The 127489-nt window shown below is 32.4% G+C and overlaps 4 protein-coding genes, 2 long non-coding RNA genes and 1 pseudogene across 11 annotated transcripts; 4 read left to right on the forward strand and 3 right to left on the reverse strand.

Annotated features, from left to right (window-relative positions):
• Nucleotides 1-656: 656 nt before the first annotated feature.
• LOC105204962 (eukaryotic translation elongation factor 1 epsilon-1) lies at nucleotides 657-10860 on the forward strand. Of its 2 annotated transcripts, XM_039449949.1 has the most exons (5): nucleotides 657-1131; nucleotides 2056-2247; nucleotides 10401-10451; nucleotides 10529-10624; nucleotides 10700-10860. In XM_039449949.1, the coding sequence occupies exons 1-5, from the start codon at nucleotides 1051-1053 to the stop codon at nucleotides 10829-10831; spliced, it is 552 nt and encodes a 183-aa protein (XP_039305883.1). In that variant the 5' UTR covers nucleotides 657-1050; the 3' UTR covers nucleotides 10832-10860. The 2 variants fall into 2 exon arrangements, with proteins under 2 accessions (XP_039305883.1, XP_039305884.1); XM_039449950.1 differs by lacking the exon at nucleotides 10401-10451 and having other exon boundaries at nucleotides 659-1131.
• A 9382-nt stretch (nucleotides 10861-20242) lies between these two features.
• On the forward strand, nucleotides 20243-85613 carry LOC105204961 (kinesin-like protein KIF21A). Of its 4 annotated transcripts, XM_039449946.1 has the most exons (17): nucleotides 20243-20484; nucleotides 21049-21434; nucleotides 28991-29375; nucleotides 33131-33577; nucleotides 33656-33764; nucleotides 35724-35927; nucleotides 35998-36302; nucleotides 38636-38861; nucleotides 42767-43668; nucleotides 44751-45100; nucleotides 52726-52911; nucleotides 53266-53391; nucleotides 73839-74007; nucleotides 79239-79344; nucleotides 79440-79994; nucleotides 81478-81748; nucleotides 84869-85017. In XM_039449946.1, exons 2-17 carry the CDS (start codon nucleotides 21400-21402, stop codon nucleotides 84945-84947), a joined length of 4455 nt encoding a protein of 1484 aa, XP_039305880.1. In that variant the 5' UTR covers nucleotides 20243-20484; nucleotides 21049-21399; the 3' UTR covers nucleotides 84948-85017. The 4 variants fall into 4 exon arrangements, with proteins under 4 accessions (XP_039305880.1, XP_025995479.1, XP_025995478.1 ...); XM_026139694.2 differs by lacking the exon at nucleotides 20243-20484 and having other exon boundaries at nucleotides 20647-21434; nucleotides 84013-85613; XM_026139693.2 differs by lacking the exon at nucleotides 20243-20484 and having other exon boundaries at nucleotides 20647-21434; nucleotides 84869-85613.
• On the forward strand, nucleotides 69301-69747 carry LOC120357930. The gene is made up of 3 exons (XR_005574928.1): nucleotides 69301-69315; nucleotides 69416-69584; nucleotides 69693-69747. It is a non-coding gene; the product is annotated as an uncharacterized LOC120357930 (long non-coding RNA).
• On the reverse strand, nucleotides 85318-111088 carry LOC105204959 (bifunctional arginine demethylase and lysyl-hydroxylase PSR). 2 transcript variants are annotated; one of them, XM_039449948.1, is made up of 7 exons: nucleotides 110866-111078; nucleotides 110651-110703; nucleotides 110229-110434; nucleotides 106447-106729; nucleotides 99220-99575; nucleotides 85638-85870; nucleotides 85318-85493 (listed from the first exon to the last, which is right to left on the reverse strand). In XM_039449948.1, exons 3-7 carry the CDS (start codon nucleotides 110325-110327, stop codon nucleotides 85466-85468), a joined length of 999 nt encoding a protein of 332 aa, XP_039305882.1. In that variant the 5' UTR covers nucleotides 110328-110434; nucleotides 110651-110703; nucleotides 110866-111078; the 3' UTR covers nucleotides 85318-85465. The 2 variants fall into 2 exon arrangements, with proteins under 2 accessions (XP_039305882.1, XP_039305881.1); XM_039449947.1 differs by lacking the exon at nucleotides 110651-110703 and having other exon boundaries at nucleotides 110866-111088.
• A 630-nt stretch (nucleotides 111089-111718) lies between these two features.
• On the forward strand, nucleotides 111719-112746 carry LOC120357853. The gene is made up of 3 exons (XR_005574859.1): nucleotides 111719-112088; nucleotides 112165-112353; nucleotides 112632-112746. It is a non-coding gene; the product is annotated as an uncharacterized LOC120357853 (long non-coding RNA).
• A 7725-nt stretch (nucleotides 112747-120471) lies between these two features.
• LOC120357843 lies at nucleotides 120472-122026 on the reverse strand (annotated as a pseudogene).
• Nucleotides 122027-122033: 7 nt separating this feature from the next.
• Nucleotides 122034-125681, reverse strand: LOC120357687 (golgin subfamily A member 6-like protein 22). Its single transcript, XM_039448889.1, has 4 exons — nucleotides 125046-125681; nucleotides 124109-124856; nucleotides 122299-122969; nucleotides 122034-122039 (listed from the first exon to the last, which is right to left on the reverse strand). Exons 1-4 carry the CDS (start codon nucleotides 125679-125681, stop codon nucleotides 122034-122036), a joined length of 2061 nt encoding a protein of 686 aa, XP_039304823.1.
• Between the last annotated feature and the right edge of the window lie 1808 nt (nucleotides 125682-127489).

The raw sequence follows: 127489 nt of genomic DNA on the forward strand, positions 1-127489 counted from the left end.
ATCAATCATGTAAGTGTTTATAACTTATAAATTTAGAAAATACATGTGTGAGCGGAGAATTCAGTTTTGATAAAGGTCCGTATTCTAAATTATTCAATATTTTTTAATTAAACAAAGATAAATTTAATGACTAATGAAATTAATTTACTTTAAAATTTGTATAAATATAAAACTTAATTAAAGTTAATTTTGAAAAACAATGTTTGTATTAAATTACAATGTCATTTTTAGAATTAGATTACTACATAATAAAATAGTTGTTACAATATATAGATCATCGAAAAAAATGTAATATATATTTATATTTGTAAATTAAGTTTATGCAATATAACTAAAAAATATTGCTATTTATTTATGAATAATTTTTTTACAATTTCTTTTTTTATATAATTAAATTTTTACAGTAAAAGTTATACTATAAAAGCAGGTAGAAACCTTTTTCACGACCGCTTGATAGTTGCGATGACAGATTCGAGCCTCTAAAGGTGAATTTCGGAACGCAACTTAAACTTCCGCGCATTATCCATACATACCGTTTGTTTTCTGTTCCTGAACTCTCTAAATAAGTGTACACTTAAAATGAAATAGATAGATATTTCAAAGTTAGCGAAAGCAAGAAGGAACGTTCCAGTGCAGTGTAGTGCAGGAACAGAAAACAAGCCTATAATCGCTGTGCGTGAAAAGATTCACGTGAACTCTCTATGAGTGAAAAATGAAAAAATGAAAAGTGAAAAATCAAACGTGAAAAGTTCCACGTGAAATTACATGATTGACCCCCTAAACGCAGCCCAGTCCCCAGTGCGAGGCCCATCAGTGGAAACTAGACCATTGAAACCGCCACCGTCTATTGATGCTCGTGCCGAATTTCTGCATTTAATGCGCACTGAGTGCACACCAATTCTCTCAGTGAAAAACGCTGTTATCACCCATTACTGAGTGGAAAAATAGAAAATAAATTTGTTATTACGATCAAATCGTTCCCGCCACATTAAACCACTAGAGACGGGCAACATTAAAGGTGAAGAAGAAGTAAAAGACATTTTATTTATCATGGGTCTGTGTAATATCGAATGTGTTGAAAGAGTAGCACGATATCTCGATGTTCCAGAAAAGCTATTTCTTGATAAAAACGTGAGTGTTATACTAATACTTAATTTGATGTCTGTCTGGAGATGATGCTTTGTTCTATATATGTGTAAAATATGTATAATTGGTAATTATTCAGTTTAGATATTTTACGTCCGATTATTATGAAACAAGTCTCATTCGACGCATTTTCACTCGAAACGAATGAATCTGACAGAAAAAAGTGTCGCTCTGTCCCGCGAATCAAGATATCGCGTTAAAGTTGGCGATTGTGCAGGTTAAGATACATGTCATCTCGGCGTATTGTAACGAACTGTGCTGTGATAGAAACGTGCACGAAATTTGAAATGTTAATCACTGCCACATCTACTACACTTGAATGTATTTTCCAGAACACTGTGTTGGATTAAAGAATTTATTAGTTTTTGTGCAATGTAGATTTTTTATTAAGGCATTAAAATAATTTATTTTATAAAATAAATTGTTTTAATGCCTTAATAAAAAATCTACATTGCACAAAAACTAATAAATTCTTTAGTTTAATACAGTGTTGACATTTTATTAAACATTTTTATAATATATTTTATAATTAACAGGGAGAGTGGATAAAATATACATTGCATAATCAAGTGTAGTAAATGTGGGAGTGATGTAATTATTAATAAAGAAACATTTCAAATTTCATACACATTTCTATCACAGCGCCTGCTCAGTTTGTTACAATACGCCGAGATGATAGATATTCTAACATGTATAATTGCCAACTTTAACGTTTGATATCTTGGTTCACAGGGCAGAGCGACACTTTATTGCCAGATTTGTTTGTTTCGAGTGAAAACGTGTCGAATGAGACTCATTTCATAACAATCGGATGTGAAGTACCTAAACTGAATAATTACCTTTTCCTTTATTAAATTAACATTGTCATTAACAACATATGTATAATCCAATGGCATATGATTATTTCAGATAGTTAAATCTGTGCAGAATGTTTCAAGCTTTAGCACTACTGTGCAAACGCTTGTAAGAAGTTCAAATTATTCCAGTGCACTTCTGGATAACAAGAAAGAAATACGAGCATTAATACAGCAATGGTTAGAATACATTGTAATCTGTATGAATCATGCAGATGTTCCTGCGAATGCCAAAAAGGTATTAAATGTAAGTATAATATTTATACAGTCAGTATTTATGTTGATGCTGTTATGTTTAGCAATGTTTTGTTTTACTAAATTTTTTTATTTGCTTTTGTTTTATGGAGCTTACTTCTATTGTTTATGTTAAGTGATGATATTGCAGTTGTTCACAAAGCATTGGTTTAAAAACTTTGAGTTATTAATGTAATTTCCATAGAATCATATATATTTTATTTGTCAAAAGTAGAACAAATATTTTTTAAATTACAAATTTATTGTTATGACCGAATATTAATTTATTTCCAAACATTTAGAAGTCAGAGATACATTTTTAATTAAATAATTATAATAAAAAGCATTCATTAATCTGAATACCAAAAATAAGAAAGTTGTTTGATAGAACGGATACAGATATATGTAAAAATAGATTTTAAAAAATCAAGAATTTGGATTCGGCAATGATCATATAAATCAATTTTTATTTCAATCTATTTTGGTTTGCTGGGATAAATATTTATGATTTGTTGAATCTAAAATAAAAATATTTTATAAATATTCTTTTAATGTTTATAGATCGAAAAAGTAAAGATTCTTTAAATTTCATTTTTTTTGTAGACTTGCACTTATTTATTGAAATTTTTTTTTCGTTAAAGAATTATATATTATAATTGATTATGAAATAATATTTGTAGGATACAGAGTGATCTATAATAGTTGGAACAACTATTTACCATGAGAGATGACTTACCGACTGCACTCCATGTAATTTATATGGAGTGAAGTCAATACAAGTTATCTCATGGTAAATATTTGTTCCAACCATTATGAATCACCCTGTATGTGCAAGAAATAATGTGCTGATATTGTAAAATCATATTACAAGGACTATTTGAAAAGTTTCCAGCCTTTTTAAGAAAAACACATATTTTGAAACAAAATAAAATTTATTTCTTGACGTAGTCTCTCTGCAACTCGATACATTTGGTCCAACGTTTCTCCCATACTTTTAAACCGTCAGAAAAGAATTGATTGTCTAAACCTGAAAAATATTGGTTTACAGCGTTTCCCACCTCAGTATTTGATTTATATTTTTTTTCCCCGAGAAATTTTTTCAGATTTGGAAACAGGAAAAAGTCGCTGGGAGCTAGATCTGGCAAATAGATGCGGAAGCAATTCAAACTTCAATTCGTTTAATTTTGACATTGCGACCATGCACGTGCGAACCCGAGCGTTATCCTGGTGGAACAGGATTTTTTTTTTTGCCAAATGTGGACGTTTTTTCTTAATTATGGCCTTCAATTTATCCAGCAATGCAGCGTAGTACTGTCCGTTGATTGTTTCACCCTTTGCAAGGTAATCAATAAGAATTATTCCACGGCTATCCCAAAAAACTGTCGCCATCACTTCCTGTAGAGAGAACGACTTTTGCCTTCTTCGGAGTTGGTTCTTCCACCGCAATTCACTGCTTTAACTGTTGTTTGGTCTCAGGCGTATGGTAGTGTACCCAGGTTTTATCGACGGTTATCATTCGCCGCAAAAATTCCACTGGATTTTTTTGATACAGGCTAAGACACTCGTGCGACATGTACATCTATATGCGCTTTTGGTCGATCGTCAACAAGCGCGGCACCCAGCGCGCAGATAATTTTCTCATATCCAATTCTTAATGTAAAATCTTTTGTTCAGATGATATCCTACAAGCTTCAGCAATATCCTTAACAGTCAATCAATGATCTGCCATCACAGTTTGATGCACTAAATCGACCATTTCGTCAGTTGTAGCAATTTTCGGGCGCCCGGAACGTTCCTCGTTTAAAATGCTCGTACGATCACGTTTGTACTTGGCCACAAAATGTTTGACCGTTGTAAATAAAGGGGAGGCTTTACCATATACAGAGTCTAACTCATTTTTTATTTCTTGAGTCTTTTTCCCTTTCAAATGAAGAAATTTTATCACTGCGCGATATTCAATTTTCTCCATTGTTGACAGACAATGTCAGCTGACAACTTTGGAAAAGTTGCCATAGAGAAAGTAATGATCAGAATGACTTCAAATTTTTGCAGTTTACATATGTCAAGGCCGTCTATCGGACGGCGAAAGAAATTTTTTTTCTACAGTTACTTTATGTTGATGAGGCCGGAAATTTTTTAAATGATCCACATATTAAATATTATGTAAAGCTAAAGGATATGATAATAAGATGTTTAAATACAGTAGGTAAATACCGTATGATATCATAAATTATCTTATGATATCTTATTTACCTTTCATATTCAAATATCTTATTGTCATAAAATTTTAAATAATACCTTATGATCTTACCATATTTTTTTGAGATATTTTAAATGTTATCTACTGAGATATCTGTGAGATCATATTTGTCAATCTAGAACAATTTGGAATATTCTCATGATAAAGTGCTGCGTCAAACATTAAAGGCTTGTTTTATGCCGTTTCATTGTACTAAAACTTTTTTCTTGTTTTTTTTTCAAATTTTAAATTTGTATGTATTTTATTTTAAGTATGATTGTATACTAGTTTAATTATAAAGAACATCTTGAAATGCCATGCGAAACAAGCGCGCCAAGTGCAGTGGTGGATATATAGTTGCGACATTTTTTAATAAATTTTAGAACATAGTCTTGCTTATCGAGTGGCGAAAGTAATTGCTTTGATCTACAGCTAAGAATCAATTACGTTTAATTATTCAGTGAGCAGGCTACATTTTGAAAATGATCGAAAAAAAGTATACTGTTGCTGGAGATTTTGCCGATTTTTATCTGTCACATAATTGGCTGCATATTGGTACAATTAGTCTCTTTTCAATTTCTGCTTTTGTTATTTATTACAGTGCACATTTTTATTTTAGTTGGACGTTGTATTTTAAACATTTTAAATGTCTTCCGTATTTTATATTAAATCTACTGCAATTATGAAAAATAATTTCTTAAAATATTCCGTTTGTTTTCTGTTCCTGAACTCCTTGAATTAATGTGCACTTAAAATGAAATAGATATATATTTGAAAGTTAGTGAAAGCAAGAAGGAACGTTCCAGTGCAGTCTAGTGCAGGAATAGAAAACAAGCCTATTGTAGGGGAGTTTGGGGAGTTGTGAACCATGGGGAATTGTGAGCCAGCACTCAAAGTTGGCCATAATTGAAATTTTAACATGTTTTAACTACGGTAAAATGTTTCTCTTCATGCAATCTTATTTTTTGACTAGCACTCGTTGCGTCAACACACAATCTAAGTGTCTCTCCAGATTTTGATTTTTAATTTTCTTCAAAAAGGTTTTTCGACTATTTGTATTTGTGATCTTACTTATTTTTTTGAGCTGATTGCAAAAATAAGTATATTACAAAATTATTATTGGCGAACTACTGTTTCGATGCACAACAGAAATTTTCTATGAACATTTGATGAGTTAATTATTATGCGGCCATTTTGATAATGTAGCATTTGGGGAATTGTGAGCCATTACATTTTTGCTATTTTTTCAACTTAAGTTGGCATTTTTCATGCGTATTTTGCTATATTCATGCATAATTTGAGGTGCTTTCTAACAAGAGACACAGGCAACATTGTGTAACACAGTGTCTACATTGGTGCTTTCCAACAATGACACAGGGGCCGTTTTTCAACTAGAACACGCTGTGTTACACTGTGTTACATCGTGTAAAGTACTTGTTTGATCACTCCCCAAAATTTTTAAAAATTCAAAAAATACACTTTTTTTCAAGCATATCAAAATTTTACAACCGTTATGTCTTTCAATGAACTTCTTAAGCCAATAATTGCCTTTTGAGGTGTACTATAAAATCCAATCTTTCAGGTGCGTAAAATATAATTTTTTGTGGTAGTTAAAAACATTCAAAAACTCGGCTCACAACTCCTCAAACTCCTCTATGTATTCCCTTAAATTTAATTTTTTGCACAAAACGTTTTACGAGGTATTCTTTATTCTAATAAATATATACTTGAAATAATTTTCTTTTCACTTTTTGATATTAAGTTTGATTTATTCTATCACGTTTTTCTAATATATCCTAGCAAACAGAAATTCAAATAAATAGAAAATAAATAGAAAATTGTAATTCATTTTAATTTATTTTAATTTATTTTAGTTTGCATTAATCCCGCATTAGTTTGCACTAGTATTTTTAGACTAAAATGGATTGAAATACAAAATGTGTTATTTATTATTTTGAATTTGGATGCATTATATTATTTTTGGATTCAAATTAATTAAAATATGGAATAACTCTCATAACAAAAATTGATCCAAGGTATATCTTGCCGATGTATGTCAAAGGATTTTTCGATATCCTAAAGATATACTTATAGGGAAAGCGACAGAGGTGTCAAAATTCCTCCGATTTTGATGAGCCTATAATATGTTGTAGTACAGATAAAAATAAGGGGCATTTATTTTTTTATACGTGCCCGTTTTTACTTTTAGGGAGTGAAACAGCCTTTGGAAGAAAATCGGTTTTTTTCTTGTGAAGTGAAAACGGGCATGTATAAAAAAATACGTGTCTCTTATTTTGATCTACAACGTATCAAAGGCTCGTTAAAATTGAAGGGGGACGTTCAAAGGATGTTCTAGGGACGTCCATGGGATGTTCAAAGGATGCCTTAGGATATTATAATGCCAGCTAACATCCGTATTCATAGTCCTTCCTTATTTTAAAGTTGAAACAAGCCTTTGTGAAGGATTCCTTGAATCTCCAAGGTTTCCGTGTTTTATAGACAAACCTCGAGTCTTTCTTCCAGAAGAAAAGAATATTTTAAGGATTTTTAGTAACTTACTAAAGCACCGTTTTATGGAAATATTAGATATTAGAAATAGGAATTAGAATTTTAGATTTAATTTTCTTGAATGTTAAACATAACGCACAATGGATACGAACAAAACGTGATACCACAAGTAATCACAAATCTGTTTTAATTTGTGTCTCACACGTACTTGTGACACGCGTTATCAACCTTGCTCGAAACTTTGGGGCAACATGACAAATGTGATAAACTAATTTTTGGAGGTTTTATTTCATTTATATTTTACGCGTTGTCTGCTGAGAAGGTTGCACCTCTTCAAGGAAGCTCGTGACTTCTTTTGAGATAAGGGAGCCAATAATGCAATGTTATGAATTTTTCCAAAATATTTACATAAATATTATTACACCACATAATTTTAATGAACAAAATAATATTGTTGTAACATTTTAAAAACCATTTTTTACAAAAAAAATTTCGAGAATTTTTTTTCGGAAATTTCCAAACGGTTACCTATCCAAGTCGCGACTCCGGTGAACGTTGCTTGACCTCTGTGATCGCTGCGAACCGATCCCTCATGATGACTTGTGAACACTTTATGCTGATATGTCTATATAACTGGTAGATCAGGTCAATATACGTTATCAAAAAAATGAAATATGTATAATTAAAGCACAGTATTTATATAAACAAACATAAAATTACAGTTTTTTTTTTATTAATTTTGCAAATGCAGAATAGCATCTGGAATAACTTTTCTGTTATTTATTTAAATAAGAATGCACTTAGAAAATATATATCAATATAATACAATAATTAAATAAAAAAAAATTTTGGTTAAAAAAACAATTAAAAAATATTGTTTGTTTATTGGGATGTACATCTAGGTTTCTTTATATATGGACCTATTTCGTCTATTGATATGAATATTTATGTTTTTCAAGAATGCTATGATGTACACAACACCACGGGACCACATGCCTTTTTCTAGACGTCTTACAATTAGAGTCAACATTTGAAAGATGTCTGCAGATGTCTATGCAAAGTCGATTTGCAGTCAACTCTGAAAATCTGACTTAGTTGAATTGACTTACAGTCGACATAAGGACGGTTATGCTATTAGGGAATGTAGAGATTCAGCGGAAAATTTAGTAACGTCGCCTGACCCTAGTTTGCTAAATGCGGATGAATAATTATGGATGAGTTAAATTAATATATTATTATACGCGAATATTCTGCTTTGGCTCTTTATTGCCATTACTTTATTAAAAAATTATAATATTGCAATGTGTTTTTGGAATATTACTGGCATATACCATGAGATGTTGCAGGCATATTGTTAATTTATGTTTTTGCAATGTCTTCGTAATATTGCATTGCAATCTGCAACATTGCTGCAATGTTGCAATTTTCTGACCTGTATGGGCTCATTTTTCAAGGGCGGATTATGAATACGGGCGTAACCCATTCCATTCACGTGCCTGGACATTCATGACAGATTCAAGACATTTTGTGTTGTTAGGGTTATGAATATTGTATATGTGTTGAAAGATAAAAACGCATTTGTGTATTATAGTAATCAAAACAAATTTTTCTTAGATCAGAATAGGACATCTTAACGACTATATTGACAATTACAAATGTCCTAAGATAATCATATGGATGATTTTTACATTTTGGATCAGAACAGGATCAATCCGATTAAAATATTCTAAAGAAATACATTGCTATGTGGGAATTCAACATAAAATTCATTATGTTAAATTCGGATGTATTCATATTCATATTATTATAATTTTTTTTTATTTATTTTAATACAAAGTAATATAATATGAATTTATCCGAATTCAAAATAATGAATAACTTCCTACATACCAATGTATCTCCTCAGGATATTCTATTTTTATATTTTAATTCATTTAAATCCAAAAATAATATAATGGGGACATGAATCCATGCCGCGAATTTAAAATAATGAACAGCATATTTCGTATTTCAATCTATTTTAGTAATTTTAATTTAAAAATACTTTGATTTTAAAATGCGAGCTTGGTTAAATTAAAATAAATTTCAATTTTCAATTCATTTGAATTTATTTTTGTTCGCTGGAGTTTTAAAGTTATTTTTTAGGCGGTTTATATTGTAACAGATAAGAAATAGCAGACATTTATAACTTTTATTATTAGATGACACTTTTATTTTATAATTTTGTTAGGTGAATATTATTCTTTTATAGTTGGTTTATAGTAGCTGATAATAGTTGTTATCGTAAGAAATTGACAAATCATAGTTGATAATTTTTTCATAAATCGATTATGATTGGTTAATTTCTTACGGTTACGGTCTGTATAAACCAAGCTTTAAGGATGGTATAATAGTCATAACTACATAAAAATCAGCCAATTATAGTCGAGTATTCTTCTATAAATCTATTGTGATTGTCCAATTTCTTACGGTTACGACTATTATTACCTATTATAAACCAACTTTTAATCGTATTGTTTTCATAAAAAATGTCAATCTGCTTCTTATAAGTATGGTAGAAGATAGTCTTGTATAAAAGCTTTGGTATGATTCAACGAGCAGTAGTTTATTTACAAGGAAAAAATTGATATTCTTGATTAATAGAAGAAAGAAGGAGTGATGATAATTGGACACGGAACGATTGGATACCGCACGATTGGACACGTAATATTGGAAACTGCACGATTGATAACCTTGTTGTCACGTTAGTAGCATACGCACACACACACACGCGCGCGCGCGCGCGCGCGGGGGGGTTTCAAGGGGGTGGGCCGTCAGGCCTTAGGTTAGGTTAGGTTAGGTTTCCAATTGTGTGGTGTCTAATCGAGATATTCCCAAGGAGGAGGTTGTAGAATATCATTTTGTTTTTTTAATAATAACTTTAAATATTAAAAGAATGCTAATCCTAAAGCTGAACTTTCTTGACGTCAGTATTATAAATTATTTTTTGAGCTAGAGTCGTGTAGCATGCGGTTGTGCGCGGAGCGAAGGGTAAGTGGGAGCGCTAACACCAAACTCTTGCTCTTTGTTCAACGCATAGTTCGGTCTTTGTTCTTTGATTGTAGCGCTATCTGCGAAAAAATCTATTAATTACTGTTGCAGACAATAACTATTCTACTTGTTATCGTTTACGTATGTACTCTGAGCGAAATTTACACGTACATTCAGTAATGACATTTTTTGTTAGGATTCTGATTGGAATGACACACAGTGTTTGTTAGTTTTCTGCACTGCGGGAAATTCTTGTTTCATACATACGAGCTATAAAACGTCAGTAAATGACAAAAGTTAATTTTGAGTGAGAGATTCACGAGTCGAAAATAAATTTTTAACTTTTTTTTTTTCATAAAATCTCTCATTGCTTTTTTATTTTACAAAAGGATTTTGTGATTGGTCAAGCCAATTTGAAGATAAAAAAAACGAATGCATCGGTAATTCCTGTTGGTTTAGCATCCTTTTAATGCGACATAATTCTAGTTTTTTCTTACGGAAAACATGTTTTAATTAGGAGCTGAATACAGTATTAAAGGACCTAACATATATATGTGGTACAAAGAAGACAATTGCGGACATTGTGTTGTACTACGTTCTATATTCTGTAATGGTAATATTGTTTCATAATACTAAGCTTGTATGTAACGTGTGTGTATAAATTTCATATTTTACTGCTTCTGTACAGAATGAATTAAACCTTCAGCAGAAGGCACAATATGTTCACGTATCGAGATGGTTTGACAATATTCAACAAGAAGAGAAATTGAGACAGGAATTAGATTTAATATGTTTTAATTTATTACATATATTTTTGTAATTGGAATAAAATGTTTTGAATTTATTTTACGATATTTGTTTGATATAACAATTATATCGCGACTCTTATTAAGCTGGGTACACACTTAGCGAATGAACAGTTGTGAACACACAGCGTCTGTGGGTGCATTTTGAATTGCACATGAAGAGCATAGAGTGCTATATTGATGCGCAACGCTTTGAAATTGTTTCGTTTTTTTAATGCGCGCGCAAAGTGTATGAGTGTTTGAAAATTTTGGACCGGTTATAGGTTAAGGTGGTACGATCACCGGTTGCTGTTGCCATGAAGTTAAAAATTGGACAATTTTTGTTTAACAACCTCAAAGAAGTAAGAAAATCAGGAAGGAGGCTTTCTAGTAACCCGTGAAACGGAAGTAGCTTCTTAAAATGGCTGCGAAATTGTTAAACGCCATTATTTAAACCTCTATTTTTGTAACCCCTACACGAGATTTATATGTAGTAATATTAGGTGTAGTAAAAAGAAATCCATTATTTTAAATGTTGATGAAATAATGGAAATTGTCGAGTCCAACCGCACTGTTTTGATTGCCTAGGAGCTAAACATTGCACAAAAAATCGTCTGGAACCACTTAAATAAAGTTGGATACAATAAGAAGCTCAATGTATGGATGCCACACGAGTTAACGCAAAAAACCTTATGAACCGAATTTCCACCTGCGAATCGCTGCTGAATCGCAACAAAATTGATCCATTTTTGAAGCGAATGGTTACTGGTGATGAAAAGTGGGTCACTTACGACAACGTCAAGCAAAAACGGTCATGATCGAGTCGCAGTGAGCCGGCGCAAGCGGTGGCCAAGCCAGGCTTGATGTTTTGGAAGGTTTTGATGTGTGTTTGTTGGGATTGGCAGGGAATCATCTACTATGAGCTGCTTCCCTACGACCAAACTCTTAATTCGGACCGGTGCTGTCAACAATTGGACCGCCTGAAGGAAGTAATCGCCCGGAAGCGGCCAGCTTTGGCTAATAGGAGAGGAATTGTTCCATCAGGACAACGCCAGGCCACACACATTGATAGTGACTTGCAAGAAGCTTCGGGAGCTTGGTTGGGAGGTTCTTATGCATCCACCTTATAATCCGGACTTGGCACTAAGTGATTACCACCTATTTCTGTCTATGGCAAATAAATTTGCTGGTGAAAAATTTGCCTCAAGAAAAACTTGTGAAAATTGACTGTCTTGCCAATAGGGACGAAGGTTTCTATAAGAAAGGCATAATGAAATTACCTTCAAAATAGCAACAAGTTATCGAACAAAACGGTGCATATTTGACCTAAATCGGATCATTCTAACTATGCTAAATAAATCCTTCAATTTAATGCAAAAATAATGGATTTCTTTTTACTACAACTAATATTTAACGTGTAAAGTTTAATATTGCATTTTCTTTAATTGTAACGACCTGACTTTGCGCACGAGCCGGTGTTGTATTGGTGGACGAGGACGCGGGTAGGTTGCCGAGAGAACTAGACGCGTATTTACAGATGACAAAATAAATTTGTTTATTAGACAAACAAGAAAACATATAAAGCGATAGTCGCAAAAGCATTGCGCGGACGGACGAATGGAGATGGCGCTTGGACGGACGTCACGGAGAATATATTTCTACGTGCGGACGGACGAAACAGAAAAGTAACGCGCAGACGGACGGAACGGAAAAATAATGCGCGGACGGACGAAAAATAATCGCGGCGCTTGGACGGATCTATAATTTCGCGCGGACGGATGAACGACGGAGAATACTCGCGAAATAGGACGATTGCGGCTATTTACAAGGTGATTCTGAGACGAATTTCTCCGAACTCGGAATTCCTGTTTACGAGTTGGCGCGGCCTGTCGAAGGCCGCGGGTACGGGCGTGCAAGCCCGGTGGCAATATAGCTCGCGCGCGCGGTACAGCTGTACGGTACGGTGGAATGATTCGCCTATCGCGACGCGCAGCGGTTAATACCGCGTTGTTGTGGCGGCGGTGGCAACAACTCGCACCAAGTTCTTTTGGTGAAGGCGCGGAACTCCACACTTTACATCGTGAATCAGTGCTGACGGAGAGAAGATAGGATATCGGTTTTTCCGGTTTACCGAGATCTCTCGATTGAGTCTAAGGCGCTTGAGCCGTAGAGACGGAGGCGGTCAGGAAGCTTGTCGCCGAGATCTCTCGGCAGAAACCAAACTTGCTTGATTTTGGATTGGAGCGGAAGGTATGCATCTTTTTTACGGACAGGCGGTTTGAAGAGAAGTTCTGTTCATAAAAGCGGCGGCGCTTATATAGTCAGATCTCGCGAGGGGGGGGGAGGTTGTGCGGGAAGCGGACGGTAGAGTATCGGAGAGGGGATCTTCGCCACTCGAGATCGGTAGCAACCACCACTTTGTTCGTTTTTATGGCGCGTGCGCATGGATCTGTGCTTGCGCGTTACTCTGATTTGAATTTATTATTGGTCGCGATGCGTCGGTTATTTGCTGTCCAGCGGCTATTCGGCCGAACAGCACAGAGCAGTGGACGGTCCGAGAGAAAGCAGCAAGGCGGTTTGTTATATAATTTGTACATATATACTTTTGCAATACATAATATTAGTATTGTTCGTTTTGTCTGTCCTAGATCTAGTTCAGAGCAGATCTGAATAGACCTGGGTATGTTTGGGTTAAGATAGAGGAATTCCGGAAATGAATCGTAGAACAGGAAGTGGACTACTAATATTGCTTTGAACGACTCTGAACTCGGGTCCACTCGGACGGCTGTAAAAAGAACACGATAGTATAACCTAATCGGACTGAATATAATCTCTGTGAAAATTTTTTTTTTAATTTGTTATATAATTTTTTAGAATATTTGTATAATGTATAACTTTCTCAAACTTTTCATACAAATTATAATACTTTTTAAAAATACTAGAAAGTTTATTTTTTCTCAAAATTTTTTATATATAATTATAAAATATCCTAAAATTTTTCTACAGATTTTTTGTTTTATAATTTTTGATGAAATGTTATAAAGTCTCAGAGTTAAAAGTATTTTTTAAAATTATAGGATTAGAAATTAATGATTTAATGATTTAATTTTTAACTTTAACTAATTATTTTTAATTCATAAATTAGTTCGTGCTCTTTTGTGTAAAAACAATCATTGATCATTAAAAGGTCCAATAAGAGCGAGAATAGATAAGATGTCAATAAAAATTCTATAATTAGATATTAACATAAATGAAAAACGCTGGACGTTTCGGGCTAACTTGCCCCTTATCAACATAAATTGACGATAAGTCCTTGGGTGTACCTTATTGGAAGGAAGTGCGCTAAACGGAATAACTTCTTACCGATGGTTGCCATCTTTAAAAGCCTTTCACACATGCAAAATGTGATGAATTCAAGATCACGCATACATCGCATACACGAGATCATATACGAGATGCCAGTTGTTACTCCGAATTTGAAAGAAAATGTTGGAAAATATCATTTTTATTGCAACATTTTTAACAACAAAGTAATATTAATTGAGGACTTATCGTAAATTGTGTACATCGTGTTACAAGCTAAGTCCAATAATCGGAAATGGAAAATAGAAGTTGCGTCAAACAAGCAACAGAGAGGTTATATTATGAAAAAGTACATAATAATTATGAAATAGTATATTTGATTAGTAATTAATACGAAAATTTACATTTTAGGGATATAATAAAAAGAAATTTTGCGCATGCATCAGATGAAATTAAATTTAAATATTTGCAACAGAACTTGAATTTAGTGGAGCTGCCTTCTTCGGATTGGGGATTTTTGACTGGAAACGACAAATTTTTTGGTTTTACGAAAGTTGAAAATGAGTTTAGCGTAAGAAAAAGAATTGCTGTCTTTCCAAATTTACATATTAATATTTATATCGATGATGAGATTATGCCCTTTTCAAGATATATTAAAGTATCGAGTATTAATAATTTAAATAAAATTTTGAAAACATTAGATATACTGTTTAATTTATACTCTTTAACTGTATATATATTTATACTTCTGTTATTGTATATATATTTTAAAGATTTCATAAGGATGAAGTAAGTGTGCATCTAAGGAAATTAAGGATTTTACATCGATAATTAAATTTGACAAGTGAAATGGAATCGACCGAGTCATTAAAGAAAACTAATAATCAATTTTGATTTTTGAAGACTATTTTTTTATTTACTCTCATATCAAATAGTTTAATATAAGGTCTGAGATTTATATTTCAATTTGTATTGAAGTAACTTTAAGTCTATAATTACTTAATGCTGTACGATAAAAGTTTAATATATCTATTCACCTTTTTTAAGTAATTGTACATTTTCATTATAAGAGTGAACTTAGTGGTTCATTAAATATCCGTTTCTATGTTCATTTCCTTTTTATTTATCACCATCATATACATTAACACATGCATAAATTAACATAAACTTATATAACAACATAAACTTGAGTAACAACATAAACTTAAAAAACATAAAACATTTAGAAATTACGTTTTTTTTATAATTTTTTTTGTTTGTTTATTAATTTCATTTCTTGCTTCATTTATTGGTTTACAAATAAATAAATATTTCAATATTTGTGTAGAAACACTGAACTCTATGAAAATACATGAAAAGTCTAGTTAGGGTAACTACTACAAATGGCGCTCATCCGTAAGAAGTTATTTTTTTCAGCGACCATCCTCCCAATAGGGAACATAAAACGAGAACGTAATTGGAGTGCTGAGTTTAGCTTCCTATTCTCCTACTTTAAGGGCCTCGCACATGAAATACATAACATAACATAAGCACAACATAAGACCGATAGACCAATGAGTATCCAGCATAAAGTCGCCATATTGATTTACATAAGATTCCCATTGGTCCAGAGGCCTTATGCTACGCTTATGCTCTGTTATGCATTTTATAGGCTTGTTTTCTATTCCTGCACTAAACTGCACTGGAACGTTCCTTCTTGCTTTCACTAACTTTCAAATATATATCTATTTCATTTTAAGTGTACACTAATTCAGGGAGTTCAGGAACAGAAAACAAACGGTATGTGCGAGGCCCTTTATGGATACAGCGTTGAGTTGTCATGAATCATAAAGGTACTAGAGAGAGTCACGCCTAATATTTTTCGGCCCTAGTGGAAACCAACTCAACTTGGGTTATCGTAAACACCCTATGCAGTCTATGTGCATTATGCGAGACAGGGAACGCATCCTTATTGGTTATTATGTTAAAGGGTAATACCACCTTTGAGATTTGAAAAAATCGATTTCTTTTTTGCTTAAATCATTAGTTTATACTTATAAAAATATGTTGCAAGTAGTTTTAGAACAAAATTCAAATTGTATTATAGTGTTTGAGCTGATTAAATGAATCGTCTCTATGCGCCTACCGAGCAGCTGCAAGCGATTTGGAGCGGCCTTGTCTTCTCTATGCTTTGTAGTTATTTGGACCTTATTTATATAACGAAAATAGACCTTTGACTAACACAGATAGTTATTACTTGTACTACATCAGTAAATAGTTTTGAAAGCGTCGGTTTCTGTGTTTATGCGACGCCATTAGTTTTTCTGTGTTTATGCAACAAATTTGACTGTTTGTTATTATAATAATGGCTATAACAGTCTAATAAAAATTTTGCAAGTCTAAAACCTCATGGTGTGCACTACTTGTCATTATTATTGCCAAAAATTGGATGCGCGGCGCGTCGTACTTGCCGAGCGCAGTCTCACCCAAGAAGCGAAAAAGACCAGAATATCATTATTAGCAACAAGAAAGGAATATAACGAGGCTGCTGAACTTGTGGAAGGACCGCTTTATGGGGCAGACATCGCAGATTAGAAATAAATTAAAAATTTTTAACTTTATACTCAAAAAATCAGTTAGCAAAACTTTAAACGCGTTTTTCTCAAAACACAGTTTTTCAAATTTGCGTGCAAAGTTACTCTTACAATTTTTATCCGATTGACTTAAAATTTTAACACAATCTTGTAACTATTATACAAGGAAGTACGTAAGCTTTTTGCAAAATGTTGAAAACTCTTTTTATAATCAGCATTTTTTAAACAAATTTTTGGGTGAAAAATCCGCTTTTTTCTATAAATAGCTGCCATTTTAATAAAAATTAATATTTTAAAAAATCCTTACGTACTTCCTTTTGAGTATGTAGAATAGTTTTGAATATGTAGATAATGAAGATTTTTTTTGTTTGGTTCCAACATAAACCATGTCGCAGAAAACTTGCACGCAAAAATTCATCTTTAAGAAAAGACGATTTCGTAAATAGGCTAGTACGCCGCCATTTTGTGCATAAAAAAATAAAAAATTTTTATTTTTATTTACTCGTCAATATATGTACAATAAAGCTCTCTAAGCTTTTTTTATTAAAGTTATTTATTTGCCGACAATAAATTCCCAAACTTAGGTATCATTTTAGGGCCTCAAAGGTGGTATTACCCCTTAATTATAAACTGTAAGTATGTAGAAAGATTACGATTTCTTAGTTTGAAAAATTTTCCCATGGACAGAATCAAAGTCCTTAGGGTCGATCATGAAACTTTTTCCCTAAGGCGGAAAAGTGAAAAATTTCTCCATTAACTTCAATGGTAAAGATTTTCACTTTTCACGTTTCTTGGGTTTACAGTCGTGAGCTAAAAGGTTGCAACACATTTTCTTTGATGTCATCAATTGGCGAACGTAATTGGTTGGATCCACAGGTAAGAACCAATTACGTTCGCCGTTTTATGAGCAAGTCTACATTCCAAAAACCATCAAAGAAAATATGTTGCAACCTTTTAGCTCACGACTGTACACCCAAGGGGACGGAATCCGATAGCGCACGGTGCGATAGCCCACCAACCAATTATTTTAACTTATCTAACCCAACCAACGGAAAAACTCTAGGCATTGGCCGCTCTGAGTAGTGGTGTGCTATTGGTCCCGTGCGCTATCGGGATTCGCCCCACTCAATGACTTTGATTTTGTCCATGGAGAAATTTTCTAAACTGAGAAGTCACTATTTTCTACATTCTTGCAATTCATAGACAAAAGACTTGTTTTCTATTCCTGCACTAGACTACACTGGAACGTTCCTTCTTGCTTTCACTAACTTTCAAATATATATCTATTTCATTTTAAGTGCACACTAATTCAGGGAGTTCAGGAACAGAAAACAAACGACTAGTTTACACCAAACACTTGACACGCATACTAACAAGTAACTTTCTATTAAATTGTCTTAATTTCGACAAGACGTGTAAATGTATACGTGATATCTATATTTAATTAATTATCTTGATTCATTTTGTGCCAGCTTAATATACTATTCATTAAATTTATTACCGAAATGAAGATAATTGAATAGAAAGTTACTAAATATTACGCGTATCAAGTATTTGGTGTAAACAAAGTCATAATTAATGAAACGACTAGAGCTTATTGGTCATTACGTTAACCATGAATTGCAAGTATGTAGAAAGTGGTGACTTTTCAGTTTGGAAAATTTCCCTATGGACTACGCTTTTGCATAGCTGCATAACCGTATGCAGGAGGAAGTTAATTGGTCCGTTAGCACATTCATAAGAAAATGGACCAATCAATTTGCTTATGCATACGATTATGCAGCTATGCAAAATACTGTGCCGCGGCCTTAAAGGCCTCGTACATGAAATGCATAACACAACATAAGACTGACGGACCAATAAAAATGTTATGTAAATCAATATGACAACTTTATGCTGGATGCTCATTGGCCCATCGGTCTTATGTTGTGCTTGTGTTACGTTATGCATTTCATGTGCGAGGCCCTTTAAGGGCCTCCGGGAGTCCCAAATGCGCACAGACCCGATTGGACACCACCAATCACGTAATCTAATCTAACCTAACCAATGGAAATACTCTAGGCATCGGCCGCTGTAATTGGTGGTGTCCAATTGGGTCTGTGCGCAACTGGGACCCTTCCGGGCCTTCCACATAAAATGCATAACATAACTTAAGCCTGCCGCAGACGATACGTTTTTTTTTTTACGGGATTGCTTACGTGCTTCTATACTGGTAGTCTTACGTGCTTCCGTACTGGAAATGCTTACGGGCTACGCTACTGGCTTGCGTACTGGATTTTCGTAATAGATCATGTCCTATTTTTTTTATGTGATTCTGGTTTATTGTGAAAGCCAATCAGGACGCAGTCTGTATAGGTTATACTGGTTATACCAGGTTATAGTCGAAGTGTTGTCAAAGTTCAAACGTGAATTCACTTCGCAAACATGACGTCGTGCAGAAATGAAAAGACTTCAAAATAGTCCAAAGAAAGTATTTTATGTTTAATAGAGGTCTACTAATAGGAACCAGGTTTGTATGCGATAAACACACCAAATTACCATAATAAACACAGTAAAAGTGAGGCATTAAAGAATGTATTGACTGTCGACTCCATAAACGTCGGCGATATTTATTTCGTTGTCGCAATTTTTCAATAATTAAAACTAATGCAATAGCAATTTTATGACAATGTACAACTGTTGCAATAATTTCATCCATCTCATCTATCTTATCCATATTTAAGCATGCAGCTTCTATGAAACAAATTTCAGTTGCTTAGCCCGTACGAAAACTCGCACCGTGTGAAGCCACGGCCAGTAGTACTGCCAGTACCATTGCCCGTACGGTAGCAAGTAAGAAAATCCAGTTAGAAATCCAGTAAGAAAAAACGTATCGTCTGCGGCAGGCTTTAAGCACAACATATGACCGAACCAATGAGCATCTAGCATAAAGTCGCCATATTGATTTACATTAGATTCTCATTGGTCTAGATGCCTTATGCTATGCTTATGTATTTTATGTGCACGGCCCTTTAAGCTTTAATTGTTACTTTAATCATAAATTGCGAGTATGTAAAAAGTGGTGACTTCTCAGTTTGGAAAATTTTCCCATGGACAGAATCAGAGTCCTTGGGTGTACAGTCGTGTTCATTATAGTTGCGATACTATTTTTTAGATACGCTTCTGAACGCGCAACTATAACGAGAACTGAGAACATGATTGGTTCTTACTTGTGGATCCAACCAATTACATTCGCCGCTTGATGAGCAAGATTACATTCCAAAAACCATCGAAGAAAACGTGTCGTAACTATAATGAACATGACTGTACGATTGTCGCTAGCCAGTAGAGTCCTATATAAAGAAAGAAGCGACATCGAACCCCTACCACAACCTTTAGTATCCAATTGAGTCCTCTACCGCCATTTTGGGACGGCTCAAACACCATTCCTATCATTCTGCAAACAGCTGTGGTCACAATATAGCTGCTCACTTAGCTAATCAAGTATCAATCAGATTACCAATCAGAGCTTCGGACATCAATGTCGCTTTTCTCTTTATAAAGGACTCTATTAGCCAGTTCAGTAATTTGGGAACGCTTCTCCAGTGCAGTATCCATCAAAATGGTGGCCACTGGGTACTGCACTTGACTGCACTGAGTGAGACAAAATGGGAATGCAGCCTCAATTTTCAGAGTTATATAAACGAGTGTTCGTTTACGCATTATTGCAAGCAGAGCATCATGGCAGCACATGGCAGCAATGACTGCATAAACAAACGCACTCTATAAATTATTGTAAATGAGATAATATAGAACACTTAATACAGAAAAAGGTAATTAAATTTTTAAATTGTATTTAATATTTTTGATTTTAATGTATTAATAATAAAAATATTTGAAATATAATATTGAATTAAAAGGAAGATAACATATCATTTCACATCATTTTTATTATAATTATCAGATTCAAATCTTATATGATCCATTGCTTATAGTTTACATAAGTGAAATTTTATACATAGTTAAATTTACATAGTTCATAGTCTAATTTACGTCGTTTATTCGTAATGTAGATTATATTTTACGCGTAAACACACTGCAACCGCGATTGGCAGATTATCGGTATCAGCCGATATCAGTGTCGGATTGCCAGCAATTAGTTACAATGGTAACTATACGGTCTCTCGATAGATGGCACTCACATACTTGTTTTCTTTCCAATCTCCATATGTTCTGCATAGCACATATCCCGATATCTCTATTTCTTTAGGCGTTACATTCGTGCCTGTAACTATGTTATAACTGCATGTCGTTTTTAACAATTGCTTGAGATACAGCAACACACAGCTTGGCCTTTTTTAAATGAATTTTACTACATATACATGTATTCTACGTAGAAGCTGATGACAGACTGACAGACGATCGAGAAGCGGTTCAAGCTCCCACGCGATTGTTTGTTGATTGGTGTGGTGACAGTTGTCACGTACAGTGAATCGCTCTTGATCGCTTCGTTACGAGAGAGATGCACAGTCTTTCGTGCATCGTTCATGGGAGATGTCAAGCTTTCACGATTATTGTGCCTAATAACGCGTGCGCAAGTACAACGTTTACGACATTGTCGCATCGCAGAGAATCGTAACCGCCCGCAGTCGTTCGTCTTCGGTTCATTTTGGCCTAGTCTTAGCCTAACGTAGCCAAAGCTGTCTTGTTGATCCTCGCACAGTCGACCGATAGCCGTTCGTAGCGAGATGGCGGATGATTCAAGTGTACGCGTTGCCGTGCGGTAAGTAAATAATATTATTTGAAAAACGAAGTCTTTTAGGTTCTTGTTCGCGACACGCTGGTGAGACACCGGTGGCACGACAATATTAGTCGGCTGAGAAAAGAAAAGAGAGAGTCGCTTAAGGGCGACTTCGTCTAAGCTCTGAGTAACTTACGATTAGTCAGTCTTTAATTCAACCAGCAAAATTGTTTGAAATAAAATTTTAAAACCACAATTTGTTGTCCTAATCATTTTTTTTTGTACGTTAAACAAAGATTTAATAATTCTATTTATATATATTGAGATAAAATATTTGAGGCATAATTAAAATATTTATTGATTAGTTAACCGATTATTTAATCGATTCATTGCTATCAATATAGATTAATTTTTATCTCAATTTAACTTACTCTTTATCTTTTTTCCAATTCTTACAACTATAAAAAGATAAAGAGTAAGTTAAACTGAAATCAAAGTTATAATCTTGGTAAAAATAGTTATAATTCAACAGGTAGAATTGCTTAAAGCAGAATTTTCAACTACATAATTCCTTGTTCTTGATTTAATTTTTTCCACATAAAAAAATTTCATAATTCTATTCATATTAATAAAATAGTGAACGCATTACTTGAAATATTAATAACCAATTAAATTAATTGATGATTAAGTTAACCGGCAGAATTGCTCGAAGCAAAATTTCTAACTACATAATTCTTTGTTCTCGATCTAATTTTTTTCCTTTATGTTAAACAATACAAATTTAATAATTCTATTTACGTTAACAAAAGATGTGTTTCGTTTCATGTATATAATGCATCATATATCCTTCTTTAACATTAATTGAACAAAAAGGATAAATAATGCGTTGTACGTATTATGCGTGAAATGGAACCCAAAATTATAGACATATTATTTAATAAGTTAAATTAATTACTTAATAAATTAATCTGATTAAATTAATTAGTAGTTGATTGAAGTTACTTTAAGCGCTAATGAATCGCTAGATCATTATCAGAGGCAATTCTTCGTATATTCGAATGCGCGAATTTTTCTCTACATCACAAGATAATTTGAGTGAATAAAGAGAATTACGATATCCTTAATATATATTCCTCGTCATGCTCGCGTGCCATGCCTCCGATGTCTTACGTCAAAACAAGTTGTGTGAAGTAGCAACGAAAGTATCATTGTCGAGTCATTTACACTATTAGTTCAAGAATGTGATCATTTAATATCGAATTTGAGTTTTCTCGTAAGTAAAAAAAGAAAAAAAAATTAGGCAACATATGCGAATTACTATTTATTTCGTGTGGATATAAGACATTTTTCCACATACGTATGTACATCACGGCATTGCGAACGGAAACTTGACTCGAGCTTGAATTTCATGCAATGTCTGACTGATCCTCGAGTATCTCCTTTTATGACACAAGCGCGTAGGCTCGTTAATTACCGTTCGCCTGAGAAACGCCTGAGCACCTTCGAACTTCCGAGTTTGAGTTCTGCTCTTCTATTCAATAAGCGAGCTCTATGAGCAGAAACTGCCAGGAATTTTCCCCCAAATTTGGATTTTGTTATCTCGTAGATTTTTTTGGAAGACTAAAAATGTTATGGATTTTTATATTTTCCCGCTCCTTAAAGATTCTCCTAACCGTTTTATCCTCAAAAAGTTCCCCGTCATACAAATCTATATTTGGGAGAAATTCTCCTTACCTGACAATTCTATGACCGAATCAACGCGCGCGCAATCCTATATCGCAATAGAATTTAATATATTTGTATCATATATATTCAAAACATTTATTCTTTAGCGTCGTTAAGTATAAGGTTCCAATTATAATGTCGAATTTTAATTATCAAATTTGCTAAATTAAGAAGATGTTGGCGACATTTATCGATCAAATTTTGATCTAAGTAGTATAATAAACATCAACATGTTACACATTTCTATATCTCCTAGTTAATTTCTAAAAACACAGTAGGGTAAATGAGTCATTTGCTGATAATGTCCTAAATACTGCTCGCAAAAATCTTGTACTAAAATATTTCTGAAACATTCTACTATCGTAATATAAAAATCTTCAAATTTAGTGCTAGCTTCAACTTGATGTAAATAATTTGTTCATCCGCGGAAAGCGCGCGCTGCGTGCTAAAATCTGTTATCAGATCGTCAAAGAATTTGGCGCTCGTAAAATTCTTTTACTAAAATATTCTTTAGATATTGTAGTACTAAAATATAAAAATCTCAGAATTTAGTGCTAATTGTAACTTGTAAAAAAAAATTGGTTTACACAGAGTTAGCGTATAAACAACTTATTTGCATTAAGTTACAGTTGGCACTAAATTCGGAGATTTTTATATTTTGATAGTACGATGTTTAAGGAATATTTTAGTATATAATTTTGCGAGCACCAAATTCTTTAATGATTTAATAGCGAATTTTAGAGCGCACGCGCTCTCCGCACGCGCGTGGATAAACAAATTATTTACATCAAGTTGCAGTTAATACTAAATTTGAAAATTTTTATATATTTTGATAGTAGGACGTTTAAAAAAATACTTTAGTATACGATTTTTGCGAGCACCAAATTCTTTGACTGTTTAATAACGGATTTTATGCGCCAACAGTTGGGCTGAATTAATAATTATTATTGTGTTAGCAACAAATTTGAATCCTGTTTTATTTCGGTTATTTGTGTTTTCTATGTTATTTTAATAGGGGGAGTGGGATAAGTCGGACCTGTTTGTAGTTTTTGCTTTTTATAAGGCATAAACAAAGTCCTATCGTAAAAACAAAGGTGCCGTTGCAAAACAAAATGCGTGGAAAAATAATTTAATTCTTTTCATTTTTGCTTCAAATCATTTTTATGTATCTTTCATCTATGTTGAACTATAATGGAAAATGTAAAAACTCTTTTTCCAGTCCAATTTAGAACTACTAATTAATACTGAATAATATATTTTTAATTTTTACAATTCTTAGCTTATTTGAACTGTACGTCGGATATTTGTTAGACTTAAAACAGTCATGGAAACAGAATATTAAGGCTTCAGTAGCATGTATAAAATATCCTTTCCGGAACAGTAAATAGTTTTATTGAGAAAAAATAATATCTTACGATTGTATCTGAATCTTCCTACGTTTTCGTGCGTGCGTGCGTCCTGCCAATTAGATTATCGAGGCATGTGGTGACACTTGTAATAACTGATATATGCGAAATAAACGTTTTTTTTTTAGGTCATGTGTAATAAACAATAACAAGTTAAATCCGGACTGACGAAAATGTCAAGCATAAAACGTGCAGTTTGAATAAGTTGAAGATTGTAAACATTAAAAATTAGTTTTATCGGGGAAAGGGATTTTATATTTTTTTTTATGCTTTTGAAGCTGTATAATTAAAAGTGCAAATGTTTTTTTCCAAATTCTTTACAATCTTGTGACTCAAAAGAACTAAAAAGAACTTTTTGAACTAGACATACATTTAGGTGGACATACATTATACTCAATGTCGGATTAATATCTGGAGTAGTACTGATCGGCATTTTCTTTTCCGTTAAATTAAGTCTTTATTCTTTTTGATGAATGTCGTCTGTATTTTTACGTCGTTATGTTAACCCTCAGCTGACACACTATCGGATTCGATATTTTATTACACAGACATGGGTATGCGTCATTCCACCATTTTTAATTTTGTGTATATCACGTATATCTGTATGTAATGCATAGAATTTGAACATTTTTTTTAATCGATACGTCAGAAAGTCAAGAAAAAGAATGAATAGGTGCGAAAATCGAAAAGTTGAATGTATTTTAAATATTCAGAGAGAAAGAAACGAATTCTTTATGATTGCCAAACAATTTTATAAACAGCCTAGGTGTGTGAAATCTAGTGTGTCAACTGAGGGTTAAAAATGTCGGAGTATCATTGATAATCATGATCAAATTTAATTTTAATTATATAAATGTGTGTCATGTTGCAATCTTATTTCCGGATTTGAATGTCAAGATATGACAGTCTATATTTGTTTTTTCTGATCTTATTGCTTGTTGATGTTAGATTCTGAAAATAAATTTTTATTTTAATTGTATTCTTATTTTTGTAGAAGAAAGCTTTTTTCACATTTCTTTCTTGAGGGTCTCCAATTTCTCGGCTGCCCTTTCTTAACTGTTATCACAAAAAATAAATGAGATCTCAAGGCTAAAGTTGTAAATGTAGAAGTATCTGTTTAAAAACGGATAATTACATAAAAGATACTGTGGTTATAGTAAAACTATTTTTAGTAATTACAATATTATGGCGAAAAAGAGTACTTTTTTGTAACTGTCGTAAAAACATTATCGAAATGATTTTTTACTATATACTGTACTTCATTGATTAAAGATAATTTTCGCCAAAGTTTCGTAAAAGCTTTAAATTGCAACCTGGGTTTGTTTCAAAATCAATTTCTACCTGAAAGTAAAAAAATTAAATATATAGTAAGTAATGCCAATTTTAAAGTAATGTCAGTTTAAAATTGTTTTTTTATTCAATATTTCAATTGCATCTCAATCAAAATTGTGAGACATAGTTATCCTATGATCTGTGATAATAGAATGCTGAACTGTATTTCTATTAATGTGATTCCTATGTTTACTTATTCTAGTTTTCAGAAGCCTGTCAATCTGAAATTGGTGATTATAATAAATTTCTAGTAAAAATCCCAAAATTTTTAATGACAAATTCAATATGACGACCAAAATGCTAGATTTTATTAGAAATTTTGTTGGAAATTTAATCTGATCCATCATTTGAAGAATTTTGAAATTTTAATTACAGATTTGTAATCAGCGATTCTAAAAACCTTTAGAGTGAATTAATTGCTAATTATTTCTAGAAAAAAGTTACAGGGATGCTAGCGAGTCCCTTTTTTCACTTTTGTTTCTTTTTTGTAAGTATTGTAATTGATTTTTTAAGATAGATCAACAAAGTTTGATGGAATGCAAATTGTTAAGCTTAGCGCATTGTCATTGTTATGTAGTCGCAGTTTATAAGTCACTTGCATTGCAACAGTCATTAAGCTACGAGGATATGGAAGCCGCCGTAGCACAATGCGAGGAAAACCTGATTGAGATTAATATTACAAATTATTTACGATTGGTGTGCAGACATTTGAGCATGTTGCCAGAAGGTGATTTGTTGAATTAATTAAAAATCTCCGCGTGCAACGATGTTAAACCTTTACACAGTTGATAAAAAGTAAATTTAAGAGGATTATGGCAGTCATGTTTAGGCTTGTATCCGTGCATCCAGAATTTTATTACTGTTTACCATCATGCATGTTGGAAAAAATGATTTGTTTTTTTTTGTATATTTTGCAGTATTATAATACTGATAATATACAAACTTCATAATTTTACAAAAATTATGTTATTCTTAGGAAGTGATGTCACAAAGAACAAATAGCGACGCCGATTTAGACGAGTTTACTTGTTACTCTGAAATCTAAGTGATAGTGTAAATCGTATCTTTTCCTATCCCCCCCCCTCCCCCAAAAAAGAAAAAAATACATATTGCTTAACACTACAAAACGCGTGATATCAGTACAAAATTACCTTTTTAAAAAAGGTAAAAAAAGGCGCCTATGTGTGTGCGCGCGCCTAAAAATCTTTACTTTTTCAATCAAAATGATATGTATTAATATTTTCTACAAAATCTCTTATTCAAACCTAAGTAGTATTTACTTAAAATAAATGTCAAAAAATGCTAGATAGGAAAACCAATGAGAAAAATTGAATAATTTCTATACAAAACCTAATTGCTACTATCTCTAGCAGCGTCATGTTTTTGTGCATTAAAAATTATTTATTCCAATAAAATTTTTTTATTTTGTACTGTTTCCTCTTTAATTCTTTTAAATAGGCGCATTTTAAAGATTTTATACATTTTTTTGAACAAACGCATATCATTTTTTGACATTTATTTTAAGTAAATACCACTTAGGTTTGAATAAGAGATTTTGTAGAAAATATTAATACATATCATTTTGATTGAAAAAGTAAAGATTTTTAGGCGCGCGCACACATTAGGCGCCTTTTTTTACCTTTTTTTGAAAAGGTAATTTTATACTGATAGATCATTACTGGAAAATTTTTGGTATAAAAAACTTGATAGGAAAACCGAAATTTCCGTTAGTAACAAAAATTGTGAAAGCTAGTTTGAGTCTCGTACATAGTAGTGTTGATGTAAAGAGGCGTTTTAGTTATTCTGGTAACCAACTGACAGAAAAAAGAATCTTAATGTTAATAAAGATACTCAATGCCAGAATGATAATTAAGGATAGTCTGAAAAAGTATAACAGCCCGGTCGAGTTCTCATCACGAAACAATTTATTACAATGGGACGTCTAGTATACAGTAAGTACAAAGCCTATTTAGAAGAACAAAAAAATGAAAACTGAAAAAGGGAAAGAAGAAAAGAAAATGTAGGAAACGTAAGAACAGCTTATGAAATACCATAAAAAAAGAGAAATGATATTTCTGTACTTGAGGTTCGATATAAAGAAGTGAAACAAGAAAATGATAACATAAAAGCTAGAGAAAAACTACTTGAAGAGGAGATTAATAGGCTTAAAAGTCCTCTAAAGGAAAAAGATTTTTAAAAATTACAAATTGCTCATAAATTGCTTGAAAGGGCTCAGAAAACGAAATCAAATTTAGATAATTCTCAGGTTGAGCTACTACATAAAAAATTAGAGACATGTAAAACTACTCTTATAACTAGTTTTTTTTTTTTAAGAAGCCTTGAATTGAAAGTGATACTGTAACTAACAATGATATACATGTACCTGATTTTGTTGGGTGGGTGCCGATAGCGCACATCCCGATAGCCCACCAACCAATCATATTGACTTATCTAACCCAACCTACGGAAAATCTCTAGGCATCTGCCATTGTGAGTGGTTTGTGTGCTATTGGGATGTGCGCTATCGGGACCCACCCATTTTGTTTAGTGAAAATTAACGTAAATGTTTATTTTTGTAATAAATAATAAGAGTTATTTTATTTTGTTAAAATATTAAGTTTAATTTTGTTTTTTTGAGATGAAATATGACATCAAAGAACTGTATTCTAGAATGTATACTAGATTTTCGTGTCGAGTACATAAAATACATATTAGATTGTATTCATTCTTAAGGTCTTTTAAGTAAAAGCTTCTTTTGTACTAAATGTGATACCAAAAAATAAGTTATGCATGAATATTTTCCTTCTCGTAGAAATAAATACGAGTTTAAATTGTTTTTTATTTTGTTTGTGTATTGAATTTAATCAAAGTAATAATTAAACGATACAATCATGTATTTTACTTAGTCTTTTTTGTCATTTTTTTGTGAGCAAGGTGCCCTATTTATAAAAAAAGTCTTTTTTTGTGAAAAAGGGACTTTTTTCTCTCCTTTTCTTCTCTTGGACATCGCTAGCACCTCTGAAGTTAGGAATGAAAAGATTTACTTTAAATGATCTATAATTGGTACTTTAAATAAAAAAAATAAATAAAAATGTTTCTAAAATTTTGACACAAGTATTGGTTGTTTTGTTGCAGAATAAGGCCTCAAGTAGCTCGCGAAGTGATCGACATGTGCAGGATTTGTACTCAGGTACCTCAAGGGGAGCCGCAAGTTTTTCTTGGACCAGATAAGGCCTTTACGTACGATTACGTTTTTGATACTCAAGTAAATCAAAGCGCGATTTATGAAACATGTGTAAAACGTCTTGTGGAAGGCGCGTTGGATGGCTACAACGCAACGGTCTTCGCCTATGGACAGACCGGTTCGGGCAAAACCTATACCATGGGTACAGGTTTCGATGTCGAGCTCGATGATACTATTGTCGGAATTATACCCAGAGCTATTAGACACTTATTTGATGGAATAGCGGAAAAGCAGCAACGTGCGAGGGAGTGCGCACAAATGCCCCCGGAGTTTAAGGTTTGTATTTGGGATCAACTTTTACTTATATAAAATAGAAAGATTACATAAACATTGCGTAAATATTACAAATTGTTGTTGTAATATTACAACAACGATAAAATCCTTTTAAAAATTTTAGAATATAACTTATAATTAATAATATTGTTTTAATAACTTAATAAGATAATTTTATTTATTTTATTATTTAATTTGAATGAACAGGATATGTACACAAATATCAAAATTATAAAAATTTGAAAGGTTTCTTATAAAAATCAAACGAAACGAAACAGTCAAATTTTCATGAAATAAGAAAGATTTTTTATCGAATTATTTATTATGTAATTATGATAATTTTTCTTCGAATATATAATATATATAAGACGAAAGTTTTAGGCTTTGATTAATATTTTTAGGACCCACTTAAAAAATAAAATGAGAAAGTAGAAATTGTTTGATTGTTACAGGAATTTGATATTTACTACTTATTTATTCTATATTTTATATTTATTTTTTATAACATTAATAATGATAAAGGTGAAGAAGAAAATATTACTTTAAATATTATTATGTATAAGGTAATAATTTTGTCACTTTTTATTTACAAAATTTAACAAATTGTATTGAATAAAAACAATTTTTGATATTTTTTTTATATACATATGACAATTTTTCTTTGAACATATAGTAGGTATAAAAACAAAGTTTTAATTAATATTTTTATTTATTTGAAACATCTCTAGATTTGTTTGGATTTTTTTTGGATTCTCTCGTGAGCATTTTATATTTACTACTTGTTAATATTTATATTTTCTGTACGTTTTTTTGCTGGAACAAAGTTGTTCACAATGCAGAGTTTGACGAGACAGGCTAAATCAATAAAATCTACTGTATTTTATTGAGTTGAGTTTGCTTAAAAAACACGCTTAAAAATTTACTACAAAATTCAATTAAAATTTAATAATAGTATAAATGAAATATTTAATATAAATTAAAATATAAATAAATATAAGTAAAGTAAGAAATATATGGTAATATTGGTAAAGAAAAAGGACATAATAAAACTGATTTAAAATTTTATATATATTTTTCAATATGTTTATGCATATATTCGACCGATAAAGTACATGTAAATACATATTTAAACAAGAAGGCTTTTTCCGGTCGGAAAATATTGATAGATTTGTATTTCGGAAAATATTTGATAGATTTGTATTTGTACATTATCGGTCGAATATCTTGCTACTGTGAAAATCACGTGCCTTGAAAGCGCTCTTACACATAACCGATTATTGCGAGAAATATCATCACAGTCTGTGGTCGAGTTGGCTAAGCCGTACTGGAGATTCGAGAGGTCCCAGGTTCGAAAACCCTGGCTGAGGTGATATTTTTTGCAATAAATTCTTTACAGTTTTTTTCAGGGGGGCGAAGGTTAATATAGATGCTAGTGAGCATCAAGTATTATTAAATTAATTTTGATTTAATAAAAAGTGATGTTACTTATAACTCTTATTTGATCATAGCTGTGTTATAGGACCGAAAGTAACAGCGCGCAGTTTGGTTGAATCTGAGAAAGTATATAAAATCACAGGAATACATATAAGCTCTAAGATGTAACTACGACCGAAAAAAGGCCTTCTTTTTTCGATTTATATGTTTATGCATATTTTGTATACAGGGTATCTCAGAATTAGCAGAGGTTCTTTTATAAGCAAATTCTTTGGAATATTGTAAGACGAAAATCCTAATATGAAAATGTTGAGGCTATAATACTTTTTGAATTATAAATTATTAAATTTATCCAATTGCAGTGCCTAGAATTCGCGCGCTCAAGCATGGCACATAGCAGTAGTGAGGACGCCTTTGTATGTTGGCTGACTTTCTATATATTAACTTTATTTTTCATATAATGATAAGTAGTCACTTTTAAACTTTAGTCTTGTTTATCAGTGATTATTTAATTTAAATTATTCATAAAGATTAATGTCAACCTAATGTTACAAAATGTCAAGCCATACATAAATTGAATTTACTTAATTTTTATCTTTCTTTAAATATTAATTCTAGTTGAAAACTCTATTTTTAATTTCGTTTTTAATTTATAAAAAATTTATAAAAAATTTATAAAAAATATACGTAATGAACATTGTAAGCCCTTATTTATGATGAAATCATTTTTTGTTAGAAAATAAATTGAATAAAAAAATGATCAAGCCCAAAGCTTAATTGTTGCGGCCTTTTATATAGATGTACATACGTCTGTTACATTAATTAACAAATAAAATGAAATTAATTGAAATTGAGCAGTGAATTTTGTTAATCATTAATAGACTATAAAAAATAAAAGCGTATAAAATCTGAAAAAAAAAACTCCATAAAACTCATTGAGCTATATTTCTGTGCAGCTATCCGAAAGGTCCGAAAATGTTTCGAGATATTATATGCTTGTTGAGGTTGACTAAATTTGTTTAAAGCTACTATATGTTCATATAGACCATTTGTCAGTAAAAATTACGTTAAAATCTCGATTGATGTTCTAGCTCGTGCGCCCAAGCGAGTTGCTTTCTTACATGTTTCTCACTCAACAGAAGTTTCTTTATTGTTCTGCGGCATTTTATGCCATGAGCACGGATATAAATTCGAATAGTTACATATAATAAATTTAAACTTTTTTGCTTCAATTTTTCTTGTCCTTGACGCAATATTAGGCCAGGATTCTGCGAAAACAAATTTGCGATCATTTTATCGTTTTTTTTCTTCAATTTTCCTATCGATCCGGTAAATCATCGACAATTTTTGTGACGTTATATCGCTGAACCCACTTCTGCACGAATTGTTTCGACTTCCCCATATATTTAGCAATCGTTGATTGTAACATTTTTGGACCTTTTGTCCAAATACAGCCTTGTAGCGCATTGCGTATTTGGCACTCATGGCGCTTAATGTGTTTTTCTTACAAAAGATCAACAGCAACTAAATCTTTCTTCAAAGTGCATCGAAGACATAGGTTTCCTCTATTCTCTTACAAAAAATTGAGAGCGATACTTTTATCAGTTGTGAATAAGGCTGACCACGCTCTTACTTAACAGACTGTAAGCTTTTTTTAAAACCAGGTTTTTTAAATCCTTACAATGTGACACTATTAATAAAGAATGATTTGGCGTCATAATTCAGATTTAAAAAATAGATTTTGGTTTTTGTAGGAAACCATTCAATTATTTTCATAATTTTTGGCCTTTTGTATACATATCCTATAGATTATTTATGATTTAAATAACTTTGTAATTTTAAAGTGTCTTAAAGGTTCATTAAAATTTAATATTAACACATGACTGAATACGAAATTATAAAATTGAATTATATTTTGAAATGCATTTCGAAAAATTTCTTTTATTGCGAGAATTGTTACTGGTGAGCATTTTCAGAAATAGCTCCACGTGACTAATTATGATAGACTCATGCTTACATGCAATACACTTGTATAAAATGTTCATGTAAATTGCTTATAAGTTTAATAAATCAGAAAATATGCACGTGTACACAAATATTTATACATAAAATCTTTGCATATTTTCACAATATATTTAAAATATTGTTGCATTATTATGTTAAAATTGCATTGTATGTATATTTTAATGTTTTCGAAACATTTCATTGCATTACGTAAGACTGCAATGGTACTACAATGTAGCTGCAAAGTTTTATTGAATATTTTTCTACAAAAATGCATGTTATCTCAGATTTTCTTAATAACAGCGTCTTTTGTTTACCAGGTTACAGCGCAATTTTTAGAATTATATAACGAAGATTTAAAAGATTTGTTGGAGCCAGGAGGACCGAGGGGTGGTGCGCGTATTCACGAGGATACGATAGGTAATATACATCTAGCTGGAGTAGAACCACGCATCGTAACCACTCCCGAACAAGCACTAGAATACCTTCGATTGGGCGCGTTGTCGCGCACAACAGGATCCACACAAATGAACACGCAGTCCTCCAGATCGCATGCAATATTTACTTTGCACATTAAACAGCAAAGATGCATCAAGGTCGACGACCCCGACGCGGACGTCGACACGAGCGGTGTCGAGCTAGCGAATGAATTTGAAACGTTAACTGCCAAGTTTCATTTTGTCGATCTGGCCGGTTCCGAGAGACTAAAAAGAACGGGTGCTACTGGTGACAGAGCGAAGGAAGGCATTTCTATCAATTGTGGATTGGTAAGAAAATAGATTCTTTCGAAGAAAGCAATAAAAAAAGAGTATTTATTTAAACATGTGCATTGTTTTTTTTCATAGTTGGCTTTAGGTAATGTTATTTCCGCTCTTGGTGATAAAACGAAGAAAGCTTCGCACATACCATATAGAGACTCAAAATTAACCAGATTGCTTCAAGATTCTCTTGGAGGTAATATTTTTACAATATTATAAACATATAAAGTATTTCCTATATTTAATTGTTATTAAGCGATATTATTACAATATATATTTCAAATAACTTTCAATTATTTAAGTAAGACAATATATATTTACAGCTAAGGGAAACAGGAGCAAATAGTGATAATTTAAATTTCTTTTTTTTCCTGTATTTATTCTATTACTTACTATCAATACAAAGATAGTTCTTAAATATCTAACTATTTTCTGAAAAAGCGGTGAAACTGTAAAGCCAAGTATAGCTAAAGGAGAAAATTTAAAATTTTGTTTTTGTGAAAACAAGGTTAAACCAGGATTTTGTTTTGATACTTTAAAGTACATTTCATTGATTGTTGAATTTTTGAACGACATTTAACCTATTTTGTATCGTACAGTTTATTTTTTTCTTTATTTTGATATAATCCATATACCTGGATATCAAATTGGTTTCTCTCACAATCAGTAAAGTTTTAAAGGAGAAAATATCTTCTGGGGCAAATAGTAACAAATATAGACTTGAATTGTTCATAGAGAGGTTAGAGTTGTTTTGTTCATAGAAAGGAAAATAGAGAAAAAGGGTGGACAATTAAACTCATATTATTGAAAATTGTAATTAGTAAGCAATTAAAATTTTGATTAAATTGAGATATTGTTTTCTTATAAGTTACGAATTTGTTTTGCAATTACGATTTTTGTTTCGATTATTTGTGATTTATTTTTCTTTCTACAGCCATTACTAACATATACGTATGATATACCAAAAGCCATTTTATTTAAAACATTAATTGTTATCACTTTCCCCCTAGAGTGTCACTATTTGCCCAACACTAAGGGTAAATAGTGACAAATGCAGAGTGATGCACTTGAATTTTTATGAAAATTTAGTCTTTTTTTATACCATAACTTTTGTGAGCTCTAATTAAGTTTTTCTTATTTTTCAAGGTGAAAAATACTTTTTTTTAGTGAAAAATCATATCTTAAAAGCCTGAAATCAGCTTACAAGAGAAAAAGGAAAGAATCCGTCACTATTTACCCTTCTCTTCCTTATATGTAAAAAAAATCTAGTAGTACTGTAGTATTATTAACAATACTATTAGTAGTACTGTAGTACTGTGCTAATAGTAGATGTAAAAACGGACTTGATGAACTTTTTTTTAATATGCAACACATGAATTGATTATGATGTATACAAAAAGTTATGGAGAAATAGTATTATATAAATTTACAAACTATATAAACTCAATTTTAAAGATTGATGAAAATAACTCGGAAAGCATGAATTTTTTGATCTATAATACAAAATTATATATTCTATATTATATTAGAGTACTAATTTTGGTTTTATCTAGTAGCAGATCAAATAAATGACTGCTCTCTCTGTTTATCAAACATGTATCTAAGGGATCATCTCTCTCTAAAAGTTATTTTTTTTTGTATTAGAAATATATTATATTTAATAATACAAAAATGTTAACATTGATTAGAGTGTAAAAAGTAATAATAAACAATAATTTTATTGTGGTTTAAAATATATTTTTACATAAAAAATTGTCGTTATTTAATCTACTCAACCGAAATCAGATATCCGATCTAAATAATACTCGAAATTAGAACCTTAGTATAATATAGTGATTTGACAACTCTGTGATTTGACGCAACTTTGTAAAAATAAAAAAAAATGCAATTTTTGTTTAAATTTTTTTCCAATATCTCTCACCGTTCGACAGTTATTTTGCAAACAAAATTACATTTTTTTTTTAAGAAATATCAGTTTCATCTCCTTAAACTGTAACTGGGCCGTAGTTTGGCACAAACGAAAAAATTTTGTGTTACAGATGAACTATTTTACTTGCAATGTTTTAGAATATTTAAAATAATTAATTTATTATTTTTAAAAAATATTAACTTATCCAACCTTGCTATTTTACAACATTCAAATTATATATTGTAGGAAATAGTCAAACCGTTATGATAGCGTGCGTATCACCAAGCGATAGAGATTTTATGGAAACTTTAAGTACGTTAAAATATGCTAATCGAGCGAGAAACATAAAAAATAAAGTTACTATTAACCAGGACAAGAGCTCGAGAACAATTGCTTCATTACGACGAGAAATTCAACAACTTCAATTAGAATTAATGGAATATAGGCAAGGTATGTTTAAAATTTGTGATACTATGTTAACATTACACACATTGTACTGTTACCATTGGCTTTTTTTTAGGCAAGAGAATCGTGGGTGAAGACGGAGTTAATGACGCCTGGCATGAAAATCAAATGTTGAGCAGCGAATTACAAAGTCTTCGCACTAGAGTGAAAGCACTTTCGGAAACTGTTGAGGCATTAACTGCCAAAAATGCACTTTTGTTAGCGGAAAAAGCAGCGGGTCATTGGGTAGCAGCCTCAAGCAAAGGTGATGACCAAGTGACTAGTTTAATACAGGGCTACGTTCAAGAAATAGAAGAATTAAGAGCTCGTCTACTGGAAGCGGAAGCCATGTATCAGCAATTAAAGAAACGGCAGATGCAGGTACTTCAATTTTAAAAGATGATAATAGATCTATACAGAAAAAAACCCAGACAGCACACAATATTTACAAAATATTTATAATAATTTATTAAAATATTTTGAAAATACTTAAAGGGGCATATGATAATATGGTATATCCATTTTCATTTTATTGAATAACTTTGTTTATAATTAATATTTTTTATTGAAACTTGAACGATTACATTCTTCAAAGTGTTGTTTGACAGATTTTAGACTCAAAGTAATGAAATATTTATTATTTAGGACATGATTTATCAAAATCTAATGCATTGTATAATCGGTGGAAAAAAAAACGGTTGTAATATGGCTATCCATAAAAATAATTTTAAAAAATTAATTTAGTTTAAAAGAAACTTGTTACAAAATCTTGTTACAAAATTATATATTTTTAATTTTTTATTGTTTAGAATTTTTCTAATTTAGAATTTTTCTGCGTTCAGAAGCTTTAGAAATACCATTAGAAATTTTATTAAAAATATTTTATCTCTGTTTAACATTAAACAACAAACATAAAATGATGTCTAATATTTTTAAACACCTCTCTTAAGAATGACAATCGATTTATCGAAGAAATATTTCGATATAAAAATTTTGCTTAAAAAACCATATTAACAAAATTCCATGTTATTGTTTTAATTTTGTATAACTCGAAATGTATACGGCCGAATAAAAAGTTAAATACTAAAAAAGCACTCGAGTGTATGTACCTTCGTGTGATAATACACTCAAGTTTAAGAATAATGAGGAAGTGTATGTAACTAAAGATGTATCTTGAAAAAGTTTAGAAATGCTCAAAGTAAAAATGCTTTATAACAATTGTCAGTCATTATGTATTGGCATATTAGCATTAAAAAAGGGCAGGCTGCTAAACGAATAACTCCATAAGCAATTGTTAGAATACGTCACCTAATAACGGAAATAATAGGGGTAGCCATATTGTCGACAGTAGCCATAATATCCTTTTCTTCTCTACTATTCAAATTATGAAGCTTTTTTTCAAAAAGTACCTTTCTGATACTTGAAATTTACAATACCACCGGTATTAGCATTATTCGTGTAATTAATTGTACCGCGTGAAAGTTGCTCGATTGAATTTACACCTTTCCTGTTTGCGCGTGTGTGTGTGCGCGCGCGCGCAGGCATACACACAACATACCCAGAAAAAGTGTAAAGTTAACCAGGCAACGCGGTACATCTCCACGTGATACATCTTAATGATGCAAATAATGCTAATGCCAATGGTATTATAATGCCGATGGTATATGACTTCCAAGCATCATAATTTGAAAAGTACTTTTTGAAAAAAAGCCTTATAATTTGAATAGTACTTCTTGAAAAAAAATTAAGTTTTTTGTTCATAATGGTTACTATTTGATCATCAGAAAATATTTAATTACAGAATAAGGTTTTTAAAAAAATTGCATTTTCACAAAATTCTCTGCATTTTGGATAATTTTACGCTTTATTTTCGAATTCAGCAGACCGAATAACATAAATAGATCAATTTTAAGTGATTTACTTACAGACAAATTTTGGCCCTAAACTGCCATTGTTCTTTAATATTTTATTTGTAAATTAATTTTATATAAAGTAATAAAAAAAATATGAACTAAAATTAGGCTAAGATGGTCATAGCAAGATCTTCGTGCTGAAATAATATTTTATATGTTTCAATTTATTTTGAACTGCGCGCCGTTGCTTTCGGTTTCACACCCAGGTCGAGGTAATATTTTTCGCAACAAATTTTTCACTTTCTTTGGGGTGAGGGGATTTTAAAGAGTTAACATCACTATTATTTTGATTTTCATTTTGATTTTATCACTATTAAATTTATTTTCAATTTAATTATGTTTTAATTCAAAAGAACTATGTTTGAAACCGAAAGTAACGGCGCGCAGTTCAAAATAAATTAAAACATATAAAATATTTTAGCCCGAAGATCTAGCTATAATCGTCTCGGCTTATTTTTAGTTAATTTATTGATATAATATATCGTCGTATATTTATATTTAAAAAAATATTGTTTTTTGTATATAGAAACCTATTTTTTCTTTTACATAGATAAATATTTAATTGAGGAAGAAAGTTGTCAGTTAAAGATAAGTGTTAAAAAAACTAGTTAAAGTTAAAAATTAACTAAAATAAGTTAAAAGTTATTAACTTTATAATTATATTATTTTACTTAACAGTTTAATTAGATATTACCCAATCCAGATATGAAGCAACAATTGATAAATAGAATATATTAGGTTTAATTTGATACTAGTATTTAATATTGTTTTTCTATATATTGACCAATATTGATACATTAGGTTAACGCAGCGAATCCATACGGAGATAGTTCGTTTCATTCCGATTCTGCGTCTGTGTTGATCGATGCTAAGAGAGATGTTGAAAAAGAAATGGAGACATTAAGAGCTTTGAAAGAACAATACAGTGCTGGTAACACTATCAAGCCAGATGAAGAAATAGATGATACGGAGAACGCACAGGATTCTGTAAGTGAGGATGATTCCGACGATGATTCCGATCGTAAAGGTATGTTGAAATGTATATCATACTATTTGTATACATGTATGTGTGTATTAGGGTGGTCCTTATTTTGGATATTTTCGAATTTTTATACTCCCAGGGGTTTAAACGCTTCCAAATTAATAAAAAAAATTCCCTAAGAATTTGAGCTCTTAATATCAACTCTAAGATAGTCCGCATGACTGCCTAAGTTTCTTATGGAAATAACATGTAAAAAAAACTTCTTTTATTCTTCGAAATTTTATATGTCCTTTACGAATAATCTCAAAATTATGAAAAGTAAATATTTTTGTAGAAAATTTAACGCTTTACAGAAAAGGTCTTATTATTTTTCGGTAAGTCTACTGGTTCAAAAGTTATTCGAGATCAAAGTTCAATTAAAATAAAATTATTAATGTTTTCAAGTATATTTACAAAATAAACAGTTGTATCATAAAATATATTACAATGTAATATAATAATATAATATATTTTATGGTACAACTGTTTATTTTGTAAATATACTTGAAAACATTGATGATTTTATTTTAATTGAACTTTGACCTCGAATAACTTTTGAACCAGAAGACTTACCGAAAAATCATAAGACCTTTTCTGTAGAGCATTAAATTCTCTACAAAAATATCTACTTCTCATAATTTTAGGATCATTTGTAAAGGACATATAAAATTTCAAAAAATAAAAGAAGTTTTTTACATGTTATTTCCGTAAGAAACTTAGGTGGTCATGCGGACTATCTTAGAGTTGATATTAAAAGCTCAAATTTTTATGGAATTTTTTTTATTAATTTGGAAGCGTTTAAACCCCTGGGAGCATAAAAATTTGAAAATATCCAAAATAAGGACCACCCTAGTGTATATGTATGTGTATACATATTTACAGTATCTTTTATAACAGAATATTTACTCCTCATGCAACACAATTTTGATGGAAAGTTTTCCAAAAGATTTCAGTATTTCATGTTTCATGTACAACTAATTCTAAAAACAGTTCTAAAGAGATTTTGCATAAATATCATGTAAAATATTACAACAGAAATGTTAAAAATTTTGTGATATAAAATATTACAACAGAGATGTTCCTAAAATCTATCACGTACAGTAAATTTGAAAGTAGAACAAGCTCCAAGCAGAACAAAAAGTAATGATATCAAAGTGATTATTAAAATCACTTTTCAATCAATCATAATTAATTTTTATGTTATTTTGGTGTTATTGGGATTTATTGTTTTATTTGGATATGGATATGATAATATCAAAGCAGTATATTGATACTCGTGTTACAGGGGAAAGGGGATCAGATGACGAGTGAGTAAGATGACTAATTGTTAATTTTTCTGAGTTAATAACAAATGATGAATTAGTGCTTTAATTCAATAGAGACTTTAGATGATAATAAATAATCTGTGATAGTTTGATTTCAATCCGTTTACTAGAGTGGATAATAAGAAATATGTTTTGGAAGCATCTATATGTAATTTTTTGGTCTTTGTTCATGAGGACTCTTACGAAAAAATACACCCAACTAGATACTGGCGGTTCAAACCCTTAAGTTGAAGTTAATACTCAATTTGAATGTCATTCCGGACTGCTAACGTCTAGTTAGGTGTATTATAAGGAGAATGACTTATAGTAAAGATTTGCATTTTCTCTATAAAATTACATTATTGTATGGTTAAAAATGAATATAATAATGTATTAATATTTTTCTTTTTTTTATATTAAAACATTTGTATTTAATATACAAACACAGTGATTCTGAATAAGATTATGTAATATGTCGAGGAATAAAGAAAAAACTTATAATGTAATTTTAGACATAAGATAATTAAAATATTAATAATTAAAATAATTAGACATAATCCGACATAAGATACTTAAAATAAATATAGTGAGCATATTTCTTTGTGATATAATTTAAATTTATTACGAAAAATAATTCCTCAATCTTATTTTTTGCAACAAATTCTTTATAATGTTTTAGGGAGGTTAAGGTTTTCACATTTAGATGTTGGCTCATCAGTTATTATTAAATTGATTTTTAATTTAATAACGTGATATTACTATTTTTTTATTTAACTTAGAGCTGTGTTTTAAAACTGAAAAGTTATTCATGCAATTTCATGAACTTGAAAAGGTATATAAAATCACACAATAAATATCAGCACTAAAATCTAGCTGTGACTGTTAAGGCTTTTTATTTATATTATGTTTTTACATACCGTTGATGTTCTCTATTTAACAAGGGGTAACCACTGACTAAAAGTCCCACAGATTACATGATTTTATAAGTATATCTGATTACACAATAATTTTTTGTGATTGCATATATATAATTATCAGATTTCTTATAATTAAAAATGATTTTATTTGATTAGAAACATTATTATTGATTGCTAATTTCTTTTAAATAAAAGTTAATTGAGGGGTACTCAGAAAATAAGTATATATCTATGGTTGATAAAAGATTTTTCTAAAAAAAAGGATCATAAAAATTCTTGATGACATTTTCTTTAGAGATAATGTAAAATTAATTATAAAAGTCAAAAACTTGCACTGATTTCATAAAATTTCATAATGATTATACATGATTTCATCGTAAATTTCATGACGATTACACATGATTACACAGAAATCCAAAATGATTTCTGCTGATTTACATATAATTTCTTGTGATTTCATATGATTTTATTATGATTTCTGGTGATTTCATCTGATTTCATGATTACATCTGATTGCAAAATGATTATATGAAGATTTTATAATGATACCGGAGACACTGTCCCATGATTACTCTCTTACTATTTAATATAATTTAACATATAATTTATTTAACTTCTAATATTTATTGGTGATAAGAAACAATCCTTACAGAAAAAAACTACAAGAATGCGAAAAAATTATTGGTATACTATATAAGAACTGTAGTTATTCAACAGTATTCCAGTAATTTTTTCGTATTCTTGTATTTTTTTTGCCCGTAAGGGCAGACTTTAGTAAATCTGAAAAAAAAAAAAAAAAAAATCTTTTTATATTATTACAGAAATTGGGAAAAATTGACAAACTTTAAAGTCGTCATCTTACTCCTACCCCCTCCTCTCCTTTAATTGAACTATGGAACATTAATGAAATAGCAAAAATCATACTACAATAGCATGTTAAATAACAACCATTTAGTATAATGCTTTAATTTTACTTTTTTTTAAATTTAGAAATATTTATTTTAATAGAACAGAAATTGAATATGACCTATGTGAATCAGCACAGGTTGTTTGTGTGCCAAATTAACAAACTATTTAATAATTAAGTATATTGGAGAAGGGTGTACATTAAACGCTATTAGTCGATCGTTTTTTGAAAAACAGAATACGCATATGTTTCGACTCACGATTTTGAGTCCTCAGTGCGTTGATAGGTATACAAGAATTTTATAGTAATGGAATGGATTACTATGAAATGTGACGCTAGCTTTTTTAGCCATAACGCTACTGATTCAAAACTAGTACTTAATGTACAACTGCGCCTATGCCAAATTTTATTTGTCAATTTTGTCAAAAACTAAGACTTATTCATATCAATACTTTTAGTACATAAACTTGATTTTCTTTTTCAAATGAACTATGACTTATTTTATTTGGCATTTCACAATTCTTGCCATTTTTTTGTCAGCCAGGATTCAAATCTAAATTCTCTTACATTCTATGCGAGTATCTTATAATAAAATAAATTTATTTCAAAATTTCATTAAAAAATTTTCTAATCTTGAACTTTTGAATAAAATTCTTGTAAAATTTTGAAATTCTTAGGGAACTTTTACAAAATTTGAATAAACACCTTGCTATAATTATGTTACATTTGGAAAGAAGAACGATTCAATGATTACAAGCTCACGTTCATTATGTCATTTTACAGAAGAGGACGAAGAAGAAGCGGCTATGGGTCGAGAATTGGAAGCGTTAACGTCTGACATCGACGTTAAACAGCGCTTGATACAAGAACTTGAGCTATCTCAAAGACGTTTACAAACAATGAAGCAGCATTACGAGGATAAATTGTCTCAATTGCAAGCACGTATCAGAGACACTCAAGAAGAAAGGGATAAGGTGTTGCTGTCATTGCAGCAACAACCTGTACCGCCTACTGAAAAAGTGAAAAAATTACGCGATGAGTACGAGAAGAAACTCGCTAATATGCAAAAAGAGATGCGACTTCTACAGTCTGCTAAAAAGGAACACGCAAGATTATTAAAGAACCAATCTCAGAATGAAAATAGATTGAGAGGTCTGAGAAATGAACTTTCGGAAATGAAGAGAGCGAAGGTAAAACTTCTAAATAAAATGCGAGAAGAAGCTCAGCGGCATAAAGAAAACGAATTGAGACGCAATAGAGAGATAGCACAATTACGTAAGGAGAGTCGTAGGCATGCAAACGTGATCAGAACACTGGAAGCTGACAAAAGAATGAAGGAAGTTGTTCTTCGACGTAAACAAGAGGAAGTAACGGCGTTACGAAAGAGGGATAAAGGATTGAGTCAAAAAGTTGCCGGTCGTGCACCAGTCAAACCGCTCAATCTTAAAGCGTTGAAGCAAAGATGGCAAACATTCGAGAGAACGATCGCTAAACAAGCATTAGCGAAACAAGCCGCCGCAGAAACAGAAAGAGAAATGGAAAGACTACTTCAGGAAAGGGAAGAATTAGGAAGAGATTTGGAAAAGCTTCAGAAACATAGAAATCAAATTACAAACGCGAGAGGTGATATTATTGATATTGATGAAGAAATCGATAATGTGGAAAGTAAAATCAGTTATTTACAGGTAATATATTAACAGTTTAATTTGCATTAGTGATTTAATGACTGTCTACTTATTTGTGTTGTAATTAGTGTTGAATAGTAACTAATTAAAAAGTTAAATCATAAAGTTATTTTCAACTTAACTTAGTTAATTTTATATGTTAATTTTTTGTTTTAATTATTTTTGATTTTAATTATTTTTAAAGCACATTTTAATCATTTTTTATTAAGTTATTAATTTTTTTTCTGATTGCGAGTTAAAAATTATTCTATACAAAAGACAAAAATTATAAAAGAAGAAATACATTTCTACGCTGAAAACAATATTTCTTTGTTATTTCATATAAATTTAATCTATAAATCTCATTTAATGATCAATATTATATACATAATATTTTTACAGTATTACAATTGTTTTAAGTAATTTAACTTTAACAAATTACCATATTTTAATTTAATATACATAATATTTTTTTAAATTAACTTTTAATTAAACTTAATAATTAACATAACTTTTAATTTAGTTAGTTTTTTGTTCATGTAACTTTTAACATAACTAATTTAATACAAATTGAATAAGAATGTCTTCTACGGTCGCAGCTAGGTTTTTGTGCTTGTATTGTTTGTGTGATTTTATATACTTTCCTCAAGTTCAATGAATTGCGCGCCGAATTAATTTTTAGTCATAATACAATTCTAAATTGAACAAGATTAAGTAATATCACGTATTATTAAATATTATCCCTTTTTTCCCCTGAAAATGATATTTTTTGCAATAATTTCTTTACAGTTTTTTTCAGGGGAGGAAAAGAGTTAATATTTAATAATACGTGATATTACTTAATCTTGTTCAATTTGGAATTGTGTTATGACTGAAAATTAATTCTGCGCGCAGTTCATTAAACTTGAGGAAAGTATATAAAATCACACAAACAATACAAGCACGAAGATCTAGCTGCGACCGTAGAAAACATTTTTGTTCAATTTGATACAGCAGGTCAAAATATCTCTCTCTATAATTAATTTAATTTTGTAAGAGAATTTAATTTAATTAAAAAATATATTAACTTATCCAATTATGAATATAACTATAAAATTTTACAGGATAGTATCGCGGAATGTCAACGAGACATGGTTGAGATGGGCGATGGTGAAGCGGAAGGTGAACCCGGTGTTGAAACGCTTATCTCTACAATTCGAACGGTAGACGAGGCACAGTACTTACTTCAACGGATGCTCGCGTTTACTGTAGAACAAAGCTTCATAGCCGCGCAAAAACAGCTCGAAGTACGAGATATGGAATCACGACTTAATCAAGTTGCACAAGAAAGCGATGTACAACATCAATTATTGGAGCACGTTCTACGCGATAGAGATCTCCTATCTCTCACAAACAATCAGAATAACCTATTAGCTTATAGCCCAGCCAGCTCAAGAAGCTCTTCTCCTGACAAGTAAGTAGAGCGACATTATTCTTCCATAAATTAAGATCTCCAATCTTTTTACATAATATAAAAACTTGATAAAATTTGGAAAATAAGAAAATATGATTAATGTAAAGGCATTTCGGAATTTTTTCTTTGCTGATCCTATAGTTTTTTCTAAATAATTTTTTAAAATAGTATTGAATCTTATGGAAAGAAAAATTGTAATTTAAATAAAATATAAAAATTTTGAAAAATAGATTTATAAAAAAAAATAGAGTTCTACACTAGAACTAGCATGATTTTTTATTTCCTACGACTATCAAAGCAGTCATTTTAATCGTTAATGTAAAGAATATGTTTATGCGCTAAAAAAATTATTAATAATTATAATTAGAAAAAATTGATTTCAAGATTACGCTATACGCATTTTAAGAATAATGTATTTCTATAATGTTTATACAGTATAACAATAATATGAAAACGATTAATTTATTACTTTTTTATATATTATAAAATATATTTTAACGTGAAAATAAAACTTTTCACAGATGACTTTATCTTGTTAGTAGTTTGTGTAATGGATTTTTCGGGACAAATAATGTATATTTTTATTTGATATTTTCTGTGCATTTCATTATTTAGAGATTCTACTAGCGCATAATCTCCGTAGTCATTATCAATGTCTATTTCTTTATCTTCAGAATCATTTCCGAACTGCAAGATTGTGTAGTTCGGGTACAATTTTATTTGGTGTACTGTTATGACTGTAACGAACCGACTTATCGCTCTTTTTTGGACCGTCCGTGCTGTCCGGCCGACCATTTGCTGGACAGTAAAGAAAAGGCGCATAGCGCCCATAATAAAATTCAAACACGCGTAGCGCGCGAACACGCATCCGCGCGTCGAGCACTCCGCGCGCACGCGCCGTATAAGCGACTGAAGTGGCGGTCATTGCCGAACTCGAGTGGCGGGGATCCCCTCTTTGTCGATGTACTGACCGCTCCCCGAACATCCCCTCCTCCCGATATACAAGTATATAAGCGCCGCCGTTTCTACGAAAATCGCTTCTTTCCGTCCGAATCTCCATCCTCCATCTGCTTCCCAAGCTAGCTCAGGGGGTCAATCATGTAATTTCACGTGGAACTTTTCACGTTTCACTTTTCATTTTTTCATTTTTCACTCATAGAGAGTTCACGTGAATCTTTTCACGCACAGCGATTATGTATGGATAATGCGCGGAAGTTTAGGTTGCGTTCCGAAATTCACCTTTAGAGGCTCGAATCTGTCATCGCAACTATCAAGCGGTCGTGAAAAAGGTTTTTACCTGCTTTTATAGTATAACTTTTACTGTAAAAATTTAATTATATAAAAAAAGAAATTGTAAAAAAATATATTCATAAATAAATAGCAATATTTCTTAGTTATAATGCATAAACTTATTTTACAAATATAATATATATTACATTTATTTTTGATGATCCACATATTGTAACAACTATTTTATTATGTAGTAATCTAATTCTAAAAATTACATTGTAATTTAATATAATGTTTTTCAAAAATAACTTTAATTTAGTTTTATATTTATGCAAATTTTAAAGTAAATTAATTTTATTAGTCATTAAATTTAACTTTGTTTAATTAAAAAATATTGAATAATTTAGAATACGGACTTTGATCAAAACTGAATTCTCCGCTCACACATGTATTTTCCAAATTTATAAGTTATAAACACTTACATGATTGATATTAATATTCTATTTCACAAGACGCACCTTTCTTATATCATTGTGTATCAAAACGCGTTAAAGTATATTTTTATCTAAATTTGCATTTGATGAAGCCTTATTCTATATAATTATCAAAATATCAATTTGTCAAATATAAATATCAAACCTAATTATATCACAAAAGCATTATTTTTATTTATGTATTTACATTACTTTATCCTATCAACGTAACGCAATACCAAAAAGATTAACCTCTTCAATAATATCTCTTCAAACTGTTACCACACTGTTACCACACTTTCATTCTTATTTCAAAATACATACAATTTATTAATTCCCTAAATTTTCACCTTTCGCCATCACGGCTGATGGCGAAAAAGTTCACGTGAAAAAGTTCATATTTCCGCTCATGAGTGAGTTACATGATTCCGTGGAATCGTACATAATCGTGCAGTTCACGTGAAACTTTTCACTTTTCACGTTTCCGCCCTAGGGGAAATGTTACATGATAGACCCCTAGAAGTTAAGAAAACTTAGCTTTCGCCGAGAGATTTTGGCAGTTAGCACTTCGACTCCTAGACCGCCGATTTACGGGTTCAAGTTAAGCTTAGGCTCAACCGAGAGGTCTCAGTAATCGGAGAAAACCGACATCCTTTCTCCTCTCCGTTGGCACCGACTCACGACCAGGGGTGTGGAGTTCCGCGTCTCTACCAAGTAACCTTGGCGTGAATCATTGCCACCGCCGCAACAACATCGTGGTATTAACCGCCACGCGCCGCGATCGCGTCGAACCAGTACAGCAGTTTGCGAGTCTAGCGTGTTTGGACGTGTTTGTCCGTTACCGAAATAATTTTTTTAACCGTCGATTGCATCACAATCGGCCAGCCGGGATAACTGTTGTTGTTCTTCGTGCTTTGATTTCCTAACTGATTCTCTGATACTGACTTTGTTTTTTAATACTGACTTTTATCTAAACACAACTCGAAAGTTCTTGACTTTGCTTTTAATATTTTTTACTTGAGGGATGGCCGTAACGTTTCTTGTGCAAGATTCAAAAGCGGGTGCCAATATTGCCTAAGAAGAAGAAAAAGAAGAAACAGTACAGCTGTACCGCGCGTGTCTACACTGTCACCGGGCCCGCGCGCCCGTCGGCTTGGCCGTAGCCTTCGGCAAGGCCACGCGAATAATAGACCGCGCAAACATGTAAACAGGGATTCCGTGTTTGGAGAAATTCGTCTCAGAATCACTTGCTTGTAAATAGCTGCGATCTCTTCATTTTGCGTCTCCGATCCCGTCCGAGCGTTTCGCGTTTATTTTCCGTTATCCATCCGTCCGCGCGTTAATTACGAATTATCTGTCCCGTCCATCCACGCGTAATTATAGCTTATCTGTTACGTCCGTCCGAGCGTCATCTCCGTTTCGTCCGTCCGCGCGCCATGCTTTGTAAATATTCTTTCGTGTTATTCTTTTTTCAAATAAACTGTTATTCTACTCCACAACTACTCACGCGTCTAGTTCTCTCGGCGACTTACCCGCGCCCTCGTCCTCCGATCAACTACCGTCCGAACGCGGAAGTCAGGTTGTTACATGACGTGTCATCGTTGTCTTACGCAATGTATGAATGTAAATGCAAGAACACGCGATTAAAAATTAATTATAAAAATTTACACGTTATTGATACACGAGGCATGATTGAACCTTGTGCTCTGAACAATCCGCGGAATTGGCAAAACATGTCGTTTGTTTTTTATCTGAACAACGTACTATACATATAGTTGCGTCAATAATCCGCAGCGAGTTTTTGCATTGAAAGCTCTAACGTTCTACATTCATTAAGCGTTCTGGAACCCGATGCTGGTTCCAACCTGAATAGTTCTTTGCGTGCAACAAAATTGAGATAACTGTATTATGCCAACCGGTCGCCTTTATATGAAAGTTAAACTCAAATTATTATTTTGATTTTTTTAAATTGTCTATGAAGGAAGGAGAACATTTATTTTTTACGTATACAATACACGTTTTACTATTATATAATGTTTTTAAATTTGAAAAACTATATGTAAACCGTAAAAAAATATCTTTTTTAAGTATCTATCATGAATAATTGTGCAATTATTGATGTTATATATTAATTTAATGCATAAGTAGAACATAAATTTCTTAATCATACATTAATGATAGAATTAACGGCATGGCATCATACAATGATTAGATATTTAGGAAAACTCAAACAAAATTGCGCTATAATAATACAAGAACCGCACAGATGACAGGCGAAAAACTTCAAAATGACTGCTGCGGTAGTCCTATAAAGAATATTTTGGAATTAAAAAAATAGTTTCACCTTATTATTTTCATGTAAGAGTACAGGGTGCGTCACCGAAATCCGGGCAAATCGAACAATTTCTTTAAACAAAATGTTATTAAATTATGTTATAATAAATTAAATATTAAAAAATATTATTTTATATGCCACTTGGGGGATCTTTATAGAGCATAATTATTCAATATATTTTCCTTAGCTTGAATGATGGTCTCTATTCTCAGTCTGAAATATCCGCACGCACGCTGTAATGTAGCACTGTCCATGCCGACGAATACTGCCTCAATAGCGGTCCTTAATGTTACGATGTTACAATGTTACATTGGGATGCCGGGACTTGTTGGTCACCCTTTTAACTACGCTCCATACGTAATAGTGCGGAGGAATTCGAATCTGGACTGTTAGAAGGCCAGAATTCCTTGGACCAAAACATATCAACGTTGTCTGAGATCCAATTTCCAGTATGCTCACCAAATGGCTCGTGTGGGCATACTGGAAACTTCGTTGGACTGTTCTAAAGCCTATATCTTGCTACATCATAAAAGGTTGATCTCGGGTATCTAAAAAACTGAATTATTTCCGTTACTGAACACCCAACGCGAAGGCTTTCGATGATCGCAGCTTTTCGATTATACTCTGCACTTGTTTTCAACATTGCGGCCGTTTTGAGAATATGACTATTTACTAGAAACATCAGGTTTTCTCGGACGCCAACAATGACCTTTGGCGGAGGTACAATATAGCGGAACATTTTAATTGAAATTTCGAATTCTGGTGACGGATCTTGTATTGTCATGAATTATACAATTTTCTTTAAATATGATGCGATACTGATGAAAATGTAACAACATTGCTTGTTAGTACATTTAATTCATTATAAACAACTTTTTTCATTTTTTTCCACATAAATATTTATCAATATTATAAAAAAATATTTTGGAATAACAAATCATTTTTATTGCTTAAAGTTAATTCAAAAGTTAAAAGATATACGATATGAATGAAAAGTCATATAATTTCTTACTTTTTTAAATTGGAGAATCTCATTAACATTTTTGTACGAACAAATTATACTCTATTGAAAGAAAACTCCAACGCCAAACGAAAATTCGTCCATTTTGCGCAAGCTCCACTATCAAAACAATAAAAAGGGAAGCTTTTTTCTCCACTGCTTACTTAGAGACTTGTAATGCCATTTTAAACGGATGGCATATCAAAATATATCATTGCGATTTTTATTTCATAAAATAATTCCATTGAACGGTTTAATTCAATATTTTTAAGAAAAGTGTGTAATTTAAATATATTACAATTTCGATTTATCTCACTTTGAAATGAGATTATTTTACCTGCTTAATTTTCTAACAAGGGGAGGACCAGATGAGTCACCCTGGGATTTCGACCCTAATTTTTTTAATTATTCTGGAGACGAAAAAAAAGTTTACGTTTCCCGGCGTTTGATCGAATAGGCCTTAGTTTCGAAATAATAAATTTGCGAAAATTGGCTATACTGGTGCGCGCCATATGAATCTTTCCGGTAAGTGTTCTCCCAACCAGTGCAGTTGGCTCCGTGCGTTAGCGAAAATATTAAAGGAAAGTTAAAAAGCAATATTAGCGGCAACCTAATAAACAATACAATAGCTGACTTAAAGAATAACTTGCTTTTTCGAGATTATAAAAGATTGTAGAAAGTAATTCCATAAGAATAAACACAATAGCATCGTCACTAGAAAAGTTATTTAATCACTATGATCAATACGAATAAAGAACAAATAAACGCGAATAAGAAAATTTTAAAGAAATTAAAAATAATATCAATAAATGTAAATTCAATAATAAAAAGTCAGAGGAGGGGGTCCCTACTAAATATCATAAATCAACAAAATCCTGACATAATACTCCTCAATGAAACTAAATTGAATAAAAAACGTGTAATAACATTCGAAAACTACAATATAATACGAATCGACAGAAACAAAACCCACATAGGAGGAGGCACAGCCATAGTAATAAAAAAAATATAAAATATGAAGAAATAAAAAACGTGATAACAAAGATAAAATTCTTGAACATACCGTGATAAAAATTAACACGAAAACTAACAAAAAAACTATACATAATTGCAGCATACGCGAAATGCGGAGGCCAAAAAGAATTTATACCAAACATCAATCGAATATTCTCATCTCTCAATCTAGATAAATTAGACAATTACTATATAATAGCAGGGGACCTAAATACGAAACATACAGATTGGAAAAACATAAATAACAACCCCAGAGGGATATTATCAAATATATAAGTTATTTGTAATGGATAACATATAAAGGCAACGTATCTAAATTTTCAAATTGTTTAAATTTAAAACAGTAAAAGAAGCGGATACAAAATGGTAAATGAACAAGAGGTTTTAATCTCTTCGTCGGTTATGTTATCCATTACAAATAACTTATATATTATTATTATTACTTATTTATTATTTCAAATATTATTACTTGAAATAAAATTCGCTTTAAATTAAATTTAAATTAATGTTTAGAATGTGATGTTTTAAATTAAATTTTCTATTTCAAAAATTGGTGTACTATATTAGTATCATCAAAATAAATAAACATAAATAAAAACATTTATTAAAAAAAAAAAATTATTGCTTACCTTCGGGAGCGAATTCGGATCTCACGATTACGAGGTAAGCACCTAAACGCACGGAGTCAACTGTACTGGTTGGGAGAACACTTACCGAGAAGGCTCATATGGCGAGCAGCGGTATAACCAATTTTCACAAATTTATTATTTCAAAACTAAGGCTTATTTGATCAAACGCCAGAAAACGTAAATTTTTTTTGTCTCCAAAATAATTAAAAAAATTAGGGTCGAAATCCCAGGGTGACTCACCTCGCCTTCCCCTTGTAAGTCTCTAAGCTCGAATGTATTGTCGTATTTATATACTAAGTAGCACGCTCTCTTCACTATGCTGGCGATATACCAGCCATGGAATTTTCTTTCAGTGAATAGATTTTGTTAAATATCTTTTTGTTTCTATGTACGCACTATATACTTATATTTATTCTTTATGTTAATATTATATATATTTATACAGGATACCTGGTAATGATCGAATCACTTTCATGGACTGATTGAACAGATCAAACAGCAGAAAGTTTTCTACACGTCATTTTACAAACTTCGTAATAATTGACGAAATATTAATTACCAAAGAGATCTTGACATAGTTGGTTTACTGCCAAATGCTATGGCGCGGCGAGATAAGACTGTCCGCTGCTGCAAGGCATGCAGGACTTCGTTTATTACAAGCAGCAATGGCTACACATCAGCGGCGCTTAAAAAAAAAAAAAAAAAAACTTTGCGCACCTAGCAACGATCGCACGCTTGCATTTGTCGATAGGCCGGGCTAAGTTGGTGATTTTCAATAATTAACATCTTGTTAATATTATTATGAAGTTTGTAAAATAGTAAAGGATCTTTATATTCAGTTTGACCTGTTCCATCAGTCCATAAGAAGTGATCTGATCATTATTAAATAACCCTGTATATGCTAATATTATGTGTATTTAATTTCTATTTATGTCGCCTGATAGTGAAAGTTATGGCCAAATTATATTTGGCGAAGAAAAACAGCGTAATAGCAAAGTTAGAAGAAGGACAACGCAACCACAAGAACTTCTCTATGGTATACACGCCTCAGAAAATGTGAAAACAGACGATCAGAATCAAAATCATAATCATCCTCTTACTAGAGTTCCCAGTGCACCAGGTAGCCTAAAGTAAGTATATAGCTTTTGAACTTCAATGTTCCCATTAGCCGAAGGTACATTATTGCTACAAACCTGGAAAACTGAGAAAAATCATGACAATTTTAATTAGTCAGAAAAAACTTCGAAAATCAGGGAAAGATAAAAAAATTGAGAATTTTGAATTTTGTTTATAATTTCCTTAAATAATCTTATTCTAAAAAGTACTTATAATTTTTGAAATATCATTACATCTAACATTTCAAATGCGTTAAAAACTCACGAACAACTTATTTTTTATATCTTAAGCTATAGCAAATTGACAATAATTTTATTTGTGAATACAATTATGTAATATATATTTGTTTTAATTTCTGTGTATATTAGGGGACTGGTGTTGACGAGAAATCAATACGGTGGTACTGTAACTGGTGGATCGCCAACTTTAAGTCGTCGTGACAGCACATCGCCCAGAGCTTTGCGACGACCAATTCATCCAGGTGGAGGCTCTATGTGAGTGATTAGATTGGACAACATTCTTCTTTTTCTTATATTCTTTATATATATTTTTTTCTTGATTTTTTATTCCGTGCACTAAAGAGTACTTATTTTCCTTGGGGTAAATTTTAATTTTATCGATTTTGTTGAGAATCAAGTGCAAATATTTCGTGCCTAAGAATATAATTAATAATTAATAAGAATATAATAAGTAACCCTTAAACACACTAGGGGGTCTAGGAGACCTTCTATGATATTTATGATAATGCTTGCTATGTGAAGGCGGAATGAGATAGGAGGTTTGGACCAGCGTGCAGCGGCTAAAAAATAGTTTGAAATCTCTTTTGATTGATATGGTTAACTTTATTGGTCAACTATATAGAATTCGAACGGCACGGCAGCAAAGTTTTGTTGGGGTCTGTGGAACCACCATTGTGTGTAAGTGTAATTTTTTTTATGAGTAATCTTATATTTAAAAAACCGGACAAAACACGTTCAAACAGGTCCGTTTGCGTATACTCTGTTACTTGCATATATTCTATCTAAAGTTAAAAAACTATGTAGTGCTGTGCAAAAGGGGGCTTCTGCGCGGGTTTCAAAATATATCACGAAACATATTAATTTTCAATTATAAACACCTTAAGTTAATCAAAAATACCTAATATTCGCCTTGTTACATAATTTTTTTTAAGTATTATCCTTTAGCTTTAAAACGTATTGTAAAATCTTCAAAAATTTTTTGATGTAAAGATATGATTTTAAAAAAAGTGGATTTTTGAACAAAAATACCTCATATTTTCCTTGTTATATAATTATACTTTTTAAAAGAAATGACAATACCATAATTTTTTTCTGAAAATATGATTTTTTAGCTTTAAAATACTGTATTTTAAAGTTTTTAAAAGTTTTATTGTTTCAAAGATATAATTTTTTAAAGAAAAAGTGGATTTTTGAACAATTTTTTGTTTTTGCTTAATGATTTTTCCTTTATAACTTCACAATAAATCATTTTTTGGCAATGTCGAATATGCAGTCACATTTCTGAGATTCTGAACTTTTATTTGAAAAAAAGATTGTTGAAAAATATCAATTGGAATCAAAATTATACCTTCTCAAAGTTGAAAAAATTTCCCAGACCGGAAAATGTGTTAACGTTTTCCTTATCGGTGTGTTTAAGGGTTAATAGAATACGTACATAATATATCAAAATAAACATAAGCGTGAAAAAGGGAATCTTAAAAACAAAATTACCGATATTATCGGACAAAATTCTCTAAATTGTTTTTGCAGAATTGAAAACTTTTTATGTGTGCAAAATGCATACAAAAATAAATTACAAAATTACGGAATCACTTTAAGCTTAAGAATAATAAAATTAAGTCATAAAAATAAATACTAAAACGTTAATTATTAAACATTTTTTGTTCTTAAATTTAAGTTGAATATCCTTCAATTTATTCTTATGTATACTTTACATGTAAAAATTTTTCAACTCTATTAAGTCAATTTGAAGAATTTTGTACCTTATCATATCGATAATTTCATGGAAAAAAGTAACATTTCAATATATAAATTGTTACACAAATACACATAATTGCATTATATTACGAGTGAAATATTTATCAAATTATACTCCATGTGTATAAAATATGAACTTATCAAATAAGATAACATTTCGATAAACGTTTCCAAGATTTATATATTGTAAAATAAAATACAAATTTATACGAAAATACGCATGTACGCGCATACACATACGCTTACGCATGTACGCATAACTATTTATCTATATTGTATATTAAATTGGTTCTTATTTTTTATCTTTTAAATTTTTTTCGCGACACCTCCCAAAATAGTTCCATTCCACAAAAAAAATAATTCCTGCTAAATTTTAATTCGATCGAACAATAACTCGTGCCCCCGGCTCGTTGTGACAGACTTAAAGTAAAGACATACCTCTAAACAAATATATCGTTATTTAAAATCTAAGAATAAAAGAAAACAAATCATTTTATACACTTAAAACACTAAAACATAATAAAGTAAATTAACGAAAAAAGAAGAAAAGCTATGTATCACGTAATGAAAGATGACCTCATGTCGCTCCTTGAACGGTGTTATACCTACTAGATTTCTTCAATTCTTGAGAAGAAATAAAATCAAGATTTTTTAATAACTCTTGCTTTAATACCATACGATAACTATTTGTCGTCTCGGTACACATGCTTTCTCACGAATTCAACTACTTGAGATTTGTTTTTCATTAATTTCTTTTATGTAGTTTCGATACTATATGAAAACTCATGTTGCATCACGACAGAAAAAGCTTCATTACAACAGAAAAGTTTGTGATGTTTGAATGGTTATATAATATATCAGGAAACGATAAATTGAGGAAACTCATTTTTACATACATAATATCTAAATTACTTGAGACGGAAGTTCTAAGACATTCTTGAATCTATGTGTTTTGGGATCTAATTACCTTAAGCAATTAGGTACATTGTTAATAACTAAAATTAAAATTAAATTATTACGTTTTTCAATCTGATAAAATTGATCTATGGACCAAAAGAGTGTTATTATAATAATAAATTTGGAGAACACAATACATTTCAAATGAATTATGAATTTCACATGTTTTTATTAATAAAGCGGTTTTTACATTTAACATTATACAGGGTGTTTCAAAAATACCTAACACCGAATACGCTACGAGATTCCTTACATAAAAATAAGACAAAAATCTTAATACGAAAATATCGAGGCTATAATACTTTTCAAATGAGAAGTATTACAGTAGGCGAATCATGTAGTCTAAAGATTGCGCACTCAGTGACGGTACAATGACAGTGGGTGCTCTTGCACTTTTGTAAACTTGTTATTACATTGAAGTAATTATGATGATATTAAAATGCTTTATTGATTGAATTATATTTAAATATAATTTAATATATGCGTTATACATGACATGATCATATAAAAATATTACACGATATTAAAAAGTAATTATAATAAATTGTCAAAATTTATGAGATGTCAATGGTTCACAAGACAGCCAACTTCAGAGAAGAGATACATAAATGTCATACAATACTTAATAAAAAACGTCTTGATAAGAACGTGAAATTCTTTGACACATAATTACATTTTTATTTATATGAAATAATGTTTTATATTATTACATCATACTGCGATATTTATATTCCCCAATAGGCACATTGTGCGAATATTATTTTGTATTATATAATGGTGTCACGTATTGACGAAAATTTTAAATATTTGCGCTAAGATGATAAGTTATAACGCAGCAGTTTTGTCGAAATAAAGTTTTTAAGTAACATTCATCAAAAATCAAATAAAGGAGTATATAAGTTTTTAAGGATTTTGTCTCATTCGGTGATTGTTCCATTTCAACATTTTCTTGTGTATTTTTCTTTGTAGAAACCGAAAATTATAGTCAGAATAACACCACATTTAATAAAAAATTGCTATATTGAAATAAAATGAATGAATCATTATTCGCATCGTCATGAAATCATCAATTATGCTTCAATAATTTAGAAATTAATTCAAAATTAGATCAAATTGAGTAATAATGCATAATTTTCGGTTTTTACGAAGAAAAATACACAAGATGTAGAAAAGGAACAATCACCGAATGGGACAAAATCTTTGAAAATTTGTATACTCTTTCATTTGATTTTTGATGAATGTTATTTGAAAACTTTATTTGGACAAAACTGTTGCGTTATAACGTATCACTTTAGCGCAATTCAAAATTTTCGTCAATTCGTAATACCATTATACAAAATAATATTCGCACAATGTACCTATTGGGGAATATAAATATTGCAATATGATGTAATGAAACATTATTTCATATAAATAGAAATGTAATTACGTGTCAAAGAATTTCGCGTTCTTATCAACACATTTTTTATTGAGTATTTTATGACATATATCTTTTCTCTGAAGTTGGCTGTTTTGTGAATCATTAACATCTCGTGAATTTTGACAACTTATCATAATTAATTTTAATATCCTGTAATATTTATTATCGTGACATGTATAATGCATATACTAATTTATATTTAAGTATGATTCAATCAATAAAGCATCTCAATATCATCGTAATTACTTCAATGTAATAACAAGTTTACGAAAGTGTAAGATCAACTGTGCGCATTATTGCGTATGATCGACGAAAATAGACATCACACAGCAAAAAGTAAACACGAAATGTTTCAAATACATTTAACTGGACACGATACATTCAAAGTTTTTTTAAAAAAACCTTATTACCTTATTTAAATTTTGAAGAAATGCTGACTATCAAAAATTACTTCGACTGTCGCAAAACACATTTTTCACTACTACGACTTCAGTATAACGCCATTGTCAACAAAACTTTGTTAGCAACATCGTTACATTAGGACGTGTTTACAGTGTTTAAAGTAAATTTTTAATATGTACCCATAAAAAGATATTTCTAATTATCGAATTACCTCGTCTAACGAATTGCCGGTCTCCCCTATTTATTTTTGTATGATTGTAAGATACACAAATCAACCTTTTTATACATACAGTGTGTTTGAGTCAAATGTATATTTTATTTATTTTTTATAACTCCATTATTTTTTTTTTAAATAACGGAGTTATAAAATAATTTTTTAATTAAAATATATTTTGTTTAAATAAAAGAAGAGGTAAAAAAATTATGTTTAAAAATCATTAAAAATTAAAGTGTAAATTATTAAAGTTATTTTGTATAAGATTTGTGTAATGATTTAAACGAAAGTTTTACGCAGGGCCGCTCTTCCCCCATCTCCGGTAGTATGGTATATGCTTAAAAGCACATTTTAATAAAATTAACTGAAAATATGGATCATGGCGTATTCCAGTTGTACTACGTGTTAATTGACGTAATTTTTTATTATTTTATATTTATGTTACAAATGTTTATTAGTTATCAAATGTTTTATATAAACTTTACATATTATTAAATTTATCTGTATTTTTACTATACATTTTCAATATTGTGTCCAATACTGTTTAAATTTTGCGCTAATTTTGGGGCAAATTTTTGATTGGTTTTTGATGCGTTAAGCCTTACGATGATATTAAGCGTTTCACCTTGTATTTTTACATCATGACTTTTTCTGTACAGATGTTTTGTTCATGTATGTATGTTTTAAGTTTACTTTTAATAATCTGTTACGAATAAGTTTCTATAAAACGAAATGTGAGAATTCTCAATAATTAAAGATACACATAAAGAAGCGAGCAAATAAAAGTAAGCGCAATTATTGAGGGGCAACGGTTTAATTTTGAAAATCTTAATTCAATACATAGATAAATACAAACATCCCGACTCATTTTTGAATCATCTTCAATGTGATCTACTTTCTCAAAAGGACCTCATTCAAGTGGTGACGATACAAAAGAGTGCGCTGCGATGTAGAGAAGCTAGATTTTCAGAGCAAGGAACAATTTGCAACCTTTTCTCTCATTTGCCTGTTTCTTTTATGTAGGGAAGAATGAGATAAATTGGACTGTGTTCCAAATAGAATCTTTTTAATTAAAATGAATACAGGGAAGCAGATTTGCGTGCCATTTATAACGTAAAGTCCTTATAAGACACTATGTGACAGAACATGTGACTGTAGTTGAACAGTTTTTGATCATAACATTTATAAAATAAACACGAATATGTATTTTCAGTCATTGTGCAAAAATTTAAAAAAAAATTCTTGTAAATCATTATTTAAAAGGTGTTAAAATTTTGAAAGGTAATTGATTGAAGATAATTGAAGAGTGTAGAATTCAAAAATATCAATCATTTTGTGATCATTTTTGTGATTTATTGTAAAATTTATTTCAAAGTTCGAAACGACTCGTGTCCAAATCGGACTGTTACATAGGAATTGCAACCTGATTGTAACACTGGCAATTGGCCGACTAAATTTGGTCCTAGAAATATTAAATTAGTAAAATATTATGAGTTATTAGACCCACAATTAGAATAATTGAATTTTATTGATTTCAATCCTAATTATAGAAGAGGGTATTATGGCTACTGTTGACAATATGGCTACCCTATTGTTTCCGTTATTAGGTAACGTATTCTAACAACTGCTTATGGAGTTATTTGTTTAGTAGCCCGCCGTTTTTTTAGTGATGCTAATATTCCATGACTGACAATTGTTATAAAGCATTTTTACTTTTGAGTACTTCTAAACTTTTTCAAGGTATACGAGGTGTGTTCAAAAAGTATCGCGAATTTTGTGTTTTTTCAAAAATTATTTATTTATTCATGAATATCTATTTTGTCCCCTTCAAAGTAATCCCCATGAGATATTATACACTTGTGCCAACGGTTTTTCCAATCTTCGAAGCACTTCAAAAAATCATTTTTTTTATCTTGTTCAGCTCCTCCTTCGGTGCCGTCTTTTTCTCGTCAAGCGTAGCGTAACGTCGTCCTTTCATGGGCCTCTTCAGTTTAGGGAACAGGAAAAAGTCTTTGGGGGGCAGATCTGGGGAATACGGTGGCTGCGGCATCATTAGTGTGTTGTTTTTGGCCAAAAAGTCGCGCACAAGCAACGATGTGTGAGCAGGGGCGTTTGGTACGAATTTCGCGGCGACCCGTCTCATGCCCAAATCATTGATAAAAATCGAATGGCGCGAGCCAATCGATATGTTTAGGTCCTCAGCAACTTCTCTAACGGTGATTCGACGATTGGCCAATACCATTTTCTCCACTTCATTAATTTTTTCGTCTGTTGTTGAAGTGCTCGGGCGTCAGGCACGCTATTCGTCGTTCACATCTTCTCGGCCTTCTGAGAACATTTTGTACCACCGATAAACGTTGCTTCGGTCCAAGGTAACTTCTCCGTATGCCACAGTCAACATTCGGAATGCATCCGCGCACTTAATTTCGTTTTTCACACAAAATTTGATACAGGTTCTTTGATCCATTTTTTTGAATAGGTAAAAATCGAAGACGATCCAAAACACGTGCAAGCAAAGCAGCTGTCAACAATTAAGTGAACATTCAAAATGGCCGAGCTTGTCGGCATAAGTGAGAGACATGAGTACCAACATAAAGCCACAAAAAGATCGAAATTCGAATATACGTAACCCGCGAAAATTCAAAATTCGCGATACTTTTTGAACACACCTCGTATTTTTAACTTTACATACACTTCCTCATTATTCTTAAACTTGAGTGTATTATCACACAAAGGTACTACACATACTCGAATTTTTTTTTGTTATTTAACTTTTTATTTGGTCGTATACATTTTGAGTTATACAAAGTTAAAATATGGAATTTTGTTAATATGATTTTTTAAGCGAAATTTTTATATCGAAATATTTCTTCGATCAATCGATTGCCATTCTAAAGAGCGGTGTTTAGAAACATTAGAGACATCATTTTATGTTTGTTGTTTAATGTTAAACAGGGATAAAATGATATTTTTAATGAAATTTCTAATGGTATTTCTAAAGCTTCTGAACGCAGGAAAATTTTAAATGAGAAAAATTCTACACAATGGAAAATTAAAAATATATAAATTTGTAACAAGGTACTGTATTTCTTTTAAACTAAACTAATTTTTTAAAATGATTTTTATGGATAGCTATATTACATTTACTTTTTTTCTTTTACCGATTATGCAGTGCATTAGATTTTTATATATCACGTTTTAAAAAATATTTCATTACTTTGAGTCTAGAATCTGTCAAACAACACTCTGATGAATGTAATCGTTCAAGTTTGAATAAAAAATTTTAATTATAAACAAAGTTCAATAAAATTAAAATATGTGCCATATTATCCTCTTTTCCTCTATAACAACGATATCATAATATGATTAGGAAGTGTCTAATTATATAAACTACCACTGTTTTTTTTAATGTTTATTTTTGACTGTTAAATTGCTTATTTTTGCTCAATACAAAAAAAAATATATTAAAATCTTTCAAAATTCTAACAGTCGGTAAAAATAGAAGTATTTGTTTTGAACCAGGAGATGATCCAATTTGGAACCACTGGTTGCAAATTGGACTGGAAAAAGCGTTTTTACATTTTCCATTATAGTTCAACATAGCTAAGAAATACATCAAAATGATCTAAAGCAAAAAAATAAAGGGAATTAAATTATCTTTTCATCGGCTTCTTCAGTTTTACGATTACACTTTATTTGCACCTTATAGAGAGCAAAAACTGCATGAGTCCGACTTACTCTATTTTTCGTTATACTTTCCCCTACTTTTAATTTCCTATAAGGTATATCTATTATTTACCTAAATTAATTTGTAAAGTCATTGCCAAAAATTCTGCATATATTGAATAGAAAAGTTCTTGTTGTTAACTCTTTAAGAGCAAAAAATTAAAGCCAAAAAATTCTTGCAATACTGCATCTTTTATTTTATTTTATGTAGTGTTTTTTTTTAAATATAAAGAGCAGAAATTCTCTCCGTGTCCATCTAATGGTAATGGCGTGTATTGCTTATGAGTCAAGTATGTATATATAATATTATTTTTTTAAATATTTTTGGAATTTTATAGTAGAAGCTTGGTTTTGTATGAGTAGAGATTTAAAATTATTCAAGGTGCCAATGATTAACAATTACGTTTTGTAATATTAATTATTATGTAATGTTAAATATAAAAAACCGCTGTATTAATAAAAACATGTGAAATTCATCATGTGTTTGAAATTCAGTTTGTTCTCCAAACATAATAATAACAATCTTTCGATCCATGGATCAATTTTACCAGCTCGAATAAAAAAATGCAAGTATTAATTTATATTTCAATTATTAACAATTTATCTAATTGTTTAAATATGATGTTTAATGTCTCAAATGATGCAAAATAGCAAGACACATTAAAAACAAAGAAAAAGTCTTTAGCCCAATTTTTATGAAAATACGCTTTAAAGACCAACGTTGATAGTGTAGGAAGTTTAATACACGGGAACTTAAATGTTCAATTGGGAGCAAGAATTCTCGTTGTCCGATTAAGAATGACATTATTTTAGCTGAAATTTAGCTGAAAATTAAGAGGATTATTTTTTTATGGATTAGAATTATTGTTAGGGAAGAGGGTCATGAAAAAAATTCGAAAAAAATTTTGATCAAGAGTAAATGAGGATCACTATTGTATATACACGTACATATTATATATATTCAGGATGTACCAAAAGTCCCGGACTCCTTGAATATCTTAAAATCTAAGCGTTTCTAAAAAAAATGTTTCAAACAAGAGTTGTAGACTTAAAGTAACATCACAGTATAAGTAAGAACAGTAAATTCACTCCGATCTAAAACGCGCCGAAAGTTGTCCTTCGCGCATGACCGAATCGCACAACCAGCACTATGGCGGTTAAGTTCTGATTGACGATTCCAGCATATAGCGTCATTAACCCAACTCAGGTTGAGTTAAACCACTGCGCTTGCAAACGCTATTGGATCCACGCACAACCAGCAACATGGCGATCTTGTAATCCTTAGATCTTGATATCGTTAAGGTCACATCGATTTTTTTAATAGAACGTCCTATATCTGATTCCAAAATCCAATAACTGATGCCAAGAGTTTTGCAAACACTATAATAAAGTTTATTTTTATTAAGTACTTTCTGATTTATGAGGGGTGAAAGTTACAGTGCCATTATTAGCATTATCCACAGTATCGTGTAAAGATTGCTCAATCGGATTTCTATCTCTTGAGCGTTCGTATCTGTATCTCTTTTTTTCTCCCTCTCTCCTTTCTTCTAGCCTAGAGACTACATAAACTAGAAATCTCTCTTGTCAGGTTTATTCGGCTGTTACACATCGTCCTGAGATCTGCGAGTAGAGTTTCAAATAATAATGCTTACTGCGAAAGCGGTAAACTTTTGATGATGCGAGGATGGGGTAATCGTCAAAGATCTTGTGTACAAATGGCAGAACTCTTCAACCAAACTTTTATAAATGGGGACAATGGTCGACTGTTATTCGTATTATGCATATTCATTTTGAAGAAATAGGGTTTGGTTAAAAATCGAGACAAAGTAGACCTACAACGGTAAATCCTAATAAAAAATTAAATAAAAAAAACTAATATCAATTTATTGGTTTTGAACTAAAAAATAACTCAATTTAATTTGCTAATGTAAACCTATGCGGTTGTTGATGCGAATATAATAAAGTTACTATATAAGATTTTCCGTCAGTAATAACAAATAGAATTTTTTATACTACAAAATCGATGATGACATGCACAGTTATTACAATTCTATAGCATCCAAACGTTTTGATCTATGATGTGGATCCTCCTCAGTGAAAATTCAAATAAGAATTGGAACAAGTTTAACGGCTGTGAGCTCTCCTCCCTCATAACTTATTTATCTTCAAAATTTATATTAGTCCAAAATAAAAAAAATTTTTTATCCATAATTGAATCTTGAATTCCGGGAAGAGATCAAGCTTAATGTGTATGTAATATGTGTTTACAGTAATAGTGAGTAAATACGTTACAGTACTTACAGTACAGTAACAGATTACTTTACACCTTACAACTTTTGTCTGAAATTTTTTTAGAAATGCTCAGTTTTTAAGATATTTAAGGGGTCCGGGACTTTTGATACAGCCTATATTTACTTTGTATTTATATATACAGAGTGTCTTGCAATCACCGAGCAATATTTTAACAGCGTATTCTGGATGTAAAGGAGCAAAAAATCTTAATACGAAAATGTCGAGGCTATAGTAGTTTTTAAATTATAATCGATCAAACATAACCAGTAATGTCGCGTAGAATTTGTGCGCTCAGGCCTGTAGTTGGATAGCACGCTTATCGGTTTATCATTTGTCACTGATTTCACATAATATTGATTTTTACTACACATCTGATTCCTAAGAACGTTATTAATTATTACTCTAAAAAAAAATTTGTCTTTATTTTTAAAAAACCGTGTATGATAATTAATAAGTGAAAAAGGCCTATTTAATTTGTAATATTATATCGTAATTCAATGTTAGTTTAAAATTGTATTTTAAGATCGACAAATAATTGCATGCAGTTTGTATGAACTAGAAGTTAAAAAGTATTTTCAAAATTTGCTTTAATTGAATGGTCTTTTTTATTTATTAATTTGTGTTATCCACAATCGGCCGAATTTAACTTACTACTACTATTTATAAAGATATTTAATTATTTGTTTTCTTTTTCAAGTATATTCTTTCCAAATTTTCAAGTCGTTAAAAAAGTAAAATTTTATAATTCAGTATATTATAAAAATTGTAATAAAAATTGATATTGTTTTATAAATGTGGACGATTTAATCTTATTTCTTTGATAAATTGTAATTATATGATTTTACATTTTATAAGTCGTAAAAAATACAAAAATAATAATAAATTATTTTTTATAATTACTTTTTATTTTGAAAACGTCCTTTTTTTGTAATTGTAAAACTATAAAATTTAATAATTATAACATTAATAATTAGTAACTCGATTAGTAAATCGATGAACGTGCTATCCAACTACGGGCCTGAGCTAGGGATGTTCGATCTTGAATCGATCTTTTGAAAAATCGATTCTTTTTCTTTCAATTCTCGATTTTTTAGATCGATTTATAAGTTTCGATTAAATCGACGAATCGATTCTCACGGCCCGAGATCGGTGTCTCGATTCTCAGGGTGCGAACCAATCACGAACGTTTCTCAGTTTTTAAAACAGTTTCCGAAAACTGCTGTACGCTCGTGATTGGTTCTCTCGTTATACATATAAACTAATATGAGAAAGACAGTGATTTTCGACCTCCTATAATTATCCGGACACCGAAATAAATCCTCCCGTGTATGAACTTCTATCCGGTATTGGCAATACCGGGCGTAACAATATGATTTACATAGTTATATATACGTAAACGACATCGCGGTTGCAGATCGTCTTCTGCCAATGTGTTATAGTGTTCGTGTTATTGATTTGTTCTTGCCCTGTTTTTGAATTACGCTGTGTTATTAAAAAGCTCTTTCGTATTAAAGAAAGCTTTTTTATTTCCTGAGCGCGAGTGAGTTAGAAAACGAACTGACCTTTCCGAATATAACAATATGTACAATGATAAATATAAAAAAAATCTAAAATATTTTATTTAATGCGTACTGTTTCCATTTTTATCAATATACAGAAATAATGTAAATTATATTTTATTTTTGAATTCTTAATATTGTATATTTTTATTTTATCAAGATTAAAATCAGATATATTAACAACCCACATAGCACGTAATATTGCAGTGATATCATAGCAATATCACTTTTACATTGCAATATTACAAATGAAATATTGCAGAAATATCACGAAATATTACTGTGATATCACAGTAATATCAAAATGTCCGCGAAAACGCATCACAGTAATATTACTGTGATATTTCATAGTAATATTACTGTGATATTTCACAATATTTCTGTGATGTTTATGTGATATTTAAATAATATTGCAAAAAATTAAATAAATAAATTATTTCAATTTATTTTATTTTTATTGTTATTCTTAATATTATTTTCATATCGTTACATGTAATATATATTAAACATAAAAAAAATTATATTTATTAAAACAGAATACAATAATGTAAACGTAATAAATGTTTAATTTACAAAAAAAATCTCTTGTATCCTTTTTCATTTTTGTTAAAAAAGATTCAATTTGATTTATAATTTTAATTTATGTTCAAGATTAAATAACAATACAAAATATTATTTACATATAAAAATATAAAATTTTATATGGAACAGCGTTCCACACGTACCCCTTAAAAAAAAATTGATAAACTTGTTTCAATAAACTGATTACTGATTAGTAACTGACAAAATATAATCAGTTACTGATCAGTAATCAGTTTATTGAAACAAGTTTATCAACTTTTTTTTCAAGGGACGTTACATTGGAAAAAAATTAGAACAAGTATTCGTTTCCAAATTACAACAAGCAACAATTTTCTTTAAAGTCTCACTGAAGTGTGAGCTAGTGAGTCGTGGTGAGTCGGCCCGGTCGGCCGCAGTGGCGTCTAGATATAACACCTGAGGCTGCACTTGACTCACGAGAAGGTCTCCAGCGGCGCGGCCACCTAGCGATGGTGCCAGCACTCACTTGTTTGCGTGGAGTCTTATACACACGGCGGGACAGCATAGCGGCTGTGTACACGCTCGCTTGTTTCGTCGTATGTTGTGACGGTCGGTGACCGAGCCGCAACATTATATACATACATATAATTAATGAACATTGTAAAATACCTAATTAATGATAGAATATATATAATCATATTTTTTAATAGAGTTGAAAAAAAAGTGAAATCTAAAGAAAAATTTGTTGGTAATTTAATATTTTAATTAACTTGAAAAACCTTTTACTGTGGTGTATAATAGTCTAATCAATATTAATGAATAAACTATTTCACAAAATAATGTACCGAGCAGTAAATATTAAATGACGTAAAAATGTATATTTTTTTAAAAACTTTTTAATATACTTTGAAATATTTATTGCCAAGTGAATAATAAATGTGTATTAACAAAACTTTTTGTAAACATTTTTTTTTAAATTCCTCATTATAAAAATTTTTAAAAATTAAAATCAATTTTGTGCTCCTGTAAAAATTATAAATGACAATAAGATAAATACAAAGGTTTTTCTGTAATTTTTTAATAAAATCATTATTGATCGAGTTGTAAAGCAACAATTAAATTGATAGATTACATAGAAGAGCGTACATTATAGTTTATACATATATACAGTTTAAGGAATAAACTAAGTAAATATCTAAACTAATAATAAAGTTAATTAATTTTTTTTCTTAACATTTACTTTTATTCCACGAAAGGGCAAAGACATAATTATTTTATTTGTAAGTTGATTTCTTCTATAGGATACCGAAATTACCAAGAATATTAAGGATACTAAAAATATCGAAATTGATCAAAGAGATAGTGACGTTGCATTAATAAGACATAATAAAAACGTGGTTTGACATTACCTTGTTCTTTGAAATTAAATATTGCAACAATATATTGCAATGATATCATTGGAATATTTTAATGTTATTATCACTGTGTAATATCACAATAATATTTCTGTGATATTTCTGTGATATCAGTGGAATATTTCAATGTCATTATCACTGTGTAATATCACAGTAATATTTCTGTGATATTTCACAGTAATATGTAATATTTCTGTGATATTGCAATGATTCTGTGATATCACAGAAATATTACGTGCTATGTGGGAATTTAATTATTTTTTTTTTTAATTTTTTTTGTATTATGTTATCCAATAATTTACATTGCTTGTATTATCTACATAAAAAAAATTTGTTTGAACAATACGTAAATAATCAATATAGACATAATCTTGAAATGTAAGGCACAACCCTGTATAATTAAAATAATAAAAAGAATCGATTTTTACGAAATCGATTTTTTGACATTCAATTTTTGGGCGGATTGATATTTTCAGTTACGATTCAGTTCGATTTTTCTCTTGACAAGATCGAACATCCCTAGTCTGAGCGCGCAATTCTATGCGACATTACTGGTTATCTTTAATTGGTTATAATTCAAAAACTACTATAGCCTCGACATTTTTGTATTAAGATTTTTTGCTCGACTGTACATCCAGAACGCTGTTAAAATATTGTTCGGTGATTGCAAGACACCCTGTATAAACATATACGTACATACATACATACATATATATGTGTATGTATGTATGTGTGTATGTATGTATGTATGTATACAGGGTGACCCATTTTAACTTAGGCAGCCAAATAACTCGAAAAATAAGCACACTACGAAAAAATGTTTAGAATCAAAATTTCGTCATTTCGAGGGGGACGTACAATGACGTTAAAATCATGGTGGAAGTATAACATGGTGTGCTCAATTTGGCTAAACCACGCCCCTTTTCACGGCAAAGTGTCTCTTATTCCTGAAGGCTGCCAACTGTGAAAAAATGAAATATTTAATGTCGGAAAGTTGCTGAACCTAGATGGTCGCATCTTTGTCACACGTACGAGTGCATGCATTGCGTCTTTTTCTGTCATACCAGCGCCGCCAGCGTCATTGCTCCAATTTCAGTGTCTTTGCTTCATAGCGTCCATAGTAACAACACGTGCTTTGAGGTTATTTTTTAAACTTTATTGTAAAATAAAGTGAAAATGGTACATTGTGTAGTGAAATCGTGTAAAAATTGCAACGAAACGTACTTACCGGCGCAAGTAAGCTTTTTCCGATTTCCGGAAAATGCAGTAATGCGTGAAGGCTGAATTCAGAGAATCGGAGAGAGTTTTATGCCGAAAAATATTAAGAATGGTAAGTCTTATTAAATATTATTAGCCAATTTTTTGTAATGACATTATTTCCATTGCAATTTGTATTACACATACAGGCACACACACAACATTCCAATACTGTTCCAAAAGAAAATATTGTAAATATTTGTATCTTAATAGAGCAACCTAACCTAACACCAATTACTTGATATATATACTAACCAACAACTTTCTATTTAATTGTCTTAATTTTTGCAATAAATTTAAAGAATAGTATATTAAACTGATACAATATGTTTCAAGATAATTAAATGTACGTATCATGTATACATTTATACGTATTGTCGAAATTAAAATAATTTAATAGGAAGTTACATAGCACACATCAAGTGCTTGATGTAAACTAAGACAATTGTTAACTTATTAATTGTTAGTTAACTTAACTATTATTCTGTCATTTGAATTTTCAGCAAATATATGCTTAGCACACTTCACAGAATATTTGTTTGTGAGAAGTAAAAAGATTCGACCTCCTATGGACATTCGAAGACAGTCGCTTTTGCCGAGTGCAGTTCCAACATTATTGTTACCAAAAACGGAAAATAGGTAAAAATGAATAAATAATAATTGATGTATTAATTACTGAAAAATACATTCCTTTTTTTGCATAACATTATCAAAGTAACATTTATATTTTCTATTTTAGTAACAATGAAAGTAATATGGACTTCAAAGTCATAGCCGAAGATTTTCCGCTTCCCGTCATCCACGAAAATGTACATGTAGTCTTCCGAGTTACTCGTCAGCCCTGATGATCCATCGAATATACAGGAATGTATGATAGATGCAGAATCACCGAAGGGTCGATTTAGAAGGTAAGAACAACATTGAACGATTACTGATGATAGTAATTTGCTATCTTAATTTACCACAAAATTCTTGGTATATACAATAAACAATGATGTTTTGTTTTATTATTACAGTAATCGAAGGCTGGAGGAAACATATGCAATGTGTTGAACGCCACCAAAAACAAGAAAAAAATGAAAAAAATCAAATAGAATTTTTAGCTCTTAGTTTTTTAACTTTGAAATGTATAAAATAATAAATAATTATGTGTATCTAAAAACTGTATAATATAAGAATTGTGTATAATAAATTATTATATTTATCATGAAACTTGCATAAAAAATAATGACTTATTTCTTCACATTTTGTCGGTAGAGATTGTCTTAGTCAGTTCATTCAAAAACACCAACACATGGCTCAAGCATAAAATCAATGAATATTATTTAATTCAATTTAACTATCTTAACTATTTTTTTCTTTTCATTTTTAATGAAAAAATATCTTCAAATTTCAATAATTTTTTATTTACAAAAAATTAATATTCTGTAATGATTTGTGGACTTAATAATTCTATTTATTTCTTGTTTTGGAAAAAATTCTTGTATATCAATAGTTGTTTTTTAAATTTTTAAGAACTTTATTTTTTATTATTAAAATTACCGTAAAATTTATTACGATATTTATATTTGTAGTGTTATTTCAAATATTATTTTATTATTCAATACTATTAATCTTTATATTTTACACAAACTGTTTAATTTTTATTAATTTTTTACAATGAGCGCAATTAGTCTTTTGTGTCGTGTTGTATTTAATAACATTTATTTACAGCGGTAACTATCTGCAAGAAAAGAGATAGAGTGAAAATAGGAAACGTCCGACAAAGACAGTTATATCAGGTGTACAGACTTTAGAAAGTGAAATACTTCAACTTTTCACAGTTGGCAGCCCTCTGGAATAAGAAGCAGAAAAACGACGGAGAGCGCAGATTTTAGAGAAAGAAGGCTGCAAATTGAGCACACCATGCTATCCCTTCCACCATGGTTAGAAATCAACTCCCCCCACCCTTCTCCCTGGGCGGTGAGGAGGGGCAAGTTTGAAATCTTAAATGGGAACCCCTATTTTTTATTGCATATTCGGAATCTTTGACTAAAAACACATACAATTTGTCTGAAACATTTTTCTCGATTTATGATAGATGGCGCTGTAATCAACGAAATTCAATTTCTTTGATTTCTCTTACTGAGAACCCATGCTTACGATTCTGCAATAAATTAACAATAAAAATACCACGTTTTCATTGTTAATACTCGAAATTAGTCTTAAAACAAACTTCTCATTATTTTTTATCACTCATTAATTACTTCTCAAGAAACTGCTTTTAGCGTAACCGCTGGACGGCGTAACTAAGGAGCGCGACACATCGTCTCAGGACCGTGCGTAATACAAAAGTTACAAGATCATGAATCATAAAACAATCTAATTGTTTAATGTCTAATAATTCTACAAAAGTTATTATAATTATTTAATTATGTAATAATAAAATATTACTTAAATATAATTATTAAAATATCAAGAAAAAATTTCAATAACTTTTATTAACAATGAATAACAGTATTAATAATGAAAACGTGGTATTTTTATTGTTAATTTATTGCAGAATTCTAAGCATAGGTTCTCAGTAAGAGAAATCGAAGAAATTGAATTTCGTCGATTACAGCGCCATCTATCATGAATCGAGAAAAAGGTTTCAGACAAATTGTATGTATTTTTAGCCAAAGATTCCGAATAAGCAATAAAAAATAGGGGTTCCCATTTAAGATTTCAAACTTGCCCTCCCCTACCGCCCAGGGAGAGGGGTGGGAGGTTGATTTTAACGTCATTGTACGTCCCCCTCGAAATGACAAAATTTCGATTTTAAACATTTTTTCGTAGTGTGCTTATTTTTCGAGTTATTTGGCTGCCTAAGTTAAAATTGGTCACCCTGTATACACACACGCGCGCGCGCGTGTGTGTGTGTGTGTGTGTGTATATATACACATATATAGGTATGTATGTATACAGTGTGTCAGGTAACTACCGCTCGTGGTTTCGTGGATTGATAAATCAAGTAAAATTGAGCAGAAAAGTCTTTTACCATTTTTTAATATTTGCCATAGTTAACGAAAAAAAAATTAATAAAGTCTGCGAATAAGCGCGTATCACCGCGCGCAAGGATCGCCCGCCGGTCGCCGAGACGTAGACAGCCGCGGCTGTAGGCGCGGCGCTGTGCGATGAGGAGAGAAAGGCAGTAGTAGCTGCGGCTTGCGAGCGGCGCGGCAAGGAGGGAGAAGTATCAATGGGTACTCGCGAGCGGCGAGCGGTGCTAGATCGTCGCTTTGAGCTGCTCGTTCCCTCGTTTTCTTATGAAAATGAAATTTTATAATATAAAATCTAAATATGGAAATGTATCTTTTTTCATTACTTCTTAAATCGCGCGTATCTGTCACGCGTTGTTCATGCATGTATGTGTGTATACACACATTTGTAATGAAAAAAGATACATTTCCATATATAGATATTGTATTAAAAAATTTCATTTTCATAAGAAAACGAGGGAACGAGCAGCTCAGAGTGACAATCTAGCACCGCTCGCCGCTAGCGAGTACCCTCTTGCTACTTCTCCTTCCTTGCCGCGCCGCTCGCAGGCCGCAGCTGCTGCTTTTCTCTTCTCACCGCACAGCGCCGCGCCTACAGCCGCGGCTGCCTACGTCTCGGCGACCGGCGGGCGGTCCTTGCGCGCGGTGATACGTGCTTATTCGCAGACTTTATTAATTTTTTTTCGTTAACTATGGCAAATATTAAAAAATGGTACAGGACTTTTCTGCTCAGTTTTACTTGATCTATCAATCCACGAAACCACGGGCGGTAGTTACCTAACACCTTGTATATATTATATACAGGGTGTCCCAGATCAATGTATAAAGATTATCACGATGAGGTAGAAGGGATCAAGATAAATAAAAAAGTCTAATATCATTTTGCGATATTTGCAATAATTTTTGAGTAATAAAATATTAAGGTCAGCCGAATAAAAGCGCGCGGAGAGACAAGCGGTTGTTCGTCTGAGCCGTAGTACCGCCCACTGCGACCCGACTGTAGGCGACGGTAAGTGGCGCGCGGCGAGGGAAAGGATAGCTTGGCACCGCACCGCGTCGAGTCGGGCAGTCTTACGGCTCAGACGATCAACCGTTTTCCTCTCCGCGCGCTCTTATTCGGCTGACTTTAATATTTTATTACACAAAAATTATTGCAAATATTGCAAATTGTTATTAGACTTTTTGATTAATTTTGATCCCATCTACCTCTTCGTAGTAATCTTTATACATTGGTCTGCGACATCCTGTATATACAGTGGCATGCAAAAGTTTCCGGCCAGTGACATTTTGTACTCTAATTTATTAAAAAACAGCCTAATAAAATTTTGATAATTATCATTGTTTTACTATATTATTTCATTACCTGTATCTTATACTCATACCTGATAATTATGAAAATTTTATTAGGGTTTTTTTTTAATAAATTAGAGTACAAAATGTCACTGGCCGGAAACTTTTTTACGCCACTGTATGTATGGGTGTGTGTGAGCGTGTGCGTACGTGCGTGCATGTGTATGTATTCATGTACACACTTAATATAATGTGAAGCATATATATCTTATAATAATTGTATTTCGTTTGTAAATCATGTCCTTAATAATATATCTAGATTTATGTATCTATAAAAATAAGTATGTATATTAACCGATTTTATAGTAATATATGTACACACACATACACACACACACACACACACACACACACACACAATTATTGCAATAAATCTAACACAATATGTTACTTTCATCTACTTAACATTAAATTATTATATTAATAATTGTAATCAGAGACAATATTATTTTATACATGTATTTCTAATATGTATGCACATAAGAATTATATTTTTTATAATATAGAATAAAGAACAAATGACAAAATTTTAAGATGCAGAAATATATGATGGCTGTCGAAAGATCTTTTTGGCTGCTCCTTATTTACATATTTCTAAGTACGAAATGTGCATTTGATAAGTAATAACTGAAATTAATAATTATGCTTAATTGTGCCCTATTTCTATACTGATGGACTAAATTAACGTTTCTTTATCTTTCTTGCGCACGCATGTTTAATATAATTTTCAAGTCGGCATGATTATTAGCCAAATGCCGGCTAACTAATACGCTAACATAACACACCTATTAGGGAGCAGGTAGCGAATATGGATATATCTTCACCTCCTGGGTCACCGACTACGTACAGACGATTCAATAACCGCGAAGAGAACGTATTCTCCAGACTCACTGCAAACAAACAACTAATCGCGTCTGAACCACAGCCAATGAAAGGAATTATCTCCCAGTACCAGGGCAAAGTAAGGCACAACCAGGTAACCCATATAGCACAGAAAGATTGCAGAACCATTGCAGAAACATTGCAGATATGTTTCATTGTAACATTACAAAAACATTGCAAAATGTTCCTATAATTTTGCGGTAAACGATAAAAAATCTGCTTTGAATGTTGTAATACAAAGTGTTGTAATGCAATGTTGCTACAATATTACAATGTAACATATATATTTAATAATATACTTTGTAGTGTCATGATAATTAGTTCAGGTGTTTTTAATTAAAGTGAATCTATAGGACATGTATACAACAATTAAGAAAATACTTATATAAATTTTGCAATGCACTATTAATAACGTATTATTTTAAACATTAATCCGTTACATTGGACTGACAAAATTAAAACACAAGACTAGTAAGTCTATGTCAGTCATAGCGGTTCTTGGTGCCGAATAATAATTTTTTAATTTTTAATTTTAATTTGTTGCTTGACAAAGAACGTTTATTTAACTTATATTGGTTATTGCGAGAAAATATCATCACACGCCTCGGTGGTCGGTTGCCCGCACGGAATTCGGGAAATCTAGGTTCGAACTTTGGCTGAAGTGTTATTTTTTCGCAATAAAATCATTTACAATTTTCCGAGGTGAGGGAATATTATATATGCTTCTTATAACATTAATATTGCTATTCTGACTTTATGACTGTGTAACGCTGGTACTTTTCCAATGCGGCGGGAGTATCGGGATATCTTTCGGTGCGTTGGGATATCGTGATCGGTTGCTCGGATGTGCTCGCCGGATGCCAGGGTTTTTCGGTAGTAATGAGAACTCCGTGTTGAGTACAATACTGCAAACGTAATATATTTATCGGATGTAACTGAAATACACAAGTAATAATAAGGCACCGGAGTGCTCGGTTAAACAATAATCGGACCCGCGCAAAATAAAAGAACGGACAAAATATAATTCGCGGCGTAACTTAATATTTAAACCAAAGAACGGATTCGGATAACTAAAGAAACGGACGGACTGGCATTATGCGCTATGCGCTCGGAGGTAATAATCGCAGTCGCCGTGAAGCGGCTAACTTAAAGTGCGGTTAAACGGGCCTTGATTGGCCCGCGCAACGGACGGTCGCGATCGCGGAATCGGCGACGCGCGGTGCAGCGGACGGTTCTGCGATACGTGAGAGCGGTCGACGTTAGAGACCTAAGTGGTCTCACCCGCGGGGTGTTGTCACCCCGTGGGGAGCAGGTTTACGGATTGAGCCGGAGGACGGCGTCGAGTATTCCCGACGACGGTGTTGGTCTCGAGAATCCCCGAGAACGGACTTGCGGGACGGACGGTTCCTATTGGCCGAGAATACCCAGCCGCGGAAACGACGAGTATTCCCGTCGCGGACGGAGGATGGGATCGGCCGAGTATTCCCAGCCGTTAGGACCGACGAGTATGCCCGTCGTGAGATAGTTGGAACAAGAATGCCCATTCCCGAGGAAGTGCTTGAGAATACCCAAGTTAAGGAGCGCCGAGGATACCCGGCGCCCGGCACAGGAGCGGAGTAGGTGCGAGATCGGTGGCTCGGAGCGATCTGATTTCGGCTGCCCGCTGCCGGCTTATATAGTGGTCTGCGCGGTCGGACGTAGGTACTAATCAGCGCGTGCGGTTGAGCCGGCCGGAGTGGGAACGCTTGCCGAACGCGGCGCGCGGCACGCATGGTAGCGCGTGATCGCGGCAAGCTTAGCCGAGCGCGTGCACGTGCTCGGTCTTACGCGTTGTGTTCGGCGTTTAGATCGGAGTGGCGGGGCGGCGGAGGGGCGTAATGTTACAACTGTGTTTCAAGTTTGATGAATATACGGCACGCAGTTTGACTTGAAAACTGTAAAAATTTAAAAATTATTATTCGGTATCAAGAACCGCTTTGACTGACACAGACAGGCCTACGTATATTATTTTAATACACACACGCACTCATGCAAAACACGCAGTTGTCCCGTTCCAATGTCGTCTACAGAATCAATTATTTGAATTACGAAGCATCACATGTGCGGCAAACATGTAGATTATTAAAAAACAGAATAGAAGGACATATAAATTACATAAGAAGAACCATGACACAAATTTTATTACGAAACATCGCGTAAAATTCTCCCACGAATTTGACAGGAATGGAACGACATTTTGGACGATGACTTACAGTTTAATAAACGGCTCATATCTGAAATAACACACACACACACACACACACACACACACACACATACGCGCGCGCGCACACACACTCGCATACACACGCTCGCACACACACGCTCGCACACACACGCTCGTACACACACGCTCGCACACCCGCATGCACACACACACTCACACACACAACTACTACTACTAAAAAAAATAGGGAACACGTTCCAGACACCAAAAATTAGGCTATTTTCAAATGGCTGTAACTCGACGAAAAATCATCGTAGATAAAAAATAAAAAAAAGTATTTTGAAGTTTCAACTTTAACGCTTTATCAACAGATTTTCAAAGTTCTTTTAACTTTCTTGTCTTATGCAGTAAAAAAGCACACCTTGTTTTGTTCCTTAAATTTTCGTATCTTTGACACTTTACAGCTCGCCAAACGAATTTTTTTCAAACAATTCAAGTAAAGCTTTATAAATTACAATATTTTGCTTACAAAATGCTTTTTTTAAAATTTCTCTACGATTTTTTTTGACTGAGTTACGCAACTTTGAAGCTAAACCTGCACTTTTTACAAATGATATCCGTACTCGGTGAAAATTCATCGTAGACAAAAAATTAAAAAAGCATTTTAAAGCTCGCAGTTTTAGCTTTAACTTGCTGCTTTGCCGTTCGAATTCTACTTAACCAAAAAAGTTGATCAATTATATCAATCTAAAGAGGAAATTTCAAACTTTTTTTACGTCCTGGTCTAAACCTCATTCCGTCTTCATGCAAGCGTTCGAAACTTCATATGGGGTCAGAGTTATTACCGGGAATATCTTCATATTACTATTAATAGGTTTAATTATGGACAAAAAATTGTTTTAAGTTTGAACTAATATAAATTTTGGACGTAAACAAGGTACGAGGGAGAAGAGTTCACAGCCGTTAAATTTGTTCCGATTCAATATTTCACTGAGGATTCACACTATGGATCGAAATGTCCTTACGCTATAGAATTGTAACAACTGTGCATGTCAACATCGATTTTGTATGAAAAATTATATTTATTATTATTGAGACGACGGAAAATCTTATATAATAATTTTATTATATTCGCACCAACAACACTAGGCTCGCATTGACAAATTTATTTGAGTTATTCAAAACTTATATTTTTTTCAAATTTTTAAAAATCTGACGCAAAGTTAGTACATGTGTTTACATCAGTTGATGTAGCTTGGATATTAATAATGGTAACGATAATGCGCCAAATGACGGTATGCTTGTAATAGTTGCTGCTAGTCAATGTCCCTTGATATATGTTCAGTCTATTAATTGATTGGTGCGCTATTACAAAAGTTCGATCTTTTTTTGAACATACTATATACATGTTCCACAGAGTGTTCGTGATTCAAATAATGTAATTTTTGAAGTACTTTAGAAATACATTAAAATTCAATATTAAAACTTTACTATGAATACAAAATTACAAAATTAAATTGTATTTTGGTTCGAAAAATTTCTTTAATTGCGGAAATTGTTACTAACAAATATTTTGAAAAAAAGTTACACGTGATCAATCACGTAGACTTGTACATAAATTGTGCAGAAGACTTTTATAGAAAATTGCTAATAACTTGAGAAAATGTACATACGTACATAAATGTTTATACATAAAACCTTAGCATAATTTATAGCAGTTTATTTTCACAACATATGTACACTCGGGAACAAAATTAAGGAATCACCTATTGTGACTCCGAAAAATAGGCGTAATTTAAGAGAGTGTAACTTTGTCAAAAAGGATCGTAAAAAAATTTAAAAAAAACAGCATTTTAAAACTTGAAATCTCTAGTTTTGAGATTGATAAGTCGTTAAATGATTTACAGATTGTTGACGAAGTTACGCGGATTCAAATGGGAATGCGTCACATCTCAAAATTTTTTGCAAACTTTGCAAAGCTCCACGGCGTGAAATAAAAATTCCACAAAAATGCGGTTTACAGCATTCGAAAGCGTAAAACTTTACCTTTAATTTGCGTTTTTGTTGAGCGTTGTACGATTTTTATTCACTGAATTATTCAAAATTGAAGCAAAGAGGGCCATTTTTGCTTCAATGTTGAATATCCGCATTTATGTGTAATTTTTATTTTGCGTCGTGGAGCTTTGCAAAGTTTGTAAAAAATTTTGAGATTTGACGCATCCCCATTTGAATCCGCGTAACTTCGTAAACAATATGTAAATCGTTTAATGACTTATCAATCTCAAAACTTTAAAGATTTCAAGCTTTAAGGCTCCTGACTTCTCAGCCGAGAACTCCGCGTTGACGGTAGCGACATTTCGTCGCGGACAAAATTAGAACTAATACACGTGAAACGTAACAGATCGACGATGAAATGTTATCGTGCATGTCATTTTGTTATTATGTGTTTCATTGTGAAAATATGACTTGTCTCGTATTTACCAAATTCGTAAAAATGGACCGCGAGTAAAGTTTCTTTGAATTTTATACATAAAAGTACATTTTTCACTCCTTTTAATAGCTATCCGTGTGTTTTCCTGTCTGAATAGACGTTACTTTACGTGCTTTTTACGACTATTTACTGACTGCTAGGCGGAAAAAGGATAGTCGTGACCGATATTTAGAAGTGTTTTAAAGTCATCTGCTTAGCCTGTTTTATCCAAATTGGCTTTATTTACAAATGGCATGTCGGACAAAATTACGTGTCATTTCACGCAATTTCTCGCTTCTGACGTCACGACTTCAATATGGCCGCGGCGAGTACTCAGGAGCCTTAAAATGTTTTTAAAAAAATTTTTTTACGATTATTTTTGACAAAGTTACACTCTCTTGAATTACGCCTATTTTTTGGAGTCAGAATAAGTGATCTCTTAATTTTCCCAAGTGTATAATATTGTAATTATTAAAATTATATTGTATATCTATATTTTAACAATGTTTCTGAAACTTTTCAATATGCATGATTGTAATAGTCATGCAATGTAGTTGTCAAATTCTGTGCTTATGGGAACGAGCTTTCTGCTTCTCTTTCCGGAACTAAGTGTTAGATATGATTCTTCTATCAGGCGCAACCACGAGCTATTTTGCAATGTTCTCACGTTGCGGAAGGACATAGCAAGGCCGTTCTTACTATATGCGTGACGTCGGATTTACTTTTCAGCGGCTCGAAAGGTGATGTGAATGCAGATCGAACGATATCGAGAGAGCTATATTTGATTAAATATATAATCGCAATGACAAATAAGTTATATTTTGTCAACTTTCAGATCGCACCGTGAAAGTATGGGACTTAGAAACGGGAATTGAAAGTTTGACTTTAAGCGGACATCCTAATAATGTCGTCGCTGTAAAGTATTCCGCTATTCACCGGCTTCTGTTTAGCGTATCCGCGGCATACGTTAAAGTCTGGGATTTAAGAAGTGGTAGTAGCTGCATAAAAACGTTGTTCTCTTCGGGTCAAACTCAGGCCGGCCCTATTGCATTATCGACTCCGTCTAGGATGCTTCAAGTTCCCATGGGCGAAACAACAATTAACGATTTAGCACTTAGCTTGGATGAGCAGGAGCTGTACACTGCAGCCAGCGATAAAGTTAGGATATGGGATCTTCGTAAATTAACGTACACTGCTAGATTAACCACACCGCACACAGCAGCTGTTATGTGTTTAACTGTTGCCGAAGATGGTAGAGTAATAGCGGGTAGCAAAGATCATCTGATATCTCTCGCTGAGCCTAATATATCCGGACCGTCCGTTAGTTTAGCGCCACCGCATTATGATGGAGTTCAGTGTTTAGCGACAATCGGTTCTACATTATTTTCCGGTGCGTCATCTCCGCATAATCTCCATATAGCACATAAACGTTGATTCAACATTTCAGAAATATGGTTTACAAATAACTTATTACTTGCAATATTATAGTTACAGTTTTTTTTAATGACTAATTTCATTCCTTTTTTTCTATCTATAAATATAACAATTTTATATACATATATGAACTCGTAACTAATTTGAGTAGTTATTAATTACATTTTTTAATTATATTTTAATCGTTATTAATTAATTACATTTTTATCGTTATTGCACATATGACATTTTATTTATCAATATATATGTTGCATTCAACAGAATAAAATGATAAATCAGTTTCGAAAATGGCTATAGCTATCATACGTATAAACATTAAAATTCAAATTTTACTTTTTAAAATTCTGGACCATTAGAATTTACGAAAATTTTATCGAAATTGATATTTGGTAGACTGTTGATCTAAAAATTTTTGTTACAAGTTTATTAGTTTATTATAAATTATTAATTCAGTTAATATGTTAAATATATTTTGATTTTAAGTTTTTAAATAACTGCTGTATAAAATAATGTAGCATATAATCAAGTGTTTAGTAATTTAATAATAATGTAAAAAATGTAAGATTTTATTTATTCAAAACAACAATGCATAAACATTACAAAAAATTAACCAAAAAAATAATTGAAATCCTAGTATGACTCGTTATTTTTTACCTATAACTGTAATTATATTATTTTTTAGAGTCGGTAACTTGCAACGATAATAAGTTATTTTTGACAAAAAAATGCAACTTTGTAACTAATTATTTCTACAAAGTAATTTTTCTAATTTTAGCAGAAACGTTGATTTACAATATTGCGATTATCAACGTAGATTTAACATTGAATTTAATTCCTTCAATTAATGTCTAGTGAATGTCTTACAATTCAACACTCGGAAATATTGAATCAATATTTATGTTATTAAAACGTACTATATAGTATAGTTTTAAAAGTTGGTTTTTTCCGAGTTTTTTTATATATACGCGTACACACGCACATAAACAGTAGTTTTGAAATTCAGAAGAATCAATTTTAAATAATAAGGTTTAATGTTATATTTTAAATTTAGAATCTTTTTCCATGTTATGGACAATTTGGAAATATATTTTATTGCATCCACTTTTATTCATCGAGTTTTTTAACAATGTAAAAGTAATTACAGTTTTAAATCTGTAATATGTGCGCGTGTGTGTATGCGCGTGCGTGCAAATAATATTATTTCTTTTTAATTTTCAAAGATATTAATTTGATACTCAATATTGTTTCAGTGTTGTAACAACATTAATAATCAATGAAAAGAGATCAATATTTCAATGCGTTGAAGAAACATTTACACTTTAATATTTAAATTGCTACGTTTCAGTAACGTTCTTTTTAATGTTTTGTGCTATATGGGATCGTTTTTGTCTACTATCTATATCACGTATTCATGTCAATCATTCATTATTGATCTTCAGGCTCTAGAGATATGTGCATTAAACGATGGGATCTAAGCAAAATGGAATTGGTACAATCCCTGAACAATGCCCACAAAGATTGGATTTTGGGATTATGCATGATAAATAACGGTTCTATCATGATTTCGGGATGTCGTGGTGGTACATTAAAGGCATGGTCAGTTCCTAAGGATCAATTAGGGGAATGTACGCCTATCGGAGAAGTGCGAGCGCATGTTTCCGCTATCAATGCTATCGCGACCAATCAACAGCATATATTTACAGCAAGCAAGTAAGAGAACCCAAATATTTTAATACTTTTATATTCAGTTCTGTGTCGAAAAAAACAATATTCGACAATAGCTGTTCGCGGAGCGAACTAAAATGTACCTAGGCTGAATATAGAATAAAGCTTAATTTATTTTATTTTTTAAAAACTTTATTTAATGGAGCTTTTAAAATAGAATTTTTAAAAATAGAATTTGAAAACTCTCAACTTAATAATTTTTTAAAAAATAGAACAAATTAAATAGACCTTATTTAGCCCAGATAGTTAACTTCAATAATAGAATGCGAATAGTTCGAATTCGAATCAAATCGAATCACAATGGGTTTGATTCATTTTTGAATCTAAAAGGTTCGAATTCGAATAATTCAAAAATTTCAAAATTTTTATCTTCCCCGCGACGAATCTTGTATTAACGTGTACCAATTTTCGTACCTGATTGTTGATTTTCAAAACTTTTTTATCATTTTTAAGTTAGTAAAAAATTTGTGTATCTTTTAAATTATTAAAAAATTTGTGTACATGATAAACAATCATTTTCGTAAATTTGTTTCAATATTTTATAGGTTTGTATGTAATTTATAGAATTATCATAACTTCATAGAATTTAGAACAAATTTTGTTCCATTATATTTTTCTAATTGAAATGCACTGAAAAGTACTGTCACTTCGATAGTAACATAATATTGTATATGTATTCAATACACATTTATTAGTATAATACTCCACACTTGTGTATAGTATTATTATTAATATTATTATTATATTATTATATTATATTTATATTATATTATATTATATTTATTATACTATAAATTTCTATTTAGCACGTCCTTTTTGTGAACATTTTTTAAATTTCTTGTGATTAATTTTTTCGTCTATTAAAAAGATCTGTAACGTCATTAAAAATATTTTTATTATGTTCAAATTACTACGTAATTCAAAATTTAATTTGATTCGTATGCGAATCAATGAGATTCGATTCGAAAAGAGTGAAACCAAGATGTGCCTCATTTTGATTTATTTGTTAGTGAAATCGAAGGTTGAAATGGATATCAGATTAAAAATTTCAACGAGCAGCTTACAAATATGTAATTTTTATGGTGATTCCGTTTCTAATTCCAGAGAAAATAATCCAGAAAGGTTTCAATTTTAAATAATTTCAAGCTGATTTTTAAATACAAAAGCCTAAAAAAATCATTTTTTTAAGCTATGCAATATTTTTTATACATGTTTAGGTCAGTTTTGGAATACAATTCATCCAAAACCAATCAGAAATAGGTGTTCCAAATGGAACATGTCATTTCTGATAAGTTTTGAAAATGGAATTTGTTATCAATGAATTCTACAATTTTTAATAAGGATAGAATTTCAAATCATTAAAATTCGTTAAGACAACCAGAAAAACCTCAAAAGCAGAACATTTATTTACACATAGGTGATTGAAAAGAAAACAACAAAGAACTCGATAAGAAGACGATGTAATGGAATCTTTTTGGTCAATTTTCTCGGAACCACAAACCGAATCATAAAAATTACATGTTTGTAATCTGCTTGTTAAGACCTTTAATCTACGTATTATAAAGCTTTTGTCTACTCGCCGCGGCCGTACTGAAGTCGTGACTTCATAAATGAGAAATCACACATAAAGGTTTCCGATGTGGCATTTATAAATAAAGAGAATTTGGACAAAACAGGACAATGAAATCACTTTAAAACACTTGTAAAAATGGACCTTGATTATCCTTTTTCTGCCTAACAATCAGTAAATATTCATAAAAAGTATTTAAACTAAAGCCTATTCAGACAGGAAAACACACGGATAGCTATTAGAAAACAGTGAATAATATGTAAAACTCAAAGAAACTTACGGTCCATTTTTCTGAATTTAGTAAAAACGCGACAAATCACATTTTCACAATGAAACACATAATAACAAAATGACATGCACAAAATTTTATCATCAATCTTTCACGTTTTACGCCTATTAGTTCTAATTTTGTTCGCAACGGTGTGTCGCTAAGTCAACGTTCTCAGCAAGATCCTTAATCCTTGATTTATTGAGTCAAAGTGAGCGCATTGTTTATGATGCCAATTGGTATCACTCTTTCAAATTCGATTTCGAACATGTTATTATCAAAGATTTGATTCGATTTCACAAATGCTGGATTTACAACTCTACTTATTAGCATGTATCAGATGTATATTTTAATTCAACAGTTCGCGACATGATATTTCGAGTAAAGTAACGCCTCGGATATTGATTTCAGCTCTGGAGAAGTGAAGCTGTGGCGTATACCCGATTCCTCATTATCTATGTCTATCTCTACAGTTTCCCTTTAATTTTATTTGCTTTTTGCTTATGCGTTTATTGTGTTTGCGTTTATCTCATATTTTTGTGATAATATGCATGTTTATAGTTCACATATTTAAAATATTTTACACATAACGTAGCAGTGAGGCTATATTCTTTGCTGCGCTTGTGTAACATTCATCGAATGTTATCATACATTTTATGCAACACTATATCCTACATTACTAATGCTCTTAAGGGGAACAAAATTAATTAGAAAATTATCAACATATCAAATATAATTTTTTTTTTAATAAGTTAAATATCCTGCAATTTATTCTTGTGTATACTCTAAACATGTAAGTTTTCAATTTTGTAAAGTCAATTTGGTGAATTTTGTACTCTGTAATATCAATAATTTCATTAAATTAAGATCCCCTTAAAATCAAATAAAAATTACATACGATTAAATTTTGTTAACGTAAATATGATGTATATTTATTTTGCATTATTTTTGCAAATTACGCCATATAATTTGAAATGCTACTACAAAATCCTTTTTCAAAATTGAACAAATGTTTAAAAGAATTAAATTTAAGTGCACGAAATAATTTGCCTAATTATGGGCATCCTTTTACTATAGAAGATATGAAATGAATATAATCTAGTCTCTTGCAAATCAATAAATCAAAAGATGAATGATTCCATCAGTTTTATAACAATTGTAATAAGTTTTTTAGTATAATATGTATGGATGTTTAATTCATTATTATTTGCTTCTATGATGTTTACTTCACTTTGGTGCTTTGCATGGTCATCTTGTCGATACGAAGCGATGGAACTGTGAAATTGTGGAACTACTGCAAACGAGACGCAAGGACCTTCCACAGGAGCAACTCACTTAAAAGTTAACACACGAGTGTCGCGCATATACTATGTATTGTATTTAATTTGCAATTATACAGTTTTAATTTAATTTAAATGATAATGCACTTGATTTATTATAGTTTGTACTTTTTTTATACATTGTTATTATATTGATCTTTTAAATATTGTTGATAATACTCTTTCTGAACGTTTTTATATTTTTTAACTCTACGTAATTTTAATAAATATTAGATGTGATAAACAATTTGTAAGACAATATGTTGCTTAATTAACAAGATAATAAATTGTAAAATTATTAAAAAAGGTCTATCTAAAATAGGAATAATGTGCATTATCATAAGATGCTTATATAAATACAGGGCTTAGATAAAATATTTAATAGAAAAAGAAAAGCTATGTGTTATCTGATATTTATTTTGTTATGAACATAAAGATATGATCATAATTATAATAATTATAATATTTATTCTTAATACAAACAATAATTGTTGGTTAATACTGTACAGTCTGAGGTCTCTGTAGGTTCCAAATACTGGATATTGTCAGAGTTGGCTATTAGTCAATTTTCTTCTGAAAATTTAAAAACGGTATATCTTAATTATATTCATAATTGTCATGAGAAATAAATTAATTGTATAAAAAAAGAGAAAAAAGGAATAGTACATGGTAATTATAGAATTTTAGTATATATCTTTGGGATATCTTTTTTATTACCTCTTTTTCTTTTTGTGTGCGGTAAGTGATTCTTGACCGCTATCATCCTCGCTATCCTCAGATTGACTACTACTGGTACTACTCGAAGAACTGCTCGAGGAACCGCTTGAGGAATCACTGGCAACACCGGTATCTTCTTTCACATCTATAGTATCTGCCAAGTTTGCCAATTCAGGTTCTTTATCGTTGAGTACTTTTAACCATTTTCGCGATAACTTTGGTCTTCCTCGTACCTATTTGTAATAAATTTATATTACTCAGGATATTTATCCAAATTTTGTAAAAGAATTCCTTGAAAATTCTTGGATTTTCCAAAAATTTTATTCAAAATTTTACATGAAATTAGAGAATCTTTTAATACAGTTTTGAAATAAATTAATTTTACCTCTTATACTTATTTTTTAATCAAATAATCACAGAGAAAAACTATTTAAGTTTTGAATATTAAATTTGAGAAACTATTAAAAAGAAATAACATAAATTTGATATATAACAATCTGTCTGCGACATATGGATCTAATTCACTGAAAGTACACAATGCGAAAAATGATTAAACACACGTTAATTTAGAATGATATATATCATTTTTTATCGTCATTTATTTTTTTTACAAACGAATTATAAAATATATCGATGTGTAAATCGTATTATTTAGTAGTAATCAATTATTAGATTAACAAAAAAAATTTATCAAAACAATTTTGTCAGAAAGAGATAGAATTTAAAAAATCTTGCACTAATCTCATGAAAAGTTACTTCGGTCAAATTAGTTAAAAAACTGATATTTTGTAGATTACGAGGTATTAATCAAGTCTACTTAAGCAAAAGCATCAAATAGGAATTGTTTTTGCTGTAGCAATTTGAAAATTAGTATTTTAAATCTAGTCAGACTATAAAAAAGTTCAAAACACAATAATAGTTCATGTTTGAGTTTGAATTATATAATTAAAGTTCTCATTTCTGTTTCTATGAGCGGAGATGCCGTAATGCCAAATCCGAAATGTAAATTTTTCATGTAAGATATATTGCTTTCAGAATTTGTTGTACATTTTACATTTACAACGCTTATAAACTGGTTTTATCGATAAGTGTTCTGTCGAAAAATATGTCCTCTTGGTGTCACGATAGGTTATTACGAAGGCAAATCAATAAGTATTCGTGTTTGAAGATAGGCTGTGTTGCTGATCAAGCATTACCATCGTGTACTACCATTTTTCATACAAAGTTTCAGAGTGATTCATGTGATAGTTTTGATTTGACAGTAATTCATAGTGAACGTGTTTGGTGTTTTTCGATAGAATGGAAAAAAGAGCAATATCGAAGTTTGAATGGAAAAACGTGTGAAGAAGTACGAACGAAGTTTTTATTTCTTCGCACGCTATTCCATCCAAATTTCGATATTGCTCTTTTTCCATTGTATCGAAAAAACATCAAACACGCTCACTACGAATTCTTATCAAATCAAAACTACCGCATAAATCACTGTAAAATTTTATATGGTGTCGTTTGAAAGATGGTAGTACACGATGGTAATGCCAACTTGCATCAGTAACACCATCTAACTTAAAACATGGATACTTATTGATTTGCTCTCAAAAATTACATTCGCGAACTGGTAGTAAGAAAGGCGAATGTAAACATAAGAGGTCATGTTGAGAAAGTAATTGTCAAATTTTATGCTAATTATTATACATCTATTAGTATTGTTAGGCTAACATATTGATAAATGCATTAAGGTGTAGATTGCCTTGAACTCTTGTAAAAGAGATCGGAATCTCTTTTAATTAGCTAATCTTACAAAAAACATATTTGTGAATTACCGATGATTAATTTTCTATTACAATTACCTACTCAACAATATAATAAATGTTACAATATATGTTTATAGTTAGATTGTTCAGTAGAATGTGTTTGATACATTCCTGATTTTATTATTTACAGCAAAATAAAAAACAAATAATAAGAAAAAAAAATTGTTGCGTTGATTTGATACTTTAATATTGTAATTTATATTGTTCTGTTTAGCATTGTTTACAATCATGCTAGTTTGTAATTATGTCTTATATCATAAAAAAATATAGTATACATACTATTTATAAGATGCTTAACGTTACAAAATGCATGATATTCAAATAAAATTACCTTCTTAAAAAAGATAAAAAGACATTAATACTTCTTAATGAAAAAATTGTACCCAAGTAGCAATATCTTTAATTCTCCTTAAGGCTCCTGATTCCTCAGCCGAGAACTCCGCGTTGACGGTAGTGACATTCCGTCGCGGACAAAATTAGAACTAATACATGTGAAACGTGACAGATTGACGATGAACTGTTATCGTGCATGTCATTTTGTTATTATGTGTTTCATTGAGAAAATATGACTTGTCTCATATTTACCAAATTCGTAAAAATAGACCGCGAGTAAAGTTTCTTTGAATTTTATACGTAAAAGTACATTTTTCACTTCTTTCAATAACTATCCGTGTGTTTTCCAGTCTGAATAGACGTCACTTTACATGCTTTTTACGACTATTTACTGACTACTAGGCGAAAAAAAGATAGTCGTGACCGATATTTAGAAGTGTTTTAAAGTCATCTGATTAGTCTGTTTTATCCAAATTGGGCATTATTTAGAAATGGCACGTCGGACAAAATTACGTGCCGTGTGTTTTCCTGTTTCAATAGCTTCACTTTACATGCTTTTTACAACTATTTACTGACTGTTAGGCGGAAAAGGATAATCGTGACCGATATTTAGAAGTGTTTTAAAATCATCTACTTAGTCTGTTTTATCCAAATTGGCTTTATTTATAAATGGCATGTCGGACAAAATTACGTGTCATTTCACGCAATTTCTCACTTCTGACGTCACGACTTCAATATAGCTGCGGCGAGTACTCAGGAGCCTTAAAAATAATATCACAAATTGTGTAATCTAACTCAATATGTATTTTACACAAAAATGTATAAAATTTAAAAATTGCGTTAATTAACAAAAGAATATATACATTAGGTGACAAGATGTCAGTAACTTGGAGGCCAATTAGGGTTCGGAGAGATCACTATTTGTGTTTTCTATCTTTATCATTCATTAGATGTAAACAAGGATAGAATTATGTAAATAGCGCTAATAACGTCTTTCTAAACACATTCTTAATCCAAAGTCGATTTTTTTAAATGTGGAGCTTCGTTTTTCATCGCGGATTCGTATTTGGCACAATTTTGTCCTTCCCCTTTCCAGCCACGGGACTCGTTTGAACATAATCGGTCATTACTTGACTGTTCCAATAAGTCTCCATTTCTTATTGGGGTTTCAAGCTTCACATTTTTCATTTCAGTAGTTCTTTTCAGAGGTTGATTACATTACATAACATATACCTATCGATATATTAATATATATATCAGCCTAATGTCAAGTTCTTGACGTAAGCAATAAATATTAGTTTTAGTCACTTTCAATCTAACTCGCATCATTTTGTACAATATTTTACTCTTTCTCGGCTTGAAAAAATTTAAATTAATTACTTTTGATAATTTGAATGCCACAAATACCTTCATTTATGTAACCCTATCTTGTACGTGATCTGAATTCCATTTTATCATTCAAAAAGTAGTTTATGCTCTTGCTTTTACATTATTTGGAACATACGTAACTTTTTCTTTATACTTACAAAATATTCAATTATTTTCCATTGTAATGTTGATATCTTGTCGAACAAAAAAAATATCTCTTTTAATGATGCGAGGAGGGAGTAATTGACAAAGAATCTACAAGTAAAATAGTTTGTCAATGAAACATTTCGTGATAAAAATAGATTGTCCAAAATCTACTGTCGAGTGAACGATAAAGCGCTTTGAAGAAATTAAAAGCGTAAAAAATCGCACACTTTCAGAAAAACCAACATCAATGACTAATACAGAAGAAGCATTGGATGTTGCACAATCCTTTATTGAAAGTCCAAACCTTTTTATCCGTAAAACAACTTAGCAACGTGATATCAAATATGCATAAAATTTTGAAATAAATTAAATTTGATCCATACAAAATTTATCTTACAAAAATTGAACGATAATTTTGATCATTGTACTAAATTTTACGAGTTCATGATGCAACGAAATAATGCACATTCTATTCAATAAAGTTTTTTCGGATGAAGCAACTTTTAAATAGAATGTTTATGTTAACAGACACAAACATAGATTTTGGTCTATTACTAATTCTCACTGGATGCTAAAGACATACACAATATCCAGAAAAATTAAATGTTTGGGCAGATGGTTTAAATAATGATACGCACGTACATACATATTCATATGTATATATACATATACAAGGCGTCTTACAACCACCAAGCAAGATTTTTACAGCGTATTCGGGAGATAAAGGTATAATAAAAATATGCTGAGAAATCACGTACTTCCGGCAATAATTATGATTGTAGATAAGAATTTTGAACGGACATAATTCCAGAAGGACGATGCAGGCCTGCATTTTAGTTGAAACGTTCATAATTATTTTAGTAGGTTTTTCTAATCAATGAAGGTAGAAGAGGAATGATCGAGTGACTACTTCGATTGCCAGATTTATCGCTGCTTTTGATTATTTTTTGATATCTAAAATAAAAAGTATATAAAATCGCTGTTTAATTCTTAAACAAACGGAGTTTACTCCTAATAATTATACGAGAAATGCCGTGTCATTTCTTTATAATCAAATAGCATGTTATCAAATGGTGAACGGTGAACAATTTAAATAATTATTATGATAGGTCAATTGTCACGTTCAAAGAGCAATTTTTATTTTTATCTTTATGGCTACCACGATCCTGCTTTTATTAGCTGGTTTATTCGGCGATTTTATCTTCATTAGTTGGATATAAAAGAATAATAAAGGACAAAAAAAAATAGAAGTGCTTAGCTTTTGTAGAATATTTCCAGTATTTTTATACTGCGAGGATTTATGACGTCAAAGTCAGAAAAAATAGAAGTAGGATAATATTTACACGCAACTATTTTATTACGTATCCTTATGTTATACCAGTATTGCATTATAATTTCAGTTCCTTACTATTAATATTAACGAAATCATAGCGAGTTGAAATGAAGTACATCAAAATAAAAGTGTTTAGCCTTTGGATTGTTCAGCTTGATATCTGTACATCTTATTCGTTTGAGATATAAGACAATTTTAGCATATGTATGCTAAAAGTATGGAATTGATGCTGCAGTATAAATGCTCTGTGATTAAGAGATAGCACTTCTACCTGTATTCAGCACACAAAGTGCACTTTATTACTAAATAAACTATTAATCTTTTCAATACTGTATTATTTCGTATATATATTTATCGTTCTTATTCCCCAATAAACTTTGTTTATAAGTTATTTCGTCTTTTACGTCTTATGTATTATTTGTAAATTATCTAAGTGTCATATTCTATATACAGTCATGTATTCCATTCCTATGGGGTATATAACCAAAATGAGTTTCTTAAACTTTTTTAAGAGAATAAATATTTCATATTTCTAACCTTTTTTATAATAAGGGATATATTGGGTGTACAACTTAATTCGGTCCGTTTTCAAAAGATGGCTCTAGGTGCTATAAATGGTTGACGGCAACAGCTGATTTTTGCTGTACCGTGAAGTGTCACCATCTGTCAACCAAATATTGTTTACAAGCCTTTGAGTTTCGCACAACAAGTTTAATTTTTACTGTGTCGAAAATGTCGAGTTTCGTTCCAAGTAAGTACCATTTGCGGGAAGTTTTAATTTTCTGTTTCAGTTGGAAGAAAAGCGCATCGAATGCTTGTGGAAGTGTATGGTGAATCTGCACCATCGGATAAATCTTGCAGAGAATGGTTTCGACGATTTAAAAGTGGTGATTTTATGAGAACATCAACACCGAAGCTGAATATCCATGGTGCCAAGGTAATGTTCTGTATTTGGTGGGATCAGAACAGTGTGATACACTATGAGTTGCTAAAACCTGATCAAACCATCATGAGAGACTTCTACAGGCAACAGTTGGTCCGTTTAAAGCGAGTTATAGCCGAAAAACGTCCAGAATATGCGACTAGACACGAGTCTATAATCTTTCACCATGGCAACGCTCGGCCTCATGTTGCTGTTCCGGTTAAAAACTATTTAGAAAATAACGGATGGGAAGTTCTGGCTCATCCACCTTATAGCCCAGACCTTGCCCCTTCCGACTACCATTTGTTTCGATCGATGCAGAACGATTTGACTGGAATACGTTTCACTTCAGAACAGGGTTTCAAAAATTGGCTCAATTCATTCTTGGCTTCAAAAGATGAACGCTTCTTCCGTGACGGAATCCATAAATTGCCAAAAAGATGAGAAAAGTACTGGCTCGCGATGAACAATACTTTGAATAAGGTATTAATTCATTTTATCGTTCAAATAAATGCGTTTTTCAAGCAAAAAAAAAACGAACCAAATTAGGCTGTACACCCAATAGTACGAAGTTTTTTTTAGTATAGTTTATTTTCCTTAACCCCTAAATGAGCGGGCTGCGGCACTGAGTGCCACAAAATTTGTACTTCTGACAAATCATTGGTAATACATTTCTTCTACTATGGACAGGGACCCAAACCGAAATAAAATAAGATTTCTGTTCCCTTTCTTTTTTTTTACCAAGAACGGCGAACCCATAATCGTTTGGATTTTGGGTTTTTTATGGTTACGGTTCCGGTATATAATTATCTACTGTAAAATTTATAATATATAATAATAATAATAATGCAAGTATAAGTTACATATTATAAAAAATTCGTGTTGATTGTACAAAAAATTTATAAATCAATAGAATAGGAGGTTCGGGATCTTTCTTTCTTTTTTCTTAATAATTTTCTATAAAACAGCAATAATCTTACGTAATCATAATAAAAATAAAAAAATAAAGTGTTAAAACTATTTATTAGGTTCTTCAGAAAGTAATTTCGTTTTTTTTTATGAAAATAAAAGACGATTTTCTTATAGTGAATAAATATTTTATTGAATTATATATTATCCATTCTGTTCCCATACCTTTTGCCACTTTTCTGGCAGTAGCATGATTCAACGCTCATCAAATTTTTGTTCTTTGCTGGCAAAAAACTGATCCAGATGATTTTTGACTTAATTTGAAGTAAAGGTTTTACCGTCTAAAAAATTTTGTAGAGGCCGAAACAAATAATAATCAGAAAATCTGGAGAATATGGTGGATGTGGCAATATAGCCCATCCAAGCTGTAAAAGTTTTTGAAAGCTTTTGACGAGTTACCAAACTTGTATGAGGTCTCATATTATCTTGGTGGGACACTACACCTTTTCTATTGATCAATTCTGGCTTTTTCTGTTTAAGTGAATCATTCAATTTGTTCAGTTGATGACAGTACACTTCAGAATTGGTCATTGTGTTGTCCAGCAGAAGCAAAAAAAAAACAAAAAAAAATTCCTTGAAAACCCACCAAACAGATAGCATCACCTTTTTTTGATGAATATCGGCTTTTGAAGTGATTTGAACCAGTTCATCTTTTTTACTACATGATCTCTTGCGCTTAACATTGTTATAGACAACCCATTTCTCGTCCTCAGTGATGATGCGCTTCAAAAACGGATCATTTTCTGAGAAGCAAACCACAGACGTCAACGCGACGGCACAGATTTCTTTCCGTAAGAACATGAGAAACCTATATGTCGAGCTTTGAGATTAAACCTAGGCGTTTCAAATGATCATGAACAGTCGAATTCGATAAACCTAAGCGATCTCAGAAGTTGTTATTCGCCAGTTTGCATCAATTAATGCCTTTATTGTATCTTCATCAGCTTCAGCTAGCCTTCCAGAACGTGATGCATTTTCAACATCAAAATTGTCAGATAGAAATTTTGCGAACTAGTTTTGGCACTGGCATTCTGTCAATACATCTTCTCCATACACATCGGATAATTTTTTTCTTGCTTGAACAGCATTTTTACCCTTTCCATAGTAAAAAAAGTAAAATATGCCAAAAATGCTGCTTTTTACTTTCTATATTTGATAAGACACCAAACAAAAACTACTGCGTAGAATCAACCAAACTTTTTCACAAGCAAGCCTTGTTACATCAGCTGTCAAAATATATGATTATGTGGCTTAAGTGTGAAGTTGCCCTCTGTTGGGAAAAAACGAAATTACTTTCTAAACAACTCAATAGAATTTGAACTCTCGTGCCCGAGTCCTAGATGGCTCTAAGACGCGGATGCCATTTCTATACTATTGTGCTTGACCCTTTTTTTATATATGTATCTCTCTGCTCATTTTGTCAGCAGAACACCGACCCGTGTAAGTAGCGGCTGCGTAGAAGCAACGGACATGTTACACGTTTATAATTAAACCCAATTTATAAATAAATATCCTGATAATCTTAACAGGTTATGGGCCTAGGACGCATGAGTGCGTAATATTTTGTGAACAATTGGCGTTTTACGTTGTATTTCGGATAAAGTAAATATTTTTCCTGCGTACGCGTCATGTGAACCACGTGGTCAAACTCAAGATGGCTAGTAAAGAGATTTGGTTACGTAACATCGTGAAGTTCATGGTATGAATTTTCAACCATGAAAATTCCAAATGAAAACATTGTTCGATTACAATGATTTATCGGCTATCGTCGAGGGAAGTGAGATGCTTCCTGAAGAAGCTACAGACGTGAATGCGGCGGCAAGAAATGCGGAGCGGATGGCCTGGAAGAGGTACGCAAAAGCGCGCTTCCTCATAATTATGGCGTGTGATAAGATACAATATCTTACAATGTGTACTGCCTATGATATATGGAAAAAATTATCGACGATCCACGAACAGCGATCATCAACGAATAAGGTGTCGTTATTAGAGGATTTCCATAGGTACGCAATGGAGCCGGGCTGCACTATGGCGCAACACGTGGCGCGTGTGCAAAATCGTGCCTTCCGGCTACGTGATATCGAGAAGATCGACGACGACACGATCATGGGCAAAATTACGTCAACACTGCTGTCAAAATATGCTTTTAAGATTACATGGGCCAATGTTCCAAAAAGTGCGCAGACCATCTCAAATTTGCTTAATAAATTGTTACAAGAAAAGAATATACTCAAGGAGGAACAAATCAGTGAAGGGCTCGTGGCTATGGTGGTCAATCCAGCGAAAGGCACGAAAGGCAACGCGGAAAATAGAGGCGGGAATAAGGGTAAGCAACACAAGAAATCCGAAAAGAAAGAAAATGCTAGATGTTTCCGATGCTCTGAAAAAGGATATTTTGCATGGGAATGTCCGACAAAATCTAAGAAGCCTGCTGAAAATAGTGGTGCCTCTAGTAGTGCGTCGAGTGGCTCTGTTGCAGCGTGCGCGTTTCCGGCCATATTTGATCATGAGAATGTGGCGTCGGAAGACACGTGGTTTTTGTATAGTGCATTACTGCATTCCACGTTTCGTCGAGAGTGGATTAGAGACTATAAATAGAGCACTTGAGAACACAACAGGGAGCAACGACGAAATTTGTTCTGTTAAGAAATATGTCTACGTCGAAATAATGAAATGCGTTGATGGAAAATACGAAAAGGCTCGCATCGATAATGTGTTTTTTGTGCCAATTTTACGTAGGAACCTTTTGTCTGCGTGACTCTTAACGGACAAAAACATACACATGACTCTCACAAAAAAAAAAGACAGAACTAATGCACAATGGTGTTAAGATAGCTGAGGGGATGAAAGCGTCGAATAATAGGTTGTGTATTACTTAGCATTTAAAACTATACCTTGCAGCGAGGCGAATGCTGCGGAGTGTGACTCAGATTTAAAGACATTACACGAGACTCGGGCATGTAAACATTGGGACTATTGATAAAATCTATCAAAAATCCTATAGGCGGAAACTACGGCTTATGCAGTATACATCCTCAATCGTATTGTTAATCGAAAAGATAGAGATGTATCACCTTACGAGATGTGGACTGGGAAGACACCAAATTTATCGAAATTGAAAATGTTCGATTCCGATGCGTATATACATGTTCCAGGTCTATTTTGTAAGAAGTTTGACACGAAAGCTCAAAAGGGAATCTTTATAGGTTTTCAAGGCGATTCGGAAAACGCAAGAGTGTATCTACCAATGACGAGAACTACTTAGTTTCAACGTGACGATACATGAGAAAGTGTTCCAATAAGCGACAAAGAGGCGGAAATACAAGTGAAAATTCCGATTAAAGAGGATGTTGGTCCTGTGATGGAACAAGAAGGTGGAGTAACTATACTAAAAGAGCTCATGATGGTCAAAGACAAACAGGCTAAAAAGGCGCATGAACCTTTGATTATGCACCTTTTTAACCTGTTTGTCACAATCCTGTCTACGTGAGAACCAAATTACGGGAGGGGGGAGGAGGGCAGTGATTTGGTCCTCACATAGCCAGAATTGTGAAAACAGCGAAAGATATCGTGTGATAGCAGAAATTGCTGACCAATATCGAGTATGCATCGGGGAGCATAGAATGCCAGTCGACCTGCGGACAAACAATCAGAGTGCTGAGACTTGCAAAGAATCCTGAGTTCCATAAGAGAACAAAGCACGTCAGATATTGTTTCATACGCGACATGTGTGAAAAGAATATTGTAAACGTAACATACGTTAAAAGCGAGGACCAGGTAGCTGATATTCTGGCAAAACCTTTGGCGCGTGTTAGATTTGTATACGGGCGAGACAGAATAAATGTGAGAGTCAAATTCTGGAGTTTTGAAACTATTTAGAATTTGAATTCTCCTTCCTTCCTTCCTTTAGGGGCCAATTTCTGCTATCAACGATAGCTAAAGTACCATATCTTTCATAACAGTCGCCCAAAACCCTGGCCCAGGTTTTGGTATGTACTTCCACTTTATTTTTTTTTTTAAGTTTAGCGTTGAGATCTGATATATTTACAAATTTCTTAACAATCCTCAATCCTTCTCTCTTTTTCTTTCTTTTCCCTGTTTAAGCGTCCGACTGGGATGTCCGTCCCACAGAATCTGAGAAATCAAAAAGCCTCCAAGGAGCACTTGGCAATAATTAGTATATAATAAATTAATTAACTTAACCATGTGTACACTTCTTATTTTATAACGTTTACCAATGATTCTTATTCATTTATAATTTAAACAGTCTATCCATTTCGGAAACAAATTTCTTGAGCAAACAATTTTACATTTTTTATCCTTCAGGATATTAAACACATTCAATTCATAAGGATTCTTGTAGCCCTATTTTTCTTAGTTTAGTCATAAATACTTTTATGCTAGTTTCTAACAATAGACATGCCCAGAAGATATGATTAACATCCTGACATTCAAAACCACAGCTACATTTGGTTGATTTTATTTGCCCTATTTTGGATTTTTTTTGCGTTAGTAAAAGCGTAACCTGACACAATTCTTAAGCAAATTCCCTTTAACCATTTTTCTGTAATTTTCAACAAAACTTTGAAAGTGATCTCACTGAAGTTATCATAATATAATTCGGTGTGCGGGTTTATCTTTTTGAAATGGGTAGAGTCCATGAGCACATATTCCGATCTTAAACACTCAATGCACTTCTTGTACAGACTGTAGCATTAATGCCTGGGTCACTGATTTTAGGGACCACGTTTTTTTCTTGGTTATTTTTACGTTTATGACCGAATGCCTTGTATATGTTCTGTGCGCAGCATTCGGTCTTGAACGTAAAAATAACCAAAGAAACGTGGTCCCTAAAATCGGTGACCCAGGCATTAATGCTACGGTCTGTACAACTTTGCTTCCGCCGTTTTCCAATAGATGGCTTTAGCAATATGTGGTGGAAATAAACAAATGTAAACGTCATACAATAAGCTTGAGTAATTGTCAACATAACCCCATCGAAACATTAGTCGAGTTGTCCGCATCGTAAAGTTATTCTCGATTGAAAATATCAGTTTACGAGTCAAATTCTCGTCATTTGTGGGAGGTTTTAATTTTCTACTTACATATGAAGAAATCTGCGGCTGAGACTCATCAAATGCTCTCAAATACTTATGGAGAGACCGCTGAAGATTAGTGAAGAATTGGTGGAAGAACGTGTCGTGAGTAATTTCAACGCTTCAAGAACGCTGATTTTGACATCGAAGATCGTCATGGCGGTGGAAGAGAGAAGGTTTTCAAAGAAGAAGTGCAGAATTGGAGGCATTACTTCATGAAGACTCGTGTCAAACGCAAGAAAAATTGGCAGGATTATTGGGAGTGACTCAACAAGCCATTTCAAAACGCCTGAAAGTCATGTAAATGATTCAAAAACAAGGAAATTGGGTGGAGGTGCGCACGATTGGACACCACCACTTATTGCGACCGATGTTTAGAGTTTTTTCACTGGTCAAACACTGTGAGTGGTGGTGTCCAATCGTGCTGTGTCCAAAACGGTGCCCAATTGGGTGTCGTACGTCTTGAAGCCGAGAGATGTTGAACGGTGTTTATTTGCTTATAAACAGCTGCTTGAAAAGCAAAAACGGAAGGGATTTCTACATCGCATTGTCACGGGGGACAAAAAATGAGTTCATTACAATAACCCCAAGCGCAGAAAATCATGGACTTTCCGGCTATGCTTCCACGTCGACGGCCAAACCGAATATTCACAGTTCAAAGGTCATGCTCTGTATTTGGTGGGACAAGCTCGGCGTAGTGTATTATAAGCTGCTAAAACCGTCTAAAACAATCACAGGTAATCTGTATCGAAAACAATTAATGCGCTTAAGCCGAGCATTGAAAGATAAACGGCCACAATATAACGAGAGACATAATAAAGTGATTTTCCAGCATGACAATGTTTGTCATGCTGCATATCGTAAAGTCAGTCAAAACATACTTAGAAACGTTGAAATAGAAAGTCCTACCCCACCCGCCGTATTTTCCAGACATTGTTCCCGCTGAATGTCACTTGTTTTGATCAATAGCACACGACTGACCAGCATTTTCGTTCTTATGAAGAAGTTAAAAATTGAATCAATACGTGGATCGCCTCAAAAAATGAGCAATTTTTTCGACGCGGGCTTCGTACGCCCGAAAGATGGAAGAAAGTACTGGTTAGCGACAATATTTTGAATCGTAAATGTATAACCGGTTTTCTACAATAAAGCCTCAAATGTTGAAAAAAAAAACGGCGGAAGCAAAGTTGTACATCTAATAAATAAAAATACTTTCCAGTTCAATTAAATAAAAACAAATAGTGCTAAAGGAAAAATTGCCCATTTTTTATGGTTTTATCTAAGGAGTTATTTGATCAACATCTTGTAATCTACAAAATATCACAGTTTCAATCAATTTGACTGAAGTCACTTTTCTCATAAGATTAGTATGGAATCCGTTAAAATCAAAAAATTTCTGAGTACCAATTCCATTAAAAAAATAATTTTCACAACATACAAATAATTGTCCTTGAAAATTCCAGGTTCTCAGTAGTAAAGAGCTTATTATTACATATTATAGTTTGCGAGTGTTTATTTATTATGTGCATCCAAATGCTCACGCAACTAATTTTACGTTGATAATATTTCAAATTTTTTAATGTTCTGCATCTCGAATTCTTACCGTTTTATGCCAAACCACTGGAAAGTTGGTGCGGGAACAGAAATTCTGTGTGACCGCTATAGTTTGGTCCAAATTTAATACGATGTGCCACCAACCACCAGGAATGAAAACAGTTTCGCCAGGAGTTTGCATAATCTCTATCGGGCGACAATCTTTTGGCCAAGTAGGTAGCTTTGTGCGTGGATATACAATGGAAAACCATGTAATAGCTTCGTCCCTCTGCTTACCACCTTCGATTGCGGTTACCTTCAGAAGTTCACGAGGCGTATGCGTAGGAAACAGACACCAGCGTTTATGACCGGAGATTAAAGCATTCCATGCACTGGTACCCAGTGGATCTATATGTATCCCTGTACCTATTACAATTTTTTTCATTAAAATGTATATTTTTATAATTATTAATCGCTAATACACACAAAACAAATTCGTTGACGTATGATAAATATGTGTTGTCTTTAAGAATCAAAAGAAATAGAAATAAATTATGATCTTACAATAAGGCGATACTAGAGTGATTCTAACTCATTCGACGCTGGTAAGGTTTTTTTTTTGACGGAGAGTCTATCGACACGTGATCGCACGCGAGACAAAGAAATGAGAGGAATAGCGCTAAGGCCAGGCGAGCAGACTAGCGCTCTTTGTGAAGCACATTCATGAATATATTATGTCTTGTCTTTGATTTTAGTGCCATCTAATGCAAGATCTCTCAACTACCATGACAGCTGTTACTCAACTATTACTCTTCAAACAGTTCAAACCAATTCCAAATGCCAATTTATACATGAAATTTTAATAACAACGTTTTTTTTATACTAAAGCTTCTAGGCTCATTCTGAAAGCACGTTGTTCTTTGTTGTAATTCCGAGAGTGCACCATGCTTATTTTATATGTACAAAGTCTCATATATTTCGATGCGCAGCAACTGTTGAGTAACAAAATTAGATATTTATAATTTTTTTTCAATTTTTCATATCTAACTGTACCCTGCACCCTTCGTTATTGTCTACATTTTAATTCTGCAAAAGGATTTTTCCATACGTATTTTCAATAAAAAGATCTGTTGAAAATAAAAATATTCATGTATACGACTCCAGCATCATCTTAATATTACAGCAATGACAGATGGCAAAATATGTCATTACATCAATCTGTCATCTCAAGCCTGTTTTATTTGTGAGGCACACCTAAAATACTGAACCGATTAGATATACTTGTAACGATGCACCCCCCCCCCCGCATCGTTCCCTATAGGACCAATGAACCGCCCTCTGTCCGGCCGAACACCCGCCGGACAGACAAACAAGCGTTACGCGCCGATAAACGTTTTTTTACATAACGCGTTCAACGTGCGAACGCGCTATTATCGCGCCAACTCCGTGCGCACGCGCCGTAAGCCACGCTCGCCTGGCATTGAAGCGATTGCGAGCAAATGTGCGAGCAAGAAGACAATACCTGCTGCCGACTCAATCTCGGAAGCAGGGATGCTGTAGTCCAAGGAGGTTCAAACTCCACCCAAACATACCCGAGATCGGGGTTTGTAAGGAAGCGATCCTTGAAGGTTTAAAAGATTATAATGTATCACTTTAATATCTGATTGAAAGAACAAAGCTTAAGAGAATGGATTACTACAATAACAATAAGAATAGTAACGAAGGCTACCCAAATTGGAACTAATTATTTAAAAAAAAGAATTTTTACACAGAATTTTTCATAGAAGTGGAATGTTATATGTTAGCAACGTAACATTAATTATAATAAGATATAAAGAACAAGATGTAGTTTCTGCCGAGATGAGTTCCCGGGAGTACTTATTGTTCCCAGATCTGTGGAGAGGGGAGGTTCGAGGATTCGGGAAAGCGAAATCCGCCCACTTTTATATTTTCGCTGGGACCTCTGGCCAGAATCCAAATTCCGCGAAAGCTAACTATTGGTACTGAAACTTCTTAGAAGTCTGAAATCCAGGGCCACAAATAAGAAGAAGAAGAAGAAAGCAATCTCGCAAAGAGATCGACTCTCTTCCCGATCCAGTTAACGGAACCGGACCAAGAAAAAGCGGTAGAGCGAGCTCTACCATTGTCGAGTGATCTCGACAGGTCCGATTCTTCCTGAGCCAGACAACGTGGTGGAGGAAACTTTGCCACGATCGAGAAATCTCAATCAGCGCTCCGTTCCTTCCCTGTGCTGGCAAAACCACGGGGTAGAGGGAACTGCGCCTCGGTCAAGGAATCTCGACACATCGTTTCCGTACAAGCGGTCCCCGACGACGGTTGTCACCCAGGGGATAGAGATATTTTTGCCTCTACCGAGAGATCTCGAGATAGCTGCCGTCGGCCCAAAAGATTTACCGAATACAGGATTTCCCTACTAAGGAAATTCCCGCAGAATCCACCTGCCGCGACTTCGCGTTACGAACCGGCCGGTTCCGCGAAATACGTCGTCGGGCCGTCTGCACGGCGCAACGTCCCGACCCGCACGCACCGTGGTCTACCCCACGAATCTCGCATCAGCAAGGTAAACACGACGCAAGAATAATAAGAAAGCATGCGACAAAAACAGAGATACCGCACCATTAGCGCGTATACAGAGTTATTCAAAATACCATATTGGTCCCGAAGCTGACATATTTGTAATCAAATTTTGAGACGATTTTTCCTTTTGCAAAAATTTGTCTGGAGCTTAGTTTTCAAGTTACAAGAAAAATTAGTTAGCGTATGACGGGTCAGATACAAGTAGTAGACAGGGGCAGCGCGACTCATTGTTACACGCGGATGAGGCGCCTCCTGCGCTCAAATGACTAACAAAAATACACGGACAGCACATTCCTATTTAAACTTTCTCTCTCTCTCTCTCTCTTTCTCTCTCTCTCTCTCTGTCACTTTAATTATGCAACATTTAACTTGTCAAATTTCGGGATGACCGTAAAATCTTCAAGTAAGTTTACATTATTATAATGAATGTACGCCCGCAAATAATAAAACTTAATGCAAATGAGACTACTTAAACATCATTTGCAAGTTAAAAGTATTTAAAAGTAATTATTATTTATTCAAAATATTCAAGAAATAATCTTATCAAAATCAATTTCTTCTAAATATTTTTTCATTTCTTATTTTTTATTATTTGCAAAAACTGTGAAAATATTCCTCAAAATAAAATACTTGGTTACCCTGAAAAGGACAGATTCTCCGTTGCTGCAAGGAGATTTCAAGAATTATACCCTTGAAGTTTTTTTCATAATAAATGTCCAAAATAATTATCTTGATAAAGTCACTTATGGATCATACAATTTTTCACAAATAATGATAAACATGCATTTGCAACATTTTTCTAATAAATTATATTAATGTAAATCGTATTAATCAATGTTTTCATTTTGAATTGCCGCGTTTTGATTTATGGCTTTAACCAATCGTTCGACACTCTTATAACGACATTACCAATAATCATCCAGTCGATTACTTGATATTGTCAAGTAAACACGTGTTGTATGATCGTAACGTAAACACGTGTTTCTTCGAGTAATTTTAACACATCAAATGATTGTAGTGATCAGAGTAGTGATTAATAGTAATTAATAAAGTCGATCGATCGGTTTGTCGCGTAGTTCCGCGTTTATCGATCAAGTGCAGAATAAATAGTGTAAATGTGGTGAAATGTGAAACAACTTCGAGGGATAGATCTCGATAAAGGACAAATTTAAATTGAACTGTCGCATCGTGGAAACAATAAGCTGATCGCCGTGTGCGTGAGTAAACGTGCTTAAACTTGTTCGAAAAGCCCCCCCCCCCCTTTCTTCCCAATTTGTGCGTTTTAAAAGTGCTACTTTTAACTTGCTAATGATATCTAAGTAATCTAATTTGCATTAAATTTTATTATTTGCGGGCGTATGTACATTCATTATAATAATGTAAACATGAAGATTTCACGGTCATCCCGATATTTGACGGTCGGATGACAAAGATCGAAATTTGACAAGTTAAATGTAGCATAATTAAAGTGAGTGAGAGAGAGAGAGAGAGAGAGAGAGAGAGAGAGCGAGAGAGAGAGAGAGAAAGTAAGTTTAAATAGGAATGTGCTGTCGGTGTACATTTGTCAGTCAGTTGAGCGCAGGAGACGCTTCACGAAAACACCCGCGTGTAACAGTAATTTACGCGCCGCCCCTGTCTACCATTTGTATCCGACCCATCATACGCTAACTAATTCTTCTTGTAACTTCTTCTTGTAACTTGAAAACTAAGCTCCGGGCAAATTTTTGCAAAAGAAAAAATCGTCTCAGAATTTAATTACAAATATGCCAGCTTCGAGACCAATATGTTATTTTAAATCACCCTGTAAATCGAGCGCATTGTATATAGCCAAACTTGTAAATAGCTTGGATAAAAACACTAGTTAGAATTGTAAGCTTTTATTAACGTTCAAATAAAACCTTTTGTTTTTGCATATTATCTCAGAATTAATCATTCCGTGTCCTAATTTCGAGCCTTGGCAATACCACGAGCAATTCCTGCTTGGATAACACTGGGTGTTACATATTGATTCGAAAGATAGTTGATATCGATATTTTGATACGAATTATTAATATTGCACACATGAAACCATTTTTTCCAATTTCTGCTTTATGACTTTCATCGACTAGAAGTTGCAGAATAGCAAATTAAAGGAAATGAGAAAAATGAAATATCTTGACGCAAAGTAAAAATTCAGAAAAAGTTTCAAATAGAATTAGGATTTATTGTAGATCAACTGGTAAAAATAAGATCATAAATAATTTTTTGAAAATAAGGATGTTATAGCAATTATTACAGGGATTAATAACGAATTAATTTTTAGTTGCGGAGTAATTCTAAAAACATCTTGTAGATTTAAAATGAATTCAGGTGCTTTTGAAAAATATGCACTGCCCAACTATTACATACATATATATATATATATATATATATATATATATATATATATATATATATATACAGGGTGGGGGAAAAGCCGGAACAGCAAAATACTTCAAAAACTAAGCATTTTATAAAAAAGTGTTTCAGATAAAAGTTATAGGGTTTCAAGAGATCTATTTACTAATATTATCAGTTTGACCTTGGATGGCGTCGCCAAAGTCAGATCAAAATCAAATTAAATTTTTTAAAATAAACATCCTATTTTTGATTCCAAAAAATAGCTGGTGTCAAGACCTTTCCAAAACTCTAAAAGAAAGTTTATTTTCGTTGAGTACTTTCCGAGTTGTGAGGCTTGAAAGTTATAGTACAGTATAGCTTTCAACCCTCATAACTCGGAAAGTACTTAACAAAAATAAAGTTATTTATTATGTTTTGGAAAGCTCTCGAAATCAATAACAGAAAAATGCAATAAAAAATATAAAAGTTGGAGAAGTACCGATACCCCTTAACTCAAAGAAAAAAATTGTAGAGACCTCGGCGACATCGCGTTGTTCTCGTCTCGAAAAACCGTTTCAAACGAACCCTCACACGACCCCACATTGCATTTAAGATTTTTTCGCCCCTCCCCCCCTTCCCTCGACCACCAGGAATGGCAAAATGGATGTTTTTGGTGTTATGTGTAGATTGTGTAATACCATTGTAATCCTATAAATTTCAATCAGAAGTTATTTTTCATTAAATACTTTTATGAGTTATGACGCTTAAAATTTACAATACACTGTAGCTTTCAAGCCTCACAATTCAGAAAGTACTCAACAAAAATAAACTTTGTTGTAGAGTTATGGAAAAATCTTGACACCAGCTCTCAGAGATTTTGGAATCAAAAATAGGGTCCCATTTAAATCCCATTTAAAAAAGTTAATGTAATTCTGATCTGACCTTGGCGACGCCATCCAAGGTCAAACTGATAATATTAGTAAATGGATCTTTTAAAACCTTACAACTTTTATCCAAAACACTTTTTTCTAAAATGCTTAGTTTTCAAGATATTTTGCTGTTCCAGTACTTTTCCCCAACCCTGTATATATGTGTGTGTGTGTGTGTGTGTGTGTGTGTGTGTGTGTGTGTGTGTGTATACGCACGCACGCACGCACATATATATAGATATACAGGGTGTTTCAAAAACACTTAACAATAAATACGCTACAAGATTCTTTACATAAAAACAAGACAAAAATCCTAATACGAAAATGTCAAGGCTATAATACTTTTCAAATAAGAAATATTTACAGTAGACAAATCATATAGTCTAAAGATCGCGCGCTCAGTGACGGTACAATAATAGTGGATGCTCTTGCACTTTTGTAAACTTATTATTACATTGAACTAATTACGATGATATTGAAATGCTTTATTGATTGAATCATATTCAAATATAAATTAGTATATGCATTACACATGTTATGATCATAAATATTGCAGGATACTAAAAATAATTATAATAAATTGTCAAAATTCATGAGATGTCAATGATTCATAAGACAGCCAACTTCAGAGAAGAGATACATGTATGTCATACAATTACTTAATGAAAAATGTGTTGATAAAAACGCAAAATTCTTTGACACATAATTACATTTCCATTTATTTACTATTTTGCAATATTCGCAATAATTTTCGACTAAATATTAAAGTGATATAAAAAAAATGCACAGAGAAAGAGCTTTCGCCCACCCGAGCCATACGGCCCAGCGCGTCAGTATTGTCGGCCCGACGCTTGGCGATAAATGAGTAAAGCGCGGCAAACGAAAGAATGCCGGGCCATTATTGTCAACAACTAAGTTATCCTACAATTCAGGCGGACGAGCACTTTCTCTCCGCGTAAAGTTATTTGCGTACCACTTTAATATTTAATATTTAATAATTCGAAAATTATTATGAATATCGCAAAATAGTATAAGACATTTTCGTTTATCTCGATCCCTTCTCACAAGTAACCACGCGAGTGATTTAAGACATCTTTTATATGTATATATACATATATATAATTAATATGCAAATTTATTACTGAGATAATGCTATAGTATACCGTACAAATAGAAATTAATTCTATGTTGTTTATTATTTTTTTTAAATCCGTTTGTGTTTGTTTTAGACTCTGTCAGAATGAATTAATCCTTTAAGGTTTGATAAATGGAAATATATTCATAAAATATTTGATTTATTTATTTACTTATACGTATACATGCATATTTTCTATTAGTAATTTTATTTTTATTATATTAAAAATGTAGAAACAAATGTGCACATAAAAGCATATTAAGCCTAATATATTTACCAGATCTTGCAGGACCCATAACAAACCAACGATACGGTGGTCTTCGATGTTCACCGGCATGATGAAAAAGATCATCCCGAAAGTATTTAGGAATTACATAATCTTCTAACAACTTTTTTCGTCTTGGATGCTCACCAAATGAGCTATCAAAAATGTACAAAGGAGAATCGTCTTCATTGTTAAACATGTATCGAACATAATATTTCATCTTCATTTTTACACTATATCCTTCATTATCTTCTCCACATTTAAACTTTTGATTCCGATACTTCTTTGCTAACCTCTGAAATTTAAAAAAATCGATAATCGTTAGAATTTATTTCTACAACTTCGAAATTAGACGCGTCTTTTCTTTTGATCAAATACATTAATAACAACAAATAAAAATAACGAATACCGCATTACCGGTCGAAAGCAGTTCTTGGTGCTCTTAATTTTTTTTAGATGAATTTGTAAAGATATTTATAAGATTTCTCTAAATTGCGCGCCGCAATTTTTACTGAATTTAAAACACAGCTTTAAAGAGGAACCCGTGCAAACTTAAATCGCAAAACTAAATTATTAATCAATTTAATTATTTTTTCGATGCTTGTACGTATCTCTATTATCCCCTCTAAATCCGCAGAACTGTAAAGAAATTATTGCGAAAAATATTACCTTCGACCAGAGTTTGAATCTGGATCCTCAACTATCCAGGAAGGGTGTCTTAACCAGTTCGGCTACTGAAGCATTTGGTAATATTTATCGCAATAACCGACAATGTTACATGAGCGTCATTCACAGCCAACAATACAAATAATCATGTTAAGACCAGGAAGCGTAATTTTTCAGGTTTCGAAGGGTTCTTCTTTAAAACTATGTTTTAAGTCTGGCAAAAAGTGCGGCGCGCAGTTTAGGAGAATCTTGTAAATGTTTACAAATTAACTTAAAAAAAATTATAAAGTACTAAGAACTGCTTTCGATAATGCCGGTAAAGCCGTATTTTACTTTATTATTACACTTTTCATATAATTAGTTATTTGTATTGTATATTAATAAGTCAGAATTCGTTTAAATTTAAATTCTTTAACATTAAAAAAAAATATTTTTTTTTACCTAAATAATCAATCATGTGATTTAAAGATGTATGACATTCATTTTTATAAATGTATTAAGTATATATATATATATATATATATATACACGCACACGCACACGCACACGCACACGCGCGCGCGCGCGCGCGTGTGCGTGTGTGTATATATGTATATGTATATAGAAGTTGTGTTTAAAACATTTTATTTTTAAATAATTATATTACTAAAATTTAAAATGTTATTACATTGTATTATATTGTTATAATGGATACTCTTTGACAAATGTGGTGAGTTACCTCAGTATTAATAACATTTTTTATATACAGTGTGTAACAAAACTGATGATGATAAATATTTTAATGATAGATTCTGATAGATTTTAAAATTCTGACATTAAAATGTCGAGGCTATAATAATTTTCAAATAGGAAGAGTTTAAAGATTACAAATGTCAGGGCTAAAATTTCAGGGATAGCAATGTGCTTCTCTAACTCAAATGCCTTTATTAATAACAAAATTATTGTAAAAATACGCAATGATAATTTTATTAGTAAACTAATTCTATTTATATAAATTATAATAAATTACTATAATAAATTTAATATAATATTACATAAATAATATTTGCTCATAATAGTTTAATAATTATGTCAATATTGATGTGTCAAACATCAAAATTATCGAAATGTCAATCATTATTCTTTATTTGATTCATATGATAAGTCTTTAAGTAAGATCGGCTTATAAAAACATTTTGTTACATTACTAGAGATTGAATATTAATGTAGGTAGAATATGCACATATCGATTATATTAAACTGCAAAAATAGGCATTTTTCTGCAGATATAATGAGACTAATTATGAGTATTTTTTATAGACTTTTGTCACAATTTTGAGAAAAATAAAATCAAAGAGGTAAAAAACGACGATTTTGAGGATTTTCATAATGTTACAGTACCCGCAACAAAATTTTTTCCTAAATTTCGTTAACGCTACATAAGAGTATAAATTTTTAACTTTAAAATGTAATACTGCGACGATTTTGTGTTCTAAATCTATTCTATTTTCGATTTTTTTTCTTTGTAGACATATTCCTTTATGTGGCTTGTCAAAAGATGTAATAGCCAAATTTGAGCAACGTTAGATTTGTGTTCAGCAAAAAAGCCTATAAAAATCTCAATTAGTCTCGTTATATCCGCAGAAAAAAATGTTTATTTTTGTAGGTTGATGTAATCGCACATTCTACCTACATTAATATTCAATCTTCAGTAAATCATAATAAAAAAATAGTTTATAAGTCAATTTTACATAAAGACTTATCATATAAATCAAATAAATAATAATAATTAATATTTTTACAATTTTAATATTTGGCACATCAATATCGACATTTTAAACTATGATGTGCAAATATTATGTATCTTATATGAAATTTATTATAGATAAACAAAATTAGTTTCTTAATAAAACTTATTGCGTATTCTTACAATAATTTCAGTATTATTAAAGGTATTCAGAAGAACACATTGCTATTCCTGAGCGCACAAAATGTACTATCATTAGTCATTTTTAAACTCTTTCCATTTGAAAATTATTATAGCCTCAACATTTTGGTATTTTGGTATTATGGAATTTTTATTCTAAAATCTTCCAAAGAATCTGTTATCAAAATATTTATCATCAGTTTTGTTACACCCTATAAAACAATAACTAAATTTTTGTTGATTATCACTTGATTGTTAAACCATGTGTCAATTGGATGAATATCAGAGATACTCAAACTACTCTTCACTATAGAGAATTAAAATACCCATATTTTGTTGTACTTGACATGTTCAGGATAATCCAAAATAATGTAAAAATGTTCAAAATCATTTTGAATTTAAAATAAAGATGGTGGCAATTTTAAACAAGAAACTTAGGTACTGAGTACTGTGTGAACACTTTCACTAGCTCTTCAATTTTATAAACTTTGTATTTTAGTAATCTTTTTTATAGTTGTTAGAACGTGATTATTTTGCTATCCTCATTTACGTTGATTTATTCGTTTTTGAATGGCGCACGTGTTATATGCCAGAGCTCATAGGAGATACTCAATGCGCAGCAGCGGTGCTAGTAACCGGGGAAGAACGTGTGTGTGTGCCACTGTCTAGTTTTTAGTAATCTTGTTATTTGTATCACACATGAACGTCAAGAGCTCACAGTTTTGGAATAAAGACGCACTAATCTCAATAGTTTTGCAATCTCATTTTGGCTGTCAACTTACCTATTTTATAATTAGCTTACCTATGAGGCTATGTACGAATTACTGCCTATTGACAGTTTTAGAGTCTAATTTCTCAGATGCTCTTTTTGAGTTATGTCATAAAAACATTACAAAATGCAAAATGCAGTATTATAAAAGCTGCTATACGATAGATGACATACTCTCTAGTTCGTAATGCTTATGTTTTGTTTTTAACTTTTGTTTAAGAAATATTACCCAAAAACAAATAGATTTAAAATAAATATTCTGATTAATGTAACAGCAAATTTAATTAGACTAGTATACACTTGTGCACATTAAAGCTGCACACTAATCTAAGTATAAAAATGACATCTTAACTTTGTTTTTTGTATGATACAACAATTTTAATGTGCATTAGTAGGCACTAGTGTATCCAATCAAATTTGCTATAATATTAGAACAATGATACAAAGACCAACCTCTATAGTCCATTTGTGTTGGGCTCTCCAACCATTTTGAACACCTCGTATTATCACAGGCTTGTAAGGTTTTTCATATTTCTTGACAAATTCCTCCATAGTCACATTGGATTCATCGATTCGTTCGGCGTTATCTTCAAATTCCCAAAACTTTTGAAAATTTTTACAGTAGCCATGCTGAGTCCATGCCGTTTTATCCGTGAGCTCTAAAAGTACACATCATGCAAAATTACAAGGTGACACCAAAAGTTGACCTTAGAAGTTTCCATCATTAAATTTTAGTTCGCGATGGACATTTAAATTGCTTTATAAAATTGCTTATAAAATTATAACATAAATACAACGTAAATAGCTGACTCAAATTGAATTAATAGATGCCTAAAGGTAGATAAGTAGATTAAATTATCGAGAAATCGCATTACATCATTCAAGGTTTCAGGGGGAAAACGGTACTCGACAATTCTCTCTCGCTCTTCTTCGAAGCGATCATGCGAAGCCGACGAATACGATTTTTGATAATACGCCAAGCCAACGTACAACGGATACATGAAACGGAAAATGGAAAGAGAAACGATATATCGGTGTGAAACTCGCCATTGTAACGTAGGTTATAAATCGCAAGTTCCATTTTCTTTACCTGGTCGAGCCTTCTTTTTCACCTCCTTGATTCTCTTTCTTGCTCGATGATCCAATCGCCATTCTTCCGTCATGATTAAGTTAATATTATCTATTTAATCTAACTGCAAAGAAAATATATTTACAGACCGCGACAAAATACAAAATTTAAAAATGTTGCGAAACGTTGGACTGTGGACGAATCCACGACGTTGCAAAAGTGGATATTTATAGCATTTTTCACTAGGAGAATTGATGCGCACTCATAGCGTTTTCGACTGCTGGGCTGCGTTCGAAAATTGCGAGTAAAGTAACTATGAGTGACCAATTAGGATGAAGAAGTCTTAATATTTCTTCGTTTTGATTGGTCATTCAAAGTGATTCTACTTAGACCTCCCGTTTGTTTTCTGTTCCTGAACTCCCTGAATTAGTGTGCACTTAAAATGAAATAGATATATATTTGAAAGTTAGTGAAAGCAAGAAGGAACGTTCCAGTGCAGTCTAGTGCAGGAATAGAAAACAAGCCTCTCGTAGGCCGGTATTCATAAGGCTTGTTTTCTATTCCTGCACTAGACTGCACTGGAACGTTCTTTCTTGCTTTCGCTAACTATCAAACCGTTTGTTTTCTGTTCCTGAACTCTCTAAATAAGTGTACACTTAAAATGAAAAAGATAGATGTTTCAAAGTTAGCGAAAGCAAGAAGGAACGTTCCAGTGCAGTCTAGTGCAGGAATAGAAAACAAGCCTAAATATATATCTATTTCATTTTAAGTGCACACTAATTTAGGAGTTCCCTAACAGCAAAACCATTCATATGTCGACTGTAAGTCGACTTTTCTAAGTCAGGCTTTCAGAGTTGACTGCAAGTCGACTTTGCATAGACGTCTGCAGACGTCTTTCAAAAGTTGACTTTAAGACGTCTAGAAAAAGACATTTTGAAATCGACTCGACTGAGCGCCACTGTAGTGAGCGAGCACCGCTGTCACCGCTGCTGCATGTAGCGCCAAGCGAGAGTCATCAAGTTTCTTGCAAGAGTCAATCCGCGTTGTTGTAATCCTACCCGTCTGTCGGGTCTTGTGCTTATTGAATAAAGACTATTAGCTGCAGCCGTTCGGACATACAAAATTCTCTTGTACTCTCCGCTATTTTTTATTATCCATCGGAGCGTGTGCAGCCATACCGGTCATATGCGATTGCCATTGTGAGCCGTTGTTGAGGGACAGACGAGTCGTGAAGTAGGACTATAGTATGTATTTTTTTGTAAAACCATATCAATTAGATATAAATCCGAATATTTAAACGATCAATTGCGAATATTTTAGTTTTGAGATCAGTGGTGCCGAAGCAGTTAAAAACACTGGAGATATGTGTATCGAGATTTCTCTGCCAAAGCATTTCCAATCCATGGTATTTATGTCGGTGTCGAGGTTGAGTGGCACGAAAACTGGCAGAGTCATAAAGAACTTTACGTGACGGAGAAAAGAAGCTACAACTGAACATATTTACTACAAGTGAGCTTTGTCTTCAAAACAAAAATTAATTTGTTCATTTGAAAAACAACATACGTCAACAACTCTCACTTTTAGAGAATTAAAGATGTTTAGTTTTTACAACTGCAGCACTAAAATTAATTAAAAATTGATATTAATTAAATATTGTTATAGATATTAACATTTTGATTTTGACGCTCAATTAATTTTTTTTTTATTTAAGTTGAATTATTTTTTAAATGATTGATTCAATTGTTTTTTTAATAATATCACTTTCAATTTGTGCATTCTAATTGCAGAAAAGAACACAAGGAATGTACCAGCAATCAAGATAAACAAATTATCCCTCAATATCTTGAGTAAAACAAAGTGACATTCTTTATCCACTAGAGATTCGAGTTGCAGAATGCAAAATAAAAAAGAATATTTTATCTTTGCAGCATCTACAACAAAGGATCCATTTCTTAAAAAGTTAGCTAAGTTCTATAATTTATATAGAAAGAACATTTTACATTGACATTGTATAAATTTAGAATCTATACATGTATACACGATATTTAACGAGAGGTGAGAAATAAAGATTTTTTTTCTTATGTGACGTCCATTAATATAATATAGTTAAAAGTTTTTATTATTTTTATTATTATTTTTCTTAACAAATGCATCTGTATACAATAGTAATATTATGCGAGATAATTTTATATACATTAAGTTATTGTGATATACATATACACACACAAAGTTAAACAAATGCGCACAATACATATACACAGATATACACATTTATATTTGCTTTACATATTATAACAATTTTCTTTTTTTTTTTAAATAAAACGAATCAAACAAGTAAAAAATGTTATAACATATTTTCCCAATTTCAATATTCCTTCCTTTACAACTGCATAGAATGTCTGTAGGATGGCTAACTATAGTCGACTTATAGTTGTCTTCAAATGTATGACTTAAAGACGTCTCTAAAAGTCGACTTATAGTTGTCGATTAAAGTGGGACATTGTATGACTTATAGACGTCTTTAAGTCATCTAAAGTCGATTTATGGACGTCCATTTTCCAGACGTCTAGCAGTTATGGCCGACTCATAGTCGACTTAAAGTCGACTTTGTGCTGTTAGGGCACACTAATTTAGGATGTTCAGGAAAAGAAAACAAACAAATAGTCGATTCTTATATTTAAGATTGTCTTAAGGCGCAAGTTTACGCAGCGAATAAAAGCTGGCGTTTTACCCCCTCTCCATCAATTTGGCGAATCCAGCGAATAAACGCTCAAAGTTCGACACAGTTCAACTTTTAGCGACTAAACGCTGGCGTTTACCCCTTCTTCACCAATTTTCATCAATTTGGCAAATTCAGAGGATAAACGCTCAAAGTTCGACACAGTCCAACTTTTAGCAAAACGACGCTGAAATTTAAATATTACATTCCAAATTAATTACCTTCCAAAAGTGAATATATAAGAAAAAAATTATGACTAAAAGGTTAAATCAATCGACATCATCTGAAAATACAAACAAAGTTAATATATATTATATACATATAGTAAGCATACTTTTAGGCTAGGTTGCTTTTTGTTTTTTATTTATGTTAGATAGCTTTATTTGTTATATTGTGTTAATAACTGTGTTTTTTATATTGTAGGAAATTCTGTTATACTTCTGTTATACCCTCATATACTTGTGGTGTGTGCAAAACAATTGTTTGTACCATACAAGAAAGTGAAGAAATATATCGGCACTCTTGTATGAAGGGATATAATGAATGTTACATAAATAAAAATTCATATTATTTTTATCCTAAAAGCGGTAAATACATTAATAACAATTTTGGCCCAAAAGGCCACACCTTTGGGTGTACACCCAAAGACTTTGATTCTGTCCATGGGGAAATTTTCCAAACTAAGATGTCACCACTTTCTACATACTCGCAGTTCATGATTAATGATACGACTAAAGCTTATTGGTCGTTACGTTAATCATGAACTGTAAGTATGTAGAAAGATAGTGACTTCTCAATTTGGAAAATCTCCCCATGGACAGAATCAAAGTCCTTGGGTGTACAGTCGTGTTCATTATAGTTGCGACACTTTTTCTTTGATGGTTTTTGAAATGTAGCCTTGCTCATCGAGCGGCGAACGTAATTGGCTGGATCCACAAGTAAGAACCAATCATGTCCTCAGCTCTCGTTATAGTTGCGCGTTCAGAAACGCATCTAAGAAAAAGTGTCGCAACTATAATGAACACGACTGTACATCCAAGAACTTTGATTCTGTCCATGGGGAAATTTTCCAAACTAAGAAATCGCTATCTTTCTACATACTTACAGTTCATGAATAACGTAACGACCAATAAGCTCTGGTCGTTTCATTAATCATGAACCCCGAGTATGTAGAAAGTGGTGATTTCTCAGTTTGGAAAATTTCCCCATGGACAGAATCAAAGTCCTTGGGTGTACAGTCATGTTCATTATAGTTGCGACACTTTTTCTTTGATGGTTTTTGGAATGTAGCCTTGCTCATCGAGCGGCAAACGTAATTGGTTGGATCCATAAGTAAGAACCAATCATGTTCTCAGCTCTCGTTATAGTTGCGCGTTCAGAAACGCATCGAAGAAAAAGTGTCGCAACTATAATGAATACGACTGTACATGTAGTAATACATGTATTGGTAGCACATGTATTACTTAAATAAGCAGAACAAAATTGAAAGATGGATAATGAAATCAGGGTAAATTAAGAAACAGTTTTATATTAAATTTATTATTTGTAATAGCTGTTCTGTAATAACATTCTGTCATATCCAACTTTCTTGATATATGTTGAAACAAAATTTTAAGGTTATAGTTGTACATTAATAGATGTCCGTGTTGCTTGAATTTCTTGCATGTAAAAATGCCTTCTTTTTCTTAAATGCCTAACATATATTTATTTTGTTTTAAATATGTAGAACTGACTGTAGCATGTTCATTGAAATTAAGATTACAAGAAAAGTGGTTAATATAGTTAGAACACATATTGTATAACTAAATGTAATTACTGCATGAATGCATGATCATAGTAATCGTAAAAACAAATTATAATTAGTTGCTATGTAACGATGCATGTCTTATTTATAATTACGATCTTCTTCACTTTGTTATTATCTCTCGTTGTAACAAGACGTTCTATAATTTACTTCCTACTAATAAAATAAAGTTATTACTATAAAATAATAGTAAATTTATTTACATAACTAACATTGGTTATGGGCCCAGAACACTGTTTAGTGTTTAAATAAAAATTAGTGAAGTGCTCTGAAGAACGGCATTACAAAGATTTCGTTTCTGTTGAATCTCCTAAAAATCCAAAGGAAGAGATTCTGAAGAGAGAAAATGGCAGAACTACATAGTCACGTTACAATTAGTAAACTAAAAGGAAGAGAGAATTATTGTACACCCAAGGACTTTGATTTTGTCCATGGGGAAATTTTTCAAACTGAAAAGTCGCTATCTTTCTACATACTTACAGTTCATGATTACCCACATAGCACGTAATATTTCTGTGATATCACAGAATCATTGCAATATCACAGAAATATTACATATTACTATGAAATATCACAGAAATATTACTATGATATTATACAGTGATAATGACATTGAAATATTCCACTGATATCACAGAAATATCACAGAAATATTATTGTGATATTACACAGTGATAATAACATTAAAATGTTCCAATGATATCATTGCAATATATTGTTGCAATATTTAATTTCAAAGAACAAGATAATGTCAAATGACGTTTTTATTATGTCTTATTAATGCAACGTCACTATCTCTTTGATTAATTTCGATATTTTTAGTATCCTTAATATTCTTGGTAATTTCGGTATCCTATAGAAGAAATCAACTTACAAATAAAATAATTATGTTTTTGCCCTTTCGTGGAATAAAAGTAAATGTTAAGAAAAAAAATTAATTAACTTTATTATTAGTTTAGATATTTACTTAGTTTATTCCTTAAACTGTATATATGTATAAACTATAATGTACTCTCTTCTATGTAATCTATCAATTTAATTATTGCTTTACAATAATGATTTTATTAAAAAATTACAGAAAAACCTTTGTATTTGTATTTAATTATTGCTCGATCAATAATGATTTTATTAAAAAATTACAGAAAAACCTTTGTATTTGTCTTATTGCCATTTATAATTTTTACAGGAGCACAAAATTGATTTTAATTTTTAAAAATTTTTATCATGAGGAATTTAAAAAAAAAATGTTTACAAAAAGTTTTGTTAATACACATTTATTATTTACTTGGTAATAAATATTTCAAAGTATATTTAGAAGTTTTTAAAAAAATATACATTTTCACGTCATTTAATATTTACTGTTTGGTACATTATTTTGTGAAATAGTTTATACATTAATAGTAATTAGACTATTATACACTACAGTAAAAGGTTTTTCAAGTTAATTAAAATATTAAGTTTCCAACAAATTTTTCTTTAGATTTCACTTTTTTTCAACTCTATTAAAAAATATGATTATATATATTCTATCATTAATTAGGTATTTTACAATGTTCATTAATTATATGTATGTATATAATGTTGCGGCTCGGTCACCGACCGTCACAACATACGACGAAACAAGCGAGCGCGTGCACAGCCGCTATGCGGTCCCGCCGTGTGTATAAGACTCCACGCAAACAAGTGAGTGCTGGCACCACCGCTAGGTGGCCGCGCCGCTGGAGACCTTCTCGTGAGTCAAGTGCAGCCACAGGTGTTATAGGTGTTATATCTAGACGCCACTACGGCCGGGCCGACTCACCATGACTCACTAACTCACACTTCAGTGAGATTTTAAAGAAAATCGTTGCTTGTTGTAATTTGGAAACGAATACTTGTTTTAATTTTTTTTCCAATGTAACGTCCCTTGAAAAAAAAGTTGATAAACTTGTTTCAATAAACTGATTACTGATCAGTAACTGATTATATTTTGTCAGTTACTGATCAGTAATCAGTTTATTGAAACAAGTTTATCAATTTTTTTTTAAGGGGTACGCGTGGAACGCTGTTCCATATAAAATTTTATATTTTTACATATAAATAATATTTTGTATTGTTATTTAATCTTGAACATAAATTAAAATTATAATTCAAATTGAATCTTTTTTAACAAAAATGAAAAAGGATACAAGAGATTATTTTTTGTAAATTAAACATTTATTACGTTTACATTATTGTATTCTGTTTTAATAAATATAATTCTTTTTTTTATGTTTAATATGTATTATATGTAACAATATAAAAATAATGTTAAGAATAACAATAAAAATAAAATAAATTGAAATAATTTATTTATTTAATTTCTTGCAATATTATTTAAATATCATATAAACATCACAGAAATATTGTGAAATATCACAGTAATATTACTATAAAATATCACAGTAATATTACTGTGATGCGTTTTCGCGGACATTTTAATATTACTGTGATATCACAGTAATATTTCGTGATATTTCTGCAATATTTCATTTGTAATATTGCAATGTAAAAATGATATTGCTATGATATCACTGCAATATTACGTGCTATGTGGGTAATGTAACAACCAATAAGCTCTAGTTGTTTCATTAATCATGAAACGCGAGTATGTAGAAAGTGGTAACTTCTCAGTTTGGAAAATTTCCCCATGGACAGAATCAAAGTCCTTGGGTGTACATGGAAAATTGCCATGCAGAGCCTGCTACAATTGAACGGTCTATGGAAAGCCATCCAGGGAACGGAGACTAATGAAGAGAAAATAACGAACGCAAAAGCAAGAATAATTTTAAGCGTAGACGAGTCGATCTTCGTGCATGTGTCAAAAGCGACGACAGCGCAAGAAGCGTGGAAAAATCTTCAGTCGGCATTCGAAGACACAGGACTTACAAGAAAGGTGGGTCTACTTCGTAAGATCACAACTACAAGATTGGAAACCTGCGGAGGATTGATGGATAAATATGTCGGCGAGATTATGTCTACGGCGCACCAATTGACTTCCATCGGTTTCAAGATTAATCAAGAATGGCTTGGAACAGTATTGCTAGCGGGCCTTCCCGATAAATATCCGCCAATGATAATGGCATTAGAAGCTTCTGGAATACAGATCACGGTAGATTCTATTAAGACTAAATTGCTGCAAGAGACAAGCTGCTAGAAAAGTACTGCGGAAGGAGAAACAGTTTTTCATGCGAAGCGTCAATTCAAAAGTGGAAGCTCAAAATTCAAACCGAGGAAGTTCATTTGTTGGAACTGCGGCAAACCCGGTCATTCGGCGAATAATTGCAACGAGAAGAAGAAAGAAGAGAAGGAGAAGAAGCCGGAGCAACGAGAAAAGAAGAAGAGTGAAACCAGCACCAAAGTGGCGTTTCTCACGACAGCCTTCATAGCGGACAGCGGCACGTACGAAAGCGGGACCTGGATCATCGATTCAGCGGCAACGGCACACATGTCTCCAAAGAGGGAACTCTTCGAATCTTTTACTCCCCTGGCCAACGCAGAAGTAGCGGTAGCGGATGATATGCGGTTAGAGATAAAAGGAAAAGGTACTGTAAATCTTGTAATTAATTTAAATGGCCGAGTCAACGAAATCACAGTAAGAAGTGTATATTTCGTACCAGATTTGAAAGTTAACTTACTATCCGTGCGTAAAATAACAGAGAAAAACCTAATTGTAAAGTTTAATAAAGATTGTTGCAAAATATCAGATAATTACAATAATAATCTAATTGCGGTTGCGAAAAGTAAAAATAACCTGTACGAATTGATACATCAGAAAGAACTAGCGTGTAAGAGTAAGATTGTTAGTACTCTTGAATGGCATAGGAGGTTAGGACATTTGAATCGCCATAGTATGAAAGTCTTACAAGATCAACACGCGCGTAGATTAGATTTTAAAAATCCGGGAGAGGAACCATGCGAAGTTGCGTTAAAGGGAAACAAACGCGACGACCTTTTATTAAAAGCGACATTAGAGAAAAGAAAGCGTCAAAACTCTTAGAGTTAGTCCATACTAATATTTGCGGACCAATGGAAATAAACTCAATCGGAGGAGCTAAATATTTTATCTTATTTATAGATGATTATTCTAGACATTTAAGCGTTTATTTAAAAAAAAAATAAATCGGAAGCACTAGAAACATTTAAGAAATATAAGATTTATGTTGAGAAAAAGACAGGCAAAAATATTTTAGCTCTTCGTTTAGACAATGGACGAGAATTTGTTAATGAAGCATTTAAAGAATATCTTGAAAAAGAAGGTATCCAACATCAATTCACCGTTCCATACACACCGCAACAAAATGGATTAGCTGAAAGATATAATAGATCAGTGGTCGAAAAAGGAGCTGCCTACTTATTGATTCAAAACTACCGAAGGAATTTTGGGCTTAAGTATCGTCAACAGCAGTATATTTATTGAACCGCTCGCCATCAAAAGGTTTAAAAAATCGAACACCATACGAGATGTGGACAGGGAGAAAACCCGATTTATCCCATTTGAAGACATTTGGATGCAAGGCATTGGCTTATATTCCAAAAGAAATGAGACTAAAATTGGACGAGAAAGGGAAATCCTGCATTTTTCTGGGATATCTAGAGCACACTCCCCATACAGCACACAAAATTCCAGCAACATTGCAGCAACGTTGCAATGTTGCAGATTGCAATGCAATATTACGGAGACATTGTAGAAACATAAATTAACAATATGCCTGCAACATCGCATGGCATATGCCAGTAATATTTTATTTTTATTATTATTTTATTTAATCCGTTTGCCTTGCGGCTTAGGATGGCTTCCGGTTATATTCTTTTGGTATACATTTACATATAGTTTTAAAACTTAACACTTAAACCTTGTTTTAACACTTCTTTCTAACAGTTATCAGTCTTCATATTATACTTAATTCCTACTTAAACTTAATAATACAGTTAAAATCAAAATCTTAATCATAAACAAAATCAAAATTCTTTTCAAGTTAGATTAAATCAGAAAACAAAATTAAGAACAAAATTAAAATTTAAAATTTAAGTAAAATAAAATTACAAAAACAAACATAATTATCTCAAAATTAGACTTAAAGGTTGTATACATATGCATCTGCTAGACTTTAGTCCATGGTTAATTGATCATAACTTTACAGGTGAATCTACCTTGCCGTTGTCAATACAATGTCTTTGGTGTAATTTAACTTTCTTTTGCTTCTTTCTTCTTGCTGTTTTCTCTCTCTTCTTTCTCATTTGTGGTCGTCTCCATTCTCACTTTTTCTATCCTTTTCATCGTTTGTAGCCCCTTTCCTTCTTCTCCTATGATTTCTTCTAACGTCATTTCACTCTTTGTTGCTTCACATTCTTTGATCATATGGTACAGACTCTCTTCTTCTCTTTTGCAAATTCTACATCTTCTTTCTGCTTCCTCTCTCCAATACTGGCTGCCTCTCGTCTCATTTCTGCATCTGTATCTTGCTATCAGACACCTGTCTTTCTTCTTCATCCTTCCCTCCAGGTATTTCGGTCTTTCTTCTGGTATAATCGCTTTGTAGTCAGTGTTATATCTAGATTCATTTATCTTTTGTTGTCTTCTTCTGCTCTCTCTAGTTTTTAATTCTTTCAGGATGTTCTCTGTTATTTCCTCGTTTCCTGTCTCTCTTTCTCTTCTTAATTGTTCTTTGTTTATTCCTGCCTCCTCTAACATCTTTTTCCTCTTTCTTTCCCATTTCCCTTCTTCTGCTTCTGGCCGTCTCTTTTCCAGATCTCTTATGCATTCCTTCACTATTTTCTTCCCTGATTGTCTCGCTTTTTCTTCATATCTGAGTGCTCTTTTGATCGCCTGTATTCTGATCTCTTCCATTTTTGTCTCCTCCAGCAGTATATAGTTCGGTGTTTCTCTGTCCAGATTTAATATCTATTTTGTATATTTCCTTTTTATTCCGTCTAATGTTTTTTCGTCTCTCCAGCCCCATACTTCTGCCCCGTATAGGGCCACGCTTCCTACTAGTGCTTCAAACATTTTTATTCTTCTTCTGAAGTCTTCTTTGAATATTCTTTCTCCTATGCTCCATGTCCTTTTCATTGCTATTGTTTCTCTTCGTAGTCTTTCCCTTGTATGTTTCTCCGCGCCTCCGTTTTTTTGTAGCGTGTAGCCAAGATATCTTATCTCCTTGACTTCCTCTATGTTTTCTTCTTTCCATTTCCATTCTCTCTTCTTTCTTCTTCCTCTTCCGTTTTCGAAAACCAATACTTTCGATTTGTCTGCGCTTAGGCTCAGCTCCTTCTTCTCTAAGTATTTTCTGAATCTCTTCATCATCTCTTTCAGTTCCGCTTCTCTCTCTGCCAATAAAACGATGTCGTCTGCGTATGTTATTGTCCGGATTTTTTCTTTGCCTACTACGACTCCTCCAACCTGCCCTTTATCCATTTCTTCTTCTAGATCTTTTATGTATATGTTAAATAAGGCTGGACTTAGTGGACATCCTTGTCTGAGTCCTATTTCTGTCCAAAATTCTTGCGATTTTTCCTCTCCTATTTTTATTACGTTACTTGTCTCTTTATATATTTCTGTGATCCTCTGTCTCAAGTTTGTTTCTATTTCCATCTTCTCCATCATCTCTATCAGCAGTTTTCTGTTCACCTTGTCGAAGGCTGCTTTTAAATCTGCAAAAAATGTGAATATTTTTCCTCTTTTCTTGCTTAGTTCTCTGTTCACTATGTAGTTCACAGTATAGACTGCGTCCATGGTTCCTCTTCCCTTCCTGAAGCCAAACTGTGTCTCTCTTAGCTTGTTTTCTATTTCCTTTTCTAGTTTCTTGTTCAGAATACTTGCATATATTTTGTACGCTGAATCCATTAGCGTTATCCCTCTGTAATTTTTTATTTCGTTTCTGTCTCCTCTTTTGTGTATTGGGCTAATTACGCCTTTGTTCCAATCTTCTGGTAGTCCTTTTTCTTTCCATATTTTATTTATCAATTTCCAGAATTCTTCTCCTATTTCATGTGACATATGTATCCACGCCTCGTTTTCTATTCCATCTTCTTCTGGCGCTTTTGCTTTTTTTAACTTTCTCAATATTTCTTTTAGTTCTTCTTTCGTTATGTCTTCTGGTTCTTTCCTCGTTATGTCTGTTTCCTTTTCTTGTTCACCTTTTTCTAGTTCTATTTTACTCTGTGTTCCCCCGAGTAATCCAATGAAGTACTCTCTCCATTCGTCCATCCTTATATCGTCGCTTATCCTCTCCTTTCTCTGCTTTCCGTATTTATTAATGTATTTCCACGCCTCTTTTTCACTTTTTATCTTTCGTATTTCCTCTTCTTCTGCTTGTTCGTGTCTCTTCTTCTGCTCTTTGCACCATTCTTTGTATTCCTTCCTCCTTGCTATATAATCTTCTCTGTCGATTCTTCCCTTCTTTAGGTTTCTCAGCATTTTTCTTAATTCTCTTTTCTTTTCTTTCCATTCTCTATTGTACCACTTTCTTTCTCCTATTTTCCAGAGCTTAATCTTCTTTCTTTGTTTCGTTATGGATTGCTTTACCTTATCTCTTATTTCCCTCCATATGTCTTCCGTCTCGTTCCGTGTGCTGGCCCAGTCTTTGCAATTTTCTCTGTAGTTTTCTATTCCTTGTAACGATGCACCTCCGCATCGTTCCCCCTGGGGCCACGAACCGTTCCCCTGTCCGGCCGAACACCCGCCGGATAGACGAATAGGCGCTACGCGCCGATAATCGCCTCACACACGCGCGCGCGAACGGTCCGACAAGCGCGCCGTTAAACGCCCGAAGTCCGCGCGCACGCGCACGGATTCGCATGCTCCTGGCGTTGGAGCGACAGAGAGGCGTACGCTCAAGCGAGAGCGCGATACCGGACCGATCTCGGAGCAGCGGGGATGCTGTATTTTGAGAAGAACCGAGCTCCACTCGAACATCCCCGACTCTCCGAGATCGGGGTATAAAAGGCGGACGATCTCACAGAGAGATCGACTCTTCTCCGGTCCAGCCTCCGAGCCAGACCCAGGAAATCCGCGTGGTAGAGTGAGCTCTGTCACCGCTGAGAGATCTCGGCGATTTCCGATCCCGCTTTCCCGGCACCTAGGGAATCCGAATGGTAGAGCGAGCTCTGCCACCGTTGAGAGATCTCAACGATTCCCTCAAACCCATCTCCGTCCGAGAGTCCGCGGTAACGACTGCCACCCAGGGGGTAGAGAGATCTCTGCCTCCATCGAGAGATCTCGAGGCAGCCGGCACCGACTCACGTCGGGGATTCCCTACTAAGGGAATCCTGCCGCGCACCTGTCGCGAATTCGCGGAACACCGGCGCGGCTTCTAACGTAGGGCGTCCCGACCCGCGCGCGTCGCGGATCGACAAGGCCGACGACGACGTAAACACCGTGGAATCCTCGCGACGACACCGAACCAAGCGTGAGCGAGACCGCGCTATCGTGCGCTCTCTCATACCGGCCGCGGGCCGAGTGCGAGCGACCGAGAGAATGTAAATAGATCCCCGTTCTGTAAATACCGCGTCTTATTATTGTGAAATCGCGTCACCGTACCGTCGCGGATACACCTCGTGTATCCCCGAACTACGTGCGCATATTATCAGCATTATATCTCAAATAAAGTAGTTTCTTATTAAACGCACGTCCGATCTCGGAATTAATTAACCCGGCAACCTTCCTTCGAGCCCTGGCTTCCCTGAGCTCGTCCGCGCTCGGACAAAACACAGGTTGTTACATCCTTCTTCTGACCAGACACTTTTCTCTATTTCTTTTGTCTTGTTTCCGCCTTTTTTCTTTTTTGTTTGTGCTCCTATTACCTCCGCTTCTAATGGAATGTGATCTGACTCTGTTCTGTCTCCTTCTTTCATCGATTTTACTTCTCCTGCCGCTCTATCATTTCCTATTATATAGTCTATGACCGACATACCTGACCCTCCTATGTATGTCCATCCTCCTTCCTCGTCGAAGCTTCCATTCAAGATTGTCCAGCCTCTTTCTTCTATTTTGTTTAATAATATCCTTCCTTCTCTATTACTTACTTTGTCTATGGACCGTCTGATTTCACTTCTCTCTTCTCCTTCTTCTTCTATTGGGCCTCCTTTATTGCCTGTTCTTGCGTTGAAATCTCCTTCTATCAGTAAGTAGTTTTCTTCTTCTTCTGGTATCTGCTCCGTTAGGGTTTCTACCGTTTCTTCTATCTTTTGGCTATAAAGCGTAACGATCCTCCAACTGTTTCCGTTATATTTCAATTTAGCCTCTGCCATTTCTCCGTTTATCTCTTTGATTTCCACTTGTTCTAGACTTTTTCTTACTGCCTTCACGATCCCGCCTTTTGCCCTTCCTTTCGTATGTTCCTTTTTTGCCGGTATGCATTTCCAGATGTATTCCTTTGAGACCTTGTTCTCTATCTTCTTCCATCCTTCCTCATTTATCCACGTTTCTGTAAGACCTAGTATATCAAATTCTTCTAAATATTCCCACGCCTCTTCACATTTGTTAGCTAGTCCCGCCACATTCCAAAAGCAGATTTTTAACCCCCCTCCCTTCCTTTTTCCATCCCCGCCGCTTGTATCTCATTCTTCTCCTCCTCTTCTTTTCTCTTCCTTTAGTTTCTTCTCTCTTGTGTTCCATCGATACCATTTGTCTTCTATCATAATCTTTCCGTATCCTACCTTGACCTTGTTTCCTTTTTCTCTTTCTTCCTTCGCTTTCTCCCTCAGTTTGTTCTGCGTTTCCCTTTCCATCCTCGTTAGATCGTCGTCTATAAATCTTGCTCTTAGTTCTTCCTTTTTGACCACTATCTCTCTCTTTTGCTCCCAGGTTCCTACTTCTGCCACTACCGTACATTTGTCTCCTCTGGACTGCACTTTGTATGCCTTGATTATGTCCACCTCTATTTTCAGGTTCTCTTTTATGAACTCCTTTGTCTCTTGTTCAATTTTATCTTCCTCCCATTTGTTTACTCCTCTCATTATTATGTTGTTTTTCCGTTTTTCTCTATCTTTTTTCTCTTTTTCCCATTCTAGGTTCTCTATTCTCCTCTCCAGATTCTTCTTCTCTTCCTTCCATTCTTCTTTTTCTTTCCTTCTTTCCTCTTCTCTTGTCTGCTTTTCTTCTTCCCATTCTTTCCTTATCTGATCGAGTTGTTCCATCATCCTTTCCATCTTTTTGCTAATATTTTGCTCAATCTCTTTTCCTATCTTTTTCAGTGCAGTTATTATTGTCTCTTCTCCTCCTGCTACGTACTTCTCTATGCTGTTGCATTCCCCTTTCGCTTTACCTCCTGCCGGTCTTCCCGGTGGCGCCATCTGTTTCTTCTCTCTGTGACCTCTTCGTTCTTGCTTATCTCGCCTCGCTCTCTTCTCTTCTCACAGTTTCCTAACCTAAACTTTCGTTCAGATTTTGGATCCCTCTGTGTGTTTTAATCCCTTCTGTCTTTTTGTTTCCTTCACTTCCTTGGCTTTTCTCCTTCACTATCTTCCTTCTCCTCCCGCTTTTTCCTTTTCCTCACTCTGCAATTGCACTAATCTGCTATTTTATTTTCGCCCGTTGGACACTCGTTTACCTTCTAACTCTATCCAACCGGAAGTCCGCATATGCCAGTAATATTTCGGAAACATTGCAATATCATAATTTTTTAATAAAATAGTGGCAATAAAGAGCCAAAGCAAAATATTTGCGTATAATAATATATTAATTTAACTTATCCATAATTATTCATCCGCATTTAGCTAACTAAAGTCGGACGACGTTATTAAATTTTCCGCTGAATCTCTACATTCCCTAACAGTACAACCGTCCATATATCGACTGTAAGTTGACCCATCCAAGACAGGCTTTCAAAGTTGACTGCAAATCGACTTTGCATAGACGTCTGCAGACATCCTTCAAATGTTGATTTTAAGACGTCTAGAAAATGCATGCAATCCTGTGGTGCTGTGTGCATCATAGTATTGTTAAGAAACAAAATATTTATGTCAATAGACGAAATACGATCCATATATGAAGAAACCTCGATCTACAGCCTAATAAACAAACAATATTTTTTAATTGTTTTTTTAATAAAAATTTTTTCATATTTAATTTAATTATTGTATTACATTGATATATATTTTCTAATTACATTCTTATTTAAACAAATAACAGAAAAGTTATTCTAAATGCTATTCTGCATTTGCAAAATTAGTAAAAAAAATTATAATTTTATATTTGTTTATATAAATATTGTGCTTTAATTATACATATTTTATTTTGTCGATAACGTATATTGACCTGATCTACCAGTTATATAAGCATATCAACATAGCATAAAGTATTCAGAGGTCATCATGAGGGATCAGTTCGCAGCGATCACGGAGGTCAAGCAACGTTCACCGGAGTCGCGACTTAGATGGGTGACCGCTTGGAAATTTCCAAAAAAATATTCCCGAGATTTTTTTTGCAAAATATGTTTTTTAAAATGTTACACAAATATTGTTTTGTTCATTGGAATTATGTGATGTAATAATATTTATGTAAATATTTTGGAAAAATGGAATGTTTCAATGCAATATTTCAAAAAGCGGACATCTTAATGTTGCTGCAATCTTCCAGTAATGTTGCAGCAATGTTTCGCAATCAAAATGCAATATTACAATGTTTCAATGAAATTATTCTGCAATGTTCTTGCAATCTCTCTGTGTTGTATGGGTCAAGGCTATCGTTTATGGGACAAAGAAAAAAGAAAAGTTTTTAAAGGAAAAGATGTAATCTTTTTTGAAGATGATAAAAATAGAGAAGAAAAACTAGAAAGTCGAGAAACTAAACAGAAATCTGATAATGAAGAAAAGGAAATAGTTTTTCAAGAAAAAGAAAAATTTTCATCAAGAAACAATTTAACAATTTTACCTCTAAATTTTTTTACCGAGGATCAAGATTAAGTGGAGGTACAGCCGATCGAAAATGAAGAACGAAACGATAACATAGAAAACAGCGAAGAAAACGATGATAGAATTAATGAAGAAACAATCAATGATCAAACAACAAATGAAAATGTAAATAGAAATTTAGAGAATAAGAATGAAGAAGCAAATAATGAAGAAGCAAATACAGATGAGCAAGAAAGTTTAGAAATCCG

The sequence above is a fragment of the Solenopsis invicta genome, chromosome 5, assembly GCF_016802725.1.
Source record: "Solenopsis invicta isolate M01_SB chromosome 5, UNIL_Sinv_3.0, whole genome shotgun sequence".
NCBI lineage: Eukaryota > Metazoa > Arthropoda > Insecta > Hymenoptera > Formicidae > Solenopsis > Solenopsis invicta.

Excerpts from the sequence above, each read along its gene's own strand:
- LOC120357687 (XM_039448889.1), bottom strand. The coding sequence starts at position 125,681 with ATGGCGCCACCGGGAAGACCGGCAGGAGGTAAAGCGAAAGGGGAATGC. Across the intron at positions 124,857-125,045 it reads AAAAAGGAAACAAGGTCAAG|GCGTGGGAATATTTAGAAGA; the intron begins GTAGGATACGGA and ends AAATGTGAAGAG. Across the intron at positions 122,970-124,108 it reads TGTCTGGTCAGAAGAAGGAT|ACTGGGCCAGCACACGGAAC; the intron begins GTAACAACCTGT and ends AAAATTGCAAAG.
- LOC105204962 (XM_039449949.1), top strand. The coding sequence starts at position 1,051 with ATGGGTCTGTGTAATATCGAATGTGTTGAAAGAGTAGCACGATATCTC. Across the intron at positions 2,248-10,400 it reads ATGCCAAAAAGGTATTAAAT|GATTTTGTGATTGGTCAAGC; the intron begins GTAAGTATAATA and ends ATTTTACAAAAG. Across the intron at positions 10,452-10,528 it reads TAAAAAAAACGAATGCATCG|GAGCTGAATACAGTATTAAA; the intron begins GTAATTCCTGTT and ends TGTTTTAATTAG.
- LOC105204961 (XM_039449946.1), top strand. The coding sequence starts at position 21,400 with ATGGCGGATGATTCAAGTGTACGCGTTGCCGTGCG. Across the intron at positions 35,928-35,997 it reads ATTAATGGAATATAGGCAAG|GCAAGAGAATCGTGGGTGAA; the intron begins GTATGTTTAAAA and ends GCTTTTTTTTAG. Across the intron at positions 53,392-73,838 it reads CATCCAGGTGGAGGCTCTAT|GGAGCAGGTAGCGAATATGG; the intron begins GTGAGTGATTAG and ends CACACCTATTAG.
- LOC105204959 (XM_039449947.1), bottom strand. The coding sequence starts at position 110,938 with ATGACGGAAGAATGGCGATTGGATCATCGAGCAAGAAAGAGAATCAAG. Across the intron at positions 110,435-110,865 it reads GAAAAAGAAGGCTCGACCAG|AGCTCACGGATAAAACGGCA; the intron begins GTAAAGAAAATG and ends GTGTACTTTTAG. Across the intron at positions 106,730-110,228 it reads AACACAAATGGACTATAGAG|AGGTTAGCAAAGAAGTATCG; the intron begins GTTGGTCTTTGT and ends TTTAAATTTCAG.